This window comes from Acanthochromis polyacanthus, chromosome 10, assembly GCF_021347895.1.
Source record: "Acanthochromis polyacanthus isolate Apoly-LR-REF ecotype Palm Island chromosome 10, KAUST_Apoly_ChrSc, whole genome shotgun sequence".
NCBI lineage: Eukaryota > Metazoa > Chordata > Actinopteri > Pomacentridae > Acanthochromis > Acanthochromis polyacanthus.
Window position 1 is genome coordinate 200,857 of NC_067122.1, and position 117,500 is coordinate 318,356.

Sequence of the window (117,500 nt, forward strand, 5' to 3'; positions counted from 1 at the left end):
AAGTTTCAGGCTGATTTGATCATGTAGAGGCCAGTTATACAGCATTTATTGTCCCTCCAACAGGTGGCGCTGCAACTGAGGTGTCTGTTGCCTGTAGATGTGATCAGGATTGGATTGTGATCACACATGGAAAGTTTGAGGCAGATTGGAGCATGCAGAGGAGAGTTATACAGCAGTTGTTGTTTCATGGCGAAGCATCAAAACTCTAATGGTCGCCATGGCCATGCCATTTGGCTTCTGGTTAACCTTTTGATAACTTTTCCAAACCAAGTCCTGCTGTGTGGACTGACAAAATTTCAGGTCTCCTGGAATTATCCCCTAGGAGGTATTAACTCTCAAAAATGAGAAAAATCATCAAAAATCTCACAATTAAATCCAAGATGGCCGACTTCCTGTTGGGTTTAGGACATGGCTCCAAGAGGCTTTTTGTGCGTCCTGATGTGCTCTATAAGCCTCCCAAAATTCATGGATGTAGGTGAAACGTGCTGGGGGGGCTGTTTGTTAAAAATACTGTAGGGGCGCTATAGCATGTGCAGTGCCGAGATGCATACAGTGTTGTTCCTTGGGTCAATGGTGATGTGTGTGGTAATTTTTGTGAGCATTGGAGTATTCCTAACCTGTCAGAAAGGGCTTTGTTTTTCCATGGCGATATTTGGTTGCTACGGCAACAGCGTTGCATGAACTGTCACACCCTTCACAGGTGTGTGATTGTCAAAGAGGTGAAGACTCGACTGACCAATTTCCAGCATGATATCACCACGTTTGGGCCATTGTACCTGAAATATAAGGCCTTAAACTTACTATTACCAACAGGTGGCGCTATGACTTTTTCAAAATTTATGAGTGTGGATGTGTTCAGACTGGACCTGGTATCCAGCATGTGAAGTCTGAGGCAGATAGGATGTTGTTCAGCTGAGATATGAATCGTTAAATTTTCATGGCGAAACATGGAAATTGGTTTGGCCGCCAAGACACGCCCTTTGATGACAAGTCACCATTTTCACTGGGATGCATCATCCAATGTGTTTAGGCTGTTGTCACTGCCATTTGAAGTGAATATGATCAACCGGGTAACAATAGGGCATGAAAGTGTAAAAAGATGTCTATTTCCTGAAACCACAAGGTGGCGCTATGACTGTCAATGAATATCCCTATGTGGATGACATCAGGACAGGACTGTCATCATACATGTAAAGTTTCAGGCAGATTGGAGCATGTTGAGAAGAATTAGACACCAATTCCTGTTTCATGGCGAAGGATCAGTTGTTTGAGGGCTCCGCCATGGCCACACCTTTTGGCTTCTGGGTTGAGTTTTTGATAACTTTTCATCAGAAAGGTCTGGTGCATGTACTGGCCAAATTTCAGTTCTCTCAGACTTATCCACTAGGAGCTATAAATTTTGACAAATGTACAGCAAATTCAAGATGCCGACTTCCTGTTGGGGTTTAGGGTGTGGCTGTGATTGACTTTTTTGGTGTGTCCCTGATGTGGGTGCATATGCCCACCAAATATTGTAGCTGTAAATAAAAACATTGTGGAAGTTGGCCTAATGACCACTTTTTCAATTTTGCAGGTGGCGCTATAGAGCCATTTTTTCACACATATGCGCAAACTCCCATAAAATATCAAATTTTTCGCCAGTCCTGATGTGCACGCCAAATTTCACGCGTTTTGGTTCATGATAAGGCCGCCAAAAAGGCAAGTCATTTCCGAGGAGCGATTAAGTTTGAAAAATTTACAGCAAATTGAAGATGGCCGACTTCCTGTTGGGTTTAGCGGCGTGGCTGTAATTGACTTTTTGGTGTGTCCAGATGTTCTTGCATATGCCCACCAAATATTGTAGCTGTACATGAACATTGTGGCAGTTGGCCTAATGACTACTTTTTCAAGTTTGCAGGTGGCGCTATAGAGCCATTTTGCCCACGCACATGCGCAACTCCCATAAAATATCAAATTTTTCGCCAGTCCTGATGTGCATGCCAAATTTTCACGCGTTTTGGAGTATGATAAGGCCGCCAAAAAGCCAAATTTACTTTACGGGAGAAAAAAAAAAAAATAAAAAAATAATAATAATAATAATAATAATAATAATAAACCCTAGGGTTTCAATAGGGTCCTTGGCACCGCTGGTGCCTTGGACAGTCGGTGCCCTGGCACCGCTCTGTCCTTCGCACCCTCGGTGCTCGGACCCTAATATAAACCCTTGGGTTTCAATAGGTCCTTGGCACCGCTGGTGCCTTGGACAGTCGGTGCCCTGGCACCGCCTGTCCTTCGCACCCTCGGTGCTCGGACCCTAATAATTAAAGCTGCAAGCAGCGATGGACGGGTCCTCGCATCCACGCTGGTCGTGAATCCACGCACGTCCACCAGGTGGCGCTGTGACTGAGAGTGTATGTCGGCCTCTGAAATCGCATCTGGACCAGAGTCCCAATCATACATTTAAAATTTCAGCCAGACTGTAGCAATGTTCAGAGCAGTTATAGAGCATTTCCTGTCTATCCACCAGGTGGCGCTGTAACTCAGAGTGTATTTCACACAGTGGATGTGATGAGGGTTGGACTCTGATCACTCATGAAAAGTTTCAGGCTGATTTGATCATGTAGAGGCCAGTTATACAGCATTTACTGTCCCTCCATCAGGTGGCGCTGCGACTGAGAGTGTCTGTTGGCCTGTAGATGTGATCAGGATTGGATTGTGATCACACATGGAAAGTTTGAGGCAGATTGGAGCATGCAGAGGAGAGTTATACAGCAGTTGATGTTTCATGGCGAAGCATCAAAAACGCTGGATGGTCGCCCATGGCCACGCCATTTGGCTTCTGGTTAAACTTTTGATAACTTTTTCATCACCAAGTCCTGCTGTGTGGACTGACAAAATTTCAGGTCTCCTGGAATTATCCCCTAGGAGGTATTAACTCTCAAAAATGAGAAAAATCATCAAAAATCTCACAATTAATCCAAAGATGGCCGACTTCCTGTTGGGTTTAGGACATGGCTCCAAGAGGCTTTTTTGTGCGTCCTGATGTGCTCTATAAGCCTCCCAAATTTCATGGATGTAGGTGAAACGTGCTGGGGGGGCTGTTTGTTAAAAATACTGTAGGGGGCGCTATAGCATGTGCAGTGCCGAGATGCATACAGTGTGTTCCTTGGGTCAATGGTGATGTGTGTGGTAATTTTTGTGAGCATTGGAGTATTCCTAACCTGTCCAGAAAGGGGCTTTGTTTTTCATGGCGATATTTGGTTGCTACGGCAACAGCGTTGCATGAAATGTCACACCCTTCACAGTGTGTGATTGTCAAGAGGTGACGACTCGACTGACAATTTCCAGCATGATATTCACCACGTTTGGGGCCATTGTACCTGAAAATATAAGGCCTTAAACTTTACTATTACCAACAGGTGGCGCTATGACTTTTTTCAACATTTATGAGTGTGGATGTGTTCAGACTGGACCTGGTATCCAGCATGTGAAGTCTGAGGCAGATAGGATGTTGTTCAGCCTGAGATATGAATCGTTAAATTTTTCATGGCGAAACATCGAAATTGGTTTGGCCGCCACAGACACGCCCTTTGATGACCAAGTCACCATTTTCACTGGGATGCATCATCAATGTGTTTAGGCTGTTGTCACTTGCATTTGAAGTGAATATGATCAACTGGGGTAACAATAGGGCATGAAAGTGTAAAAGATGTCTATTTCCTGAAACCACAAGGTGGCGCTATGACTGTCAATGAATATCCCTATGTGGATGACATCAGGACAGGACTGTCATCATACATGTAAAGTTTCAGGCAGATTGGAGCATGTTGAGAAGAATTAGACACCACTTCCTGTTTCATGGGCGAAGGATCAGTTGTTTGAGGCTCCGCCATGGCCACACCTTTTGGCTTCTGGTTGAGTTTTTGATAACTTTTCATCAGAAAGGTCTGGTGCATGTACTGGCCAAATTTCAGTTCTCTCAGACTTATCCACTAGGAGCTATAAATTTTGACAAATGTACAGCAAATTCAAGATGGCCGACTTCCTGTTGGGTTTAGGGTGTGGCTGTGATTGACTTTTTGGTGTGTCCTGAATGTGGTGCATATGCCCACCAAATATTGTAGCTGTAAATAAAACATTGTGGAAGTTGGCCTAATGACCACTTTTTCAATTTTGCAGGTGGCCGCTATAGAGCCATTTTTCCACACATATGCGCAACTCCCATAAAATATCAAATTTTTCGCCAGTCCTGATGTGCACGCCAAATTTCACGCGTTTTGGTTCATGATAAGGCCGTCAAAAAGGCAAGTCATTTCCCGAGGAGCGATTAAGTTTGAAAAATTTACAGCAAATTGAAGATGGCCGACTTCCTGTTGGGTTTAGGGCGTGGCTGTAATTGACTTTTTGGTGTGTCCAGATGTTCTGCATATGCCCACCAAATATTGTAGCTGTACATGAAACATTGTGGCAGTTGGCCTAATGACTACTTTTCAACTTTGCAGGTGGCGCTATAGAGCCATTTTGCCAACGCACATGCCGCAACTCCCATAAAATATCAAATTTTTCGCCAGTCCTGATGTGCATGCCAAATTCCACGCGTTTTGGAGTATGATAAGGCCGCCAAAAAGCCAATTTACTTTACGGGAGAAAAAAAAAAAAAATAATAATAATAATAATAATAATAATAATAAATATAATAAACCCTAGGGTTTCAATAGGGTCCTTGGCACCGCTGGTGCCTTGGACAGTCGGTGCCCTGGCACCGCCTGTCCTTCGCACCCTCGGTGCTCGGACCCTAATAATAATAATAATAAACCCTAGGGTTTCAATAGGGTCCTTGGCACCGCTGGTGCCTTGGACAGTCGGTGCCCTGGCACCGCCTGTCCTTCGCACCCTCGGTGCTCGGACCCTAAATAGTGCAGAAATTACATAGAAGGTGCAGTTTGCATGTAAACGTGTATTTCAGTAAATAAATTACAAAGTGCATGAGGAAGTAGGTGCAGATATTTCCAGATTCTGTAAATTCAAAAGTGAGTAAATTATATTAAATTTAAGTACTACTTTGTATTTTATCAGATCTGAAGCATCTACTGGGTTTAAAATCCAGTTTTTCAGTTAGTTTGAAGTCACTGAATAAATATTTATTGCAGTAAAACCATTTAAAAATGACTTAGAGGAAGAATTCACCCGTTTTAGACAACAAAAGCAAACAAAAGTGTATTTTTTACAGTTAATCAGATCATTTTGGGGTTTATTTGAGGTTTTCATCTGCATCCAATAGAAATAATTCAGTTTCTGCTCCTCACAGCTTTTTTCCAGAGGTATTTTTTCTATTACTGTTAGGAATCTACAACAAAATCTGACTTTTCTGTGTGTGCTGCTGTTATTTCCAGTAATTCGGACAGTGTGTCTGTAAACAGATATGGCGTTGAATACAAAAAAATTCACCATGGAGGCAGAAATGTAACACATATCTCCAAATAAAACCAAAACCACATATGTAAATGCTCAGAAAATACGGTTTTATATCACTTATGTGATGCAGAACTTCTCGTTTTCCATCCCAAAGCCGACATGTTTGTATAAATGTCAGATTTTAGTGGTGGAGTCGGTCTGAGGCGGTGCAGCCTTCCCTCCATCAGTGGATGCTGATGTGAGGTGAATCCACATTTAGATCTTCATATGTGTCTGTTTGAATAATTATTAAACCTCTGTCTAATTTCCTGTGAACATACGTATGGGAGAAACGGACTTTATTGGAGAGGGAATGGAACCATCTCTTCCTGTAGAGTCACACTTGAAACCAATCCTCCAGCTGTGACTCCGAGTGGCTCCAACTTGTTCCTTCACTCTTTGTTCGTCCGTTGGGGAAGCTTCACGTCGTCTTTCTGGATTGTTTTTTTGTTTTTTTCCTCTCCTTCTCCCCGGTTGGAGAGGACCAGGTCCAGCATCTGGAGCTGGCTCAGGATCTCGCTCGCATCTTCAAACCACCGATTCTGAGGACTTTTTCCCTGAACCTGGAGCTCTGCTGACTGAGAAAACACAACACACACACTCCACATTCAGTAGGATTTAGCTGTTTTTTAGGGTGTAACTGCTGGGAAAATAGTGATTATTGTTACATAGAATCACAGAGGATGAAAAATAAAGAGAAATGTGATGTTTTCTCCACTTTATATGGTTTTAATTGAAACGGAGTCCAAAGTGATGTCTGATATCTAATTATAGCTGCAAAACTCTGCAGCTTCAATGTTTTTATGCATAAATTGTGAGTTTCGTTGAGTAAAAGTGGGGAAACAACTCTGTAAAACTTCATCTTTGGTGCATAAACTTCTTTCAAACACACATTTAAATATTTCAAGATTGTACAAAATAAAAGTCTTTTTTGTGCATGCAACAGTAAAACCTGATTTCTTTTCCTGTATTTTCTGTTTTTAATCACTTTTTTGGTTTTTGCATAACACAGAACAAAGGAGCTGGTTTTTTTGCAATTATCTAGTTTAAAAAAAGGTGTAAAAATAAATATAAATGAAGAGAAAGTGGTTGTATCTAGTTACAGACAGGATTTTTAAAATCTTTTTTTGCACTTTTTGTGAAAAATATGAACTTTTCAATGAGGCAATCATCATAACACATGACAATCTGTTCCTCAATAAAGTCTTAAATTCAAATTTAAAACTGATGTTTTCATCAAATATATATTTATCTTATAAATATAAGTCCCTGATGTCGTTTCTCTACAAGTCTAGTAAAATAATCTTCCAGCAGAACTCTCTCATGTTCAGATAACTGTAGCTGTGATATTCCACAACACATCCAAGCTTTTCCTTCATGTTTCCAACTTTCTTCTGTATTAATTCTGTGTTATTTATTCTGAAACACCCTTTATCTCAAAGCATCTTTTTAGTTTTGGGTCAAATATCTGATAAAGTCGCCTGAATTACCCCAAAGCTCTTGAAAATGAGGGTTAAAAGTTTTATTTCTAGAAGCTGATTTCTGATAGAAACAGTTGCTGTTTATTTTTACATGTTTTGTTAAAGTAATCTTAATGAACGACTCAGTTAAGATGGAGAGTTAAAGAGCATTTTGTCACTTAACGCACAACTAGCAGTAAAAGCAACACATTTATGCCTGAAAACATTCAGTAAGTCTGCAATTAGAAGAAAAAACTCATTCTTAATGTAAATTCTCATTTAAACGGCTGAAATACAGCAGAAACACAACAAGTTCATGCATTAAACATTCAGTATCACTGAATAAACTCTCTCCTAAATGTAAATTCTCAATGAAAACAGTCTCAAATACCCTAAAAATATCTTAAATGTGTGTTGTAAAGGAGTTTTAATGCACCAAGATGAAGTTTTTTGAGTTTTTAACTTTTATGAGATGAAACTGATAATTGGATGCATAAACACATAAAGCGCAGAGAGTTTTCGGTCCCTATTAGTGGACATCCAGAGGTCGCTACAGCTGATCATCTCGTAAGTTTGTTTTGTTTTTTGTGTCAAAATTAACCAAAAATCATTTAAAGTGGAGAAAAGGAAACTTTAAATCACTGTATATTTCCAAAAAATAAACTCTCCTCTAAGTTTTATAGTTCCTACATCTAAGTCGCCGCTAACCACTAAAGAAAAGTCTAAATGTGTGTTTTAAGGATTCATGGGAAAAGAAGTATTTTTACATTTTATTTTACTAAATAAAAGCTTTTGTGCATAAGCAGCAGAGATGTGGCTCCTGTTGTTGATACCTGCGGCTGATAATCTTTAGTTTTTATGCATTAGCTGATTCAACATTTAAAAATTAAAATCATACAAAGGGGAGCAAAACATTGAATATCACTACATGTAAATTTCAAGAATAAAATCTTACTCAAGTTTAAGTTCTCATTTAAACAGCTGCTACTGCTAATAAATGTCTTCAATGTGTTTTAAAGGAGTTTAACGGGTCAAGACGGAGGTTTCTGAGGTTTTGCAAACATTACTCAACAAAACTGACAATTTACACATAAAAACAGAAAGCAGCAGAGATTCCACTCCTATTATTGGACATTAGACGTCTACGGGAACCGATAATCTTTAGTTTTTTGAATGAATTCGTGTTTAAAGCAGAGAAGAACAGCACATCTGTCTTTATAAATGACAGATTATCTGTCTGTCATCTGAAAATAAAAGATACATGTTTATGCTCTAAGACACACAAATGAAGTGTCATCTCTCAATTCTTATCTAAACACCTGCTAATAGTAAAATGTTATTAAAATATTATTAGTTTTCTTTGAGGTTTTGTCACTTTTACTAAACAAGAAGTGAAATCTTGCATACAAAAACATAAAGCTGTAGAGTTTTGGCTCCTATAACTTCTTTCCTCCATTCATAAAAGTCTGCAAATAATATAAAACAGAGAAAAACATTCAATGTTACTGGAATTTCCAAAAATAAAAGTCTTCTTAAGTGTAAATTGTCGTTGAAGCAGATGCTAATGCAGCAGAAATGTCTTAAATGTGTGTTTTCAAGATGGAGTTTTCTTGAAGTTCCTGCCACTTTCACTAAATAAAACTCCTTGGTTCCTATTATTGGATATCAGACGTCAGCTGCAAGTGATGATCTTGTCTATTTTTGGATTAACTGACTGAGCATTTCCAATTACAATCATATAAAATGGAGAAAAAAAACACTCAATATTACTGTAATTAACAGTGAAATAACTCTCTCTGTTAAGTTTTCATTTGAACATTGCTAATACTGAAGGAAGAAGAAGAAACATTCTTAAATGTGTGTTTGAAAGAAGTTTAATGCACCAAGATGAAGTTTTACAGAGTTGTTTCCCACTTTTACTCAACGAAACTCACAATTTATGCATAAAAACATGAAGCTGCAGAGTTTTGCAGCTATAATTAGATATCAGACATCACTTTGGACTCCGTTTCAATTAAAACCATATAAAGTGGAGAAAAACATCACATTTTCTCTTTATTTTTCATCCTCTGTGATTCTATGTAACAATAATCACTATTTTCCAGCAGTTACACCCTAAAAAACAGCTAAATCCTACTGAATGTGAGTGTGTGTTTGTGTTTTCTCAGTCAGCAGAGCTCCAGGTTCAGGGAAAAAGTCTCAGAATCGGTGGTTGAAGATGCGAGCGAGATCCTGAGCCAGCTCCAGATGCTGGACCTGGTCCTCTCCAACGGGGAGAAGGAGAGGAAAAAAACAAAAAAACAATCCAGAAAGACGACGTGAAGCTTCCCCAACGGACGAACAAAGAGTGAAGGAACAAGTTGGAGCCACTCGGAGTCACAGCTGGAGGATTGGTTTCAAGTGTGACTCTACAGGAAGAGATGGTTCCATTCCCTCTCCAATAAAGTCCGTTTCTCCCATACGTATGTTCACAGGAAATTAGACAGAGGTTTAATAATTATTCAAACAGACACATATGAAGATCTAAATGTGGATTCACCTCACATCAGCATCCACTGATGGAGGGAAGGCTGCACCGCCTCAGACCGACTCCACCACTAAAATCTGACATTTATACAAACATGTCGGCTTTGGGATGGAAAACGAGAAGTTCTGCATCACATAAGTGATATAAAACCGTATTTTCTGAGCATTTACATATGTGGTTTTGGTTTTATTTGGAGATATGTGTTACATTTCTGCCTCCATGGTGAATTTTTTTTGTATTCAACAGCCATATCTGTTTACAGACACACTGTCCGAATTACTGGAAATAAACAGCAGCACACACAGAAAAGTCAGATTTTGTTGTAGATTCCTAACAGTAATAGAAAAATACCTCTGGAAAAAGCTGTGAGGAGCAGAAACTGAATTATTTCTATTGGGATGCAGATGAAAACCTCAAAATAAACCCCAAAATGATCTGATTAACTGTAAAAAATACACTTTTGTTTGCTTTTGTTGTCTAAAACGGGTGAATTCTTCCTCTAAGTCATTTTTAAATGGTTTTACTGCAATAAATATTTATTCAGTGACTTCAAACTAACTGAAAAACTGGATTTTAAACCCAGTAGATGCTTCAGATCTGATAAAATACAAAGTAGTACTTAAATTTAATATAATTTACTCACTTTTGAATTTACAGAATCTGGAAATATCTGCACCTACTTCCTCATGCACTTTGTATTTATTTACTGAAACTACACGTTTACATGCAAACTGCACCTTCTATGTAATTTCTGCACTATTTTACATTGTTATGTTGTCATACATGTGCAGAAATGTGCAGCTAAACTGCTGTTTTGTTCTTTGTAATTCATCTGTGTATTTAAAAAAAGGAACAGAAATAAAAGTAAATAAGAGAACCGCTTGTATCACATAAGTTCCAGTAAAATGGAAGTTTATGGGTTTTATAGTCTACTTATGCTGATAAGCGTCTCATGTTAAATCAATCTATTTATCTATTTCTACTTTGAACTATTTTCTTGTGATGCCTTCTTTTACTTGCTGCCAATAGCAGTCATTTTTGTCATTAATATTTCTTTTTTCAAACAATATATCAGCAAAAACACAATTTTACATTTAAAAAGTGATATTTACACCAAATATATTATTACTTTGGGTTATTTACAACCTTTAGTAGAACAAATAAGCATCTATAAAGGTTTCTACAGTTGTACATGAAATTTTTCTTCTATATTTATTCCGCTTTGCTTCATATTTGCAGGTTTCTTGCTGTGCCATTAGTAATATCATCTGATTTTGTTTCATCTGATTGCTTAATCTCGTACACACACAGAATACATGCAGTAAAATATATATATGTAAAAGGTACATCTGCATGCCTACCGTTAAATGAAGTCATCGTCTGTAATAGAACAGGAGCGGCAGAGTCCGTTGTAAGGTACTGGGGTCTGGGTCAGCTGTGTCACGCGAAGTAGCCTTTCCACAAAAAAAGGTGTCCTCTGCTTGTTTCACAGGGATGTTATCCAGGCGGAATAAACATAATTGGCTACTGTGCTTTTGTTGAGCTCAGACATGCCTGAGCTTGTGCCAGCAAGTTCTAACTTTTTCTTTTGTTGAGCTGGGTTTATGGAGCCTAATTTAACAAACTATATATCTGTAGAACAACTGATATCTAAATAATTGTGATTTCAATACAGAAATACTTTTTAACCCTGTAAAACCCACTGAATAGAATAGAATAGTCCTTTATTGTCATTGTAACCAGTACAACGACATTTAAAAGTACCAGACACTCAGTGCATCATTAAAAAAGACAACACAAGTTAATAAATAGAAAAACAAGAAATAAATACTCAATCAGACATTCCTTAAGGCATTGAGGGTAGTTATTGCTGTGGGGTAGAAACTGTTACTGTTGCAAAAATACAGCCTCCGTACATTATTTATTTAGAGAAACTTTTTGTTTTACTGAATTTTATTTTTTCTATATCAGTTCTTTCTCACATGTGTATCTTTTTAAGTTTTCTTTATTTTTTGGTCTGAGAGGGTTAAGTTGACCTCATTTAGAGTTGGGTTTATGGAGCCTAATTTAGTTTAGATTAGTTTATTTAGTTTATTTGAAAAAGGACAGCGTGCAGTTACATTAAAAAGATGGTTGCACCAGATTTAGCATCATGCTAATTTCCATCTGTAGTCCTTGGTCCATAAAAAAACAAACATTCCTAAAATGTAATATATATATATATATATATATAGCTCTCACAGTGCTGCCACACTAATTTTCAGGCGTTTTATTAGGGAAAAAATTTAGGCGAGAATAAAATTCATCCTAATTCAGTGTGTTCCAACATAAATAACTCTGTGCCAGTAGCACCTAGAGTAATTCTGACTACACTGGGTGAAAATTCAGGTTGTCAGCTTTCAAAGGAGACCCCAACCATGCCTGTACTCCAAACAGTTCAAGAACAGAATTCAATTTACTTTCTGTACATCTTCAGTAGAAATTTCAGGTGAAAATTGACCGCAGCTTAAAATGAATGAAGACAGTTTTTTCTATTTCATTCTGATAATTGTTCCGTCTGACAGTTTTTTCTTGTGAGTTTCTTCCTTTGGCTGATGGAGGAAACATGCAGATCTGCTGAAACACATGAAGAACTGTAGAGGTTCTTTTCCAGGTTTTATCTCAGCATCAGTTCTTACTAGGACCTGACTGATATGGGTTTTTTGAGGCCGATTCCGATATTTGGCAGAAAAAACATTCTGATAATTGATTAATATAAAAAATGTGTAATAAATAAAATAACATCTCTTTTGGTCCCTTAACGCTGACAACAACAAAGATATGAATTACAGGCAGAACATTTTACTGTTTTACAAAACTTTGTCCTTTTGCATTTGCTTAACTTTACAACAGAGAGGAATTTTCAAGTACAAAACATGCAACAAAGCATTAAACCTCTGGGAAATTTTATATCTAAATCTATATCTATATCTCCTGTGTATCTTCTTCACGGCTGGCAAACAGACTTTAGGTTCATTAGCGCCACCTACTGGTCTTCAGTGTTCATCAGTGTTACCAGAAATTGAACTGACAATTGAGAAAGGTGTGTTTAAAAGCGTTATTGTTATTTTTTTACGCATGATTTTTTCTGTAATTATTTAATCAAAATGAAGGCATTAAAGGCCCAGTCCTAATATAATTATTACAGATTGAAAGTGTGCAGGTGTGAGAAAGGCTGATGAGAATTCAGTTTGATGTCAAACATCAGAGAAGATCAGCTGAACCAATTCAATTCAGTTTTATTGTATTTATATAGCACCAATTACAGGTCAGATATTCTCAAGATGCTTTACAGAACCCATATGTCTGAACAACCAGAGCAGCCCTACCGTGACAGTTGCAAGAAAAACACCCTTTAAACAAGAAAAAATCCTGGAGCAGAACCCAGATCTTTATGTGGGGGAACCATCTGCTGCTGGAAGGAGGTAGAGAGGAACAGAAGAGGTAGAGAGGTAGAGGAACAAGGAACATAGAACACACAGCTGGATACATGTATGATCAGCTGGATGATACATAGAAAGTACAAGCTAACATTGTAACTGATTCATAGTTTACTGTTATGATGTACAGCTCTGGCATTAAATCTACTACATATGTAGCTGGTAGTAAAATTCAAACAGTATGTAGAAGAGCAGATCAAGTATAGTGAGGGTGATGCAGAGCAGACTGGTGGAAATGGACAGCTGATGGAAGAACTAAATGTCCAACAGAACCAGTCATATATAAAGCTGATCCTTATTATTTCATAATAACATGTTTTGTCTTTTATGTCTCATTACAGACTTTCTTACTGTAAACTCTCAGAGAGTCACTGTGAAGTCGTGGCCTCAGCTCTGAAGTCCAACCCCTCCCATCTGATAGAACTGGACCTGAACTGGACCGACCTGCAGGATTCATTCATGAAGCATCTTTGTGATGGACTGCAGAGTCCAAACTGTAAACTGGAGACTCTCAGGTCAGTTCACCGTTGATGGTTTTTCAATATATTCAAATGAAGTTTGGAGTTTGTTGTTAATAAATTTGTAGTATTTTCCTGAAAACAGTGTGAAGATGTTTGAGATTGTTGAAGTGTGAATAAATGCCCTGATCAGCTGACTGCAGAGTTCCAGATGGAGGACAGAATCCACAGTCCTGCTGTGTGTCTGAATGTAAAGCTGATGTGAAAGTGATGTGAGGCTTCAGCAGTGTGACTTCCACACATCCAGTCAGTATGTTTGTGTTTCCACAGTGTTTGTGCTGAGCTGCAGTGGAGCCTCAGGAAGTCAAAGAGGAGTTTAGTTGTCAACAGTGTGGAAGTTGATTAGTGTGAGTCAGAAGCTGAAGCTTGATGTTAGTGTGAGCTGAGCTGATGAAGTGATTCCTTCCAGTGGAGTTGTGTTAGGAAGAGAGCAGTGGACAGTCAGTGTGGACAGCAGGAATCAGAATCCCTCTGTAATGTACAGATGACATGTGACTGTTGTTGAAGACACACTGGAAGATGTGAAGGAGACAAAGCTAGCAAGCTGATTTCCACAGAAGAAGAAGAAGGTGATGGAATGAATGAAAGAATGAAGAGATTTGATGTTGATCCTTTGATGAGAGAGTGGACTGAGGTCAGCAGATGTTACTGATGTGTGGACATGAATAGGTGGATGGATGTTGTGCTGACATGTGGATGATGTGTGTAGAAGGCTGACATGATGATGATCCACAATAAGAGAAGGACAAAGTCACTGTGCTGCTTTTAGAGAAAAGCTGATTGATGAGGACAAAGTAATGTTGATCTGCACATTCAGAACCTGAACACATCTGATGGATCATCAATGATTTTATACACCTCTTTTATTCTTTATTCAGATTGAGGGGCTGCGGTTTGTCAGAGATCAGCTGTGATTCTCTGGTCTCAGCTCTGAAGTCCAACCCCTCACATCTGGAACATCTGGACCTGAGCTGGAACGACCTGCAGGATTCAGGAGTGAAACATCTGAGTGGTTTTGTGGAGAGTCCAGACTGCATCCTGAAGACTCTGAGGTCAGACTTCATGTTTTCAGTGATTCAAAGTTCTCATCTTTGGGTGAATGTTTCTGTTTTCTCATCACTTTTAATGACTGCTGTGAATCATCCACAGAGTTTTTCTTTTTAAATGTAGCAGGGAGTCATAAAGTCTAGACTCAGTCCAGAGTCAAAGCTAAAGTGTCCTTAAAGTTCTCTGTGCTGAGCTGATAGAAGTCAGTGAGTAGAAGAACTCTCCTCACCTGTCAGCACCTGTTGTGTGTCACATCACTGCAACACTTTAACTGGAAGCTCACCAGTGGCACAAACTCTCTCCTTCATCCTTTCCAGCATTTGGAGCTGTGAGATGACTGAAGTAAAGACAGTGGCTTTATCTGCTGCTCAACCTTTAGATGCTTTTCACCTTTCTGTCCTGGAAGCAAATGTATTTGTCCTCTGTGGTCCAGCAGCTTCTCCTCTCAGGGTTTCCTCCAGGATTTTTTTAAACTGTGTGGGAGATCTGCCCGAGTGGAAGACGGGGTGGGGTGGGGTGGGGGTGACGACGACGACGACAAATTTTGAAATGTGAAATTATGACTATTTCAAACTGAATGTTTTTCTAAATACATTATTTATTATCAGGTTTCCAGTACATTAATTTAAAATAATAACTGGAAAGACTATCTTGCAGTAACAACAAACACAACGACAAATTAAAGCAGCATCAAGAAGAGGCATCAATCTGCCAGTGCCACAGAGCTTGTGCCTTTGCTTTATCCTAGTGCTGTGGCAACAACAGTAAACAAAGAGGCAAAAAGTAAAAGGCTGTAGCAAAACTATATACAACTGTGCCCTTCTGTCTCCTGTCAGACTTTTTCAACATTTGAAACTGCATCTGCAGTTGCAGTCATGCCACATGACCTAAGCTAACGTTATGTCGTGCTGTTCAAAATGTCTATCTGAAACGTAACGGGTTTCCTCTATCAACAGAAAATTTAATTTTACAGTTAAAAAATAATCTACAACAAAATATTAACCCTCTACTGTATAACCAAAGACTCGACATGCTTTATTAGGCCTGGATTAATCTCTCTTTAACAAGTGTCAACGGTACAAAAATAAAATAAAAATAAGAATCTTTCTGAAATAATAATACGTGTCCTGTATTAAACAATGAATAACACATTTATCACGACTCAGGATTTTTTCTGTAGCCTCATCCATCTATATTTCGTTTTCACTGGTTTGGAAAAAACTGTATCAAAGACAACCTAGTTTAGGTACCTTTCTTTCACCCTTTTCTCTCCCTCCACGTCGGACTGTTGTCTCTACTCTCTTCGCATATCGCGCGCAGCAGTTAGACAGGCAGTGACTCCGGTGTTCCGGTGTTGGTTTTTCAAAATAAGGGTAAAGTATTTGCAGCGTAGCCTCACATTTCACGAAAAACACCACGTTTTGTGCCGAAATCACATTTAATACAATAATCGTCATTAATATAAACATAAAACAACATAAAAACAAGGTTAAAAAAACATTATTCTGAAGGTGTGGCGGCTTTTATTTTGCCGTGGCAGTGCGCCACAATCAATTACATGTAGAGGAAACCCTGCCTCTGGTAGAATAAATGAACAGATCTCATTGATGAAGCTGCACGTATGAAAAGAAGATTTGAAGGAGATTTGAGGTTGACTTGATGCATAGAAATCCAGATTTCTGCAGCTCTGAACTCATGATGAAACTCTGAATGATTTCAAGCAGGAACTTTGTCTCCTCAACTCACATCTTTTATTCTTTATTCAGATTGTTTGGTTGCAGTTTGTCAGAGATCAGCTGTGATTCTCTGGTCTCAGCTCTGAAGTCCAACCCCTCCCATCTGGAACATCTGGACCTGAGCTGGAACAAGCTGAAGGATTCAGGAGTGAAACATCTGAGTGGTTTTGTGGAGAGTCCAGACTGCATCCTGAAGACTCTGAGGTCAGACATCATGTTTTCTTTGTGTGCTGAGATGAATGTGATGTAAAGTTGTGGTGACTCTAAACTGCAGCCATCAGGCTGATGTTCTACTGATCCACACTGAGGATCTTCATGGAACGTCTGTTTTCTTCTTCTCTGCTTCTGTCCTTGGACTCTTTGAGAGAAATGTTGAGCTGCACATTTCAAAGCTCCATCTCAGAATAAAAATCCTCCAGTGAATAACTGACAGTGAAACTCTGACACACGTGATCTTCAGCTCAGATCTGACCTCATGTTTCTCTGGAGTTCAAACTGACAGCAGCAGCTAACAGCTGTTTTTATTCCTCATCAAGCTCTCACTTATTTCACTATTTTAGTTGATCAAATGTTAAAATGAGTAAAACTGTTGATCCACTTTGTCAGAGTTGAAGGTGACGTCTTCAAATGTGTGGTTTTGTTCCAGCAACAGTCCAAAAGCACAAATATTCAGTTTAATGTGACAGAAAACAGAGAGTGTTGACAGTGGACAGACTGGAAGCAGTTTGATGCTTTTTCTGGATAAATGAGTGAAACCATGATTGAAATGTTTTTCATCTTTTGTCTACGGACTCATCAAATAGTGGACTGATAGTTTGAGCTGTAATTTAAGCTGTTTTTCATCCTGAGAGACACAAACTAATATTCAGCATCTGCTGGTTCCAGCTGTTGGATGAAGTCATGTGATGTTTTAGGAAGTGAAACATTCTAATCCAAGATGCAGCCGTTTGATTTTCCTGCTGATGAAAGGTGAAGCTGATCCATCAGTTGTTGAATGAGCAGAAAATCCAGCAGAAAAGTTGTGAGAGTTGATGAAGAGTTGAAGTCATTTATCAGGAGCAACGGGAAGATTTTCTGCTTCACTTTCTGCTGATTTTCTTCTTTTTCTGCTTTGAGTCATTTGAAAGTGAAGATGTTTGTGTTTGAGAAAAGAGTTTGAAGACGTCACCTGGTCCTCTGAAAACTGTGATGGACACTTTCCACCATCAATGACAGATGGATGAAGAATGAAATGATGTGAATGTAGAGTCCTGATGGAAAGGTCTCCATGGTTCCAGAACATTGTAGGGGTACTACGTTATGATTTATAGCTCTCGTTATCAATAATTGGGGCACCACCCTAGATCTCTAGGGAAATAATTAATTTTAATAAAAAAATTAACATTCATCAAAATTTTGATCAATCTCATATCAAAAAGTCTTGAATCCTCGGTTAAATTGACCACATTCTACACAAAGAAACACTTAAGACTGTAGTTTGATCTAAAATGAGGTATTTATTAACTATTCTATGAAAATAATGACAAGTGACCTATATACAATGTAGATATGGTGTGTGTGTGTGCGTGCATGTGTGGAATGTGGGAGTGTGTGTGTGGTGTGTGCGTGTGTGAGGGATGTGGAAGTAGGTGTGAGAGAGAAGGAAATATGGTGAGGATTAGCCAGAGCTAACCTGACGAGGTAACCGGTAATTTGGATTAAGAATTCTAACGATTTGTAAAAGAATAAATTGATTAAATGAATTAATTGACCAAGCGGTTAGTACATCACCCATAGAATGGAATCAGAGCAAACTCAGCTGGAGTTATTGAAGTGAACCGTCATGGGGCTGGGACTTGCGGGGCCTTCAGAGGAGCAGCACAACGGTCTGGACTTGCAGGTTCGGAGCGGTGTGTCGTCGCTATGGCCACGCCTGGATGTCCTGCCGCGGGTTGATCGATTCTATGCAAATGGACCTGGTCCAGCAGGTCTCCGGCGTTCTCAGCTGAGTGTTGCTTGTGTAACACTCTTTTAAAGAGCAGTGTCAATTTAAAGCTTCCCTTTACCAAAGTTGAATGTGAATGGTTGGGAATGATTGGGCCAGATGGTTCGGCTACTCATAGGAGGAGCGAGATGAATGAGACTCAGACAAAGGCTGAAAGTAATACAAATGCCGGCTTGTATTTGTTTTGAAAAAATAATATAGAAAATAAAATGAATGAATCTCTGAAAAAATAAAAGTATTTTGTTCTGGTACCACAGTTTCTCAGTAACAACCGTTGTTTCCACAATCACAGTGTCACATCCAATCTTACCTGGGTGCACCCTTCTAATCACATATTCCAAGTCACAGTTCAGAGTAATTCACAGTTTCAACAGCAAAATCAAACAGAAATTGTGTGAACCACAATAAACCAGTGTCCTACAACAAAAAAACTCATTTGAAGGAATGGATCCTACAATTCCACTTCAAGTCCACTTCCTGCATGTGAAGTAATATCAAGTCCGTCAGAGTTCAGGTAAGTATACGTCCAAAGGTTCCAAGGGTGTGCGTGTGTGTTTGGGAAAGGGGCAGCAAGTGTGAAATGGTGTGGATGGGTTTTGTTTTTTGTTGCAGCTGGCCTACCACACTGCACCGCACAGGGATGAATCAAGCAGTTCTTCCGGGGATTTGGCTCGCCATCAAGAACAGGTCCTCTGTACAAAAACCTGACCTGCCGACAACAGTGTAATAAAACACTATAAGTCTAACATTAGCTAACATTAGCATAGTTCACAATCTACATGTGAACATACCGATTCTAACATTAATCATGTTTACAATTCAAATTACAACAGTGAAAAACGCCATATGTGCATTGTTATCTAATGCATCTTTTTCACTCATCATGAATCTTTACATAAAAATTACATTCACACGTCGTAACAGCAAGATAAAATATTACTCCAATAAACACAATGTAACTGAATTTGAGACCGCTTAATGAACATTTTCTTAAGATGAAAACATAACCAGCACATACTGAATCGAACTGTGCAAATGGAAACTGATTTTCTCACCGATCTCTCAAGGACAAAGCTGGAGCATGTAATGGCGCCGCTTCGAAGCCTCGACCGTCTGCAACCACAAGTACAAAATGGACCAAAACTAATTAATTCTTGAGCTATGTACATTGTCTGACGCATATAAATGCATAAAATTATGTTTAACATCAACAATTTACTTCCAACTTTTCAATCTGTGCTGATTTTGTACCTGTTTCTGTAATTTTCCGTCACCGTTTTGCTAGCGTGTGTACCGCTCGCGCCCAGGCGTAAACTAACCGTGACGTCACCCGTTGGTTTCAACGGCGAGAAAATGAAGCCCGGATTTTGCTACTTCCTGGTCGCCGTTTTGGATTTTTTGGAGCCAGTGACGTAAAAAGCGTCATCAAACAGGCTGGACCGGAGAGCAACTAGGGGCAGGATTGGCTGAGGACTCTCTTATCCCGCCCACGTTTTACCACAGAGGCTTCTGTTGCTGTCTATCAAGTATAGCCACGCCCCCTGGCTCTGCCAACTTTAACGATTTATTTAAAATTCAGTATTGATTTATTTTAAGATCGGCCACCTGATCTCTCATTTTGACCATGAAAACTAACAGGAAAAAAATCCTGAGCTGTAGAACATCAGTCTATCAAATTTTATTTTTTCTAAAAATGAATTGGGGTCTATGGAGGAAAAGCTTTTTGGAGCCAACCCTAGCGGACGGCGGGATATTGCAAGTTTTTGACACTTCCGGGTGGGCTTCAGTTCTGGAGCCAGATGCTACGTCCATCTTTATATACAGTCTATGCTCCAGCCGCAGGCAGAAAGAGACCTTCACTACCGGAGACGAACGGAGTAGGCGGGACAGTGCGCCGTTTCGCAGCAGCTGATTGGACAAGGTGGCTGGGACAATGCGCCATTTTGGAGCAGCTCATTAGTTAAGAGCAATCTGTCACTCATCCCAGAGGAGTTAACCCTTTAATCGCCAATAGTACTATTTATTTATTTATTTATTTTTTATGGCAGAGTATAACAGCTAAAATGAATTACCTTATGTTTGTGGGCTTCAGATCACACTTATTATAGCCATAATTGAATATGGACTACACTTGGCTTAAAAATGATGGTTCTCGGGCTTTAGCCAAGAAAAACGGGTGTTGATGAAAAACGGTCAAAATTAAGAAAAATAAATGCTGGTTCTGAATCGGTTCTTCAGATTAAAACGAATAACGAGCAAAATGTCTCCTTCAGTTACAAAAATATTAAGAAATAAATAGTTAACAAACTTAGATATTGAGGGAATTTCAAAGATAGGAAAAAACCCACTTTAGGTAAGAAAATAATGGGAATCTCTGCCATGGATTCCTCAGGTAATAGAGAGTAAGAGAGGGGTAAGAGAAGGCAAGAGGCGGTAAGAGAGAGAAGGTGGGGGCTGCTTAGGCTTATATCAGGCCAAAGGGACCATGGGAGGACCCCAAGGCGGAGGGAAGCTTCGGCGTGGATCTCTGGGTGGTAACATGACCCCTTCCTTTGTCTCAAAGAGGAGAGATGGAAAACTACTCCAGAGGGAATTAAAACATTGGGATATTAAACGATTAAAACGCGATCTGTCTATCTCTCCACCATATTCAGTTGTGTGAAAGAGACAGGCATGTTCCTAAATGTGTAGATTATTACATATGTTCATATTATGTGAATCATTTCATTCATAACTATATGTTTGTTTATGACATTAAAAATATGTATCACAATGAAAATATAACAACAAGTCAGAGATTTGGTAACAGGTAGATACAATGATCATCATTCAACCTAAATGGAGAGGAAATTCAGAGGTTAATTCTGGAATTCATTCCAAATCCATAGTATCCTGGAGAAGAAATGATTAAACATCACAAATTAATATCTAGACTTCTATAACAGATATAACTGTCAAATTCGGATATGATGTACAACGTAATCTCACTATAACTTTGGTAATCAGGAAAGAAGAAAATATATCTCAGAAATATGAACTTTGAAGTAATTAGTCTCTTCAGTTAAAGAGTGTGTCTCTCTCTGTTCCAGCCTTCTGCCATAAAGTTTTACGACTTGTTATCTGATCTGTGGAATGCAGAGACGTCTCCGGCTGAGGGTCTCCTAAAGCTGAAAAGGGATTTTAGCATGAAAGTTCATTAAACAAGACGTCCAGAGCATATAATTGAAAGTCATTGTCTTTTAAAACGAAGAAGTTATTCCAGGGGTTTAAATGTTCACAGGAGCTCCATCCTTCTGTGAATGAAAACCTACAGAAATACAAATGTCTCAATCCTCCTATAGAGATGGGTGTTGGGCAGTGCTGGAGAGGGAGAGCTTATCTGAGTTTTGATCAGCTCAGGAATTCCAGGGCCTTTGCAGTATTGCTACAACATGAAGATCTTTTAGAGTCTGGAGCCTCATTTTGTCCGTGTTTCCTTCTTGTGTGTTTGTGTGACTGTGAGCAGAAAGTGAAATAAATGTGTGAGTGTTTTTCCTTGTGTTTGTTGCTCAGCATGAGTTTGTGTGGATGGAGCCACTGGTGGAGCTGCAGAGTTTCAGAGCTGAAGTCACTCCGTCTTTATTGAAGCAGCAGCATGTTGTCATTAATATGAATGAGAGCTCTTCTTCACTGCTTCTGTTGGACTGTTTGACAACAGTAACAGACAGTTCACCGACTGTCTGTTACTGTTGTAGATCTGATGTGTTTAATGACAACTGAAATATTTCTTTTTTTGTTGATTTTTATTTGACTGATCCTGATCCTGTTGATGATGCAGATGTTACTGATGTGTGGACATGAATAGGTGGATGAATGTTGTGCCGACATGTGGATGATGTGTGTAGAAGGCTGACATGATGATGATCCACAATAAGAGAAGGACAAAGTCACTGTGCTGCTTTTAGAGAAAAGCTGATTGATGAGGACAAAGTAATGTTGATCTGCACATTCAGAACCTGAACACATCTGATGGATCATCAATGATTTTATACACATCTTGGATTCTTTATTCAGATTGTGGGGTTGCAGTTTGTCAGAGATCAGCTGTGATTCTCTGGTCTCAGCTCTGAAGTCCAACCCCTCCCATCTGGAACATCTGGACCTGAGCAGGAACAACCTGAAGGATTCATCAGTGAAACATCTGTTAGATCTTGTGAAGAGTCCAGACTGCATCCTGAAGACTCTGAGGTCAGTAGAAGGTTCCATCAGTCTCTGCTGCTTCCAGCAGTTTTCTACTAAACACAGTCAGTATCAAAGCAAAGATCCAGTGTCTCCTGTAAACCTGCAGCTTCTCAGTGAAGCTGTGAGAGCAGAATGGAGACAGAAACACAGAGACAGCAGTCAGCCAATCAGAGGAGCCACAAGCTTGTTGTCATGGTGTGTTTGATGGATGTGAAGCCGACTGTTGTTGTTGTGTTGATGTGTTGAGGAAATAAAGCTGATTCCAGCTGCCAGCCTTCCAGATGTGCAGAGACAGTGGTCCTCCTTCATCAAAGTGTCCATCAGATCTGATCTCACTGTTTGTTGTCTCATTCCAACACTGATCAGCTGATCAGTGTGATGTTTGTCACAGCTCTGAGATCAGTGAGACTGAAGCCTGCAAACCAGCGCCTCTTATTTCACAGCAGCAGCATCATCACATGGAGGAACCATGAGGTGTTTGTACAGAGCAGAAGCTCTGCTCAGGTCCAGCAGCCACATCTGGATGTGTGTCCTTGTGTGTGCTTTGATCCAGATGTGTTGACTGCCAGCCTCCATGTTGGTTTGTCAGCTGATGTTTTCAGAGCAGATGAGATGTTGATGGACACTCAGAGACTGTTGGTTTAAATGGAGCAGCAGTAAATCCATGAGTGAAGAGTTTGTGCAGTAATGAAGCTTGATGACTGTCAGCAGTTTGTTTCCACTGTGGACTGCAGTGAAATGTGCAGAGAAACACACCTGATGCTGATCAAACTCATTCATCTCCTCTCATCTTTCTTCTTCTCTCTGCAGATGGAAGTGATGCTGATCAGGACGGTGTTTGTGGTGAGAGGATGAAGTGTGTCCTGATGATCCAGAGGTTGAAGCAGCAGCAGCAGCTGGTGTGTAGAGACTCTGACTGGACCATGTTACTGGGAGGTGGACTGGGAACCAGTATGAAGTGTGTTGTTCCTGTATAGTTTAGTGTTGCAGCTCCACACTGTGAATGATGGAGAAGTTCAGTTCATGTTGACTTGATCCGTTGGAGGTTGATGATGTTCAGACTCAGGTTTTCTAACGTTAATATTCAGATGAAAATAAACAGACTTTCAGAGATTTTTTACAGATTTTATAGAAGCAGCTGCAGCTCATTCATTAACTTCTTCTATATTGTCTAAATGTCTTCTTACCTGGACAGGTGTAAAAAATGTGAGTGTCCACATTTGACCTTCAGCTGCTCCAATGATTCCTTAGTCTTTGCTAAACTGTCTGATATTCTCATATTTCCATCGTGTGGAGGCTGTAATTATCACCAACACTTTAATTAACCTCCAGAAGATGACAGAAGGAAGTCATTGACGTGTTTTACTGGACAACAAGTGAACTATGTCCAGTTTATCAGAGAAATCACTGATATCTGTATTAATACACATTAATGTCTCAGGAGTTGTTGAGATCTTCAGCAGTGAGGCTCAGAGGAGTCCTTTACTGTCATTTCTCTGTTGGTGGGAATGTTGTTGCTTTTTACATCTATCTGAGTTTCTTTGTGTTGAGCCTCCGTTTCTTAACTTCCTGTTTGACATCTGGAGACGACAAAGACGTTCTAAGTTCTAACTTGGGTCTGATGTTTCTTCAATCAACCAATCATGTTTTCAAAGATACTGCAGTAAATAATGAATATTAGAGCTAAAATACTACAGTAAATGACAGATTTATGATTTAATATTCAGGGTAAAATGTTGCAATAAATGATGAAGAATGCAGTTAAAATACTTCCGTAAATGACAAATACTACAGATAAAATACTGCAGTTAATGATTAATAGTACAGCTAAAATACTGCAGTAAATAATGACACAGTGGCATGTCTGAAGTAAAGACATAAATAATTAAAACAGATGTGTGGATTCATGAAAAGTATGTTTAAAATGTTTGCTAATGTGACGTTGAACATCTACTACAGTTCCTGGTTTGTCTTTTGCAGTTTTATTCAGTGGATTCAAAATTTATTCAGAGTTCTTCCTGTAAATAAACATTTGTGTGTGTAATAAAGACGTTTTGTTTCCCTGAAGTTAGTCTAATAAATGGATTTTTTAATAAAGTCTGATTTTTATCTGATTTTCTACTTTTCATTTGGGTTTTATGCACCATGATTATTACTTATTAGTTTATTCATGTATTTTGGTGTAATCTATACATTGATTTATTGAACTGTGTGTTTTAACTTTAACTTTTCCTCTGCCATCTTATTTCCAGCCACTGCAGGAACAGTTTAATCACCGCCGTGGATAATCACTTTTTTACTGCCCCCTGTGGACAAAGTCTGTAACTGCAATCATATGTCTTTTATTTTGAACTCCGACCCGGAAGTAGTGACTCTGTATATTTCCCTTTATAAGGCTGAAGCTGTTCTCTTCAGGTTAGCAGCTACTTTATAGTTTGAACTTTACTAAGACTCCAACTAAAATGATCAGAGCAGGAGGAGGAGCTGACTAACGGTAATTCCAGCTTCATTCTAAACATCAGTCTCTCTGAGTCTTTCAGTTTCCTGACATCTGTCAGCTAAAGCCACAGACATCTATAAAGATGGTTGTGATGTTTCACTTCACACACATCACTTTGACACCACTAGTGTATGGCTCACATTCTTTCTGATTGTCATCACCTGTCAAAGCCACTGCAAGCAGTGTGTGTGTGTGTGTGTGTGTGTGTGTGTGTGTGTGTGTGTGTGTGTGTGTGTGTGTCAGGAATGCATGTTCAACATGTCTTCAATTGGATGTGAATGGGTTTATGTGGGAGTGTGTTTAATATGAGTGGCAGCAAACAAGTGAGATGTGAATATGTCCAGGTCTATTATGATCTGATGTTTACAGTAGAAATACTCACATCATTAGGTTGAGGTTGTGGGTCTGAGGTTCCAGCTTCTGGATCATCCTGAGAGGCCACGGACAGGCTCTCTTCAGCTCTTCTGGAGGTAGATGTACTCCTGCCCTTTTCCGGCTAAAATGAAAAAGAATATCCAGGGCTAAGTATCTCACCCTGCCCTGTGATTCTAATAGAATATTTACATTTATGAATGCTAATAGTCTTATGATGATACACCTACTCTTTGGAGGTGAACTGGGAAGCTGAAGATGGATGGAATAAGAGCATCTCTGAGTGGGACAATCTGACCTGTCCTATCAAAATCGCCCTGCTTAAAATGGAAACAGCAAAGCAGTGAGGAATCACTTGCAGTGAATCCTTCCCTCCTCAAAGCCACCTCCCACTTCTTCCTCACATCTTTGTCTTTGGGAAGCCTTCAAAATGAAAACGGAAGATTTGGGAGAGTCTATCCAAAAACATCTTACAAAAGAGGTCACGCTTGTTTTCTTCCTTCAAATTTCTTCCAACCTTTCTTCAACAAAACTCCTATTTTGATGCATATCTGTTGATAATGAACCCAAACTGCTTAAACTGTGAATAACCTTGTTTGCAAACTATTCTACAGTCAGATGTTCAGTTGTCTGTATTTTTAAGTAAGTGGGGGGGTATGACACATCAGAGCTAGCTTACTGTTGTTAGGGTGAATTACATGTGAACAATACAGTCTGTGCCACCTGTGTAAAATTCACTGCTCAATGTTATACCAGTAATATTTGTTTTAGCTTTCCTGTGTCACTTGTAATCTAAGTCAGTGTTATGGAATATGACTTATAAAGTCTCAGTTCACAGACGGGTCAGCACCGGCACTAAACATAGCCTAGCTAGCTGGCCATGATTTGGCTGGTGGGCATAAATACAGCACAGTAATATTCCATTCACAAACTACAACCAATAGTAATGTTCAGTCTTACTGGTGAAAAGTAATCCCTCGTGCCCTGTTTTCCACGGTCCGACGATTTGAACACGAATATGCGGCACAGTGCTCTGGCATCTTGTTCTTTCTGCTGCTGAACTGTAAGTACGATGACCGGTCCAAGATGGCGGCCGCATTTCTTGCGCCCCAGCAACCAATGCGGCGTCTCCTCTTTATATGTCTATGGCTAAAGCTACATGGAGCCACAGAAAACCTCAGTTATTAGCATGATGTGGGCTCTGGTGTTGATCACATCAGTTTATTGTTGCACATAAACGCTGAATGTTCTGCCTTCAAGTCAAACTCAAATCACATTGTCATCGTTTCATGGAAAGGAAAATGAAAATTAATATATTTTGTAGGAGGAAGAGGAAGTACAGATTATGTGTAATTTTAGTAACTTTACGTAGCAATTACCGCCTGTGTCCACTAGAGGGCAGGAAAGACACACAAACCACCAAAACATAAATGTAGTTTTGAAATACTTCACTTTATTTCATTTTTTATTTACTCTTCTTCTCATTATTATTAACTTTTAATCAATCTAAATGAATACATTTTTACTCAAATAAGAAAGAAAGAAAGAAAGAAAGAAAGAAAGCAATATAATTGGGACTGTATGATGTTTATTGTTGCTTTTTGTTAGTGATAAATATAATAACGATGACAATATTACCAATTATAACGATATTTTTTCAATACCGTTATTATTTGTAATATTGTCATCGTAATTATTAAGTCACTTGACATAATTTAAGAAGTTTAAAAAGTAAATCCTAAAAATTAGATTAGATTTTTCTGCTTCTCCTTAAAATAATTACTTAGAGAAATTCTAAATTATTTTCATGTTTGTGTCTTTTTGTGGTGTCTTTTGTTTATGTTTGTGGCGTGTTTGTGTCTCTTTTGGTTGTTTTTGTCTCTGTAATGTTTTTGTGTGTCTTTGTGATTCTTTGTGTGTGTTGGTGGTGCTTTTGTCTATCTTTGTGATGTTTTTCTGTCCTTTTATGGTGTTTTTGAAGAAGAACCCGGCAGGAGAACCCTGAACACGGTCAGTTTAAGAGAATAAACAGACAAATCCTGGAGACAACTTCTACACTTCTGTTGTAGTATTAGCAGCTGGAAGTTGTTTGTATTTTAACAAAAAAATATTTTATATTTGACGTTACATCGGTCAGCTAATATTAGCCAGCTAAAGAACATTAGCTAAGCGATGGCAGTAAGCTAACTAGCTAAATTTAAAAACGACATATTTAACATTTGCTCGGTCAAAATGAGCTTGAACAATATTCGCAGCTTGAAGTTGGTTTTAAAGTAAAAAATGTTATTTAATTTTTCATATTTGATGTTGCATCGGTCAGCTAACGAACATTAGCTAACTGCTAAGTAACAATGTCAGCTAATTTGAAAAAGACTACATATTCAACATTTTCTCGGTTAAAATAACTTGAACAATGTTAGTAACTGTACTAAATGTTTATTAACTTCATTACAAAATGTTTCCACTCTGTTTTTGTCACTTCAAAGCTAACATTAGCTAGCTTTGCTAAATAACTCCATTGACATAGTTAGCTGCCGTTAATCCGTTAACGCATAGTTTAGCTACCAGTTAGCTCGCTCGCTAACATTCACTTCAGCCTCGGGCTGGACGATATGGCCAATAAATAAAATCTCGATTTTTTTTTTTGTCATCTTGGACGATTACGATTTTAATCGATTTTTGTTGTTTCTTTGCGGTCTGTTTGCTATGGCTAGTGCTAGCCATGCTGCACTCCCATAGCTGCAGCACTCTTCCCATTCTTTAGGATGCCTCTGCTGGAGGTGCTGAAAGAGGTTAGTTGTGCTGCTACTCTTTGTTTTCACAGTACTTTTGCAAACCTTGCATTGACTGTAGTTTGCTCTGTGTCTGTCTTGTCAAAGCCGAACCACTTCCATATAATCGATGTAACATGAGGCCCTTTTCTCGCGACCAACTCTTCGTCTGCTGTTCTGTCCGCCATGACGGGGGTGTGAGTGTTTTGGTAGAAGGAGATGAGAGGCGGAAGCAAACACCGGTACACAAGTCATGAAAGGCAGAAGAAGAATCTGTATTGTTGTATATTTAAGCTCGCCTCGATTTCACGATTTGGCAAATTTTCAAATCGTCAGGTTTTAAAAAGGCGAATTAATCGAATTAATTCGATTTATCACCCAGTCCTACGTCAGCCTCAATAAATCCTCTGATACATAAAAGTTTCTATATGTTGCCTGAAGGTTACAGTAACGTTAATGCTGCAGCCAGAGACTCCATTTTATTTCTGTATTTAACTGAAACCATCATGCAGAGTTTAGCCAAAGTCTAAAGTAAGTTGTGTGTTTTCATGTTGTGACTGTTTGAGCAGATAAAAGCAGCTGGAGATGGATAGAAACTGTTCAGCATGAAACAGGGAGACATAACGTGGAAGGTAGAAGTTCCACCCTCAGTGTTTGGTAGACCAACACTTTGTAGCGTGACGCCTGCCTCTCATCTCATTTCACTAACTGCACACCCTCACTTCCTTTCCTGGTGTCTGAGTTCCTCCCAGCAGAGAGGAGGAGATGCATCTTGGTCTCACGCTGTCACTTTAAAGCGACGTCAGGTAAATATGAGGCGTGTCTCAGCTGTTTTATTACAACTACCACTGTGTTTTATGGTCTGTCAGATAAGTAGCAGTCGATCATTTTACTTAGAATTTAAGTCACAACACAGATTCAGAGCTTCATTTAAAGAGCTTCTTCCCACAAGCTGTGATGACTTTAAATAATGCACCTTGTTTCTAATGTGCTTTTTGCATTTTCTTATGAACTATTTATTGGATCTTAGTACTTTATTTGTTAAGTATTTATGTGGTATTTGTTCTCTGTTCTTTTTACTCTCCTATTCTCCTCCTGTAGTTGTTTTTAGATGCTGACGGTGCACTTTGAGCTTCTTGCACCTCTTCCCAATGTGGTTTTATTCTGCAAATGGCAAATAATAAACTGAAGTGAACACAGATGATCATTGATTTATGTTTTGTATTTAGCATTTATTTTGTTCATGACATCTTACAGTCTGTATTTTACGGAAGAGTATTAGGGCCACCCGTGAGAAAAAAAATGAGAGGGGGTAGAATTTTTTTTTTCAGCATGAATTTTGAGAAAAAACTCGAAATGTCGAGAATAAAGTCAAAATATAATGTCGAGAATAAAGTTGAAATATAATGTCGAGAATAAAGTTGAAATGTTGAGAATAAAGTGGAAATATAATGTCGAGAATAAAGTTGAATTAGGATGTCGAGAATAAAGTCTACCTTTTGGAGGTCTGCAGCCAACTGCTCTCGCCTTTTGAAACTAACAAACAGCGCGCTGCTTCTACAAAATGCCGTTCAGTCAGTTAGATGAACTAGTGAAATTATACTTCAGACTTGGCTTTAGTAATAAAGAAATACTTTCTCTTTTAGCCCACAGACATACAGAAGTGTTAGAACTTTGAAGAGACTTTTCCGAAAACTGCGACTGTTCCGAAGGATAAACCACACACGGTTGGAAGAGGTGGCCTCATTCGTGCAAGCTGAAATAGCGGGTAATGGACAAATGCAAGGCTACCGATGGCTGCATCTGCGCGCAGTTCAGAGGGGATATGTTGTATCACAAGATACAATAAGACAGCTAATCAAGTTCTTTGATCCTGAAGGTGTGGAGCTCAGGCGGGCGCGCCGTTTGATAGATAGATAGATACTTTATCAATCTCCAAAGAGAAATTCACAAAATGTTACAACTGGGTTTCGAACCCGCGCCACCCACACCAAAAGTAACAGCTCAATGCACTGAGCTATGAGAGACACAGGCATTATTGCAACAAAGGCCCCAACGTACGGTGGAACATGGACTCGTATGATAAATTGAAGCCATATGGAATTGCCATTAATGGCTGTATTGACGGTTTTAGTCGCTATGTCGTATGGATGGAGGCATACAGAACAAACAATGACCCCAAAGTGATAGCCAATTACTTCATCCCATCAATTTCTTCAAAGTTCTAACACTTATCACTACAGTATGTCTGTGGGCTAAAAGAGAAAGTATTTCTTTATTACTAAAGCCAAGTCTGAAGTATAATTTCACTAGTTCATCTAACTGACTGAACGGCATTTTGTAGAAGCAGCGCGCTGGTTGTTAGTCTCAAAAGGCGAGAGCAGCTGGCTGCAGACCTCCAAAAGGTAGACTTTATTCTCGACATCCTAATTCAACTTTATTCTCGACATTATATTTCGACTTTATTCTCGACATTTCGACTTTATTCTCGACATTATATTTCAACTTTATTCTCAACATTTCAACTTTATTCTCGACATTATATTTTGACTTTATTCTCGACATTTCGAGTTTTTTCTCAAAATTCATGCTGAAAAAAAAATTCTACCCCCTCTCATTTTTTTTTCTCACGGGTGGCCCTAATACTCTTCCGTAGTATTTACTTCAGACGTTTGATTAAAACTTTCTCCTTGTAAAACTCTTCAGCCTTGTCAGACCGTTCCCTGTCAGCTGGGATGTTCCCGTCTGTAAATCCAAAGATGTGAGCAGTTCTGATGATGTGGGAGTTTTGTTGTGATTCAAAGCAACGTGTCGGCTCTCAGTTATTCACACTTTCTGCCTCCATCAGTTCACTGACGGAGCTGCTGTCAGTCAGCAACATTCACTTCCATTTTATCGTTCTACCTTTATTTATTCAGTTTTATTCGTTCCCTTTTATGTCGATACTTTACATATTGAGGTGGATTCACACAGAGAAAGTGTCTCTGAAGTCAATAATAATGGAGTTATTTCCTTAAATGTAGTTTGTGGATTCTCAGATCAATATTTTTACTGTAAGGACACTTCTGACAACATTCTCTGTAGTCTGGGACCATGACAGAGACAGCACAGTTTATTATTTAAAATAGAATTTGGTACTGAAAAAGAGAAGATAAGTGGAAACAGACAACACTGACATCAGTAGAAATTATATATATTTGATCACAAAATCACAGAAAAAATGTTTAAAAATTGTGATCAAAAATCACATTAAAACACAAAAAACAGTTTTGAATAAATGTGTTTTATTTTTCAACTCGTTTAATTACACGTATTTTAATTCTGATGTTTTCTTTTCATTGCCGAGTTTTTTCTTAAAATGATCGGACGAAAGAGAGTTTTGGAGAAAAACAATCAGGTTCAGTTTGGATGTCGTTGGTCAGAACAAGACGGAGGCTGTGATTAAAACAGTGAGTTGATTTATTTAGATTTAGAGAAAAACCAACGGAGTCAAACAGTGAATTAAATGCAGAGTTGAGGCTTCATTCTCAGCGTCTGCATGGATGTTAAAGTCTGGACTTTATCTGAACTGAATCCACTGAGAACTCAGATAAAAGTCAGAATAAGGGGCAGGTGGGCGAATACAACAAGCAACACAACTGGTTTTTGTGTTTTCCAGTTGGGTGTGAGAGACTCAAAGTGAGGCTTTGAAAGGAGTTCTAAGTTCAGGTTTGAGGTTAATTATTAAGCTGATTATTGAGTCTGACTGTACTTGTAGGGAAATAAAATGTTTCTGACTGGGAGGGTGGATTGATCTGGACTCACATAATCTGCTGTTTGTGTGTGTGATATGAGAAGCATAAAGAGCTGACCTCTGATCTGTGCAGGTTCACACTGGTTTGTGCTTTGAGCTGTTTGCTTCCTCAGAGCTGAAGAAGGACGACGGTGGAGCTCAGGAGAGGAGCAGAAAGCTGTTGGACTGCAACAAGTGGAGTAAGTGGACCTTTGATTTGTGTCTGATCTTTGTCTGCTGCTGTGGACGTCCACAATCAGCGGGTCGGTGGCTGGTCTGGGATCAGTTTATGGAGAAACAGAATGAAATGTGCAGAGACAGTCAGCTGTGTGTTTGACTGAGACTGAAGACTGACGGCTGAACTTTGTGTGTTTGTGTCCTCAGGAGTCTGCAGGTTTTCACCAACATGGAAAGGTAAGACAGTCAGCTGAGTGAGCTCTGGATGGAGTCCAGTAAAGAGAGTTAATGATGAAGCTGCATCCAGACAGCAGATCCAGCAGGATGCTAGTTTGGACTCTGATTTCTGACTCGGTGTTAACTCATTCTTCATTCTTGTATAATTGTTCTTATAATTATTATTTTTACTGTACATATGGTTAGTGCTGCTCTGAAAGATTTTTGCTGCTGTAACACTGGAAATCTCCCCTGACCTGGGCACTAATAAAGGACTATCTTATCTTATTGTGTAATCAGTGTAACTGTAAAAGTGCAGAAAATGCCTGCAGTGCAAGGAATTGTTGTGCAGATTTTAGCATGGTTTAAGATGATATGATATGAGTCCAGTTCATGTCAACATCAGCCAGTGATGCTGATGTTGTACAGTCTGACAGCAGATCTCTGACTTGGTGTTGGTGCTGCTTCAACTTCCAGCTGTGTTGGTTGATGTGAAGCTGCTTGTTTGTGCTGCAGTTACTGAGCTGCTGGTTTTCCTCTCTGTCTACCAGGATCCATCAGGACCCAGAACCAGAACCAGAACCAGGACCAGGACCAGAACCAGAACCAGAACCAGAACCAGAACCAGGACCAGAACCCAGCTGTGTGTCCTTTAAGAGCAATGACTCAAAGGATATTTTTGCTGAATTTAAAGAACAACCTTCTGCTTCAAAGAGGTAATAATTCATCTCTAAATGCTGTAACTGTATAAAACTTGCCTGGGGACCAGACAGCCTTTATATTGTGTATTACAAATACACATAAAGTCAGTCTGGAACTGCTCCATTGAACCAAATCTAGCCCAGAGGCGGGACTACCGATCACAGCTTGAATTGGAGAGAGCCAACCAGTGTAACACATGTGTGACGCAATCACTGAGCGACCTAACAACTGCCTTTCCGCCATGATGTTTTGTAGTTTTAACAGCTTCCTTCGCCGTACAGGGGTCCTGAGGAAAATCGGCCCTGAAGATGACACATCGTTAACTCCCGCCTCTGGTGCTCTGATTGGTTCGGTCTGATCTGCTCGGAGCTTGAAAACCTGTCAAAATGTGTCAATGGAGGAGGGCCAGACCATATTCCCGTATATCCCTTATAATGGGAATACAGTCTAGCTAAGCTAGGCTAGTATAAAATGTCAGTGAGTCAGTTTTATGGTCTTTCTGATGGAATCCTCAAACACATGCTGAGTGTCAGCTCAGCTCTTTGTCACATCCATGGAAATGTTCCTGTGTGAGGCAGTGTGTGCTGTCAGAGTGGAAAGAATGGATGCTGTGGTTGTGGTGAAGCAGCTGCAGGACAGCAGCTGCTCCAGCAGGTGGCGTCTTTGTGCTTTGGCCATAGACTGTATATAAAGATGGACGTAGCATCTGGCTCCAGAATTGAAGCCAACCCGGAAGTGTCAAAAACTTGCAATATCACGCCGTCCGCTAGGGTTGGCTCCAAAAAGCTTTTCCTCCATAGACCCCAATTCATTTTTGGAAAAAATAAAATTTGATAGACTGATTTTCTACAGCTCAGGATTTTTTCCCCGTTAGTTTTCATGGTCAAAATGAGAGATCAGGTGGCCGATCTTAAAATAAATCAATACTGAATTTTAAATAAATCGTTAAAGTTGGAGGAGCCAGGGGGCGTGGCTATACTTGATAGACAGCAACAGAAGCCTCTGCGGCAAAATGTGGGCGGGATAAGAGAGTCCTCAGCCAATCCTGCCCCTAGTTGCTCTCCGGTCCAGTCTGTTTGATGACGCTTTTTACGTCACTGGCTCCAAAAAATCCAAAACGGCGACCAGGAAGTAGCAAAATCTGGGCTTCATTTTCTCGCTGTTGAAACCAACGTTAGTTTACGCCTGGCTTTGGCTCAAACAGTGTAGGCAGGAAGCTGCAGTCAGGTTTGAGGTGCTGCTGGACGGAGGGGGACAAACGGCAAACGGTGAATGCTGCTTCATTTACTGTGATATTTTTGCTTTGTTTGGGTGACTTTGCGGGGATCCTTTGATCTTCTATGGAGTCTTGTGGATGTATGAATTGTCCTTGTATCTTGTCCTCACTGTGTCTGTCCTACATATTGTCTTTCTTTATTGTTATTGTGATTTGTGATTCCTCTGTCCTCCTTTGTCCTTTTGTATTTGTGAACTTTTTATTTCATGTTTTATGTGACACATCACATCAACCTGGCAGGGACAACAGATGGAAATTCGCCTTTGGCTATAATCTGGCATATTTACACTTGTGTTCATTAATATGTACTGTCCCTATGAAATAAATAAATAAAATAAATAAAAATACTGGGAGCTGCCCAGTACAAGCTCACACTGGCTCTGGGAGGAATGAGGCTTTATGAAGGAGCTGCTGGGAGCCTTTGGGACAAAACCAAAGTGAGCTGAAAGCTGCAGTCAGCTTCAGACAGAGCTGTACCGCCGGCGGTACACCTACTAATTTGCATAGGAATTTAAAGAATGTCCGAAGGCTGCAAACGCGATTATACAAACACTATACGCTGATGGAAAGCTTAGATTCTCATGAATCCGCCGGTATAAACCACTTTCAGATGTGATTACCACAGCGGGTGAGAAAAACACATTTGTCTGACAAACAACGAATATCCATCCATCCTTTCTCTGTACACGGCTTTAACGTACACAGCGCGACTCACATTTCCAGGTTTATTATTACACACAGATGAAAATATTCCACAAAAAACGGCCATAATCCAACCTTAGACATCCAGACGAAACAAGCCAGTAAACTATTTTGTCCAAAACATGTCCTGAAGTCGGTATATAATCCACGAATCGGTCGTTTTCAAGGAAATGCCCCTCGCGATGCGCGTCCAATATTCCCTGTATTTCTTGTCATATTTTTTATTTACAAATAGAATATTAGCAATTTTTTGAACTGAAAATGGCTGGAATTGACTGAAGCTTATTAAGTTGAAACTGTCTGCTGTCCAGAGGTTGCTGTTGTTGTTTCCTGTGATGAAGGAAACAGTAACTCACTGATGGTGGAAGGAGGAGAATTCCAACTTCATGCTGGCCTCATATGAGCTTCATCAGACCAACTGCTAATAACTGTTCCATGACTGAGGCTGCTGATTGGTTGAACCTTTGCAGTCGGGTTAGAGTCCAAAGCTTTGGAACAGCCTTCCTCTTCTAATCTGATAATATTTTCAAGAAAAACCTCAAGATGTTCAGGTTTTAAATGACTTCTGGCTGCTCTCAGTGGTCTTAAAACTTCATATTTATTTAAAAATTGATCTTCCACGTTGCTATCCTCTTTTTCCTGTTGTAGTATTTTATTCTGTGTAATTTACTTTCACTCATTGATTTTACTACCGTATTTTCACGACCAAAAGGCGCATTCTCAGTTATGTGTGCCATTACTGTATTTAACACACACAAAAGGCGCACCTGATTATATGGCGAGGGTTTTATATACAATCCCACACTTCCCCCTTTAACGTTCTCATGGTGTCCTCTGCTTTATTTAAGTATTGATTACAAAGTACAAACATTTTTTTAATCATCAATAGTCGCGGGCATGGTAAAACACACGGATAAAACAAGCACACAAGTGTGCGTATTTGAAAATAGAGCGGGAGCAAAACTGAGTTTGGTATTCACATTTTTTTTTACCGGTAATCGTCATCAATCAAACCCATGGAAGTCCTCATCCTCTGTTTCTGAATTGAACAGCTGCGCTAAACCTCCATCAAACATGCCAGGCTCACTTTCTTCACTGTCAGAGTCACTTTCCGTGCCGTGCGGCGCCTCGGAAATGATGCCGGCTTTTGCGAAAGCTCGAACAACAGTGCCAGCAGACACGTTAGCCCAAGCATCTACAATCCATTCGCAAATTGTGGCGTAACTCGCCCGGCGCTGCCTTCCACTCTTAGTGAAACTGTGGTCTCCATCGGTCATCCATCGCTCCCACGCCGCTCGCAGCCTTACTTTGAACGGCCGGTTCACACCGATGTCCAGCGGTTGGAGTTCCTTTGTCAGGCCTCCCGGAATGACAGCAAGCTCAGAGTTCATTTGCTTCACTTGTTTTTTCACATCGGCTGTGAGATGGGCACGCATAGAGTCACAGATCAACAGCGATGGTGATGCGTGGAAAAAACCACCTGGTCGACGTCCGCCTTACAACAACACACACAGGACGCACTGCACCATAGGGCGCGCCGCACAATTTGAAGAAAATCTAAGACTTTTATGTGCGCCTTATGGTCGTGAAAATACGGTAGTTTTATATTGTCTTTACATGTATATTGTCAATTATCATTTTAAATGTTCTGTCTGCTCATCATTCTTTTCTGTCTATCTTGATCATGTGCAGCACTTTGGTCAGCTCAGGTTGTTTTTAAACTGTTTTTCTAAATCCATTTGATTTGATGTGGTTTGTCTGTGTGGACAGACGTACTGAGATCTAACTGTTGATGTTGATCCACAGAGTGGAGCAGCAGAACTCAGAGGTTCCCAGAGCTCAGTCTGTCCAGCAGCATCACCTGGACTCCATATTCATGGTGAGTTCATGGACAACAAGTTGTTCTCCATGTGTTGTGTTCAGGCGTCTCCATGCTGCTCTTTGTAGACCAGTGGACTGTCAGTGTGTCCAACATGGATCCGATGTTTGGCTCCATGATTTCACTCTGATGGACTCATTGACACATTTCTGTGTTCCAGCTGCTGGAGGACAACATGGTGACTTTTGTGAAGAAGGAGCTGAAGAAGATGCAGAAGGTTGTGAGTCCAGATTACCCAGAATGCTCAGAGAGTCAGAGGGAGGATGAGGAGCAGTTGGAGGGTGATGATGAAGATGAGAGGAGCAGCAGAGAGATGTTTGAGCAGATCACAGTGTTGTTCCTGAGGAGGATGAAGCAGGAGAAGCTGGCTGACTGTCTGCAGAGCAGTAAGAGGATTTGTGTAAAGACTGAAGCTGCTGATCAACAGAACATTTACTAAAGTCTCACAATATCTTCACACAATCAGTCTTTAGGAGAATGAACTGTTGGAATATTTACTGTCATTTATTCATTGATCTCATGTTGTTTCTTCTTTCAGAACTTGCTGCTGCTTGTAGACGTAAACTTAAACGTGGTCTGAAGAAGAAGTTCCAGAGAGTGTTTGAGGGCATCGCTAAAGCAGGACAGAAGACCCTCCTGAATGAGATCTACACAGAGCTGTACATCACAGAGGGAGGGACTGCAGAGGTCAATGATGAACATGAGGTCAGACAGATTGAAGCAGCATCCAGGAAAGCAGACAGAGCAGAAAGAAGCATCAGACCAGAAGACATCTTTAGAGGCTCACCTGGAAGAGATGGACCAATCAGAACAATGATGACACAGGGAGTGGCTGGCATCGGGAAAACAGTGTTAACACAGAAGGTGACTCTGGACTGGGCTGAAGACAAAAGCAACCAGGACATCCACTTCATGTTTCCATTGACTTTCAGAGAGCTGAATGTGGTGAAAGAGAGAAAGTTCAGTTTGGTGGAACTTGTTCATCACTTCTTCAGTGAAACCAAAGCAGCAGGAATGTTCAGCTTTGAAGACTTCCAGGTTGTGTTGATCTTTGACGGTCTGGATGAGTGTCGCCTTCCTCTGGACTTCCACAACAATGAGGTCCTGACTGATGTTACAGAGTCCACCTCAGTGGATGTGCTGCTGACAAACCTGATCAGGGGGAATCTGCTTCCCTCTGCTCGCCTCTGGATAACCACACGACCTGCAGCAGCCAATCAGATCCCTCCTGACTGTGTGGACATGGTGACGGAGGTCAGAGGGTTCACCGACCCACAGAAGGAGGAGTACTTCAGGAAGAGATCCAGAGATGAGGAGCAGGCCAGCAGCATCATCTCCCACGTGAAGACATCACGAAGCCTCCACATCATGTCCCACATCCCAGTGTTCTGCTGGATCACTGCTACAGTTCTGGAGGAGCTGCTGAGAAACAGAGAGGGAGGAGATCTGCCCAGAACCCTGACTGAGATGTTCATCCACCACCTGGTGGTTCAGACCAAAGTCAAGAAGGTCAAGTATGATGGAGGAGCTGAGACAGATCCACACTGGAGTCCAGACAGCAGGAGGATGATTGAGTCTCTGGGAAAACTGGCTTTTGAGCAGCTGCAGAAAGGAAACCTGATCTTCTATGAGTCCGACCTGACAGAATGTGGCATCGTTGTGGAAGCAGCCTCAAAGTACTCAGGAGTGTTCACACAGATCTTTAGAGAGGAGAGAGGGCTGTACCAGGACAGGGTGTTCTGCTTCGTCCATCTGAGTGTTCAGGAGTTTCTGGCTGCAGTCTACATGTTCCACTGTTACATCAACAGGAAGGAGAAGGTTCTGGAGGACTTCCTGGGAAAAGACTGGAAAGACTGTAACAGAGACACTCTGGATGTGTTCCTGAAGAGAGTGATGGAGAAATCCCTCAGCAGTAAAAATGGTCACCTGGACCTGTTTGTTCGCTTCCTTCATGGCCTCTGTCTGGAGTCCAACCAGAGACTGTTAGGAGGTCTGCTGGGTCGGACAGAGAACCATCCACGAATGATCCATAGAGTCATCAACAACCTGAAGAAGATGAAGAGTGATGAAATGTTTCCAGACAGAAGCATCAACATCTTCCACTGTCTGATGGAGATGAAGGATCTCTCAGTACATCAGGAGATCCAAGAGTTCCTGCAGTCAGAGAACAGATCAGAGAAGAAACTCTCTGAGATCCACTGCTCAGCTCTGGCCTACATGCTGCAGATGTCAGAGGAGGTTCTGGATGAGTTGGACCTGGACAAGTACAGAACATCAGATGAGGGAAAACAGAGACTGATTCCAGCTGTGAGGAACTGCAGAAAGTTTGGGTGAGTCCAGATGTGATGAACATGATCAGAGTAGATCAGTAGTTGAGTTCTTCAGATGTTCTCACTAGAACATCTCATTCTTCTCAGTGTTCCACTTGTTTATTTCTAACTTTCCATGTCAGCTGTGTTTAGTCTCAGATGTTCAAACGCTGTGAAAATGTGGATTTTTCAGTTGGTTCTGTTTAAAGCTGTTAAATGAATGAAGACAGTTTTTCTATTTCATTCTGATAATTGTTCCGTCTGACAGTTTTTTCTTGTGAGTTTCTTCCTTTGGCTGATGGAGGAAACATGCAGATCTGCTGAAATACATGAAGAACTGTAGAGGTTCTTGTCCAGGTTTTATCTCAGCATCAGTTCTTACTTGGACCTGACTGATATGGATTTTTTGAGGCCGATTCCGATATTTAGCAGGAAAAATTTCTGACAACCAATTAATATAAAAAATGTATGATAAATAAAATAACATCTTTTTTGGTCCCTTAACGCTGACAACAACAAATATATGAATTACAGGCAGAACATTTTACTGTTTTCCAATACTTTGTCCTTTTATATTTGCTTAACTTTACAACAGAGAGGAAGTTTCAAGTACAAAACATGCAACAAAGCATTAAACCTCTGGGAAATTTTATATCTAAATCTCTATCTATATCTCCTGTGTATCTTCTTCACGGCTGGCAAACAGACTTGAGGTTCATTAGCGCCACCTACTGGTCTTCAGTGTTCATCAGTGTTACCAGTGTGCCAGAAATTGAACTGACAATTGAGAAAGGTGTGTTTAAAAGCGTTATTGTTATTTTTTACGCATTATTTTTTCTGTAATTATTTAATCAAAATGAAGGCATTAAAGGCCCAGTCCTAATATAATTATTACCGATTGAAAGTGTGCAGGTGTGAGAGAGGCTGATGAGAATTCAGTTTGATGTCAAACATCAGAGAAGATCAGCTGAACCAATTCAATTCAGTTTTATTGTATTTATATAGCACCAATTACAGGTCAGATATTCTCAAGATGCTTTACAGAACCCATATGTCTGAACAACCAGAGCAGCCCTACCGTGACAGTTGCAAGAAAAACACCCTTTAAACAGGAAAAAATCCTGGAGCAGAACCCGGATCTTTATGTGGGGGAACCATCTGCTGCTGGAAGGAGGTAGAGAGGAACAGAAGAGGTAGAGAGGTAGAGGAACAAGGAACATAGAACACACAGCTGGATACATGTATGATCAGCTGGATGATACATAGAAAGTACAAGCTAACATTGTAACTGATTCATAGTTTACTGTTATGATGTACAGCTCTGGCATTAAATCTACTACATATGCAGCTGGTAGTAAAATTCAAACAGTATGTAGAAGAGCATATCAAGTATAGTGAGGGTGATGCAGAGCAGACTGGTGGAAATGGACAGCTGATGGAAGAACTAAATGTCCAACAGAACCAGTCATATATAAAGCTGATCCTTATTATTTCATAATAACATGTTTTGTCATTTATGTCTCATTACAGACTTTCTTACTGTGATCTCTCAGAGAGTCACTGTGAAGTCGTGGCCTCAGCTCTGAAGTCCAACCCCTCCCATCTGATAGAACTGGACCTGAACTGGACCGACCTGCAGGATTCATTCATGAAGCATCTTTGTGATGGACTGCAGAGTCCAAACTGTAAACTGGAGACTCTCAGGTCAGTTCACTGTTGATGGTTTTTCAATATATTCAAATGAAGTTTGGAGTTTGTTGTTAATAAATTTGTAGGATTTTCCTGAAAACAGTGTGAAGATGTTTGAGATTGTTGAAGTGTGAATAAATGCCCTGATCAGCTGACTGCAGAGTTCCAGATGGAGGACAGAATCCACAGTCCTGCTGTGTGTCTGAATGTAAAGCTGATGTGAAAGTGATGTGAGGCTTCAGCAGTGTGACTTCCACACATCCAGTCAGTGTGTTTGTGTTTCCACAGTGTTTGTGCTGAGCTGCAGTGGAGCCTCAGGAAGTCAAAGAGGAGTTTAGTTGTCAACAGTGTGGAAGTTGATTAGTGTGAGTCAGAAGCTGAAGCTTGATGTTAGTGTGAGCTGAGCTGATGAAGTGATTCCTTCCAGTGGAGTTGTGTTAGGAAGAGAGCAGTGGACAGTCAGTGTGGACAGCAGGAATCAGAATCCCTCTGTAATGTACAGATGACATGTGACTGTTGTTGAAGACACACTGGAAGATGTGAAGGAGACAAAGCTAGCAAGCTGATTTCCACAGAAGAAGAAGAATGTGATGGAATAAATGAAAGAATGAAGAGATTTGATGTTGATCCTTTGATGCGAGAGTGGACTGAGGTCAGCAGATGTTACTGATGTGTGGACATGAATAGGTGGATGAATGTTGTGCTGACATGTGGATGATGTGTGTAGAAGGCTGACATGATGATGATCCACAATAAGAGAAGGACAAAGTCACTGTGCTGCTTTTAGAGAAAAGCTGATTGATGAGGACAAAGTAATGTTGATCTGCACATTCAGAACCTGAACACATCTGATGGACCATCAATGATTTTATACACATCTTTGATTCTTTATTCAGATTGAGGGGCTGCGGTTTGTCAGAGATCAGCTGTGATTCTCTGGTCTCAGCTCTGAAGTCCAACCCCTCACATCTGGAACATCTGGACCTGAGTGGAAACGACCTGAAGGAATCATCAGTGAAACATCTGTTAGATCTTGTGGAGAGTCCAGACTGCATCCTGAAGACTCTGAGGTCAGACATCATGTTTTCTTTGTGTGCTGAGATGAATGTGATGTAAAGTTGTGGTGACTCTAAACTGCAGCCATCAGGCTGATGTTCTACTGATCCACACTGAGGATCTTCATGGGAACGTCTGTTTTCTTCTTCTCTGCTTCAGTCCTTGGACTCTTGGAGAGAAATGTTGAGCTGCACATTTCAAAGCTCCATCTCAGAATAAAAATCCTCCAGTGAATAACTGACAGTGAAACTCTGACACACGTCATCTTCAGCTCAGATCTGACCTCATGTTTCTCTGGAGTTCAAACTGACAGCAGCAGCTAACAGCTGTTTTTATTCCTCATCAAGCTCTCACTTATTTCACTATTTTAGTTGATCAAATGTTAAAATGAGTAAAACTGTTGATCCACTTTGTCAGAGTTGAAGGTGACGTCTTCAAATGTGTGGTTTTGTTCCAGCAACAGTCCAAAAGCACAAATATTCAGTTTAATGTGACAGAAAACAGAGAGTGTTGACAGTGGACAGACTGGAAGCAGTTTGATGTTTTTTTCTGGATAAATGAGTGAAACCATGATTGAAATGTTTTTCATCTTTTGTCTACGGACTCATCAAATAGTGGACTGATAGTTTGAGCTGTAATTCAAGCTGTTTTTCATCCTGAGAGACACAAACTAATATTCAGCATCTGCTGGTTCCAGCTGTTGGATGAAGTCATGTGATGTTTTAGGAAGTGAAACGTTCTAATCCAAGATGCAGCCGTTTGATTTTCCTGCTGATGAAAGGTGAAGCTGATCCATCAGTTGTTGAATGAGCAGAAAATCCAGCAGAAAAGTTGTGAGAGTTGATGAAGAGCTGAAGTCATTTATCAGGAGCAACGGGAAGATTTTCTGCTTCAGTTTCTGCTGATTTTCTTCTTTTTCTTCTTTGACTCATTAGAAAGTGAAGATGTTTGTGTTTGAGAAAAGAGTTTGAAGACGTCACCTGGTCCTCTGAAAACTGTGATGGACACTTTCCACCATCAATGACAGATGGATGAAGAATGAAATGATGTGAATGTAGAGTCCTGATGGAAAGGTCTCTATGGTTCCACAACATGAAGATCTTTTAGAGTCTGGAGCCTCATTTTGTCCACGTTTCCTTCTTGTGTGTTTGTGTGACTGTGAGCAGAAAGTGAAATAAATGTGCGAGTGTTTTTCCTTGTGTTTGTTGCTCAGCATGAGTTTGTGTGGATGGAGCCACTGGTGGAGCTGCAGAGTTTCAGAGCTGAAGTCACTCCGTCTTTATTGAAGCAGCAGCATGTTGTCATTAATATTAATGAGAGCTCTTCTTCACTGCTTCTGTTGGACTGTTTGAAGCTGCATCCTGTTGGCTTCAGCTGTTGGAGATTCCATTTTGTGAACTTGGACCTTCTGAAGCTTCTTCAGCTCTGAACTCATGATGAAACTCTGAATGATTTCAAGCAGGAACTTTGTCTCCTCAACTCACATCTTTTATTCTTTATTCAGATTGGTGGGCTGCAGTTTGTCAGAGATCAGCTGTGATTCTCTGGTCTCAGCTCTGAAGTCCAACCCCTCCCATCTGGAACATCTGGACCTGAGCAGGAACAACCTGAAGGATTCAGGAGTGAAACATCTGAGTGGTTTTGTGGAGAGTCCGGACTGCATCCTGAAGACTCTGAGGTCAGTTCACTGACTGTCTGTTACTGTTGTAGATCTGATGTGTTTAATGACAACTGAAGCTCATTTCTGTTCAACAGAACTTCCATCCATGAAGCTGTAAATCTGCTTTGGTTCACATTTTCTGTTTTTGTCCTAAATTCAGGTTGTTGTGACAAAAGTCGTGTTTGTAGCAGAAAGTGTCTAAAATGTTGAGTGTTAGTTGTTAAAGTAAATGAATGTTTTTAATTTGAGCTGAAGAGTCACATCTGGATCCAGAAGATCCTCTGAACTCAGATCAGTTTGAAGAGACAAAGTTTAGTGAGTGAAGTCTAAATATTTCTTTGGTTTGTGTTGAGTTTTATTTGACTGATCCTGATCCTGTTGATGATGCAGCATGTTACTGATGTGTGGACAAGAATAGGTGGATGAATGTTGTGCTGACATGTGGATAATGTGTGTAGAAGGCTGACATGATGATGATCCACAATAAGAGAAGGACAAAGTCACTGTGCTGCTTTTAGAGAAAAGCTGATTGATGAGGACAAAGTAATGTTGATCTGCACATTCAGAACCTGAACACATCTGATGGATCATCAATGATTTTATACACCTCTTTTATTCTTTATTCAGATTGGAGCAGTGCAGTTTGTCAGAGATCAGCTGTGATTCTCTGGTCTCGGCTCTGAAGTCCAACCCCTCCCATCTGGAACATCTGGACCTGAGCTACAACAACGACCTGAAGGATTCATCAGTGAAACATCTGAGTGGTTTTGTGGAGAGTCCAGACTGCATCCTGAAGACTCTGAGGTCAGACATCATGTTTTCAGTGATTCAAAGTTCTCATCTTTGGGTGAATGTTTCTTTTTTCTCATCAGTTTTAATGACTGCTGTGAATCATCCACAGAGTTTTTCTTTTTAAATGTAGCAGGGAGTCATAAAGTCTAGACTCAGTCCAGAGTCAAAGCTAAAGTGTCCTTAAAGTTCTCTGTGCTGAGCTGATAGAAGTCAGTGAGTAGAAGAACTCTCCTCACCTGTCAGCACCTGTTGTGTGTCACATCACTGCAACACTTTAACTGGAAGCTCACCAGTGGCACAAACTCTCTCCTTCATCCTTTCCAGCATTTGGAGCTGTGAGATGACTGAAGTAAAGACAGTGGCTTTATCTGCTGCTCAACCTTTAGATGCTTTTCACCTTTCTCTCCTGGAAGCAAATGTATTTGTCCTCTGTGGTCCAGCAGCTTCTCCTCTGGTAGAATAAATGAACAGATCTCATTGATGAAGCTGCACGTATGAAAAGAAGATTTGAAGGAGATTTGAGGTTGACTTGATGCAGAGAAATCCAGATTTCTTCAGCTCTGAACTCATGATGAAACTCTGAATGATTTCAAGCAGGAACTTTGTCTCCTCAACTCACATCTTTTATTCTTTATTCAGATTGAAGGACTGCAGTTTGTCAGAGATCAGCTGTGATTCTCTGGTCTCAGCTCTGAAGTCCAACCCCTCACATCTGGAACATCTGGACCTGAGCTGGAACGACCTGAAGGAATCATCAGTGAAACATCTGTTAGATCTTGTGGAGAGTCCAGACTGCAGCCTGAAGACTCTGAGGTCAGACATCATATTTTATTTGTGTGCTGAGATGAATGTGATGTAAAGTTGTGGTGACTCTAAACTGCAGCCATCAGGCTGATGTTCTACTGATCCACACTGAGGATCTTCATGGAACGTCTGTTTTCTTCTTCTCTGCTTCAGTCCTTGGACTCTTGGAGAGAAATGTTGAGCTGCACATTTCAAAGCTCCATCTCAGAATAAAAATCCTCCAGTGAATAACTGACAGTGAAACTCTGACACACGTGATCTTCAGCTCAGATCTGACCTCATGTTTCTCTGGAGTTCAAACTGACAGCAGCAGCTAACAGCTGTTTTTATTCCTCATCAAGCTCTCACTTATTTCACTATTTTAGTTGATCAAATGTTAAAATGAGTAAAACTGTTGATCCACTTTGTCAGAGTTGAAGGTGACGTCTTCAAATGTGTGGTTTTGTTCCAGCAACAGTCCAAAAGCACAAATATTCAGTTTAATGTGACAGAAAACAGAGAGTGTTGACAGTGGACAGACTGGAAGCAGTTTGATGTTTTTTCTGGATAAATGAGTGAAACCATGATTGAAATGTTTTTCATCTTTTGTCTACGGACTCATCAAATAGTGGACTGATAGTTTGAGCTGTAATTCAAGCTGTTTTTCATCCTGAGAGACACAAACTAATATTCAGCATCTGCTGGTTCCAGCTGTTGGATGAAGTCATGTGATGTTTTAGGAAGTGAAACGTTCTAATCCAAGATGCAGCCGTTTGAGTTTCCTGCTGATGAAAGGTGAAGCTGATCCATCAGTTGTTGAATGAGCAGAAAATCCAGCAGAAAAGTTGTGAGAGTTGATGAACAGTTGAAGTCATTTATCAGGAGCAACGGGAAGATTTTCTGCTTCACTTTCTGCTGATTTTCTTCTTTTTCTGCTTTGAGTCATTTGAAAGTGAAGATGTTTGTGTTTGAGAAAAGAGTTTGAAGACGTCACCTGGTCCTCTGAAAACTGTGATGGACACTTTCCACCATCAATGACAGATGGATGAAGAATGAAATGATGTGAATGTAGAGTCCTGATGGAAAGGTCTCCATGGTTCCACAACATGAAGATATTTTAGAGTCTGGAGCCTCATTTTGTCCATGTTTCCTTCTTGTGTGTTTGTGTGACTGTGAGCAGAAAGTGAAATAAATGTGCGAGTGTTTTTCCTTGTGTTTGTTGCTCAGCATGAGTTTGTGTGGATGGAGCCACTGGTGGAGCTGCAGAGTTTCAGAGCTGAAGTCACTCCGTCTTTATTGAAGCAGCAGCATGTTGTCATTAATATTAATGAGAGCTCTTCTTCACTGCTTCTGTTGAACTGTTTGAAGCTGCATCCTGTTGGCTTCAGCTGTTGGAGTTTCCATTTTGTGAACTTGGACCTTCTGAAGCTTCTTCAGCTCTGAACTCATGATGAAACTCTTCAAGCAGGAACTTTGTCTCCTCAACTCACATCTTTTATTCTTTATTCAGATTGGTGGGCTGCAGTTTGTCAGAGATCAGCTGTGATTCTCTGGTCTCAGCTCTGAAGTCCAACCCCTCCCATCTGGAACATCTGGACCTGAGCAGGAACAACCTGAAGGATTCAGGAGTGAAACATCTGAGTGGTTTTGTGGAGAGTCCAGACTGCATCCTGAAGACTCTGAGGTCAGTTCACTGACTGTCTGTTACTGTTGTAGATCTGATGTGTTTAATGACAACTGAAGCTCATTTCTGTTCACAGAACTTCCATCCATGAAGCTGTAAATCTGCTTTGGTTCACATTTTCTGTTTTTGTTCTGAATTCAGGTTGTTGTGACAAAAGTGGAGTCTTTGTAGCAGAAAGTGTCTAAAATGTTGAGTGTTAGTTGTTAAAATGAATGTTTGTAGTTTGAGCTGAAGAGTCACATCTGGATCCAGAAGATCCTCTGAACTCAGATCAGTTTGAAGAGACAAAGTTTAGTGAGTGAAGTCTAAATATTTCTTTGGTTTGTGTTGAGTTTTATTTGACTGATCCTGATCCTGTTGATGATGCAGCATGTTACTGATGTGTGGACATGAATAGGTGGATGAATGTTGAGCTGACATGTGGATGATGTGTGTAGAAGGCTGACATGATGATGATCCACAATAAGAGAAGGACAAAGTCACTGTGCTGCTTTTAGAGAAAAGCTGATTGATGAGGACAAAGTAATGTTGATCTGCACATTCAGAACCTGAACACATCTGATGGATCATCAATGATTTTATACACATCTTTGATTCTTTATTCAGATTGAGGCACTGCAGTTTGTCAAAGATCAGCTGTAATTCTCTGGTCTCCGCTCTGAAGTCCAACCCCTCCCATCTGGAACATCTGGACCTGAGAGGAAACAACCTGAAGTATTCATCAGTGAAACATCTGTTAGATCTTGTGGAGAGTCCAGACTGCAGTCTGAAGACTCTGGAGTAAGTAGAAGGTTCCATCAGTCTCTGCTGCTTCCATTCTCTTCAATTCAATTCAATTCAATTCAATTCAATTTTATTTATATAGCGTCAATTACAGTCAAATCGTCTCAAATGCCTGACCCCCAGAGCAGCCCAAAGGCGACAGTGGCAAGGAAAACATCCTTTTAACAGGGAAGAAACCTCGAGCAGAACCCGGCTCTATATAGGGGGGACCCATCTGCCTGCTGGCCGGGGGGGTTGAGAAGGACAGAGGAGGGCAAGGGGGAGGGATGGGAGAAGAGGAAGGGGTGGGAAAGCAAGGAAAACACAACACACAACACACTCTTCTACCAGACAATTTCCACTGCACGCGCTGTGGAGCAGCAGCGCCGCGTCTCTGAAGCGCCGGCGCTGGAGATTCGCTTCAGGTCTATTTTCTGCGCCGCTGCTTCAAAACCTTGTAAATTCACTGTCGTTGAGAAAGCACCAGACAGGAAGTTAAACCGGAACTTTCAAAATAAAACACAATGCACGACCTCTCGGACGTAATTTTTTCCTATATGTTATTACGTCACCTCAGGAGGCACGAGCATCAGGTCAACAGGGTCCCAGACACAACATGACGCCATGGACGAAGAGAAGCTGATCACTGAAGTGGAAAAATACAATATAATTAACTATTGGACAAAGAAAAGCACTCATTTGAGATCAAAACATAAATCATGCTGGAAGTACTATCACAGAGCAATGTGGCTGGGTCGAGCAGAGCGACCTTGTAGAAGCGACATGAGGTGTGGTTTATTTATTTTCTGTTTATATCATGTGTTGTTATCGTGTGATATCGCTGTTCACACGAGAGCGTCTCCGAGAAGCAGCCCTCCCCCTCTGGACAACGCGCAGGGCCGCAGCGTTTTCGCGTGATGTGGAAAGCCGGGGTCAGAGACTGTTGGTTTAAATGGAGCAGCAGTAAATCCATGAGTCAAGAGTTTGTGCAGTAATGAAGCTTGATGACTGTCAGCAGTTTGTTTCCACTGTGGACTGCAGTGAAATGTGCAGAGAAACACACCTGATGCTGATCAAACTCATTCATCTCCTCTCATCTTTCTTCTTCTCTCTGCAGATGGAAGTGTTGCTGATCAGGACGGTGTTTGTGGTGAGAGGATGAAGTGTGTCCTGATGATCCAGAGGTTGAAGCAGCAGCAGCAGCTGGTGTGTAGAGACTCTGACTGGACCATGTTACTGGGAGGTGGACTGGGAACCAGTATGAAGTGTGTTGTTCCTGTATAGTTTAGTGTTGCAGCTCCACACTGTGAATGATGGAGAAGTTCAGTTCATGTTGACTTGATCCGTTGGAGGTTGATGATGTTCAGACTCAGGTTTTCTAACGTTAATATTCAGATGAAAATAAACAGACTTTCAGAGATTTTTTACAGATTTTATAGAAGCAGCTGCAGCTCATTCATTAACTTCTTCTATATTGTCTAAATGTCTTCTTACCTGGACAGGTGTAAAAAATGTGAGTGTCCACATTTGACCTTCAGCTGCTCCAATGATTCCTTAGTCTTTGCTAAACTGTCTGATATTCTCATATTTCCATCGTGTGGAGGCTGTAATTCTCACCAACACTTTAATTAACCTCCAGAAGATGACAGAAGGAAGTCATTGACGTGTTTTACTGGACAACAAGTGAACTATGTCCAGTTTATCAGAGAAATCACTGATATCTGTATTAATACACATTAATGTCTCAGGAGTTGTTGAGATCTTCAGCAGTGAGGCTCAGAGGAGTCCTTTACTGTCATTTCTCTGTTGGTGGGAATGTTGTTGCTTTTTACATCTATCTGAGTTTCTTTGTGTTGAGCCTCCGTTTCTTAACTTCCTGTTTGACATCTGGAGACGACAAAGACGTTCTAAGTTCTAACTTGGGTCTGATGTTTCTTCAATCAACCAATCATGTTTTCAAAGATACTGCAGTAAATAATGAATATTAGAGCTAAAATACTACAGTAAATGACAGATTTATGATTTAATATTCAGGGTAAAATGTTGCAATAAATGATGAAGAATGCAGTTAAAATACTTCCGTAAATGACAAATACTGCAGATAAAATACTGCAGTTAGTGATTAATAGTACAGCTAAAATACTGCAGTAAATAATGACACAGTGGCATGTCTGAAGTAAAGACATAAATAATTAAAACAGATGTGTGGATTCATGAAAAGTATGTTTAAAATGTTTGCTAATGTGACGTTGAACATCTACTACAGTTCCTGGTTTGTCTTTTGCAGTTTTATTCAGTGGATTCAAAATTTATTCAGAGTTCTTCCTGTAAATAAACATTTGTGTGTGTAATAAAGACGTTTTGTTTCCCTGAAGTTAGTCTAATAAATGGATTTTTAAAATAAAGTCTGATTTTTATCTGATTTTCTACTTTTCATTTGGGTTTTATGCACCATGATTATTACTTATTAGTTTATTCATGTATTTTGGTGTAATCTATACATTGATTTATTGAACTGTGTGTTTCAACTTTAACTTTTCCTCTGCCATCTTATTTCCAGCCACTGCAGGAACAGTTTAATCACCGCCGTGGATAATCACTTTTTTACTGCCCCCTGTGGACAAAGTCTGTAACTACAATCATATGTCTTTTATTTTGTACTCCGACCCGGAAGTAGTGACTCTGTATATTTCCCTTTATAAGGCTGAAGCTGTTGTCTTAGCAGCTACTTTATAGTTTGAACTTTACTAAGACTCCAACTAAAATGATCACAGCAGGAGGAGGAGCTGACTAAGTCAGTGTTATGGAATATGACTTATAAAGTCTCAGTTCACAGACGGGTCAGCACCGGCACTAAACATAGCCTAGCTAGCTGGCCACGATTTGGCTGGTGGGCATAAATACAGCACAGTAATATTCCATTCACAAACTACAACCAATAGTAATGTTCAATCTTACTTGTGAAAAGTAATCCCTCGTGCCCTGTTTTCCACGGTCCGGCGATTTGAACACGAATATGCGGCACAGTGCTCTGGCATCTTGTTCTTTCTGCTGCTGAACTGTAAGTACGATGACCGGTCCAAGATGGCGGCCACATTTCTTGCTCCCCAGCAACCAAAGCGGCGTCTCCTCTTTATATGTCTATGGCTAAAGCTACATGGAGCCACAGAAAACCTCAGTTATTAGCATGATGTGGGCTCTGGTGTTGATCACATCAGTTTATTGTTGCACATAAACGCTGAATGTTCTGCCTTCAAGTCAAACTCAATCACATTGTCATCGTTTCATGGAAAGGAAAATGAAAATTAATATATTTTGTAGGAGGAAGAGGAAGTACAGATTATGTGTAATTTTAGTAACTTGACGTAGCAATTACCGCCTGTGTCCACTAGAGGGCAGGAAAGACACACAAACCACCAAAACATAAATGTAGTTTTTAAATACTTCTTTATTACATTTTTATTTACTCTTATTATTATTATTATTATTATTGTTGTTATTATTAACTTTTAATCAATCTAAATGAATACATTTTTACTCAAATAAGAAAGAAAGAAAGAAAGAAAGAAAGAAAGAAAGAAAGAAAGAAATATAATTGGGACTGTATGATGTTTATTGTTGCTTTTTGTTAATAATTGTAATAACTATGACAATATTACTAATAATAACGATATTTTTTCAATACCGTTATTATTTGTAACATTGTCATCGTAATTATTAAGTCACTTGACATAACTTAAGAAGTTTAAAAAGTAAATCCTAAAAATTAGATTAGATTTTTCTGCTTCTCCTTAAAATAAAAACTTAGAGAAATTCTAAATTATTTTCATGCTTTGTGTCTTTTGTTTTTGTTTGTGGCGTGTTTGTCTCTTTTGGTTGTTTTTGTCTCTTTGTGATGTTTTTCTGTCCCTTTATGGTGTTTTTGTGGTGCTTTTGTCTATTATTGTGGTGTTTTTGTCTATCTTTGTGGTACTGTACATTTCTTAGTGGTGTTTTGTGTATCTTTGTGCGTGTGTGTTGGTGGTTTTGTCTATCTTTGTGATGTTTTTCTGTCCTTTTATGGTGTTTTTGTGTCTCTTTTTGTTGTGTATTTGTCTACCTTTGTGGTGGTTTTGTCTATCTTTGTGGTACTGTACATTTCTTAGTGGTGTTTTGTATATCTTTGTGGTGTTTTTGTGAGTCTTGGTGGTGGTTTTGCATCTCTTTTGGTTGTTTCGTGTCTTTTCCTGTGTTTCTTTGTGGTGTGTGTGTTTTGTATTTGGTTGTGTGACTCTTAGTGGGTCTCTTGTCTGTCTTTGTGGTGTCTTTGTGTTTCTTTATCATTTGTGTGTGTGTACTTTAGTGGTATTTTATTTTGAAGCCGTGCAGCAGTGTGTGATGTTTGTGTGTCTCTAATGCTGCCAGCTTTCCTCTCCCCGGTCGGTCGGAGGATCGGTGACCGCAGACAGCAGCTCCGTGTCGGTGTGGATCTGTTCGGCTGCAGGTGAACCGTCATGTTGTCCGGCTGCTCAGCGGGCCTCCGGCTGCTGGTTCCCCGCTGCTGCGTCCTGCTGTCCCGCAGTGTGACCTCAGGAAGCCCCGGCAGGGTGAGCGGATCTAAACGCGGTTCTTTACGGTTTTATTTCAGGTGCGTTCAAGGTCCGCTGTGGTTGGATTCAACTTTATTGTCATTACGCATGTACGAGTACAGATAAAGTAATGCAGTTTGGCATCCAACTAGAAGTGAAATAAGCAGCAAGTGCAATATTTACAAAATGTACAGAGATTTACAGGCGAATGAGAGTAAGTAGACACACAATCACACCTACGGACAATTTAGAGTAACCAATTAACCTCAGCATGTTTCTGGACTGTGGGAGGAAGCCGGAGTACCCGGAGAAAACCCACGCATGCACAGGGAGAACATGCAAACTCCATGCAGAAAGATCCCAGACCAGGATTTGAACCGGGGATCTTCTTGCTGCACGGCGAAAGTGCTAACCAGTACACCACTTTGCAGCCCATGTACTTAACAGATAAACATTATATATATCAGTCAAGATAACTAATGTGCAGCTACAGCAACACGTTCCTTATGCCGGAAGAACAGAAGTTAGTAAAGTGAGCAGAGCAGCATGTCCATAAATGATCTATGAATGATAAAGATGCAGTGTTTGGGAGAATTCTTCCACTGAGCCAAAAACACGTGGACTTTATGGAAAACGTCTCCCAGCAGCTGATTAATGTTTAGTAGAAAACAAAACCATGCAAAGCTGTGTGGAGTAAAAATAAAACTTTAAATAGCTCCTGGAAGAATCTTTGACCTGAAATGACTCCAGCTGAATGCTCTGGACCGTTAGCAGTGAATACATAATGTACTAACAGGAACACTGCAAAAAATATGTTTATAAACATAAAATACTAACAGGTACACTGCAAAAATATGTTTATAAACATAAAATACTAACTGGTACACTGTAAAAAATATGTTTATAAACATAAAATACTAACAGGAACACTGCAAAAATGTGTTTATAAACATAAAATACTAACAGGTACACTGTAAAAAATATGTTTATAAACATAAAATACTAACAGGTACACTGTAAAAAATATGTTTATAAACATAAAATACTAACAGGTACACTGTAAAAAATATGTTTATAAACATAAAATACTAACAGGAACACTGCAAAAATGTGTTTATAAACATAAAATACTAACAGGTACACTGTAAAAAATATGTTTATAAACATAAAATACTAACAGGTACACTGTAAAAAATATGTTTATAAACATAAAATACTAACAGGAACACTGCAAAAATGTGTTTATAAACATAAAATACTAACAGGTACACTGTAAAAAATATGTTTATAAACATAAAATACTAACAGGTACACTGTAAAAAATATGTTTATAAACATAAAATACTAACAGGTACACTGTAAAAAAATATGTTTATAAACATAAAATACTAACAGGAACACTGCAAAAATGTGTTTATAAACATAAAATACTAACAGGTACACTGTAAAAAACGTGTTTATAAATATAAAATACTAACAGGTACACTGTAAAAAAATATGTTTATAAACATAAAATACTAACAGGAACACTGTAAAAAATATGTTTATAAACATAAAATACTAACAGGTACACTGTAAAAAATATGTTTATAAACATAAAATACTAACAGGAACACTGTAAAAAATATGTTTATAAACATAAAATACTAACAGGTACACTGTAAAAAATATGTTTATAAACATAAAATACTAACAGGTACACTGTAAAAAATATGTTTATAAACATAAAATACTAACAGGAACACTGCAAAAAATGTGTTTATAAACATAAAATACTAACAGGTACACTGTAAAAATGTGTTTATAGACATAAAATACTAACAGGTACACTGTAAAAAATATGTTTATAAACATAAAATACTAACAGGAACACTGTAAAAATGTGTTTATAAATATAAAATACAAACAGGAACACTGTAAAAATGTGTTTATAATCATAAAATACTAACAGGTACACTGTAAAAATGTGTTTATAATCATAAAATACTAACAGGTACACTGCAAAAATGTGTTTATAATCATAAAATACTAACAGGTACACTGTAAAAAATATGTTTATAAACATAAAATACTAACAGGTACACTGTAAAAATGTGTTTATAATCATAAAATACTAACAGGTACACTGTAAAAATGTGTTTATAAACATAAAATACTAACAGGAACACTGCAAAAATGTGTTTATAATCATAAAATACTAACAGGAACACTGCAAAAAATGTGTTTATAAACATAAAATACTAACAGGTACACTGTAAAAATGTGTTTATAGACATAAAATACTAACAGGTACACTGCAAAAAATGTGTTTATAATCATAAAATACTAACAGGTACACTGCAAAAATGTGTTTATAATCATAAAATACAAACAGGTACACTGTAAAAATGTGTTTATAATCATAAAATACTAACAGGTACACTGCAAAAATGTGTTTATAATCATAAAATACTAACAGGAACACTGCAAAAAATGTGTTTATAAACATAAAATACTAACAGGTACACTGTAAAAATGTGTTTATAGACATAAAATACTAACAGGTACACTGTAAAAATATGTTTATAAACATAAAATACTAACAGGAACACTGCAAAAAATGTGTTTATAAACATAAAATACTAACAGGTACACTGTAAAAATGTGTTTATAAATATAAAATACAAACAGGAACACTGTAAAAATGTGTTTATAATCATAAAATACTAACAGGTACACTGTAAAAATGTGTTTATAATCATAAAATACTAACAGGTACACTGCAAAAATGTGTTTATAATCATAAAATACTAACAGGTACACTGTAAAAATGTGTTTATAATCATAAAATACTAACAGGTACACTGCAAAAATGTGTTTATAATCATAAAATACTAACAGGTACACTGTAAAAATATGTTTATAAACATAAAATACTAACAGGAACACTGCAAAAAATGTGTTTATAAACATAAAATACTAACAGGTACACTGTAAAAATGTGTTTATAAATATAAAATACAAACAGGAACACTGTAAAAATGTGTTTATAATCATAAAATACTAACAGGTACACTGTAAAAATGTGTTTATAGACATAAAATACTAACAGGTACACTGCAAAAATGTGTTTATAATCATAAAATACTAACAGGTACACTGTAAAAAATATGTTTATAAACATAAAATACTAACAGGAACACTGCAAAAAATGTGTTTATAAACATAAAATACTAACAGGAACACTGCAAAAATGTGTTTATAATCATAAAATACTAACAGGAACACTGCAAAAAATGTGTTTATAAACATAAAATACTAACAGGTACACTGTAAAAATGTGTTTATAGACATAAAATACTAACAGGTACACTGCAAAAAATGTGTTTATAATCATAAAATACTAACAGGTACACTGCAAAAATGTGTTTATAATCATAAAATACTAACAGGTACACTGCAAAAATGTGTTTATAATCATAAAATACTAACAGGTACACTGTAAAAATGTGTTTATAATCATAAAATACTAACAGGTACACTGCAAAAATGTGTTTATAATCATAAAATACTAACAGGAACACTGCAAAAAATGTGTTTATAAACATAAAATACTAACAGGTACACTGTAAAAATGTGTTTATAATCATAAAATACTAACAGGTACACTGTAAAAAATGTGTTTATAATCATAAAATACTAACAGGTACACTGTAAAAAATGTGTTTATAAATATAAAATACTAACAGGTACACTGTAAAAATGTGTTTATAATCATAAAATACTAACAGGTACACTGTAAAAATGTGTTTATAAACATAAAATACTAACAGGAACACTGCAAAAATGTGTTTATAATCATAAAATACTAACAGGAACACTGCAAAAAATGTGTTTATAAACATAAAATACTAACAGGTACACTGTAAAAATGTGTTTATAGACATAAAATACTAACAGGTACACTGCAAAAAATGTGTTTATAATCATAAAATACTAACAGGTACACTGCAAAAATGTGTTTATAATCATAAAATACTAACAGGTACACTGCAAAAATGTGTTTATAATCATAAAATACTAACAGGTACACTGTAAAAATGTGTTTATAATCATAAAATACTAACAGGTACACTGCAAAAATGTGTTTATAATCATAAAATACTAACAGGAACACTGCAAAAAATGTGTTTATAAACATAAAATACTAACAGGTACACTGTAAAAATGTGTTTATAGACATAAAATACTAACAGGTACACTGTAAAAATATGTTTATAAACATAAAATACTAACAGGAACACTGCAAAAAATGTGTTTATAAACATAAAATACTAACAGGTACACTGTAAAAATGTGTTTATAAATATAAAATACAAACAGGAACACTGTAAAAATGTGTTTATAATCATAAAATACTAACAGGTACACTGCAAAAATGTGTTTATAAACATAAAATACTAACAGGTACACTGTAAAAAAATATGTTTATAAACATAAAATACTAACAGGTACACTGTAAAAAAATATGTTTATAAACATAAAATACTAACAGGTACACTGTAAAAACTATGTTTATAAACATAAAATACTAACAGGAACACTGCAAAAATGTGTTTATAAACATAAAATACTAACAGGTACACTGCAAAATATGTTTATAATCATAAAATACTAACTGGTATACTGTAAAAATATGTATAAAAATGTTGAAATTCCAGCAGGTAGTTTGCCAAAAACAATCAAGAAATAATAGTAAATAAAAATGTGGCAATTTCCAAAAATAAAAACAGATTTGTGTCTCAATTTGTGTTTTTAATGTTTAATGTAGATTTTTTTATATGAATAATAAATAATATTGATAAATCTGGGTAAAATTACCAACCCAACGCTTCTTCTTCTTCTGTGTCACTATTTGTGTCTAATTTTAGAAATGTGTTCACAGCATTACACTCAAATTTAAGTTTCTTGTGTTCAATCACAATAAATTCAGTTCTGATTTATTTTTATTGTCCTCTCACCGTTACGGTTTTTATTGCTGTTTTACATTTAGGCATGAAAGCTCGCAGTCTGTTTTTGTAATTTAATTGATTTTTATGTGTTTTTCGCTGTCCTTTGTTTTTTACAGTGTAGGAATGTCCTCATCATGATTACTGTGGGTGTTATGGAAACGGTTCATCATCTGCAGAGCACGAATCAGTGAATCTCACTTCATTTTTTCTGTTAGATTTTGATCCTTTTTGTTCACAAATGTTGAAACGTCGTTGGCTCTTGCAGAAAAGCGGTTCGTCCTCCGAGAACTGTGAACATTAGCTCTCACATGTCAGTTTTTGCTGCTATTTTATCCTCCTTCTGTCTTATAAATGACCATCCTGACGTGTTTCTCTGCAGGCGGCTGCTGTGGACGGCGTTCTCTCTGCGTTCAGGTCGATTTGTGGCGACGACGGCGTCTCGCTGGGAGAAGCTGTCAGAGAACAACACGGCAAAGACGAATCTTTTCACAGGTCAGTCTGCGCTCAGGATGGAGATTTAATGACTTATCTTTACCGGAAACACAATGGAGAGTAAAATGAAGCTTCTGATTTAAAGTTTAAAGTTTGAAAATGTGGATAAAATATATGTATTTCAACAGTGAAACCTCTGATGTCCACATTTCAACATTTTGGGAAATCTTTGAACATTTTTTGGTGGAAAAAAGATTGTTAAGAATGTTTCTTTAAGAACATTCACATAAAAATCAACCAAAATCCAGCGAAATTCGCTGGATTTTGGTTGATTTTTATGTGAATGTTCTTAAAGAAAATATTAGAAGTTTTACCTGAATGTTTGGAATCACTTTAGATTTTTTTTTGGAAGATTTTTACTCATTTTTGAAAATATTTACAGGAATTTTCTTGCCAAATTTGATGTATTTTTTAAGATAAACTTTTTAAGAGAAATTTTTAAGGAATTGTTGGAATTTTCTTCCTGAACGTTTTACAAATTTTCAAAAAAAATTTGATGGATTTTTTTATATAAAATTTTTAGGAGAAACTTTTAAGGAATTGTTGGAATTTTCTTCCTGAAAATTTTGCAAATTTTCAAAACATTTGGGGATTTTTTTTGCTGAATTGTTGTATTTTTTTCAGACAAGGAATCAGTATTTTTTGTGCCTTTACATGAGGACAACAGGAGGGTTAAAGTGAGAGCTCCTTTAACACACATGTCACTGATCTGTTCCTCGTGGCTGAATTCACACAGAGCAAACACAATACAATATCTAATAAATCACCTGAGAAAACTTTAAGAAGTGCATTCTGGGTAAACCTTTCAGACTTGTGCCACCATGTGTGATAGGTGGTTGGTCAGAACAAGTTCTAGACAATTAAAGGATCATTTTACACATGTCTGACTCCAGGATCACATCATCAGTGTGTTTCTGGCTTCTGTTCTTCTGACATAAGAAATGTGTTGCTGTAGCTCTGGCTGAGTATCAAACTATACAGCCACTTAATTATGGGCTGTATCTGCACTGCTTCTATGACAGAACACAGCTTCTCTGCACTTAGCAGACAACTGACTCACATTCCTCTTCAGAAGTCCCAGTTTTCAACGACAAATGTCTGATCCCTCTCTGAACACGGCCAGCGTTGTAGTTAAAACACGTGTGCATTGGCCGGGAATTGAACCCGGGCCTCCCGCGTGGCAGGCGAGAATCCTACCACTGGACCACCAATGCTGGATGAGCAGCACTAAAGACCATATTTGGAAAAAATGTCAAGTGAGAACTACAGAGAAGAATTATCAACAGTTCATTGATTTTGTTTACAACCGTTCAGATTTTCTTAGGACATCTCTGCTTTATTCAGCCGGCCAATCACAGCTCAGAGGAGGTGTGAACGTTGGGTTGTCGTCTAGAGATCAGCTGATAGATATTTATGCTGATTATTGGTAATCAAGAAAGGCCTAAATGCTAATATTTGGAACTGATGTACATTAAATGCTGTCAGTAGCAGCATGTGACAGCAGGGAACCTGTCCTCCCTAACAGATTACTTCAGTAATGAGGATTACTGTAACTGAATATGTACGCTAACGTCTCTGTTTACTGTCAGATTAACTTACTGAGATCCATCACTTTGTCTCCTGCAGTTCTTTGATTCACCACTAAGGTCCAGACACCAAAGCATCATTATTATTTTCCAGACTCTAACTGTTTCAGGTTAGTCTGAACCTAGCCGCTAGCCGTTAGCTTAGCATCAGTCTCTGTGAAAGCAGCTCTGAATCCCTTTAGCTGCTGGTCGCTAACTGTGTCTGTGTGCAGGTGTGGTACTGTGGGTTTATGCTAAGCTAACAGGTATCCTGTGTTCCAGATGTCGTCCTCCAGATGTGGTGGTGTTTCCTCGCTGTGTGGAGGAGGTCAGCGCTCTGGCAAAGCTCTGCCACCGACACCGGTTACCCATCATCCCCTTTGGCACCGGGACCGGTTTGGAGGGAGGAGTCGGTGCTGTGAAGGTGAGAGCTCCTCCACGTCCACCAGATGGAAATTTACAATAAAAGAGACGCTTTTAAGCCTGACAAAGACAAAACCAAGTGTGTTCCCTCAGGGTGGAGTCTGCTTCAGTTTGAGGAACATGGACCAGATCCTGGATCTCCATCCGGAGGACTTTGATGTGACGGTAGAACCTGGTGTGACCCGTAAAGCCCTGAACTCCTACCTGAGAGAAACTGGACTCTGGTTCCCTGTAGGTCAGTCTCTTCCATTAAAGGGCCACATTCTGCTCATTCACAGGTTTATTATTGTATTTTGTGGGTCTGAGTTTACCTGCTTTTAACAAAATCACTTCATTCTACCTATCCTAATTAAAATGTTACCAAATTGTGCTTTTAAAAAAGCAACTAAATATTGTGAGTTCTTGTGTGCGCCTTAGAAGCCTTTAGCTCCTCAGCTGTGAGCAACAATCATGTGACGAACATTCAGGAACCTCCTCATAGTAAAATGATTTTCAGTGTTTAGTTCTGTGTTATTGTGACCTGCAGCTACATGGGCTTCAGAAAATATCATGAGTTGACTTCTGCATTATCAGTGTTTTTGTGTTTTAATGAGCTCAAAGAGGAAGTTTTCACAGCAGCTCTGATTGTCATTTTTTTAACTCACCCATAGCCAGAGGTTATTTCATCTGTTTGTCCAGTGTTACACATTCTGAATCAATGATGTGTGAAAAAAAACAAAATGTAAAAATCTGAACAAAATGTCTTTAAAATGAATTGTCATTAAATATTCATAAAATCTGTCCAAAAAATGAAAAATGTCAATAAAATGGCCCAAAATGTGAAAAAAAAAATGATAAATAACATGTAAAATGTTTAACAAAATATGTTGAGAAATGTTCATAAAATGTCCCAAAAAATTACACAAAAAGAGATACAATACCACCACAAAGTGACACAAAACAACCAGAAAGAGACACAAATTAGCAACACAGAGACACAAAACAACCAGAAAGGGACACAAATTAGCAACAAAAAGACACAAAACAACCACAAAGAGACACAAATTAGCAACAAAGAGACACAAATTAGCAACAAAGAGACACAAATTAGTAACAAAGGGACACAAATTAGCAACAAAGAGACACAAAACAACCACAAAAACACAAACTCACTCCTTCTGGTTGGTTTGTGTTTCTTTGCTGCCATTTTGTGTCGATTTAATTGTTTTGTGAGTAAAATTTCTTTTTATGAAAGTTTTATGTCTTTTTGTGCTTATTTGTGTGTCTTTGTGGACGTTTTTATCTCACAAAATATTGATATATGAAGGCAAAACTTCACAGATGCAGTTTTAAATGTGTAGAGCTTCTGGTTAAAACGTTTTCAGTAAACAGGAGGTGGAGCAGACTTTGTTCTTGACATCGCTGTTTGTCCTCGTTGTGAGTCAGGAGGTAACCTCTGCTGTCTTGTGTCAGATCCAGGAGCTGATGCGTCTCTCTGCGGTATGGCCGCCACCAGTGCTTCTGGAACCAACGCTGTTCGTTACGGAACCATGAGGGAGAACGTGATGAACCTGGAGGTGGTTCTGGCTGATGGAAGCATCATTCACACGGCTGGGAAGAACCGACGTCCTCGGTACAGCTTCTAGAACACCCTCTGCTGCTGCTTCATGGCCTCTGATGTTTGCTTTCAGTGTTGTTGTTGTGAGTCTTTGCTGTTGTGTTGTCTCTCTTTGCGTTGGTTTTGCATCCGTCTGTGTTCACTTTGCATTTCTTTTCATTCATTTTCTGGTCATTGTGTCGTCATTTTCATGTCTTCTTGTACTCGTTTGTCTCTCTTTCGCTCCGTTTGTGTTTTTGTTGGTCTCATTGTGTGTCTGTAGAAGTTTGTTGCTTTTTGCATCCCTTTTGTGACTTTTAGTATTTTATTGTTCCATGATTTTGCGTGTCTTTGCTGTTGTGCTGTCTCTGTTTGCTAGAATTTTCATCTATTTAGTGTCATTCTGTGTCTCCCTCAGCCAAAACAACCACAGGATGACACAAAACGACCACAAAGAGACAACACAGAACCAGAAGGACACACAAAACAGCCACAAAGACAAACAAAAGTACTAAAAAAAGGCTCAAAACAACCACAGAAAGACACAAAACAACCACGAGACAGAAAATAACCAGAAAGAGACAACACAAACACAAAAAGACACATAGAGATACAAAACTATGACAGAGACACATAATAAGCAGAAAGAGACACAAAACAACCAAAAAGAGACACAGAACAGTCACAAAAAGACACAAAACAACCACAGAAAGACACAAAACAAGAACGAGACAGAAAATGACCAGAAAGAGACACAAAACAACCGCAAGGAGATTCAAAACAGCCACAAAGAGACGCAAAACCACCACAAAATATTATAAAATGACCACAAAGTGACACAAAAGTGCCATAAAGAGACACAAAACCACTAGAAAAAGATACAAAACAGCCAGAAAGACACAAAACTACCATATAGAGACACAAAACTATAACAGAGACACATAGTAAGCAGAAAGAGACACAAAACAACCAAAAAGAGACACAAATCAGCTACAAAGAGACACAGAACCCCAAAAAGAGACACAAATCCACGAGAAAATGTTATAAAATGACTACAAAGTGACACAAAAGTGCCATAAAGAGACGCAATACCACTAGAAAAAAGATGCAAAACAACCACAGAGACACAAAACAAAACCAAAATGAGACACAAAACCACCACAAATTGTATAAAATGACCACAAATAGACACAAAACAACCCCAAAATGAGACACAAAACCGCAAAATGTTATAAAATGACCACAAAGAGACACAAAACTACCATATAGAGATACAAACCAACCAAAAAGAGCCACAAAACAACCACAAAATGTTATAAAATGACCACAAAGTGACACAAAAGTGCCATAAAGAGACACAAAACCACTAGAAAAAGATACAAAACAGCCAGAAAGACACAAAACTACCATATAGAGACACAAAACTATAACAGAGACACATAGTAAGCAGAAAGAGACACAAAACAACCAAAAAGAGACACAAATCAGCCACAAAGAGACACAGAACCCCAAAAAGAGACACAAATCCACGAGAAAATGTTATAAAATGACTACAAAGTGACACAAAAGTGCCATAAAGAGACGCAAAACCACTAGAAAAAAATGCAAAACAACCACAGAGACACAAAACAAAACCAAAATGAGACACAAAACCACCACAAATTGTCATAAAATGACCACAAATAGACACAAAACAACCCCAAATTGAGACACAAACCGCAAAATGTTATAAAATGACCACAAAGAGACACAAAACTACCATTTAGAGATACAAACCAACCAAAAAGAGCCACAAAACAACCACAAAATGTTATAAAATGACCACAAAGTGACACAAAAGTGCCATAAAGAGACACAAAACCACTAGAAAAAGATGCAAAACAACCCCAAAATGAGACACAAAACCACAAAATGTTAGAAAATGACCACAAAGAGACACAAAACAACCACAAAGACATTAAACACATTCCTGGCAACTATCCTGAGATATTTATGATCATTTGTTAAGTGATAAACTTGAAGAAGGACTTTTGCCGGTCGTTTGCTCTCTGCCTGTGAAATCTGAGTTCAGGATGAGGATTGAAGCGTCTTCCTGTTTCCGTCTCCAGGAAAACGGCCGCCGGCTACAACCTGACCAACCTGTTTGTGGGCTCTGAGGGGACTTTAGGGCTCATCACTAAAACCACGTTACGTCTGTACGGCGTTCCAGAGGAAATGGTGTCGGCTGTCTGCTCCTTCAGCTCCGTCCAGGCCGCCGTCGACAGCACGGTGCAGATCCTGCAGGCCGGAGTCCCCATCGCTCGCATCGGTGAGGAGATAAGGTGGAAGAGATCTGCTCCACAGGGTTCTTCTGCTTCTAGCTCGTTCACCTGCTGGAGACATTCAGGGAAACATCTGGTCACATCTGGATGAATGTAGAAGCAGTGTTTTTTCATTTGAAATATTTACTTTATACCTAAAATTTCTATTTTTTTCTATTTAACTTTTGCCCATACTTACATTTATTATAAGGAGTCATAAAAGGCATCTTACTTTTTTTTTTTATAATTTTAAAAATTATTTTGACTTTCTTTTTTTACACGTTTCTCCATATTTTTTAATTTCCTAATTTTAAGTTTATTTTTTATCTGGAAATATCAACTTTTAACTCCAAATTGCATTTTTTTTCTTGATTTCTCCCCTTTTTATTTATAATTTTTTGGGGTTTTTTTCTAATAATTTTGACTTTTAATCAAGTACTGTTTAAAAAAAATCCATTTTTTTTGGATTCTTCCTCAAATTCTTGAGCAAAATATTAAATGTTGTGAAAGTATTAGTTTTTATCTCTTTTTTCTTACATTTTTCTCATAATTTTTAGTTTCTTCATTTAAATTTATTTTTTCAACATTGTCTGAAAATATCAGCTTTTTAGCTCCAGATTGCAATTTTTTGTATTTTTCTTAGAATTCTGATTTCTATTTTATATTGTTTTTTTAAAAAAAATGTTTTTTCCTCAAATTAACTCAGATTTACACTTTTTTTGCGTTTTTCTTATTTTTTAACAGTTTTTATTTGTTGTTTCATCAAATTTAACGTGAAGAAAGATCAATATTAGTTATCAACAGCTGGAAAACAGCAGCTGTTCAGGAAAAGAACGACGTTTTGGATTCATCCCGCTGACTTTGATCCCGTTTATCCTCTTTGTGTTTCCAGAGTTCCTGGATGAGGTGATGATCGACGCCTGCAACAGGTTCAGCTCTTTGTCGTATCCCGTCAGTCCCACTCTGTTTCTGGAGTTTCACGGTTCTGAGCGAAGTCTGGAGGAACAAGTCAACACAACAGGTGAGTGAGTGTTCACATGGAACACATAAAACACGCAAAAGGCCTCACAACGCCGGCAGTCGTTGAGACACGCACTAAAGTTTACCGGATCCTGCAGAGCCGCATCTTCAGCCGCTTCAGGGTGAGGTGGTTTTGTGTTTTTTGTTGTCATTTTGTTGTCATTTTGTGTATCATTATGGTCGTCTTGTGTGTCTCTGTTGAAGCTTTCTGTCTGATCGTGGAGGTTTTGTGTGTTAATGTGGAGATTTTACTTCTAACTATCTTAGCTCTGTGTCTCAGTAATATAATAAGACTGTGTGTGTGCGTGTGCGTGCGTGCGTGCATGTGTGTGTGTGTTCAGAGGGCATCACTCAGAGTAACGGAGGTTCAGACTTCCAATGGGCTCGAGATGTTGAAACCAGGAACAGACTGTGGAAAGCTCGACATGACGCCTGGTACGCTGCTCAGGCTATGAGGCCAGGATGTAAGGTAATCAGATTACACTGTAAAGTAATCAGATTATACTGTAAGGTTAGCAGATTATACTGCAAGGCAATCAGAATACACTGTAAAGTAATCAGATTATACTGGTAGGTAATCAGATTACACTGTAAAGTAATCAGAATACACTGTAAGGTAATCAGATTACACTGTAAGGTAATCAGAATACACTGTAAAGTAATCAGATTACACTGTAAAGTAATCAGAATACACTGTCAGGTAATCAGATTATACTGTAAGGTAATCAGAATACACTGTAAAGTAACCAGAATACACTGTAAGGTAATCAGATTACACTGTAAGGTAATCAGAATACAATGTATGGTAATGAGATTACTCTACAAGGTATTCAGAATACACTGCAAGATAATCAGATTACCCTATAAGGTAATCTTATTGCACTGTATGGTAATTAGATTACATGTTTTAAGGTAACATCAGTCCAGTTATATTAATTTATTCACGTCATAAATCCTAAATTTGTGTGTGTGTGTGTGTGTGTGTGTGTGTGTGTATAGGCCTATGCTACAGATGTGTGTGTTCCTTTGTCTCGGCTGCCTCAGATTATTGTGGAGACGAAGGAGGACCTGATTGAAAGCAGGCTAACAGGTGAGTACAGAGCACGGCTATTTAATGGTTACTATTTTAAAAACTACAGTAATACTTCTAAATGTTTGTCGTCACTTTGAGGTTTCACACCGTTTACTGAGGCTCCATGAGGAAGCCTGTTTTCTCGACTTGATGTCAGTAGATGTAGATCAGCTGTAGTACCGATTTGGCTATCAATGGGCACCATGACAAAAACTTCTCTAAAGGTTAATGACCTTCAACCAGCGCAATTTAAACAGCTGGTTGGGGCTTTAAAAAAATTTCTTTCAATCTTTTTGTGATGGTTTTGACATTTACTGTGTTTATCTTTCTCTGGTCATTTTGTGTAATTTTAGAATTACTTACCAATGGATACACTGTTTTAAATGCATCCAATAACAGCGCAGAGTGTGCAGAGTTTGTCGTTCAAAATGTGACAAAAATGTCATAGTTTAATATGTCATCCAAAATATGGAAAAAAAAACAGTCATAGTTTAGTATGTCGTCCAAAATATGGACAAAAACGTCATAGTTTAGTATGTCGTCCAAAATATGGACAAAAACGTCATAGTTTAGTATGTCGTCCAAAATATGGACAAAAACGTCATAGTTTAATATGTCGTCCAAAATGTGACAAAAACGTCATAGTTTAGTATGTCGTCCAAAATGTGACAAAAACGTCACAGTTTAGTATGTCGTCCAAAATATGGACAAAAAAGTCATAATTTAGTATGTCGTCCAAAATGTGGAAATAACGTCATAGTTTAATATGTCATCCAAAATATGGACAAAAACGTCATAGTTTAGTATGTCGTCCAAAATGTGACAAAAACGTCATAGTTTAGTATGTCGTCCAAAATATGGACAAAAAAGTCATAATTTAGTATGTCGTCCAAAATGTGGAAATAACGTCATAGTTTAATATGTCATCCAAAATATGGACAAAAACGTCATAGTTTAGTATGTCGTCCAAAAAATGAAAAAAACGTCATAGTTTAGTATGTCGTCCAAAATATGGACAAAAACGTCATAGTTTAGTATGTCGTCCAAAATGTGACAAAAACGTCATAGTTTAGTATGGCGTCCAAAATATGGACAAAAACGTCATAGGTTAGTATGTCGTCCAAAAAATGAAAAAAACGTCATAGTTTAGTATGTTGTCCAAAATGTGACAAAAACGTCATAGTTTAGTATGTCGTCCAAAATGTGACAAAAACGTCACAGTTTAGTATGTCGTCCAAAATATGGACAAAAACGTCATAGTTTAGTATGTCGTCCAAAATGTGACAAAAACGTCATAGTTTAGTATGTCGTCCAAAATGTGGAAATAACGTCATAGTTTAATATGTCATCCAAAATATGGACAAAAACGTCATAGTTTAGTATGTCGTCCAAAAAATGAAAAAAACGTCATAGTTTAGTATGTCGTCCAAAATATGGACAAAAACGTCATAGTTTAGAATGTCGTCCAAAATGTGACAAAAAAGTCATAGTTTAGTATGGCGTCCAAAATGTGGAAATAACGTCATAGTTTAATATGTCATCCAAAATATGGACAAAAACATCATAGCTTAGTATGTCGTCCAAAAAATGAAAAAAACGTCATAGGTTAGTATGTCGTCCAAAATATGGACAAAAACGTCATAGTTTAGAATGTCGTCCAAAATGTGACAAAAAAGTCATAGTTTAGTATGGCGTCCAAAATATGGACAAAAACGTCATAGTTTAGTATGTCGTCCAAAATGTGACAAAACGTCATAGTTTAGTATGTCGTCCAAAATATGGACAAAAAAGTCATAATTTAGTATGTCGTCCAAAATGTGGAAATAACGTCATAGTTTAATATGTCATCCAAAATATGGACAAAAACGTCATAGTTTAGTATGTCGTCCAAAAAATGAAAAAAACGTCATAGTTTAGTATGTCGTCCAAAATATGGACAAAAACGTCATAGTTTAGAATGTCGTCCAAAATGTGACAAAAAAGTCATAGTTTAGTATGGCGTCCAAAATATGGACAAAAACGTCATAGTTTAGTATGTCGTCCAAAATGTGGAAATAACGTCATAGCTTAGTATGTCGTCCAAAAAATGAAAAAAACGTCATAGTTTAGTATGTCGTCCAAAATATGGACAAAAACGTCATAGTTTAGAATGTCGTCCAAAATGTGACAAAAAAGTCATAGTTTAGTATGGCGTCCAAAATATGGACAAAAACGTCATAGTATAGTATGTCGTCCAAAATGTGACAAAAACGTCATAGGTTAGTATGTCGTCCAAAATATGGACAAAAACGTCATAGTTTAGTATGTCGTCCAAAATGTGACAAAAACGTCATAGTTTAGTATGTCGTCCAAAATATGGACAAAAAAGTCATAATTTAGTATGTCGTCCAAAATGTGGAAATAACGTCATAGTTTAATATGTCGTCCAAAATATGGACAAAAACATCATAGTTTAGAATGTCGTCCAAAATATGGACAAAAACGTCATAGTTTAGTATGTCGTCCAAAATATGGACAAAAACGTCATAGTTTAGTATGTCGTCCAAATGTGACAAAAACGTCATAGGTTAGTATGTCGTCCAAAATGTGACAAAAACGTCATAGTTTAGTATGTCGTCCAAAATATGGACAAAAACGTCATAGTTTAGTATGTCGTCCAAAATGTGACAAAAACGTCATAGTTTAGTATGTCGTCCAAAATGTGACAAAAACGTCATAGTTTAGTATGTCGTCCAAAATGTGACAAAAACGTCATAGTTTAGTATGGCGTCCAAAATATGGACAAAAACGTCATAGGTTAGTATGTCGTCCAAAATATGGACAAAAACGTCATAGTTTAGTATGTCGTCCAAAATGTGACAAAAACGTCATAGTTTAGTATGTCGTCCAAAATGTGACAAAAACGTCATAGGTTAGTATGTCGTCCAAAATATGGACAAAAACGTCATAGTTTAGTATGTCGTCCAAAATGTGACAAAAACGTCATAGTTTAGTATGTCGTCCAAAATGTGACAAAAACGTCATAGTTTAGTATGTCGTCCAAAATGTGACAAAAACGTCATAGTTTAGTATGGCGTCCAAAATATGGACAAAAACGTCATAGGTTAGTATGTCGTCCAAAATATGGACAAAAACGTCATAGTTTAGTATGTCGTCCAAAATGTGACAAAACGTCATAGTTTAGTATGTCGTCCAAAATATGGACAAAAAAGTCATAATTTAGTATGTCGTCCAAAATGTGGAAATAACGTCATAGTTTAATATGTCGTCCAAAATATGGACAAAAACATCATAGTTTAGAATGTCGTCCAAAATATGGACAAAAACGTCATAGTTTAGTATGTCGTCCAAAATATGGACAAAAACGTCATAGGTTAGTATGTCGTCCAAAAATGAAAAAAACGTCATAGTTTAGTATGTCGTCCAAAATATGGACAAAAACGTCATAGTTTAGAATGTCGTCCAAAATGTGACAAAAAAGTCATAGGTTAGTATGTCGTCCAAAATAAGGACAAAAATGTCATAGTTTAGTATGTCGTCCAAAAAATGAAAAAAACGTCATAGTTTAGTATGTCGTCCAAAATATGGACAAAAACGTCATAGTTTAGTATGTCGTCCAAAATGTGACAAAAAGTCATAGTTTAGTATGTCGTCCAAAATATGGACAAAACGTCATAGTTCAGTATGTCGTCCAAAATGTGACAAAAACATCATAGTATAGTATGTCGTCCAAAATGTGACAAAAACGTCATAGGTTAGTATGTCGTCCAAAATATGGACAAAAACGTCATAGTTTAGTATGTCGTCCAAAATGTGACAAAAACGTCATAGTTTAGTATGTCGTCCAAAATGTGACAAAAACGTCATAGTTTAGTATGACGTCCAAAATGTGACAAAAACGTCATAGTTTAGTATGTCGTCCAAAATGTGACAAAAACGTCATAGTTTAGTATGTCGTCCAAAATGTGACAAAAACGTCATAGTTTAGTATGACGTCCAAATGTGACAAAAACATCATAGTTACGTTGCCTGTGTAGCTCAGTGGGTTAAACAGGCGAACCATGTAAATAGGCTGGTCTGTAATGCAGCGGCCTGGGTTTGATTCCGGCTTGTGGCCTTTTGCTGCGTGTTTCTCCCACACTCTTCTCCCCCATTGACTGTCTCTCTCTCTCACTTCAACGATCCAAAAAAGCCTAAAATAGGCGAAAAAATCATAGTTTAGTATGTCGTCCAAAATGTGACAAAAACGTCATAATTTAGTATGTTGTCCAAAATGTTAAAAAAAACGTCATAGGTTAGTATGTCATCCAAAATATGGATAAAAATGTCATAGTTACATCACCTGTATAGCTCAGTGGGTTAAACAGGTGAACCACGTATAGGGCCTGGTACCGATGCAGCGTCCTGGTTTCGATTCTGGCTCGCAGCTTTTACTGCATGTCTCTCACACACTCTTCTTCCCCATTTATTGTCTGTCTATCACTTCCACTATGAAATAAAGCCTAAAATAGGCCAAATAATTTTTAAAAAAGACGTCTCAGTTTAGTATGTTTACAAATATTAGAGTTTAGTATGTTGTCATAGTTGGTGTCCCTGTATAGCTCAGTGGGTGAAACAGACATACCGCATATAGGGACTGGTCTCTGACACAGTGACCCGGGTTCGATTCCCGCTCACGGCCTTTTGCTGGGTGTTTCTCCCACACTCTTCTCCCCCATTTACTGTCTCTCTTTCACTTCAACGATCAAAAAAAGCCTAAAATAGGCAAAAAAATATCATAGTTTAGTGTGTCGTCCAAAATGTGACAAAAACGTCATAGTTTAGAATGTCGTCCAAAATGTGACAAAAAAGTCATAGTTTAGTATGTCGTCCAAAATGTGACAAAAACGTCATAGTTTAGTATGTCGTCCAAAATATGGACAAAAACATCACAGTTTAGTATGTCGTCCAAAATGTGACAAAAGCGTCATAGTTTAGTATGTCGTCCAAAATATGGACAAAAACATCACAGTTTAGTATGTCGTCTAAAATGTGACAAAAACGTCATAGTTTAGTATGTCGTCCAAAATATGGACAAAAACGTCATAGTTTAGAATGTTGTCCAAAATATGGACAAAAACGTCATAGTTTAGAATGTCGTCCAAAATGTGACAAAAGCGTCATAGTTTAGTATGTCGTCCAAAATATGGACAAAAACATCACAGTTTAATATGTCGTCTAAAATGTGACAAAAACGTCATAGTTTAGTATGTCGTCCAAAATATGGACAAAAACGTCATAGTTTAGAATGTCGTCCAAAATATGGACAAAAACGTCATAGTTTAGAATGTCGTCCAAAATGTGACAAAAGCGTCATAGTTTAGAATGTCGTCCAAAATGTGACAAAAAAGTCATAGTTTAGTATGTCGTCCAAAATGTGACAAAAACGTCATAGTTTAGTATGTCGTCCAAAATATGGACAAAAACATCACAGTTTAGTATGTCGTCTAAAATGTGACAAAAACGTCATAGTTTAGTATGTCGTCCAAAATATGGACAAAAACGTCATAGTTTAGAATGTCGTCCAAAATATGGACAAAAACGTCATAGTTTAGAATGTCGTCCAAAATGTGACAAAAGCGTCATAGTTTAGTATGTCGTCCAAAATATGGACAAAAACATCACAGTTTAATATGTCGTCTAAAATGTGACAAAAACGTCATAGTTTAGTATGTCGTCCAAAATATGGACAAAAACGTCATAGTTTAGAATGTCGTCCAAAATATGGACAAAAACGTCATAGTTTAGAATGTCGTCCAAAATGTGACAAAAGCGTCATAGTTTAGTATGTCGTCCAAAATATGGACGAAAACATCACAGTTTAGTATGTCGTCCAAAATATGGACAAAAACGTCATAGTTTAGTATGTCGTCCAAAATATGGACAAAAACGTCATAGTTTAGAATGTCGTCCAAAATATGGACAAAAACATCACAGTTTAGTATGTCGTCCAAAATATGGACAAAAACGTCATAGTTTAGAATGTCGTCCAAAATGTGACAAAAACGTCATAGTTTAGTATGTCGTCTAAAATGTGACAAAAACGTCATAGTTTAGTATGTCGTCCAAAATATGGACAAAAACGTCATAGTTTAGAATGTCGTCCAAAATATGGACAAAAACGTCACAGTTTAGTATGTCGTCCAAAATATGGACAAAAACGTCATAGTTTAGAATGTCGTCCAAAATGTGACAAAAACGTCATAGTTTAGTACGTCGTCCAAAATATGGACAAAAACATCACAGTTTAGTATGTCGTCCAAAATATGGACAAAAACGTCATAGTTTAGAATGTCGTCCAAAATGTGACAAAAACGTCATAGTTTAGTACGTCGTCCAAAATATGGACAAAAACATCACAGTTTAGTATGTCGTCCAAAATGTGACAAAAACGTCATAGTTTAGTATGTCGTCCAAAATATGGACAAAAACGTCATAGTTTAGAATGTCGTCCAAAATAGGACAAAAACGTTATAGTTTAGTATGTCGTCCAAAATATGGACAAAAACGTCATAGTTTAGTATGTCGTCCAAAATATGGACAAAAACGTCATAGTTTAGTATGTCGTCCAAAATATGGACAAAAACGTCATAGTTTAGTATGTCGTCCAAAATAAGGACAAAAACGTCATAGTTTAGTATGTCGTCCAAAATGTGACAAAAACGTCATAGTTTAGTATGTCGTCCAAAATGTGACAAAAACGTCATAGTTCAGTATGTCGTCCAAAACGTGACGAAAACGTCATAGTTTAGTATGTCGTCCAAAATAAGGACAAAAACGTCATAGTTTAGTATGTCGTACAAAATGTGACAAAAATGTCATAGTTTAGTATGTCATCCAAAACGTGACGAAAACGTCATAGTTTAGTATGTCGTCCAAAATAAGGACAAAAACGTCATAGTTTAGTATGTCGTACAAAATGTGACAAAAACGTCATAGTTCAGTATGTCGTCCAAAACGTGACGAAAACGTCATAGTTTAGTATGTCGTCCAAAATAAGGACAAAAACGTCATAGTTTAGTATGTCGTCCAAAATGTGACAAAAACGTCATAGTTCAGTATGTCGTCCAAAACGTGACAAAAACGTCATAGTTTAGAATGTCGTCCAAAATGTGACAAAAAAGTCATAGTTTAGTATGTCGTCCAAAATGTGACAAAAACGTCATAGTTTAGTATGTCGTCCAAAATATGGACAAAAACATCACAGTTTAGTATGTCGTCCAAAATGTGACAAAAGCGTCATAGTTTAGTATGTCGTCCAAAATATGGACAAAAACATCACAGTTTAGTATGTCGTCTAAAATGTGACAAAAACGTCATAGTTTAGTATGTCGTCCAAAATATGGACAAAAACGTCATAGTTTAGAATGTCGTCCAAAATATGGACAAAAACGTCATAGTTTAGAATGTCGTCCAAAATGTGACAAAAGCGTCATAGTTTAGTATGTCGTCCAAAATATGGACAAAAACATCACAGTTTAATATGTCGTCTAAAATGTGACAAAAACGTCATAGTTTAGTATGTCGTCCAAAATATGGACAAAAACGTCATAGTTTAGAATGTCGTCCAAAATATGGACAAAAACGTCATAGTTTAGAATGTCGTCCAAAATGTGACAAAAGCGTCATAGTTTAGAATGTCGTCCAAAATGTGACAAAAAAGTCATAGTTTAGTATGTCGTCCAAAATGTGACAAAAACGTCATAGTTTAGTATGTCGTCCAAAATATGGACAAAAACATCACAGTTTAGTATGTCGTCCAAAATGTGACAAAAGCGTCATAGTTTAGTATGTCGTCCAAAATATGGACAAAAACATCACAGTTTAGTATGTCGTCTAAAATGTGACAAAAACGTCATAGTTTAGTATGTCGTCCAAAATATGGACAAAAACGTCATAGTTTAGAATGTCGTCCAAAATATGGACAAAAACATCACAGTTTAATATGTCGTCTAAAATGTGACAAAAACGTCATAGTTTAGTATGTCGTCCAAAATATGGACAAAAACGTCATAGTTTAGAATGTCGTCCAAAATATGGACAAAAACGTCATAGTTTAGAATGTCGTCCAAAATGTGACAAAAGCGTCATAGTTTAGTATGTCGTCCAAAATATGGACAAAAACATCACAGTTTAGTATGTCGTCCAAAATATGGACAAAAACGTCATAGTTTAGTATGTCGTCCAAAATATGGACAAAAACGTCATAGTTTAGAATGTCGTCCAAAATATGGACAAAAACATCACAGTTTAGTATGTCGTCTAAAATGTGACAAAAACGTCATAGTTTAGTATGTCGTCCAAAATATGGACAAAAACGTCATAGTTTAGAATGTCGTCCAAAATATGGACAAAAACGTCACAGTTTAGTATGTCGTCCAAAATATGGACAAAAACGTCATAGTTTAGAATGTCGTCCAAAATGTGACAAAAACGTCATAGTTTAGTACGTCGTCCAAAATATGGACAAAAACATCACAGTTTAGTATGTCGTCCAAAATATGGACAAAAACGTCATAGTTTAGAATGTCGTCCAAAATGTGACAAAAACGTCATAGTTTAGTACGTCGTCCAAAATATGGACAAAAACATCACAGTTTAGTATGTCGTCCAAAATGTGACAAAAACGTCATAGTTTAGTATGTCGTCCAAAATATGGACAAAAACGTCATAGTTTAGTATGTCGTCCAAAATATGGACAAAAACGTCATAGTTTAGTATGTCGTCCAAAATAAGGACAAAAACGTCATAGTTTAGTATGTCGTCCAAAATGTGACAAAAACGTCATAGTTTAGTATGTCGTCCAAAATGTGACAAAAACGTCATAGTTCAGTATGTCGTCCAAAACGTGACGAAAACGTCATAGTTTAGTATGTCGTCCAAAATAAGGACAAAAACGTCATAGTTTAGTATGTCGTACAAAATGTGACAAAAATGTCATAGTTTAGTATGTCATCCAAAACGTGACGAAAACGTCATAGTTTAGTATGTCGTCCAAAATAAGGACAAAAACGTCATAGTTTAGTATGTCGTACAAAATGTGACAAAAACGTCATAGTTCAGTATGTCGTCCAAAACGTGACGAAAACGTCATAGTTTAGTATGTCGTCCAAAATAAGGACAAAAACGTCATAGTTTAGTATGTCGTCCAAAATGTGACATAAACGTCATAGTTCAGTATGTCGTCCAAAACGTGACGAAAACGTCATAGTTTAGTATGTCGTCCAAAATATGGACAAAAACGTCATAGTTTAGTATGTCGTCCAAAATGTGACGACAACGTCATAGTTTAGTATGTCGTCCAAAATATGGACAAAAACGTCATAGTTTAGTATGTCGTCCAAAATGTGACGAAAACGTCATAGTTTAGTATGTCGTCCAAAATGTGACAAAAACGTCATAGTTCAGTATGTCATCCAAAACGTGACGAAAACGTCATAGTTTAGTATGTCGTCCAAAATGTGACAAAAACGTCATAGTTCAGTATGTCGTCCAAAACGTGACGAAAACGTCATAGTTTAGTATGTCGTCCAAAATATGGACAAAAACGTCATAGTTTAGTATGTCGTCCAAAATGTGACAAAAACGTCATAGTTTAGTATGTCGTCCAAAATGTGACAAAAACGTCATAGTTCAGTATGTCGTCCAAAACGTGACGAAAACGTCATAGTTTAGTATGTCGTCCAAAATATGGACAAAAACGTCATAGTTTAGTATGTCGTCCAAAATGTGACAAAAACGTCACAGTTTAGTATGTCGTCCAAAATGTGACAAAAATGTCATAGTTTAGTATGTCGTCCAAAATAAGGACAAAAACATCATAGTTTAGTATGTCGTCCAAAATATGGACAAAAACGTCACAGTTTAGTATGTCGTCCAAAACATCACAAAAACGTCATAGTGTAGTACGTCTTCCAAAATATGGACAAAAACATCACAGTTTAGTATGTCGTCCAAAATGTGACAAAAATGTCATAGTTTAGTATGTCGTCCAAAATAAGGACAAAAACATCATAGTTTAGTATGTCGTCCAAAATATGGACAAAAACGTCACAGTTTAGTATGTCGTCCAAAATAAGGACAAAAACGTCATAGTTTAGTATGTCGTCCAAAATGTGGACAAAAACATCATAGTTTAGTATGTCGTCCAAAATATGGACAAAAACGTCACAGTTTAGTATGTCGTCCAAAATAAGGACAAAAACGTCATAGTTTAGTATGTCGTCCAAAATAAGGACAAAAACGTCATAGTTTAGTATGTCGTCCAAAATGTGACAAAAACGTCATAGTTTAGTATGTCGTCCAAAATGTGACAAAAACGTCATAGTTCAGTATGTCGTCCAAAACGTGACGAAAACGTCATAGTTTAGTATGTCGTCCAAAATAAGGACAAAAACGTCATAGTTTAGTATGTCGTACAAAATGTGACAAAAATGTCATAGTTTAGTATGTCATCCAAAACGTGACGAAAACGTCATAGTTTAGTATGTCGTCCAAAATAAGGACAAAAACGTCATAGTTTAGTATGTCGTACAAAATGTGACAAAAACGTCATAGTTCAGTATGTCGTCCAAAACGTGACGAAAACGTCATAGTTTAGTATGTCGTCCAAAATAAGGACAAAAACGTCATAGTTTAGTATGTCGTCCAAAATGTGACAAAAACGTCATAGTTCAGTATGTCGTCCAAAACGTGACGAAAACGTCATAGTTTAGTATGTCGTCCAAAATATGGACAAAAACGTCATAGTTTAGTATGTCGTCCAAAATGTGACGACAACGTCATAGTTTAGTATGTCATCCAAAATATGGACAAAAACGTCATAGTTTAGTATGTCGTCCAAAATGTGACGAAAACGTCATAGTTTAGTATGTCGTCCAAAATGTGACAAAAACGTCATAGTTCAGTATGTCGTCCAAAACGTGACGAAAACGTCATAGTTTAGTATGTCGTCCAAAATATGGACAAAAACGTCATAGTTTAGTATGTCGTCCAAAATGTGACAAAAACGTCATAGTTTAGTATGTCGTCCAAAATGTGACAAAAACGTCATAGTTCAGTATGTCGTCCAAAACGTGACGAAAACGTCATAGTTTAGTATGTCGTCCAAAATATGGACAAAAACGTCATAGTTTAGTATGTCGTCCAAAATGTGACAAAAACGTCACAGTTTAGTATGTCGTCCAAAACATCACAAAAACGTCATAGTGTAGTACGTCTTCCAAAATATGGACAAAAACATCACAGTTTAGTATGTCGTCCAAAATGTGACAAAAATGTCATAGTTTAGTATGTCGTCCAAAATAAGGACAAAAACATCATAGTTTAGTATGTCGTCCAAAATATGGACAAAAACGTCACAGTTTAGTATGTCGTCCAAAATAAGGACAAGAACGTCATAGTTTAGTATGTCGTCCAAAATGTGGACAAAAACATCATAGTTTAGTATGTCGTCCAAAATATGGACAAAAACGTCACAGTTTAGTATGTCGTCCAAAATAAGGACAAAAACATCATAGTTTAGTATGTCGTCCAAAATATGGACAAAAACGTCACAGTTTAGTATGTCGTCCAAAATAAGGACAAAAACGTCATAGTTTAGTATGTCGTCCAAAATGTGGACAAAAACATCATAGTTTAGTATGTCGTCCAAAATATGGACAAAAACGTCACAGTTTAGTATGTCGTCCAAAATAAGGACAAAAACGTCACAGTTTAGTATGTCGTCCAAAAGTTGACAAAAACGTCACAGTTTAGTACGTCGTCCAAAATATGGACAAAAACGTCATAGTTTAGTATGTCGTCCAAAATGTGACAAAAACGTCATAGTTTAGTATGTCGTCCAAAATAAGGACAAAAACGTCATAGTTTAGTATGTCGTCCAAAATAAGGACAAAAACGTCATAGTTTAGTATGTCGTCCAAAATGTGACAAAAACGTCATAGTTTAGTATGTCGTCCAAAATGTGACAAAAACGTCATAGTTTAGTATGTCGTCCAAAATAAGGACAAAAACGTCATAGTTTAGTATGTCGTCCAAAATATGGACAAAAACGTCATAGTTTAGTATGTCGTCCAAAATATGGACAAAAACGTCATAGTTTAGTATGTCGTCCAAAATATAACATAAATTTCATAATTTAGTTGTGTGTCTAATCTATGACGTTTTAGTGAACTGAGCAGTGATTTTCTAGTTTTCATCTGTTTCTGTCTTGAGGTCACATCGTTGGTCATGTTGGAGACGGTAACTTCCACTGTCTGATGGTGATGGATCCCAGCGACCAGGATGAGCTGCACAGAGTTCACCTTTTCACCGAGAGACTGGCCAGGTAATGTCTCACCTCACAGGGTCAGAATCAGCTTCATCGGCTCAACATGTGAAGACAAACAGGGAATTTTACTCTTTTTATTTAGCCTTCAAAGTACCGACATTTGTACAGAAAGCACACATGCATTTACGCAGCAGGTTAAAGAAGGAAAACTAGAAAAGCACTCAGAGAGCACAGTACTCTGCCAAGGCTGCTCAGTTGACGTATCATTTCCAATGGATGAAATATTTAATCATCTGTTTCTGCACTAAATGATTTGTTCCTGCTGCAGACGAGCTCTGGCCATGGATGGAACCTGTACAGGAGAACATGGAGTCGGTTTAGGAAAGAGGTCGCTGCTCTGTGAGGAGGTGGGCCCTTCAGCGATCCAGGTCATGCAGAGCTTAAAGGACGCCATCGACCCCAAGAACCTGATGAATCCTGGGAAAATCCTGGTGTAGGAGGCCTGTGGACAGTGATTCTGTCTGAGGGGTTAAAGCTGGAACTGAGATAAAAACATTCAAGGGTGACAAATCATCTTATATCAAAAAACTTGTCATTAAAAGTAGCTAATTTTGAAGGTGAATTATAGATTCTTTAAGAGAAAAATGAAGGGATGCAAACTTCACAGCAGAATCATGTCAGGTTGGGTAAATGTTCAACTCTTACTTTGATCTTGATGCATTTATAAACTGATTATTCTGTAACTGTCATAAAATTATAAAACCTACATGATGCATTTAAAGAAAAGCCTGATGTTAGTCAGTATTTGAAACTTATAAGGAAACATGTTCATAGCTAATGTTTGTATTAAATATTTTTAATATTGTGCATAATTTTCCTTGGAAATTTACATTACTGATACTCCGATTTCAGACACTCCTGAACACAACTTTGTTGTCCAACTGCACCTGAATGCACCAAGGACGTTAGTTTGGTCTTTTGATTGTATTTCGTTTGGATTTGAAGAAGCTTTGAAGACGTTTTCTGATCCTGGAGGAGACGAGTAGATAAGATAATCCTTTATTACTCCACTTGTCCGGGGAAATTTCCCATGTTACAGCAGCATTGTATCACACAGTAGAGCAACAATAAGCAACAATAAACAACAATATAATGATAATCATAATAACAATCACAATATTTTCAGGAATGTAGGATGGAAAAAGTGGCTTATGGAATGATGTGGAGTACAAGAAGACTCAAATAATACAAGAACTGCAGATTATGTGATAAAAGCCAATGTGATAGAGTCCAGTTTTGTTTTAATATCAGCCAGAGATGCTGATGTTATAAAGTCTTTTTGCAGATGGAATGAATGACTTGAGATAGCGTTCCGTCTTGCAGGTTAGGTGTCTCAGTCTGCTGCTGAAAAAGCTCTTGTGAGACATCACAGTGTCATGCAGTGGGTGAGAGGGATTGTCCATGATGGATGTGAGCTTTGCCAACATCCTCCTCTCATCCACCTCCTCCATGGAGTCCAGGGAACAGCTTTGTACCTTTGCGGTAAGAAGACTGTGGCCGTTTCTCAGTACGTAACGGTCCCTACCTGGTTCTCATGTACTCGTGAAACGTCATCATGGAGACCGCATTGGACCAGACTAGTGAGTATGTGCATCGGTAGATAGGACCATACAAACATGGATAGGACCTTATATATAAATCAGTAGATAGATGTACACTGCTCAAAAAATTAAGGGAACACTTTTAAAAAACATATTTCAATGTGGGGGAAAAACAAACTGGATCTTAGCACTGATATGGACTGGATAATGTGTTAGGAATGAAAAGATGCTACATTGTTTGATGGAAATGAAAATGACCAACCCCCCAGGAGGGCTAAATTCAAGACACCCCAAAATCAAAGTGAAAAACTGATGTGGCAGGCTGGTCCATCTTTCTGAAATTCCTTGGCAGCAACTCAAAGTGGTATTCAGTAGTTTGTATGGCCTCCATGTGCTTGTATTCATGACTGACGATGCCGGGACAAGCTCTGAATGAGACGATGGATGGTGTCCTGGGGTATCTCCTCCCAGAACTGGACCAGGGCATCACTGAGCTCCTGGACAGTCTGAGGAGCAACCTGATGGTGTCTGATGGAACAAAACATAATGTTCCAAAGGTGTTCTATTGGATTCAGGTCAGGTGAGCATGGGGGCCAGCTAATGGTATCAGTTCCTTCATCCTCCAGGAACTGCATGAGTTCTCTTACCACATAAGACTGGGCATTGTCTACACCAGAAGGAATCCAGGACCACTGCACCAATGTAGGGTCTGACAATGGGTCAAAGGATTTCATCCTGATACCTAAAGGCAGTCAGAATGCCATTGTCCAGCCTGTAGAGGTCTGTGTGTCCCTCCATGGATATGCCTCCCCACACCATCACTGACCCACCACCAAACCAGTCACACTGAACAATGTTACAGGCAGCATAACGTTCTCCACGGCTTCTCCAGACCCTTTCATGTCTGTCACATGTGCTCAGGGTGAACCTGCTCTCATCTGTGAAAAGCACAGGGCACCAGTGGTGGACCTGCAGATTCCTGTGTTCTATGACAAATGCCAGCCGAGCTCCACGGTGCCGGTCAGCGAGCACAGCGGGCACTAGAGGGCGCTGGGCCCTCAGACCACTCTCATTACATCTCTTTCTGATTGTTTGATCAGAGACATTCACACCAGTGGTCTGCTGGAGCTCATTCTGTAGAGCTATTGCAGTGCTCATCCTGGTCCTCCTTGCACAAAGGAGCAGATATCTGTCCTGCTGATGGGTTGAGAACCTTCTACAGTCCTGTCCAGCTCTCCCAGACTAACTGCCTGTCTCCTGGAATCTCCTCCATGCTCTTGAGAATGTGCTGGGAGACAGAGCAAACCTTCTGGAGTGGCACGCATTGATGTTTCATCCTGGAGGAGTTGGACTGTCTGTGGAACCTCTGTAGGGTCCAGGTATCGCCTCATGCTACCAGAAGTTTACTTTTAAATGTACAGAGTGCTACTTACTGTATTTTATTGTATTTTAAATGTACATTACTGCACAGAACATTTCAGATTATTTGCCACAGATCAAGGGTACAGATTGTTGTTGTTCACTGTGTATTGGGTAGAACTCATTTTGATTTAGACTGATTAGCATACAGAACCCTGTGATGTTTATGGTTTACAGCTGAGAACTAGCTGCTAAAAGTCCAGAATATTATTTCTTATTTTAGGTGTGATAATTGTCAGTAAACATTCTAAGAAGTGGAAATTAACAGGGTTGTATATAGTGCTGTTCTTGTACAATATTTGTCTCTTAACTGCCCTCAGGATTCTGTGGTTGAGCTAACAGTTTTACATAACAGGCAGATGCTGCAGCTGATGATGCTGGAATTCACATAAACAAGGAAACAAGTCCATCAGAATTTGAATGTCAACAGTCCAAAATGAAAAGCTCATATACAGCTTTCCTACTGGGTAAAAGAGCCAAAAAAAACATGAAAAATACTTTGTAAAAGCCAGAGGTCGGTAGCAGCTTTCATTTTTCCTTACAACTTTTCAGTGCCCCCCCAAAAAATATCTGTTGTACCCCCTCTGTGCCCCCCCACTAGAATTAATCTGGATCCGCCCCTGGACAAAGTGTGAAAGTACAACAAAATGTCATGAGAGAAAGCTTACTTTAATGCAGTACTGTGGTGTAGTGATTCAAAACTAAAATGCAAAATTGACGTTTTGAACCGTGACCACTTTACATTTCAGATTTTGCATGAATGTGACAAAACTTTAACTGCAGCGTTTGTAAATAAGCTGGTTGGAATGAATGAGAGAAATGAACCAATAAGTACACTCAGTAAATGACTCATGATACATGATTAAACAAAAACACAAAAAGAATGAACTGAGCTGTAAAAGAGCAGTTTATGAACCGTTGTTGGTGTTCATCCCTTGGATATTTTACTGAAAAAAAACAAGTTGAAATAAAGTCTTAACGATGATCAACTGTAACACAAGTAAAGACAGATTTCATTAAAAGGCTTAAATGCTCTTATTTACAAGATGAGTCAGGATTATGTTTCATAGTTTTAAAAAGATTAGACTGAATTATTACCAACAGTGAGGTGATTCTAGTAGAACGACAAAACTCCGCTTTTTTTCCTCTTTACGTCATTGTTACAGAATAATAAAGATGTAAAACACCCAGAAACAGAGGAAGGGTTGAAAACCTGGAACTGAGGCTCCCAGTGAGCAGATGTCAGTCAGAGAATATGAAATGTGGATTTTCAGCTCAGAATCATGAACCAGCGTCTGTTTGCTGAAAGTTGCTGGAATGACAGTAAATTTAACCAACATTATTCTGCACCGTGTCCCAAAAGTTTGTCCTCCTCATCAGACAACGTGTTTGTCACCAAAATGGGTTCCACCTGCTCAATCAGGTACTGTTTGGTTGTTTGTCCGGTCAACTGTCAGGTCCCAGAGGATAAATGTCTTGCTTGACCAAAATGTACAACACTCACTACCAGATTTTAAAAGCCATTGTTACCATGGCCAAGAGTAAGGGCGGAAAATCTGTCTTTCAGAGTCTGAGATTAATGCACAGACCACTACTCTTTGAAATGCAGGAAAAACTGGTGTCAGAAGTGGTGGTAAAAGTAGAGTAAGTGAGGATCCTTCAGAGACTTGCCTCACTCTGAACGTCCTGGAAGAGCCAAAGATCTGATGAGAAAGGCCACGAGTAAAAGACACCAGTCATTCCGGTGACTCAGTCAGAGGCTGAAAAATCTTAATGTTTTTAAGCGCACTATGCATCGTTATTTAACAGAAACACTGGGGCTTAAAGCTTACAAGAGGCGCCCACTTCAGCTCATCCTGTCGTGTTCGGCTCATCTCGGCTCCTCCATTCCTGTTTCTTACCACCCGAATGGCCGGGTGGCTGCAGACTCTGACGTCACGCTTCACTTCGTTGCATAAACACAAGACAAGATGCTGAAGACCTCCGCTGTTTGGGAATTCTTCAGTTTAACTGAAGACAAAACGAAGGCAGTGTGCAAAATTTGCATCCTGGAGACCAGACGAACGGATCTGAATATTCGGGTTGTCTCCGCCAATTCCCACAAATATTCGGATATTTGTCTTTAATAGGGTCCAAATATCCGGAGACCAGAAACCACTATTCGGGCCAGCCCTACACACCACGCGACTCACCAAACTGCAAAAGGAGAAGAGACTGGCTTTCACCAAGAAGTCCACAACTCTAGGGCTGGATCCGAATATTCGGTCGAGACGGCGGCATCCGAATATTAATTTTGAGATCTGAATACCCTCCCCTCCTCTCCCCTCGTACATTTCATGCCTGAAAAACTAAAAGCTGTGATCTAAGTGATAGTGGAAAATACTGATTATTGATTATGTTGCAAATTCAGTGTTTGAGCTTCGTTTTTCTGGGGAGAACGACCTTTTGGGACACGGTGTAGAAATCTTCCAGTTGGGACACTATGGGAGCAGTTTCATTCATCAAACCTGCTCAATGATCTTCCTGATAATGGCCATGAATGCAAAAAACGCAATTTTTACCATATTTACTCATAAGGTGTCTCTGACTGGCACCAAACTCGACATTTTTAAAGTCTCTATTGGTGCAAATCAGAGGAAAATAATTCTGTGTCTTTGGGTGAAAATACAGGTAAAAGCCAGAAAATTAGAATATTTTCATAAACTTGATTTATTTCCGTAATTGCGAACAAAAGGTATAACTTTTACATTATATGTAATCATTGCACGCAGACTGATGCACTTCAAATGTTTATTTATTTAATTTTGATGATCATAGGTGGCAACAAATGAAAATCCGACATTCCGTGGGTCAGAAAATTAGAATATTACCTGAGGCCAATACAAAAACAGGATTTGTAGAAATGTTGGCCAACTGAAAAGTATGAACGTGAAAAATATGAGCATGTACAGTACTCAATACTTGGTTGGAGCTCCTTTTGCCTCAATGACTGCATTAATGCGGCGTGGCATGGAGTCGATCAGTTTCTGGCACTGCTCAGGTGTTATGAGAGCCCAGGTTGCTTTGATAGTGGCCTTCAGCTCTTCTGCATTTTTGGGTCTGGCATTCTGCATCTTCCTCTTAACAATACCCCACAGATTTTCGATGGGGCTAAGGTCGGGCGAGTTGGCTAGCCAATTGAGTACAGAAATATCATGGTCCTTAAACCAGGCACTGGTAGATTTGGCACTGTGTGCAGGCGCCAAGTCCTGTTGGAACATAAAATCCCCACCTCCATAAAGCAGGTCAGCAGCAGGAAGCATGAAGTGCTCTAAAACTTGCTGGTAGACGGCTGCGTTGACCTTGGATCTCAGGAAACAGAGTGGACCGACACCAGCAGATGACATGGCACCCCAAACCATCACTGATGGTGGAAACTTCACACTAGACTTCAGGCAACGTGGATCCTGTGCCTCTCCTGTCCTCCTCCAGACTCTGGGACCTCGATTTCCAAAGGCAATGCAAAATTTGCTTTCATCAGAAAACATAACTTTGGACCACTGAGCTGCAGTCCAGCTCTTTTTTTCCTTAGCCCAGGTGAGACGCTTTGCGCGCTGTTTCTTGTTCAAAAGAGGCTTGACACGAGGTATGCGGCAGTTGAAACCCATGTCTTTCATGCGTCTCTTGGTGGTGGATTTTGAAGCACTGACTCCTGCAGCAGTCCAGTCCTTGTGAATCTCCCCCACATTTTTGAATGGGTTTTTTTTCACAATCTTCACCAGGGCGCGGTGATCCCTGTCGCTTGTACACTTTTTCCTACCACAGTTTTTCCTACCCTTTGCCTCTCCATTAATGTGTTTGGACACAGAGCTTTGAGAACAGCCAACCTTTTCAGCAATAACCTTTTGAGTCTTGCCCTCCTTGTGCAATGTGTCAATGGTTGCCTTTTGGACAGCTGTCAAATCTGAAGTCTTCCCCATGTTTGTGTAAGCTTCAGAACTGGACTGAGAGACCATTTAAAGCCCTTTGCAGGTGTTTTGAGTTAATCAGCTGGTTAGTGGGTGGCACCAGGTGTCTTCAAACTTGACCCATTTCACAATATTCTAATTTTCTGACCCACGGAATGTCGGATTTTCATTTGTTGCCACCTATGATCATCAAAATTAAATAAATAAACATTTGAAGTGCATCAGTCTGCGTGCAATGATTACATATAATGTAAAAGTTATACCTTTTGTTCGCAATTACGGAAATAAATCAAGTTTATGAAAATATTCTAATTTTCTGGCTTTTACCTGTAAGTGTTTTGTGGTTGGTGGAAAATGTGAATAGACAGAAACATGTTTTAATCAAACTTACACCATCATAGAACTGGTTTGTATTATTCTAACATAGCAGGCTGTTCCATGAAGACCACAAATTCAGATCAATGACAATGTTACATTTTAGGACTGCAGCCGCATTATTTGTCATTATTATTTCAGACATCGTTCTACAGATTGGAACGTACAAAATGACACATAAAACCCTCATGGCCACCTTCTTTAAGGACTTTTAACTCAAAAACTAATGTTACCTTTGAGGCCAGATTTTCCACGTGATCAACACAACAATCATTTAAAAAACATCATTCACGTTGGAGACAGTCAGACGTGGAGCATTTGGTGAACTGAGGCAGAATGAGCCATGTGGACGAGCTGCTGGATCAGCGGTCTGGTTCTGGTCCAATCAGAGCTGCTGCTGGACCTTTGAAGACTAAACTGGATTTATGTTCAGTTTGTGGCCTCAATGCGATGTGATCAAAACCCAGTAAAATGTGCTTCAATAAACTCTTGTTTTCAGGACACTTTGCTCTCATCAGTTCTACGTGTTGAAGGCAGAGAAGCTCAACAACTTTGACTGCAGCTGGAAATAGAAACTAAGCTGCAATATAATCCTGCATTGACACAAACATCCTGAAACACTCTGCAACCTGACATCAACCTCCAACAGATCAAGTCAACATGAACTGAACTTCTCCATCATTCACAGTGTGGAGCTGCAACACTAAACTATACAGGAACAACACACTTCATACTGGTTCCCAGTCCACCTCCCAGTAACATGGTCCAGTCAGAGTCTCTACACACCAGCTGCTGCTGCTGCTTCAACCTCTGGATCATCAGGACACACTTCATCCTCTCACCACAAACATCGTCCTGATCAGCATCACTTCCATCTGCAGAGAGAAGAAGAAAGATGAGAGGAGATGAATGAGTTTGATCAGCATCAGGTGTGTTTCTCTGCACATTTCACTGCAGTCCACAGTGGAAACAAACTGCTGACAGTCATCAAGCTTCATTACTGCACAAACTCTTCACTCATGGATTTACTGCTGCTCCATTTAAACCAACAGTCTCTGAGTGTCCGTCAACATCTCATCTGCTCTGAAAACATCAGCTGACAAACCAACATGAAGGCTGGCAGTCAACACATCTGGATCAAAGCACACACAAGGACACACATCCAGATGTGGCTGCTGGACCTGAGCAGAGCTTCTGCTCTGTACAAACACCTCATGGTTCCTCCATGTGATGATGCTGCTGCTGTGAAATAAGAGGCGCTGGTTTGCAGGCTTCAGTCTCACTGATCTCAGAGCTGTGACAAACATCACACTGATCAGCTGATCACTGTTGGAATGAGACAACAAACAGTGAGATCAGATCTGATGGACACTTTGATGAAGGAGGACCACTGTCTCTGCACATCTGGAAGGCTGGCAGCTGGAATCAGCTTTATTTCCTCAACACATCAACACAACAACAACAGTCGGCTTCACATCCATCAAACACACCATGACAACAAGCTTGTGGCTCCTCTGATTGGCTGACTGCTGTCTCTGTGTTTCTGTCTCCATTCTGCTCTCACAGCTTCACTGAGAAGCTGCAGGTTTACAGGAGACACTGGATCTTTGCTTTGATACTGACTGTGTTTAGTAGAAAACTGCTGGAAGCAGCAGAGACTGATGGAACCTTCTACTGACCTCAGAGTCTTCAGGCTGCAGTCTGGACTCTCCACAAGATCTATCAGATGTTTCACTGATGATTCCTGCAGGTTGTTCCTGCTCAGGTCCAGATGTTCCAGATGGGAGGGGTTGGACTTCAGAGCTGAGACCAGAGAATCACAGCTGATCTCTGACAAACTGCAGAACTCCAATCTGAATAAAGAATAAAAGATGTGAGTTGAGCAGACAAAGTTCCTGCTTGAAATCATTCAGAGTTTCATCATGAGTTCAGAGCTGAAGAAGCTTCAGAAGGTCCAAGTTTAAAAAATGGAAACTCCAACAGCTGAAGCCAACAGGATGCAGCTTCAAACAGTCCAACAGAAGCAGTGAAGAAGAGCTCTCATTAATATTAATGACAACATGCTGCTGCTTCAATAAAGACGGAGTGACTTCAGCTCTGAAACTCTGCAGCTCCACCAGTGGCTCCATCCACACAAACTCATGCTGAGCAACAAACACAAGGAAAAACACTCACACATTTATTTCACTTTCTGCTCACAGTCACACAAACACACAAGAAGGAAACGTGGACAAAATGAGGCTCCAGACTCTAAAAGATCTTCATGTTCTGGAACCATGGAGACCTTTCCATCAGGACTCTACATTCACATCATTTCATTCTTCATCCATCTGTCATTGATGGTGGAAAGTGTCCATCACAGTTTTCAGAGGACCAGGTGACGTCTTCAGACTCTTTTCTCAAACACAAACATCTTCACTTTCAGATGACTCAAAGCAGAAAAAGAAGAAAATCAGCAGAAAGTGAAGCAGAAAATCTTCCCGTTGCTCCTGATAAATGACTTCAACTCTTCATCAACTCTCACAACTTTTCTGCTGGATTTTCTGCTCATTCAACAACTGATGGATCAGCTTCACCTTTCATCAGCAGGAAACTCAAACGGCTGCATCTTGGATTAGAACGTTTCACTTCCTAAAACATCACATGACTTCATCCAACAGCTGGAACCAGCAGATGCTGAATATTAGTTTCTGTCTCTCAGGATGAAAAACAGCTTGAATTACAGCTCAAACTATCAGTCCACTATTTGATGAGTCCGTAGACAAAAGATGAAAAACATTTCAATCATGGTTTCACTCATTTATCCAGAAAAAACATCAAACTGCTTCCAGTCTGTCCACTGTCAACACTCTCTGTTTTCTGTCACATTAAACTGAATATTTGTGCTTTTGGACTGTTGCTGGAACAAAACCACACATTTGAAGACGTCACCTTCAACTCTGACAAAGTGGATCAACAGTTTTACTCATTTTAACATTTTATCAACTAAAATAGTGAAATAATTGAGAGCTTGATGAGGAATAAAAACAGCTGTTAGCTGCTGCTGTCAGTTTGAACTCCAGAGAAACATGAGGTCAGATCTGAGCTGAAGATCACGTGTGTCAGAGTTTCACTGTCAGTTATTCACTGGAGGATTTTTATTCTGAGATGGAGCTTTGAAATGTGCAGCTCAACATTTCTCTCCAAGAGTCCAAGGACTGAAGCAGAGAAGAAGAAAACAGACGTTCCATGAAGATCCTCAGTGTGGATCAGTAGAACATCAGCCTGATGGCTGCAGTTTAGAGTCATCACAACTTTACATCACATTCATCTCAGCACACAAAGAAAACATGATGTCTGACCTCAGAGTCTTCAGGATGCAGTCTGGACTCTCCACAAAACCACTCAGATGTTTCACTCCTGAATCCTTCAGGTAGTTCCTGCTCAGGTCCAGATGTTCCAGATGGGAGGGGTTGGACTTCAGAGCTGAGACCAGAGAATCACAGCTGATCTCTGACAACCTGCAGCGCTCCAATCTGAGTATAGAATCATAGATGTGTATAAAATCATTGATGATCCATCAGATGTGTTCAGGTTCTGAATGTGCAGATCAACATTACTTTGTCCTCATCAATCAGCTTTTCTCTAAAAGCAGCACAGTGACTTTGTCCTTCTCTTATTGTGGATCATCATCATGTCAGCCTTCTACACACATCATCCACATGTCAGCACAACATTCATCCACCTATTCATGTCCACACATCAGTAACATCTGCTGACCTCAGTCCACTCTCTCATCAAAGGATCAACATCAAATCTCTTCATTCTTTCATTTATTCCATCGTCCTCCATCTGGAACTCTGCAGTCAGCTGATCAGGGCATTTATTCACACTTCAACAATCTCAAACAGCTTCACTAGGGGTGTAACGGTACACATATTCGTACCAAACCCTTCAGTACAGGCCCTTCCAGTTTGGTACAGAGGTGTACCGTGGTACGAAAATTTTTAAGACTATTAAGAACGTACAGAATTGTTCAATTGCGAAACCTAAAACTTCGTAGTGCCCACAGTTGCGGTGGACATTCTCTGGCTCACACTCACGCAGTATTGCGGAACTAAAACCAAGCAGGAGTTTCCAGGGAACCACAGGACGTGACGGAGTGTTATTCTCCTGCCGGCGCTTCATGGCTAATGCTAGCAACAACTAGAAGAAGCTAGAGCTGGAAGACGCTCCCAGTGAAGTACAAAAAGTAGAAGAACAAGTGGACAAGACGAAAGCCGTATGCCGACACTGAAGCGGTCCTCAGCTCTGCATGCAGCAACACGTCAAACTTAGACACATTAGAAAAAGCACCATCCAAGTGTAGCTATCCCTGCTGCTAGGAAAAAACAGAGAACTGTGCAAACGATGCTCCCAGCATCATTTCATCAAACCCTGCCTAGCATTTCAGAACGGGCTAAAGCAATAACCAAGTCCATGGTGTTTTCATAGCAGCAGATCTACGGCCATACTCCGTTGTTGAGAACTGAGGTTTTAAACTTATTCAGGTCAGCTTACAGTAACTTTACATTACTGCTCTTTGCTACAGATAAATGACTAGATTGTGTATTTTTTAGCCTACTAGTATATTTATGCTGGTAAACAAGAGCCTAACTAAACGGTATTGTTTTTTTTTTTTAAAAAAGCAATTAATTAAAATATATTTCCTATTTTAGGTGACAGAGCCCAGTTATGAAGTTCCTTCTCATCCACACTTCAGCCAGAAAGTCAGACCAGCTCTTAGATCAGCAGGTTTGTTTACTTTTTTTTTTCATTTTTCCCCATAACTGAGGACCGAACCAAACCATGACTGCTGTATCGAAATATGTACCGAATCGTGACTTTTGTGTACCGTTACACCCCTAATCTTCACAATGTTTCAGGAAAATCCTCCAAATTTATCAACAACAAACTCCAAACTTCATTTGAATATATTGAAAAACCATCAACAGTGAACTGACCTGAGAGTCTCCAGTTTACAGTTTGGACTCTGCAGTCCATCACAAAGATGCTTCACTCCTGAATCCTGCAGGTCGTTTCTAATCAGGTCCAGTTCTATCAGATGGGAGGGGTTGGACTTCAGAGCTGAGGCCACGACTTCACAGTGACTCTCTGAGAGTCTACAGTGAGAAAGTCTGTAATGAGACATAAATGACAAAACATGTTATTATGAAAAAGGACACTTTAGATTTCCTTCATGCATTTGATAGCAGAACATTTGGACTGGTTCTGTTGGACATTTAGTTCTTCCATCAGCTGTCCATTTCCACCAGTCTGCTCTGCATCACCCTCACTATACTTGATCTGCTCTTCTACATACTGTTTGAATTTTACTACCAGCTGCATATGTAGTAGATTTAATGCCAGAGCTGTACATCATAACAGTAAACTATGAATCAGTTACAATGTTAGCTTGTACTTTCTATCTATCATCTAGCTTATCATACATGTATCCAGCTGTGTGTTCTATGTTCCTTGTTCCTCTACCTCTCTACCTCTTCTGTTCCTCTCTACCTCCTTCCAGCAGCAGATGGTTCCCCCACATAAAGATCCGGGTTCTGCTCCAGGATTTTTTCTTGTTTAAAGGGTGTTTTTCTTGCAACTGTCACGGTAGGGCTGCTCTGGTTGTTCAGACATATGGGTTCTGTAAAGCATCTTGAGAATATCTGACCTGTAATTGGTGCTATATAAATACAATAAAACTGAATTGAATTGGTTCAGCTGATCTTCTCTGATGTTTGACATCAAACTGAATTCTCATCAGCCTCTCTCACACCTGCACACTTTCAATCTGTAATAATTATATTAGGACTGGGCCTTTAATGTCTTCATTTTGATTAAACAATTACAGAAAAAATCGTGTAAAAATAACAATAATGCTTTTAAACACACCTTTCTCAATTGTCAGTTCAATTTCTGGTAACACTGATGAACACTGAAGACCAGTAGGTGGCGCTAATGAACCTAAAGTCTGTTTGCCACAGGAGATATACCGGGCTTTGCAAAAGTTCTGTTCCATGGTTTCATGATCTTTAGAGACATTTACATGTCGGAGTGAAAAATTCCATTAAACAAACTGAAAGTTCTACCTTATAGGCAGGTGTCCTTAATACAAATTTGTTCTCCGGTGAAGTTGTATCAAGATGGAAGTCAAAAGAGTTGAGATATCTGCTCTCCTTCATGCTGGCCACAACAAGTCTGACAGAGCCAAGCAGCTGAACATCAGCCGGATGACCGTCCACAGAGTCGTGGAGAGGCTCAAGAATGGTGAAGATCTTTCAGTGATCTTTCAAGAATGGTGAGGACCTGAAAGATCTTCACCATTCTTTAGCCTCTCCGCAACTCTGTGGACGGTCATCCAGCTGATGTTCAGCACAAAGGAGAGCAGATATCTCAACTCTTTTGACTTCCATCTTGATACAACTTCACCGGGGAAAAAAAATTGTATTAAGGACACCTGCCTATAAGGTAGAACTTTCAGTTTATTTAAAGGAATTTTTCACTCCGACATGTAAACGTCTCTAAAGATCACGAAACCGAGTGTAACAGAACTTTTGCAAAGCCCGGTAGATATAGATATAAAATTTCCCAGAGGTTTAATGCTTTGTTGCATGTTTTGTACTTGAAACTTCCTCTGTTGTAAAGTTAAGCAAATACAAAAGGACAAAGTATTGTAAAACAGTAAAATGTTCTGCCTGTAATTCATATCTTTGTTGTTGTCAGCATTAAGGGACCAAAAAAGATGATATTTTATTTATTATACATTTTTTATATTAATCAATTATCAGAATGTTTTTTCTGCCAAATATCGGAATCGGCCTCAAAAAACCCATATCAGTCAGGTCCTAGTAATAACTGATGCTGAGATAAAACCTGGACAAGAACCTCTACAGTTCTTCATGTGTTTCAGCAGATCTGCAGGTTTCCTCCATCAGCCAAAGGAAGAAACTCACAAGAAAAAACTGTCAGACGGAACAATTATCAGAATGAAATAGAAAAACTGTCTTCATTCTTTTAACAGCTTTAAACAGAACCAACTGAAAAATCCACATTTTCACAGCGTTTGAACATCTGAGACTAAACACAGCTGACATGGAAAGTTAGAAATAAACAAGTGGAACACTGAGAAGAATGAGATGTTCTAGTGAGAACATCTGAAGAACTCAACTACTGATCTACTCTGATCATGTTCATCACATCTGGACTCACCGAGCCTTTCTGCAGTTCCTCACAGCTGGAATCAGTCTCAGTTTTCCCTCCTTTGATGTTCTGTACTTGTCCAGGTCCAACTCATCCAGAACCTCCTCTGACATCTGCAGCATGTAGGCCAGAGCTGAGCAGTGGATCTCAGAGAGTTTCTTCTCTGATCTGTTCTCTGACTGCAGGAACTCTTGGATCTCCTGATGTACTGAGAGATCCTTCATCTCCATCAGACAGTGGAAGATGTTGATGCTTCTGTCTGGAGACATTTCATCACTCTTCATCTCCTTCAGGTTGTTGATGACTCTCTGGATCATTTCTGGACCGTTCTCTGTCCGACCCAGCAGACCTCCTAAGAGTCTCTGGATCATTGGACGGTTCTCTGTCCGACCCAGCAGACCTCCTAACAGTCTCTGGTTGGACTCCAGACAGAGGCCATGAAGGAAGCGAACAAACAGGTCCAGGTGACCATTTTTACTTCTGAGGGATTTCTCCATCACTCTCTTCAGGAACACATCCAGAGTGTCTCTGTTCTTGTCTTTCCAGTCTTTTCCCAGGAAGTCCTCCAGAACCTTCTCCTTCCTGTTGATGTAACAGTGGAACATGTAGACTGCAGCCAGAAACTCCTGAACGCTCAGATGGACGAAGCAGAACACCTTGTCCTTGTACAGCCCTCTCTCCTCTTTAAAGATCTGTGTGAACACTCCTGAGTACTTTGAGGCTGCTTCCACGTCGATGCCACACTCTGTCAGGTCGGACTCATAGAAGATCAGGTTTCCTTTCTGCAGCTGCTCAAAAGCCAGTTTTCCCAGAGACTCAATCATCCTCCTGCTGTCTGGACTCCACTGTGGATCTGTCTCAGCTCCTCCATCATACTTGACCTTCTTGACTTTGGCCTGAACCACCAGGTGGTGGATGAACATCTCAGTCAGGGTTCTGGGCAGATCTCCTCCCTCTCTGCTTCTCAGCAGCTCCTCCAGAACTGTAGCAGTGATCCAGCAGAACACTGGGATGTGGCACATGATGTGGAGGCTTCGTGATGTCTTCACGTGGGAGATGATGCTGCTGGCCTGCTCCTCATCTCTGGATCTCTTCCTGAAGTACTCCTCCTTCTGTGGGTCGGTGAACCCTCTGACCTCCGTCACCATGTCCACACAGTCAGGAGGGATCTGATTGGCTGCTGCAGGTCGTGTGGTTATCCAGAGGCGAGCAGAGGGAAGCAGATTCCCCCTGATCAGGTTTGTCAGCAGCACATCCACTGAGGTGGACTCTCTAACATCAGTCAGGACCTCATTGTTGTGGAAGTCCAGAGGAAGGCGACACTCATCCAGACCGTCAAAGATCAACACAACCTGGAAGTGTTCAAAGCTGCACATTCCTGCTGCTTTGGTTTCACTGAAGAAGTGATGAACAAGTTCCACCAAACTGAACTTTCTCTCTTTCACCACATTCAGCTCTCTGAAAGTCAATGGAAACATGAAGTGGATGTCCTGGTTGCTTTTGTCTTCAGCCCAGTCCAGAGTCACCTTCTGTGTTAACACTGTTTTCCCGATGCCAGCCACTCCCTGTGTCATCACTGTTCTGATTGGTCCATCTCTTCCAGGTGAGCCTCTAAAGATGTCTTCTGGTCTGATGCTTCTTTCTGCTCTGTCTGCTTTCCTGGATGCTGCTTCAATCTGTCTGACCTCATGTTCATCATTGACCTCTGCAGTTCCTCCCTCTGTGATGTACAGCTCTGTGTAGATCTCATTCAGGAGGGTCTTCTGTCCTGCTTTAGCGATGCCCTCAAACACTCTCTGGAACTTCTTCTTCAGACCACGTTTAAGTTTACGTCTACAAGCAGCAGCAAGTTCTGAATGAAAAAACAATATGAGATCAATGAATAAATGACAGTAAATATTCCAACAGTTCATCCTCCTAAAGACTGATTGTGTGAAGATATTCTGAGACTTTAGTAAATGTTCTGTTGATCAGCAGCTTCAGTCTTTACACAAATCCTCTTACTGCTCTGCAGACAGTCAGCCAGCTTCTCCTGCTTCATCCTCCTCAGGAACAACACTGTGATCTGCTCAAACATCTCTCTGCTGCTCCTCTCATCTTCATCATCACCCTCCAACTCCTCCTCATCCTCCCTCTGACTCTCTGAGCATTCTGGGTAATCTGGACTCACAACCTTCTGCATCTTCTTCAGCTCCTTCTTCACAAAAGTCACCATGTTGTCCTCCAGCAGCTGGAACACAGAAATGTGTCAATGAGTCCATCAGAGTGAAATCATGGAGCCAAACATCAGATCCATGTTGGACACACTGACAGTCCACTGGTCTACAAAGAGCAGCATGGAGACGCCTGAACACAACACATGGAGAACAACTTGTTGTCCATGAACTCACCATGAATATGGAGTCCAGGTGATGCTGCTGGACAGACTGAGCTCTGGGAACCTCTGAGTTCTGCTGCTCCACTCTGTGGATCAACATCAACAGTTAGATCTCAGTACGTCTGTCCACACAGACAAACCACATCAAATCAAATGGATTTAGAAAAACAGTTTAAAAACAACCTGAGCTGACCAAAGTGCTGCACATGATCAAGATAGACAGAAAAGAATGATGAGCAGACAGAACATTTAAAATGATAATTGACAATATACATGTAAAGACAATATAAAACTAGTAAAATCAATGAGTGAAGCTAAATTACACAGAATAAAATACTACAACAGGATAAAGAGGATAGCAACGTGGAAGATCAATTTTTAAATAAATATGAAGTTTTAAGACCACTGAGAGCAGCCAGAAGTCATTTAAAACCAGAACATCTTGAAGTTTTTCTTGAAAATATCATCAGATTAGAAGAGGAAGGCTGTTCCAAAGCTTTGGACTCTAACCCGACTGCAAAGGTTCAACCAATCAGCAGCCTCAGTCATGGAACAGTTATTAGCAGTTGGTCTGATGAAGCTCATATGAGGCCTTGAGGTGGAGGAGGAGCAAAGAGGTTCAGAAATGTCCCCAAGTACCAACTCCTGCATGGCTTTGTCATAAAACCACCTTAAAATCAGTTCTGTATTTAACCAGTAACCAGTGCAGGCATCAGAGGACAGGTTTAAAGCTTTCCATTGTTTTGCTGTCAGTTAAAAGTCTGGCAGCAGAATTCTGCACCAGCTGCAGACCAGACAGTGAGGACTGACCAATAACCAGGAACAGTAAGTTATAGCAGTCTAACATGAGGAAACTAGTTCAGTCATTACAGTCTTCATGTCTTTCAGACAGAGGATGGACTTCAGTTTGGTAATGTTCCTCAGTAGAACGTAACATCTGTCACTACTGAATTAATGTGTTCATCAAATTTCAGAGGAATCAAAGACGACTCCAATATTCTTGGTTTGGGCTTCAAGGTTGCTGTTAACAGCATTAGATTGCTGCTGATGGATGTTGTTTTGTGGAGATGACCAAACAGTCACTTCAGTCTTTCTGCTGGTCAGCTGTTAGTCTGATTCACTGGATGTAGGTTGTAGGTATCAGTTTGTTACTGGACCATTATCTCAGCTGGGATTCTCCTCCTTCTACTATCATTGTGTTCATGTTTTCATCACCACAGGAAACAACAACAGCAACCTCTGGACAGCAAACAGTTTCAACTTAAGATTAAACTGAAGAACAAGTGTTGCTCAGTATTTGGATCGTGCAGTAATGCAGCTCTGATAGTTTCTGTAGGAGATTATCTACTGTAATCACAGTGGTCGTTTCTCTGCTCACAAATGTTCCACAACAAGTCCAGCTGTCTCTATTTTCAGTCAATGAAAACTGGGATTCATTTCAAGAAATTCACAATAAAATCACAGTTTGAAATAAAGCCGTTAGCTGATCATGAATGCTGCATTTTAGGATGTAAGTTACACAACACGTCTCAGATTTTAAACTGTGTGTCAGTGGTTTTACAGATTCCTGCTGCCGTCCTCCTGCTGTGACAGTCACAGTTTGATGCTGTCTCATGAGGTGAAGCTTCATCACGTTTTAAGTTTATGACTCAATGAACATTAAACTGAAGTTTGACTTAAAACATGATCACAAATCTAATCACAATAGCTGACAGAGAAAGAGCAACTAGACATTTACCACAAATCATACAGCCCTAATGAGGACTGATCAATAAGTTGATCAATGATAACTCAGAGAAACTGTCCCAAAACTAATCAGATCAGAGCTGCTGACATGAAGTAGCATCATCCAGGACCAACTCCCCCACACTGGGGATGAATTCATGACCATGGAATCAGCTACTGAATGAAACTCTGCTCCTGGAAATCACAGCAGGTTCCTGTTAGCAGCTAATGATGAGCTGCTAATCCTGCTACCAGCTAATGATGAGCTGCTAATCCTGCATCACAACACACCAACATGTGCAGCAGCTGAGCTTCAACTTCCACCTCTGAGCTGCTGCACACACGGCCTGGAACTGAGTTTACAAAGAAATAAAGTCCAAACTTCTTCCCTCTGGCTTTAACTTCATTGGTCACAGAGGGCGCACCTCTGAGTCTTGACCTCAAGAGGGCGCCATTTGTTATGTAACGTAACACCATCAGAGTGTCAATGGATGCTTACTCAGCTGCGTGCTTATGAAGGGAATTGTATTGAATGATCCCCCCCCCCCCCCCCTTCATCATGCCGCCCCCTTGAGTTTGCCGCCCTAGGCGGCCGCCTAGTTGGCTTGTGCAAAAAACCGCCACTGTCCACAAACCTCCATGAAGACAAATGTGTCTCCAGGACATCACAGCAGCGTTCACCGTTTTGCTGTTTGTCCTCCTCCGTCCAGCAGCACCTCGAACCTGACTGCAGCTTCCTGCCTACACTGTTTGAGCCAAAGCACAAAGACGCCACCTGCTGGAGCAGCTGCTGTCCTGCAGCTGCTTCACCACAACCACAGCATCCATTCTTTCCACTCTGACAGCACACACTGCCTCACACAGGAACATTTCCATGGATGTGACAAAGAGCTGAGCTGACACTCAGCATGTGTTTGAGGATTCCATCAGAAAGACCATAAAACTGACTCACTGACATTTTATACAGTTACAGCATTTACAGATGAATTATTACCTCTTTGAAGAAGAAGGTTGTTCTCCTTTAAAGTCAATATAAAGATCCTTTGACTGGTCACTCTTAAAGGACACACAGCTGGGTTCAGGTCCAGGATCAGATCCAGATTCAGGTCCATGTCTGAGTTTCTGGTGAATCCTGATAAAAGAACATTAATTTCTCATGTTTAACAAAATTCTCGCTGCATGAAAACCACTGATCAGATTTTAGACGTTGTTTTATTAATGTTAACGAGGAATCAATCGATTATCAGTTTGGACAATAATCAGATCCGATAGTCAGAACTTTGACCCTCATCAATATTGTTATTGAAGCTTTTCACAGTGAACATGAATCACATAAACACTGATTCACCACAAAGACACACAAAACAATGCATTGTGTGTCTTCATGTTCATGTTGTGTGTCATTGTGAGGATGAACTACAGAGTCAGTATCTTACTTCTTTCCAGCAGAGCGCAGTCGTCTTTTAAAGTTAATGATGCCGCCCTTTGAGCCGTCACTCCTCACAGACACACAGCTGGGTTCTGGTCCTGGTCCTGGTCCTGGTCCTGGTCCTGGTTCTGGTCCTGGTCCTGGTCCTGGTCCTGGTCCTGGTCCTGGTTCTGGTCCTGGTCCTGGTCCTGGTTCTGGGTTCTGATGGATCCTGGTAGACAGAGAGGAAAACCAGCAGCTCAGTAACTGCAGCACAAACAAGCAGCTTCACATCAACCAACACAGCTGGAAGTTCAAGCAGCACCAACACCAAGTCATAAACCAGAGTCCAAACTAGCATCCTGCTGGATCTGCTGTCAGGATGCAGCTTCATCATTAAATCTCTTTACTGGACTCCATCCAGAGTTCACACACAACTGAGAGGATCAGCTGACTGTCTTACCTTTCCATGTTGGTGAAAACCTGCAGACACCTCAGAAAAATAAATACATTTGGTGTGATTTCAGACAGTTTAATACTGAAGTCAACCCACCGTTCTTTTGATGAACGATTCGATTTAAAATTAATGTCAAGATCCTTGGACCAGTCGCTCTTAAAGGACACACAGCTGGATGCAGGTTCTGGATCAGGATCAGGTTCTGGTTCAGATCCAGGTTCTTTCCTGTGAATAATGATGCAGTGATGAGTGCTGAGCTCTGACATGCAGAAGAGTCGTGGACACTTAGAGATGTGGTCTCACCTCTGAGCTTTGTTCTGCTTCTTCTGTTCCCCCACAGAGAGCTGTGAGGATCCTCACACTGATCCATGCTGCTGAACTCACAGCAGCTCACACACACCGTTTACCTTCACCTGCACAGGAAACACATCATTCAGCTCCATCCAATCCTCCTGTTCATCCTGTGTGCTGCACAAACATCAGCTGCTGCTCTTCTATCAGTCCATCACATCTACACAGTGTGACCTGCTGCTGGATCCTGGTCCACATCCATTCTCTCTCTGGGATCATTTAGACATTCTAACAGTTACCAGCGCTGTTGTTTTTTGGTGTATAAACGTGTAAACTTTCTCTCTTCCTACAGCTGTTCATCAAACTCAGAGCCAATAGTTCCAAACAGCTGGAAACAACAAACTTCAGCTCCTCACAACATTTTATGGGTCTGATTATTCTCATTATTGGGGAAAATCATTCATCTATAAGCTGTTTGTGTCTGTTTTCATCACAGGAAGATGTTGCTAATATGAACATTTAGTGTTGTGGCCTAATAGATATGAAACTGTAGAGCAAAGTACAGAAAAAGATGTGCTGTAATTTTGGAACATTAAGTGTTTATTCAGCGTCTCCTTGATGTTTGTGGATGAATATTGTTGCTGAAATGAGGAAAAATCCCTCCTTTAATTATTATTTCTGCGTCTCTTCTAAACTTCCACAGAAACGTTTCCTGGTCTGATCCAGTCAGATTGTCGGTGTTGTGCCATAAAGTGATCGTCTGACCAAAACTGATTCTGGACTTCCTGTTGAAGGAACTCCCAGTTTAAATCCATCTACATGTTTACAGTCACAACAGGAAAATACTCCTATGCTATTTTTCGTATCCTTCTTTAGACTGTTAAATGTGTTGTTTCTAAAGTTAGCTTTAGCTGTTAGCTTCCTGTGCTTGGGTGGATGATGTTAGCTGGTCGATGGAACGTCAAATCTAAAACCAGCTGCTGCCGCATGAGTCCAGTCAAAGCTGGAGCTGAATGTTAGCAGAGCTGTGGAGACACATTTCTGCTGCTGGAACTAAACTAACAGCAGCTGGACACAGAGAAAAGGCTCGTTTACTCACATTCACACGGAGAGAAACTGCTGCTACACGAGGCAGGTTAAAGTTAAACTTTGAGAACTTGTTGAGCAGGTAAGTGTGACGTCACTGTTGTCAGGGCAACGGAGGAGGAAACTCCTTCAACAGAGAAATTACAGTCTGTCAGCGTCCATGTTGTAGTTTTTGGTCTGTGCTGTAATGAGGTCGACAAAGCAGTGAAATCTGCCTTTTGTTCATTTTCACTAATAGAATAAAGTTGTAACAGATCAGAAAGTGAGTTTGATAAAAATGAAGGTTTGACCTGAAATGTGGAAAACAAAATGAGGATCTCTGGAATGAAGTTTCAGAGAAGTTTCCCCTTAACTTCAGGACTGTTAGTGACACATAGAATATTATTGAAACTATTATCAGTCCACCTGTCACCATGATGTGATCAATACTGATCAGAGACTATTGATCCTAATAATCAGCTGTTGATCAGATCAGGATTTGATATCAGAGTTCACCTGGAGAGTATCAGATCACACTGATGGACAGAAGAGGTAAATACTGCAGTAACTGAAGAGTACTAGAGCTAAAATAAAGTAATTATTAAAATTAAAAAGTATTGAAAAGTACTCATCTTGACCAAAGATATAGAAAAAAACATCTAAAATTACATAAATCCGTCCAAATTGCCTCCAAAATGCTTTCTCTAAAGATTAGTTTTCATGAATTCTGTCATTCTGGCTTGTACCATGTTTCTCCTGCTCTGTAATTTCAAATTATTTGCGCTATAAAACCGTTTCTTCTCCCTGCATCTCTGTTTTCAGGTTGTTGTGTTTCCAGAGAGCTGCAGGATTTTATGCTGCAGTGAAAATGAGCCACAATCAGGAAAAAAATAAACATGAATGGGGATAAAATCACCCAGAATCTGCTGAGGATTCAGAAGGTTTATTTATTTTTAAAAACATGAGCGTCCCTGTTTCAGTCTCTGACAGAGTGATGCTCTGAGCGACCAGCAGGGGGCAGCAGAGTTTCACAGTAGCACCAGTGGCGGAAGAAAAAGAAGAAGCTTCAGAAGAGCAACAGAAATTTAAAGAAATAGGAAACTTCTAATGCGATTAGGACAACAGGACGGACTGACTACTCTTGAGTTGTTTTATTGTTCCTTAAATTAGAAATAAAGAGGAACTATCTGTGGCTCCTCTGTCCTTTTATTCTGTTAACAGTTGATGTCCTCTGTGGATCACTGAAGCAGAGAAAACGAATTTAAAAAGCAAAGAAGCCGGCAACAGGAACAGACCTGGAGGTGGAGGGGTACAAACAAAGAGGATGGATTTCAGAGTGAAGACTAAACCTTCCTAAATCAGTTAGTCGTGAGCCCGTCCTGACCCCTGAGCTGCTCATCCGGCCTTTGAAGCACTTCAGGGGGAGGAAAACCGATCGGCCACATGTCCGACTCTTAAGTGACAAAATGCCCCGAGGTGGCACTCAGAGACACAGCTGGAAACGAGGTGGAAGCACTGAAGAGCAGCTCTGTCTGACCGAGTTCAACACAAGTCCAAGACCAGATCCGCTGGAGGGACGGACGAAGACCGCAAAGACCTCCAACACACATCTTCATGCTTGAGGTTCCCAGAAGAACCGAGATGTAGGAAATGTGTGTTACAGTGAGGTTCATGAATGCATTTGATAGAGACACAAATGAGGCACAAAACAACAAAAAACAAGGCAGAAAATGACTCACAACTGTGGAAATGTTGCCAAAATGATACAAGCAAGACACAAAAACACAAAAAAGCAGATGCACAACGACTCAAATGAGACACAAAGCGGTGAAAGTGAGACATGGGACATCATAAGACGAAACAAAACGACCACAAAGCGACAAAACAGTCCCACAAAAATACAAAATGAAACAAACTAGATAAAAAAAGTAAGACACCACATGACAAAAATGAGACAGAAATTGACACAAAAATGTGAAAATTTTGACAAAGAGACACCAAACAACACAAATGAAGCACAAAAAAGACACAAACGAAACATAAAACAGCAAATGAGACTCAAAACAACATAAAGCAACACAAATGAGGTACAAAACAAGAAGAAACAAGCCGTGAAATGACACAAAACTTTCACAAAATGACACAAGCAAGACACAAAATGACAAGAAGACAGACCCACAATGACAAAAATGAGACGCGGGACAACACAAAATGAGACAAAACAAATACAAAGCTACAAAACTGTCCTAGAAAAATACAAAATGACACAAAAGTGTGAAAATTTTGACAAAGAGACACCAAACAACACAAATGAAGCACAAAAAAGACACAAACAAAACACATGATGATAAAAAAAACAGACCCACAATGACACAAATGAGACACAAAATGATAAAAATGAGACGTGGGATATCACAAATTGAAAGAAAACGATCACAAAGCAACAAAAGTGTCCAAAAAATGACAAGAAGACACAAAATAACAAAAAATGAGACAGAAAATGACACAAAACTATCACAAAATGACACAAGCAAAACACATAATGATAAAAAACAGACCCACAATGACACAAATGAGACAGAAAATGACACAAAATTGTGAAAATTTTGTCAAAGAATAATCAATTAGGCGTCAATAAACAACTTCCAACATGTCTGTCTGACAGAATTGGAGATGTTCAAACTTCACATTTAGTTTTTTCACTTTTTGGACACTTCAAGCTTTTTTCTTTTTCCTCATGTTGCCTTATTGAGAAGCGAGAGGACAAGCCCCGACAAGAGCTTAGAGGATTAAGTTCATTCTCACTGCCACACACACACACACACACACACACACACACACACACACACACACACACACACACACACACACACACACACACACACACACACACACACACACACACACACACACACACACGATCCAGTCCAGTGAAGCCTGAAGCTTCTCGAGGCGTCAAACTGAAACCAAAGCTTCTTCTCACAGTTTATCGCTGCTTCTGGATCTGTGCTGCAGATTTCTGGGATTCACTCCGTCCAAAGAGAGAAAATGCACAAAAAGACACAAAGGAAACACACAATAACAAAAAACAGACCCACAATGAGGGAAATGACACAAAATGGCAAGAGGGACTGACAGGAAAATCCAATCTAGGAGCTAAAAACATGAAGACGTTCATCATATTCAGAGTGAATAAAAATATGTGTGGAAGCAAATGTATCAACAATGACTAAAAATCATCGAAAATGATTAGAAATTGATTGAAAGGTTTGAAAAAAGTTCCCCAAATGACTCAAATTTAGTCTTAGATTACCTAAATCTGTTGAAAACTATTATTAAAATCACTGAAAATTTGTCCAAAATAACAGAAATGTGACAAAATTATTTTAAAAATTATCCTAAGACTCACCACCTATCCCACATGTTGATACGAGCCTTGAAAGTTTACCCAGAATGCTGTTGGTGACTGAATGAGGGGTGTTTTGCAGCAGCAGGGGGCAGCAGAGTCTGTCGGCGGTGCAGGAGCGTTCATCACCTCCAGAGCTGACCAGGATTCAGCCTCCGGACCGATTTATCCGAGAAGAACTTCCTCCTGCTCGTCTGCGCTGGAGGCACAAAGCAGCAGCAGCCGTAGATCAGCTGCAGGCCGACAGCTCCGATACACACCAGGACCACAGCCATGCATGCTGATGAGCGTGTGTGTGTGTGTGTGTGTGTGTGTGTGTGTGTGTGTGTGTGTGTGTGTGTGTGTGTGTGTGTGTGTGTGTGTGTGTGTGTGTGTGTGTGTGTGTGTGTGTGTGTGTGTCAGGGGGGCGTGGCCTCGGGGTTGCAGGTCACACATCCTTGCAGAGCTCTGATTGGTCGGTGGGGATGTCGGGGAATGTGCAGCAGCTACAGATGTCTGCAAAGAGCCACCGGGTCACGACCCCCGTGTTGGTGTCAGGACCGCCACCCCCCTCCATCTGCATCATCATCATCATCACCTTCACCATCCTCATCCTCACCGTCGGGATGCAGCGACACACAGCCTCATTGTTCCCTTCTGAGAGCAGCAGCAGCATTTAAAGCTGCTTTCACTCGTATGTGTCCTAAAACACAACTCTGTCCTCCACGTGTGCAGCACGACAGCACTGAGCTCACACAAAACACACAAACCTCCATTTCCCCAGCGTTGGTAACAGCCCGGGACAAATGTTTTTTTCCATTTTTATCAATGAAATGATCAAGACGTGTGCTCAAGTTCACATTCGTTGCAAACACATGAATGTTCCGCTACAGAGGAGGTCAGAAAAAACATGCTGGATTGCAAACATGCAACCAGATGTTGGAAGACATCCTCCCCAAATACTTCTGGGATTTGACACACTGTGTACGGGGTCAGGCTAAAGCTTGATATCAACACATCAAAAAGTCTAAAACCTGGACATGAACACACCAAAATGGAAAAAATCTGGATATTAATGCACCAAAACATCAAAAATCTGGATATTAATTCACCAAAACATCAAAAATCTGGATATTAGTGCACCAAAACATCAAAAATCTGGATATTAATGCACCAAAAGATCAAAAATCTGGATATTAATTCACCAAAACATCAAAAATCTGGATATTAGTGCACCAAAACATCAGAAATCTGGATATTAGAGCACCAAAACATCAAAAATCTGGATATTAGAGCACCAAAACATCAGAAATCTGAATATTAGTGCACCAAAACATCAAAAATCTGGTTACTAATACACCAAAACATCAAAAAATCTGGATAATAGTGCAGCAAAACATCAAAAATCTGGATATTAGTGCACCAAAACATCAAAAATCTGGATAATAGTGCAGCAAAACATCAAAAATCTGGATATTAGTGCAGCAAAACATCAAAAATCTGGATATTAGAGCACCAAAACATCAAAAATCTGGATATTAGAGCACCAAAACATCAAAAATCTGGTTATTAATACACCAAAACATCAAAAATCTGGATATTAGTGCACCAAAACATCAAAAATCTGGTTATTAATATACCAAAACATCAAAAATCTGGATATGAATGCACCAAAACATCAAAAATCTGGTTATTAATATACCAAAACATCAAAAATCTGGATAATAGTGCAGCAAAACATCAAAAATCTGGATATTAGTGCAGCAAAACATCAAAAATCTGGATAATAGTGCACCAAAACATCAAAAATCTGGATATTAGTGCACCAAAACATCAGAAATCTGAATATTAGTGCACCAAAACATCAAAAATCTGGATAATAGTGCACCAAAACATCAAAAATCTGGTTATTAATACACCAAAACATCAAAAATCTGGATATTAGTGCACCAAAACATCAAAAATCTGGTTATTAATATACCAAAACATCAAAAATCTGGATATTAGAGCACCAAAACATCAAAAATCTGGTTACTAATACACCAAAACATCAAAAAATCTGGATAATAGTGCAGCAAAACATCAAAAATCTGGATATTAGTGCACCAAAACATCAAAAATCTGGATAATAGTGCAGCAAAACATCAAAAATCTGGATATTAGTGCAGCAAAACATCAAAAATCTGGATATTAGAGCACCAAAACATCAAAAATCTGGTTATTAATACACCAAAACATCAAAAATCTGGATATTAGTGCAGCAAAACATTTAAAATTTGGATATTAATTCACCAAATATCAACAATCTGGATAATAATACAACAAAACATTAAAAACTTGGAAAATAAAGGACCTGAACAACAAAAATCCTGCATGTCAGCACACTGAAACATTGGAGCCCCGCCCCATCTCATGTCTGATTGGTTGAGTGAAGAAGACTGACAGCGAGGCAGTAAATAAATCTGAACAGAAAGCACAGCAACTTTTTATTTTCTTCTAAAAGGAGGAACAGTAGCCGAGCAGCTTCCTGTGTCTGCTGGAGAAAAGAAGCCACAAACAGCCTCCAACCTGACGATGCAGAGCAGCAGTTTGACCCCCCACCTCCCCATCATCCTCCTCTCTGCCCCCCAAAGCCTTCAGCCCTGCAGCTTTCACATGCAAACGAAGCAGACATATGGAGAGGAGGTCTCCTAAAGATTCACATTGTATGACAGATCACGTCCAGGGCCGCTCGCCTCCTCCGCCCTCCACCACTCCCCCACACAACAGCTTCATTAGGCTGAAAGAAGAGAGTTTTCGCAGCTTTGTCGAGTCAAGACTCACAGCTCCTTCTCCTCTCCTCAATTACTCCTTTGTTGGAGTGAATTCAGGTTATTGCACTCCAAACCATATGGCCCCCTCTCTCTCTCTCTCTCTGAATCACACCAAAGCTCGATCGCCCTCCTCCACAAGTCTGACTTTGTGCAGAAAGTTGAATATCAAAACAACAAAACATCAAATACTTGATATTAATACAAAGAGAAATAAAAAACTTTGATATTCAAACACTTAAACATAAAAAAATGTGATATTAATACATTGTAACATTAATGACTTGGATATTGATACACTGAAACATCAAAAACTTACATATTATTCACCCAAATGTCAAAATCTTGGCTAGTAATATAACAAAGCATCAAAATGTGGATAGTAATACACCAAAACATAAAAAACTCAGACATTAATGCACCAAAACACCAAAAACTATATATTAATACATTGAAACATTAAAGACTTGGACATTAATACGCAGAAACATCAAAAATTTGAATATTAATATACCGAAACATCAAAAACTTAACCCTAACCCTATCTCTAATTGTGGACAATAATGTAACAAAACAACATAAACTTGGATATTAATACAGCAAAACATCAAAAACTTAGATTTCAGTGCAACAAAGACTCAAAAACTTGGATATTAATAATATGAAAAAGGAACATGAGGTGCTGCAGTCTGTGCTTGTAACTTTTCTATGTGTCACCTCAATACAGCCAGAACATTTCAGCACAAACGTCAAATATTTGCTCATTGAGCTCAAATGCAGCTTTTTTTCAGATTTTTTTCTGCATCTACAGTGACACGAGACAGAACCTGTTTGAGTTTCAGACCGTTGGTTGAACACCAGAGCTGCAGACACGGCCGGCTGGTTGATTATTCTGCAACTTTTCTGATTGTTACGTTTCACTCACCCGGTCTCAGACAAATTAAATGAAATGAGGCTGTTCAAACTAACAAAAACTGCACAAACAAACAGAAAACGGGGTTCTGTGGTCTAAAAGAGGAGAGTGTGGTTGAATACCACTGTCCTCCATTAAATCTACCAAAGTGGAAGACCAAACTAAAACTAAAACTCCTTAAAGTAAAACATTCCCCAAAACAAAAGCCAGGAAGTTCTGGGTTCTGACACGACACAAACACAAACACAAACACAAACAGGTTAGCAAACCGACTGATGGTGTCCAACCTTCCAGGTCGTCTACCTACAACCATCTGAGCAGTTCTTAGATCCCGTCCAGCTGATTGGTAACAGCTGCAGCAGATTGATCAGTGATAATCCACTAATCACTTTGAGCACTGCTGACAGTTTTCACAATTATTTGCTCTTGAATATAGAAAAACGTTCTGAATTTTCAATCACAGCTGCTGTTGTCGCTCCATAAAGTTCCTTTAAAGTGTAAATGTGTGAATGGATCCGTGTTTCCTCCTAATGCATACTTCAGTCGATGTTTCCCAACTTTTGAGGCTCGAACATCAGTAGCATTTGATGTGATACAGCTGTTGCAAGACAAGGCTCCAATTTTTCACTATTTTGTCTTTAAATTTGTCTCCAGAATGACTTGAAACTTTTTCAGTGTAACTCATATTTTTCATAAAAGGACTAATGAATGATTACTGGCTCTTGCAAACAGAAAATAAGTGAAACATTTTTAAATAGCGGTGATGTGCCTCCATAAAGCTCCTGTAGGTGTATATATCTATGGATGGATCCATATTTCTACTTAAACACGGTATTCGGTCGACATTTCACCAACTTTTGACCCCTTAACATCACAACAAGGCTCCAGTGTTTTGCTGTTTTGACAAAATGATGACGTGGACTCGTTGGTGTTCGTTGGGATCTGGATGTTGTCTTCATCTGCACAAAGTTACAAGCTGCTTCAATGACGTCTTCAAGCTGGATTTTAACAACATTTGAGGCCTTAAAAGTTGACCAAAGATCACGTTTTGTATTTTAGCTTTGGGTGCCAGCTACTGAATAAGTAAACTAGCTGTAGTTTTGGACTAATTAACGGCAGCAGCAGCAGAAGGCTCCTGTGTTTGTGTCACTGCGGTCTGAAGAGTGATGCGTCAGTAAACACCTCCTCTTCTTCTTCTTCCTGCTGCTGCTCCTCCATCACGCCTCTGCACACAAACACCAAGCGTGATCAAATACAGTTCATTGTGAGCTCTGTCTGCTGTTATGAATATCTTCCCCTCTCTCCACAGCCGCCTTGTTGTTCAGGAAGGTTTTAATGTAATGGAACGCCGCCGTGAATCAGCCGCCGCCGTGGCCTCCGCCTCCATCAATCTGCCGCTGCATTCTGCGAGCAGCTTCCTTTTCACTTGTCCGCGGCTGTTTGCTCAGGGTTATAATTTACCTCCGGGTTACCCCGCCACAAAGGCAGCGGCTGGGATTTATCCCCCACAGCGTCATGGCAACGCCACGGCCAGAAAACACAGCACCTGAAAAGAGTCGTCACCGGGCCAGACACCGACCCATCAATGCACAGTCTGACGACGTTTTCTAGAAAAGGAGAGCAAAACATCCCTTAGTCTCATGTTTAGAGCTGAACAAACGTCTGAAAGCTGAAACTCATTCTGCTGCTTTCTGAACCCCAAAACCCACCAGTGGGTTTGAAAGGCCTGTTATCTCCATAAATCACCAGAATGACACCATTTATCAACACGAAACTGTGAAAACAAGAAGAACCCACAGATTTTGTACAATTCTTGAACGCATCATGTGCAGTTCTAGCAGGAAAAAGAATCACAAACACACTCAGAGGTTACTTAGAAATGTCACTTCAGCTTTAGCTGATATAGAGCAACTTGTAGATGACATGAAATGAATGATAAATCCAGTGTAGACATAGTTAATGTGGTAAATGACTATTCTAGCCGTAAACAGCTGATTTTTAATGGAATATCTCCATAGGGGTACAGAGGAACATTTCCTGTGTTCTAATGCTACATTGTGTTAGCTAATGGTGCTGAAAGGCTCATTGATGGTTAGAAAACCCTTGTGCAGTTATGTTAGCACATGGATAAAAGTGGGAGTTGGGTCACCTCAAACTTTTCAACAATAGTGCACATTTTTAGTGTATTTTTTACTAAATTTTTACTGTGTTTTTACTATATTTTTCTGAGACTTTTTACTAGATTTTATGAGATTTTTACAGTGTTTTAACATATTTTACTGTATTTTACAGTTTTATGAGATTTTTCTAAAATATATATATTTTTTTACATTTTTTTGTTTGTTTTTTTTACTGCATTTCTACTATATTTGTACTGTATGTTCCCTATATTTTTTACTGTATTTTTTACCATATTTTTCTATATTTTTTTCTATATTTCTTCTATATTTTTACTGTATTTTTGCTATATATTTTTTTCTATATTTTACTATGTTTTATTGCACTACCATTTAAAGTCTGGGCTCACTTAGAAATGTCTTTATTTCTGAAAGAAAATCTTTTTTTTCAGTGAAGATCACAATAAATGAATGATAAATCCAGTGTAGATATAGTTAATGTGGTAAATGACTATTGTAGCTGTAAACAGCTGATTTTTAATGGAATATCTCCATAGGGGTACAGAGGAACATTTCCAGCAACCATCACTCCTGTGTTCTAATGCTACATTGTGTTAGCTAATGGTGCTGAAAGGCTCATTGATGGTTAGAAAACCCTTGTACAGTTATGTTAGCACATGGATAAAAGTGGAAAACATGGAATTATCTGGATGACCCCAAACTTTAGAATATTATTGTAGGTCAACCTAACCAAACTCAACAAAACAGCAAAAACAAGACCTAAAATGACACAAAACTGTGAAAATTCTGACAAAATGACACAAATGAGACACAAACAACAGAAATGAAGCAAAAAAAACCACACTAATGAAATGCAAAACAACTCAAAACAGACTCACAATGACACAAAACAATAAGAGAAACTTAGATGAAAACCAAAGCTAATGGATGAATAAAATAAAAGCAGCAGGGCTCAGAAACAGTGAACAGAGAAGGATTCAGAAGAGACAACAAACCAACAAAAACAAGAAAAATGAGATACGAAAAAGGCAGAACGGAGACGAAACAGCCACAAAGAGACACAAGATGAGTCAAAAAAGACCAACAGAAAGGAGATGAAGCTGTCTCTGAGTGTGTTTGAGCGACTTTCAGCAGTTTGTGAAGCAAACAAGCACATTTCTGAGTTCTCTTTGAGCTTTGAAGGCAGATCAGTTCACGTTTCGGCCTTTAAGACAAACGACAGACATTTAGTTTAAGACCAAACTGAGCTCTTCTGGCAGCAAACGGCCGCTTTGTGTTTGCTGGTGGAGTTCTGGAGGATTGTGGTGTTCGGCTGCAGGATCACCACAGATTAGACTTCTTCTCTCCTCCGGCTCCATCTCTTGTTTTTGTTTCTTCTTCTTCCTGGAGAGTGCTCCAGCTTTTTCTCTTTTTTCTTTGAGTGTGTTGGGTGGGGGGTTCCTTTGGTTCGTTTCATTCAGAGTCATTTTCTCACGTGTTTCACTTCATTGAAATTCAATCACATCTCGTGTCGCCCAGAGTTAATCCTGTCAGAGCTTCAACCCGGACGGACCTCTCACTCCGCTTCTCTCCCCTCTTTTATTTCACTCTTTCATTCGTCCGAGGCCGCGAAATGAAACGAGGTTTCGTTTTCTCTCAGTTTCAGACAAAAACATTCAAAGTAGCAGCAACAGAAAAACACATCATCAGACCACAACAAGTTAGCATCAGAGCAGCAAAGTAAAGAGAGCTTCAGACACGATAACACGACATGTAGAGATAGCACTGAGAGACCAAAACATCAGTGGAAAGAATGGATCTCCACCAACCACCTCCTCTGTGCTGCTGCTTTTATTTGTTCATCCTCTATGTTTGATTTCCTTCTTGTGATAAATTTGGACAAATTTAAATCATCTAAGACTCATTTTGAGTAATTTTCAGGAACTTTTTCAAACATTTTAGACAAATTTAAGTCATTTTAGAGCATTTTTGGAACATTTTGAAAATGATTTTGGAACATTTCTGTTATTTTGGACAAATTTTCAGTGATTTTAAAAATAGTTTTCAACAGATTTAGGTTATCTAAGGCTAAATTTGAGTCATTTGGGGAACTTTTTTCAAATCTTTCAATCAATTTCTAGTCATTTTAGATGCTTTTTAGTCATTTTTGACACATTTGTTTCCACACATATTTTTATTCACTCTGATTATGATGAATGTCTTCATGTTTTCAGCCCCGAGATGCTGATTTTATTTATTCATCCAGTATGTTTGATTTCCATCTTGTGATAATTTTGAACAAGTTTAAATCATCTTAGAAAAACATTTGAGTAATTTTGGTGACTCTTTTCAAATATTTCAGTAAATTTGAAGTAATTTTGGACAAGTTTTTCATGTTATTTTTATCAATTTTCTTCATTTTGGACACGTTTACTTCCTTTAATTCAGTTAAATTTTAAGTTTAATTCATTTTTGACATTTTAAAAATCATCTTTGACAGATTCTTGTTATATTGGACACATTTGAAGCCATTCTAAAGATGAATATCTCCATATTTCATCTCCAGTCTTCTCCTCTCTCCTCTGTTCATCTTCAGTAGAAAGATGTTCCTCCATGCTGAATCTCCAACAACCTCCTCCTCTGTTCTCTGTTTCTGAGCCGAGCTGACTTTATTTATTCATCCAGGAGGTTTTATTTTTCTATGTCGTCTGTTGTGGAAACACTGCCTGCAGCTCAGCCTGAAAACTCTGAATATTTGTCACCTGACTGTTAGTTACAGGTGAGTCCTTCATGTCTTTTCAATTGCACCGAGAAGCCCAGAATTTTTAGTTTTTCACAGAATCTGGTTTGAGCAAACACATTATTTTGGGCAAATTTTCAAAAAGAGACATGGATAAAACAGGAATTTTTCATGAAATGTCACGATTTTGAGCTCAGATATGATTCATTCCAGATGATCAGACAGCTGAAAATCTAATGGTTCTTTCTGTTTTAACAGTTTTTGGCTGATACATGTCATTTTGGTGATTTCCTGGGTTCAGAGGGTGAAGATCCCTGCAGGTTCCTGACACTCTGAGAAGAAGAAGAAGAAGAAGTGATTGCCTTCCATCTGCATCCTCTTACAGATGAGTCAGACTGGTGATGTTCTGAGGAATCAGAGCAGCAGAAGCAGACCCAGACAGCCACATTCTGCTGTATGAAATGTAAATCTGCCAGTGAAGCTTCCAGCCGGCAGTCACAGCCGTAAAGTGCTTCCATCCACTTTAAGAGCAGCTCCACAAGCTGTTTGAAGACTTTGAAGTGATGGAGGCTGTAAAATGAGAACCTGCCTCCACCGTGTTCTTCTCCTGCAGCCTGTCGGGTTTTAAAGAGCTGCTCCTCCCACAGCAGGACCACTCTGTGTGTGGTTCGGCTTCACCGAAGAGAGACGAAGCAACGCAGCAACAAAATCCAGGATCAACACTTCACCCACTGGAGACGAGCAACATGTTCAAGGCTTTGGAGACATGATCTGGTTTACAGCTTCATCTTTCAGCTTGTTTTTGTCATCGTTTTCAGTCCACAGACATGATCCTTCATTAAATTACCTTCACTCTGGGGCAGCATGCACTCAGTGGAGTTACATGGTCATTATCATCGTATGTTATTCCCATACATCATGGTTTCATATCATATCTAATCATAGAAACTCATATGATCGGATCATATTGTATCATATCATGTTATATCATTTCATATATCATATCATATCGTATCATGTTATATCGTATCGCATCATATATCATATCATATCATGTTATATCATATCGTATCATATTATATCACATCATATCATATTATATCATATCATATTGTATCGTATCATATCATATCATATCATATCATGTTATATCATATCATATTGTATCATATCGTATCATATCATGTTATATCATATCATATTGTATCATATCGTATCATATCATGTTATATCATATCATATCATATCATGTTATATCATATCATATCATATCGTATCATGTTATATCATATCATATCATATCATGTTATATCATATCATATCATATCGTATCATGTTATATCATATCATATCGTATCATATCATGTTATATCATATCGTATCATATCATGTTATATCATATCATATCATATCATATCATGTTATATCATATCATATCATATCGTATCATATCATGTTATATCATATCATATCGTATCATATCATATCGTATCATATTGCATCATATCATATTATATCATATCATATCGTATCATATCATGTTATATTGTATCATATTGTATCATATTGTACCATATTTTTTGTATCATGTCATTTTATATTATATTGTATCATATTGTATAGCATCATATCATAACGTATCATCTCGTATCGTATCATGTTATATCATATCGTGTCATATTGTATCATACTATTTGTATCATGTCATTTTATATTATATTATATCATATTGTACCATATTATTTTGTGTGATGTCATTTTTGTATTATATCATATGGTATTATGTGGTATTGTATCATTTCATGTATTCGTCTTGTAGAACCACATCCATGCTGTTCTTAAAGGGAAACCTTTCTAGATTATTATCTTCATCATTCTACATTAAATGCATTTCATTGTTTTTACACATGTAAATGTCCTTATGATGCTATATGAACATTTTGTAGTCATTATAATTATTAGTAATTGTTTAATAATCATATAGATGGCATGCTGTATTAAAATGAGACGTCTATATTACACTTGATTTGTTATAACTTTAACTGATTTGTAATTATTATGGATTGAGTGTCAGAACAGTTTATAGCGCCTCCTGGAGGACATTATTTAGCATTTCAGCTTCAGCTCACTCAAAGACTTCTGGATTTTATCTGAAGAGTTCTGAAGGATTCTCACCACTTTTCCCTTCCTGGATTTTTGTTGTTCTACTTTTCTTCTGCATCTCAGAAACATCTCTTCACTCTATAAACGTTTGGTTTTAGTTCGATGTTCTTCGTTTTCTCCTTTTTCTTTCTTTCTTTTCCCGTTTCCCTTCTTTCTTCCACTGATCTAAAACAACCAGCAGGATTTATACACCTTTCCTTTACACATTCCCTCCTCTCTTCTCTTCAAACTTCCTTTTGGTCTCATTTAAAGCAGGAAAATAAAATTCTGCAGACATGTAAGTTGAACCTCTGAAAGACTTTTTAAAAAACAGAATCCCCTTTCTTTCCTGACACCGGGGCTTCTGTGTTTTTTTCTGCTGCTGGAGTATTTTTAAAGTGTGGTTTATCCTCTCTGGGTGAAATAGGATTTGGGATTTGCAGGCTTGCTGTGGGGGCCTCGCTCAGGCTTGTGCCGGCCCTGCAGCCGGGCCACAGATGATTTGTGTGCAGCCTGGGTTTGGTTTTGTTCCTGCTGAGGCCCATTTGAATAAGAATGATGCCAATAGAGTGGCTGAGGCAGAAAGAAAGCAGCACAAAAGGCCAGAGGAGCTGAATTTGGACGAGGGACAAACCAGGAGAGGAGTGAAAAGAAGTGCAGGGCGGACGGCCACAATGGAACAATCCACCTTATAATCGCTTTGATATATTATACATGCCTGAAGACTCTAAACATTGTGTAATTATTTATAAATGACTGTCCCCCTCCTCTCCTGCAGAATAAAGCAGCAGAAAGACTCTGCAGGTCTCTGCTTCTTCTCCGCTGAGCTGCAAACTGAATAAATGGAATAATTAATGGAAAATTGTATGCCTGTCTCATAAAGATGTCTTTAAAAAACACTTAAAGAAAATTTGCCCCGGCTCTGTGAGCGCTCACGCTGCACGGGTTTACTGCTGCCCGAGGAGACGAGGAGACAAACAAAAAGCCAGACGTGATGAAGTGAAAGAGTGGAGGTGAAGCTGGAGAAATGAGCCGCAGATCAGGAGGCGTTTTAACGGAGGAGCTGCGTCTGGACGGCTCTGCTGCTTCGCCTCTTATTTATGTTCTGCTAGAAGAGAATCAGACTTTTACAAACGCTGAGGTCAGAAGTGTAGCTCAGCAGTAAACAAAGTCTGCACAGTTTTTGAGCTTTTAACCTTTAGATGCAGAAGTGGGTGAAAATGAGGTCGTTTTCTTGCAGTATCTTTGTAATGAAAGGTTTGATCATTTCCTTTTCCTGCTGTTCCTCTTTGATATCACTCCTTTTACGTTTTTAAGTTACCTTTTATACTTTTAAAGAAATTGTGATATTTGTAGCACTGCCCAAAGCTCTTCATCACTGATAACATCATAGTAGAGGCGATGCAGTGCATAGATTTGGAGGAAAAGAGGGAAAAATGTCAACAAAATAAACGCTGACATTCTTCTAGAATGAAACTTATTAATCCTCAGAAGGAAACTTAGTTCTCACAGCAGCTGGATATCTATCAGAGAGGTAAAATAAAATACAGTAAAAATATAGAAAATGTAACATAGAAGGGAAAAAAATTTGCAAAATACACCCCCTGTCAAAAGTTTTAGGACGCTTTCTCATTTAAATGAATGAGAAAGCGTCCTAAAACTTTTGACAGGGGGTGTATACTAGAATATACAAGAGTGATGCAGAAATGTGCAAATGACATAAAGAGCTACAGATGAGTTTACAGATGTAATCATGCATGACTGATCTGTGGAATATTCTTCTTTTTCAGTCATCAAAATGTTCAAAATCTGTTATAAAGTGAAAAATAAACATATTTCAAACATGGACTCATTCTTGTGTGGACAAACAATAATACAAAGGATTATTTTGAAGCAAAATGACAAAAAATGGCAAAACCCCCACACTGAGTCTTATTTATAAAAGCCTTTAGGTCCAATCAGTGCAGCATCTAAAGGTTTTCTGTTCCTGTTTTCTGTTTCTATTGGAGTCTTTCAGGAGTCAAACTTTCAACCCAAAGTGTTTCCATCAACTGTGATTAAAACCACAACAAAGATGTCATTAGGACGTCTGAACACGTTTTATATAAATTTAAAATACATTTTCTGAGCTGCATCAGATTAGAATGACCGTCACAGATCAGCAGGAGTAAAGAGAAGAGCATGAGGCCTGCTTCAGAACTGCATTAGTCTATTAATTAGTTTGTATTTTATCTGTTCTATTATGATATTATGATGATCCACGATGTTTGCATTTATGTGTTCGGCTGTGAAATGACTAAAACTTTATAATAAATATATTACAGGGAAAAAATACAGTTTCTATCCCTGATTTAAATAGTTTTGTTGATGTTTAATGAAGAGCATTTACACGTAAAAGAAGTAAATTACTTTTAAACACTGCTTAAAATTATGTATTTGTCTATCTGGCTCTATTTAATTACATTTACTTTTATTAATTTATATTTTATCTTTTTCATTTTGATGTTTTCTAATTATTTACTAACCTGATTTAAAAGTATTCATTTCTGCATGTATTTATTTATGTATTTAATAGCTATTTATTGACTTATTATTATTATTATTATTATTATTACTATATGCATTTTTAAAAAAGTTTTTGTGTGTTTAATGAAGAACATTTATATGTAAAACCACCAAATTACCTTTAAACAAGGTTAAATACTGATTCTAATCTAAATAATGTGATGCTATGCTGCAGAAAAGTGCTGCTATTTGTTCAGTTTTATTTTATTATTTTATGTCATGAAACCAGTAATTTGGTTTCTAATTGCAGGAACCCAGAGATAGTGGTTTAATATGAGTGTTTATGTAAAGATCCTGGATATTTAATAGATATTTGATGTTAAAAATGACACCCACCTGTTAAATTAAAGGATTTATTTTCAACACGAGCTATTAAACGGCTATAATGTGAGTTCTACAGGGAAGTCATTAAAACCTTCATGGATTTGACTATTGTTTTTTTTAATGTATTTAGGTACAATTACATCAAATAACTGTTGATTTCAGATCAAATCAAATGTAAAATAGGATTCCAGTGAGTATTTGAATGTTGTGTTTTAATTACACACTTTGGAGGTTTGAAATCTTCAACTCACTGTAGAAATATGAAGTTTTCATAAAGTTACATGAAACAACAGAGCAGAGAAGTGGAGTTAGTTGGACTTTACTGAGTACTTTTACGGAAAAATCAGATCTTGTAAAACTGTAGCTGTGGGTTTCTATCTATGGTGAGTTAAAGAAGAATAAATGAGATTACCTGTAGATTAATCTGTTAAACTCTGAGTTCAGCTGCAGAGGAGATGATTTCTGTTTATTAGACTGAAGACACGATGGATGGATGATGGATGGATGGATGGATGATGGGGGGTGAATCCTCCGGAGCGTGTCTCCGCACGGCGGGAGGGTGAGGAGGGTGAGGAGGGTGAGGAGGGGTCCCACTGCCTCCTCTGTGTTTCTTTCTTTTTTGTGTTTTTGGTTTTAACTCTGGTTTTCTGTCTCACGGGGAGGGAGGGGGAGGAGGGGGAGGAGGTGCGGGTTCGTGCGTGTCGTTCGCGTGGCCGACCGCCTGCTCTGATTGGCTGGCCGTGATTACCGGCACGCTTCTGTGTGTGCGGGGCGAACAGGCCCGCAGGCGTCAT

The 117,500-nt window shown here is 39.0% G+C and overlaps 5 protein-coding genes and 1 non-coding gene across 25 annotated transcripts; 3 read left to right on the forward strand and 3 right to left on the reverse strand.

Moving 5' to 3' along the window:
* The first annotated feature begins 13,226 nt into the window (after positions 1-13,226).
* On the forward strand, positions 13,227-24,519 carry LOC127535804 (NACHT, LRR and PYD domains-containing protein 12-like). The gene is made up of 5 exons (XM_051954656.1): positions 13,227-13,414; positions 14,296-14,469; positions 16,231-16,404; positions 22,238-22,411; positions 23,216-24,519. The coding sequence occupies exons 1-5, from the start codon at positions 13,227-13,229 to the stop codon at positions 23,223-23,225; spliced, it is 720 nt and encodes a 239-aa protein (XP_051810616.1). The 3' UTR covers positions 23,226-24,519.
* Positions 24,520-24,794: 275 nt separating this feature from the next.
* On the forward strand, positions 24,795-49,929 carry LOC127535852 (NACHT, LRR and PYD domains-containing protein 12-like). 19 transcript variants are annotated; one of them, XM_051954757.1, is made up of 15 exons: positions 24,795-24,899; positions 31,915-32,020; positions 32,205-32,234; positions 32,765-32,929; positions 36,700-36,772; positions 36,933-37,158; positions 37,311-39,102; positions 40,612-40,785; positions 41,667-41,840; positions 43,331-43,504; positions 44,114-44,290; positions 44,918-45,091; positions 46,572-46,745; positions 47,352-47,525; positions 48,625-49,929. In XM_051954757.1, the coding sequence occupies exons 3-15, from the start codon at positions 32,227-32,229 to the stop codon at positions 48,638-48,640; spliced, it is 3,501 nt and encodes a 1,166-aa protein (XP_051810717.1). In that variant the 5' UTR covers positions 24,795-24,899; positions 31,915-32,020; positions 32,205-32,226; the 3' UTR covers positions 48,641-49,929. The 19 variants fall into 19 exon arrangements, with proteins under 19 accessions (XP_051810717.1, XP_051810724.1, XP_051810731.1 ...); XM_051954756.1 differs by lacking the exon at positions 24,795-24,899 and having other exon boundaries at positions 30,722-32,020; XM_051954760.1 differs by lacking the exons at positions 24,795-24,899; positions 44,918-45,091 and having other exon boundaries at positions 30,721-32,020.
* On the reverse strand, positions 25,255-26,317 carry LOC127535805 (THAP domain-containing protein 6-like). Its single transcript, XM_051954657.1, has 3 exons — positions 26,238-26,317; positions 25,508-25,700; positions 25,255-25,401 (listed from the first exon to the last, which is right to left on the reverse strand). The coding sequence occupies exons 1-3, from the start codon at positions 26,315-26,317 to the stop codon at positions 25,255-25,257; spliced, it is 420 nt and encodes a 139-aa protein (XP_051810617.1).
* A 1,977-nt stretch (positions 49,930-51,906) lies between the features above and the next one.
* On the forward strand, positions 51,907-78,689 carry ldhd (lactate dehydrogenase D). Its single transcript, XM_051954777.1, has 11 exons — positions 51,907-52,093; positions 57,446-57,558; positions 59,406-59,547; positions 59,640-59,781; positions 60,999-61,158; positions 63,231-63,430; positions 64,315-64,443; positions 64,784-64,911; positions 65,442-65,532; positions 77,770-77,881; positions 78,153-78,689. The coding sequence occupies exons 1-11, from the start codon at positions 52,001-52,003 to the stop codon at positions 78,319-78,321; spliced, it is 1,479 nt and encodes a 492-aa protein (XP_051810737.1). The 5' UTR covers positions 51,907-52,000; the 3' UTR covers positions 78,322-78,689.
* On the reverse strand, positions 58,702-58,772 carry trnag-gcc (transfer RNA glycine (anticodon GCC)). Its single transcript has one exon. It is a non-coding gene; the product is annotated as a tRNA-Gly (tRNA).
* Positions 78,690-85,127: 6,438 nt separating the features above from the next.
* LOC127535855 (NLR family CARD domain-containing protein 3-like) lies at positions 85,128-98,573 on the reverse strand. Of its 2 annotated transcripts, XM_051954776.1 has the most exons (11): positions 98,451-98,573; positions 97,926-98,129; positions 97,484-97,621; positions 94,778-94,850; positions 94,392-94,617; positions 92,788-94,239; positions 92,397-92,736; positions 90,149-90,322; positions 88,508-88,681; positions 86,846-87,019; positions 85,128-86,041 (listed from the first exon to the last, which is right to left on the reverse strand). In XM_051954776.1, the coding sequence occupies exons 4-11, from the start codon at positions 94,778-94,780 to the stop codon at positions 86,032-86,034; spliced, it is 2,553 nt and encodes an 850-aa protein (XP_051810736.1). In that variant the 5' UTR covers positions 94,781-94,850; positions 97,484-97,621; positions 97,926-98,129; positions 98,451-98,573; the 3' UTR covers positions 85,128-86,031. The 2 variants fall into 2 exon arrangements, with proteins under 2 accessions (XP_051810736.1, XP_051810735.1); XM_051954775.1 differs by lacking the exons at positions 85,128-86,041; positions 97,484-97,621; positions 97,926-98,129; positions 98,451-98,573 and adding an exon at positions 97,125-97,169 and having other exon boundaries at positions 86,574-87,019.
* Between the last annotated feature and the right edge of the window lie 18,927 nt (positions 98,574-117,500).

Bases quoted from the DNA above. Each gene is read 5' to 3' on its own strand.
- LOC127535804 (XM_051954656.1), top strand. From the start codon at position 13,227: ATGTCTCATTACAGACTTTCTTACTGTAAACTCTCAGAGAGTCACTGT. The intron at 13,415-14,295 runs GTCAGTTCACCG...TTCTTTATTCAG, and splicing joins TGTAAACTGGAGACTCTCAG to ATTGAGGGGCTGCGGTTTGT. The intron at 16,405-22,237 runs GTCAGACATCAT...TTCTTTATTCAG, and splicing joins TGCATCCTGAAGACTCTGAG to ATTGTGGGGTTGCAGTTTGT.
- LOC127535805 (XM_051954657.1), bottom strand. From the start codon at position 26,317: ATGCCAGAGCACTGTGCCGCATATTCGTGTTCAAATCGTCGGACCGTG. The intron at 25,701-26,237 runs GTAAGACTGAAC...TTCATTTTGAAG, and splicing joins CGAGGGATTACTTTTCACCA to GCTTCCCAAAGACAAAGATG. The intron at 25,402-25,507 runs GTAGGTGTATCA...TTTTCATTTTAG, and splicing joins TCCCAGTTCACCTCCAAAGA to CCGGAAAAGGGCAGGAGTAC.
- LOC127535852 (XM_051954757.1), top strand. The intron at 40,786-41,666 runs GTCAGTTCACTG...TTCTTTATTCAG, and splicing joins TGTAAACTGGAGACTCTCAG to ATTGAGGGGCTGCGGTTTGT. The intron at 41,841-43,330 runs GTCAGACATCAT...TTCTTTATTCAG, and splicing joins TGCATCCTGAAGACTCTGAG to ATTGGTGGGCTGCAGTTTGT.
- ldhd (XM_051954777.1), top strand. From the start codon at position 52,001: ATGTTGTCCGGCTGCTCAGCGGGCCTCCGGCTGCTGGTTCCCCGCTGC. The intron at 57,559-59,405 runs GTCAGTCTGCGC...CCTGTGTTCCAG, and splicing joins AAAGACGAATCTTTTCACAG to ATGTCGTCCTCCAGATGTGG. The intron at 64,912-65,441 runs GTAATCAGATTA...GTGTGTGTATAG, and splicing joins CTATGAGGCCAGGATGTAAG to GCCTATGCTACAGATGTGTG.
- LOC127535855 (XM_051954775.1), bottom strand. The intron at 90,323-92,396 runs GTGAGTCCAGAT...GTCTCATTACAG, and splicing joins AGGAACTGCAGAAAGGCTCG to ACTTTCTCACTGTAGACTCT. The intron at 88,682-90,148 runs GTCAGTTCACTG...TTCTATACTCAG, and splicing joins TGTAAACTGGAGACTCTCAG to ATTGGAGCGCTGCAGGTTGT.